At 40.2% G+C, this 144,179-nt stretch overlaps 3 protein-coding genes across 6 annotated transcripts; 2 read left to right on the forward strand and 1 right to left on the reverse strand.

Moving 5' to 3' along the window:
* The first annotated feature begins 1,040 nt into the window (after nucleotides 1–1,040).
* LOC130145231 (putative N-acetylated-alpha-linked acidic dipeptidase) lies at nucleotides 1,041–32,520 on the forward strand. Of its 2 annotated transcripts, XM_056329837.1 has the most exons (19): nucleotides 1,043–1,306; nucleotides 2,641–2,746; nucleotides 5,845–6,031; nucleotides 6,819–6,920; nucleotides 11,308–11,433; nucleotides 13,168–13,354; nucleotides 14,802–14,895; nucleotides 17,060–17,158; nucleotides 18,266–18,351; nucleotides 19,414–19,533; nucleotides 20,920–21,002; nucleotides 21,297–21,360; nucleotides 21,869–21,936; nucleotides 23,984–24,075; nucleotides 24,904–24,994; nucleotides 25,776–26,040; nucleotides 27,228–27,309; nucleotides 29,015–29,107; nucleotides 30,167–32,520. In XM_056329837.1, the coding sequence occupies exons 1-19, from the start codon at nucleotides 1,189–1,191 to the stop codon at nucleotides 30,354–30,356; spliced, it is 2,253 nt and encodes a 750-aa protein (XP_056185812.1). In that variant the 5' UTR covers nucleotides 1,043–1,188; the 3' UTR covers nucleotides 30,357–32,520. The 2 variants fall into 2 exon arrangements, 1 of the variants encoding a protein (XP_056185812.1); XR_008820416.1 differs by lacking the exon at nucleotides 30,167–32,520 and having other exon boundaries at nucleotides 1,041–1,306; nucleotides 25,776–25,886.
* A 13,205-nt stretch (nucleotides 32,521–45,725) lies between these two features.
* On the forward strand, nucleotides 45,726–78,865 carry LOC130145232 (N-acetylated-alpha-linked acidic dipeptidase 2-like). Of its 3 annotated transcripts, none has more exons than XM_056329839.1 (19): nucleotides 45,726–45,872; nucleotides 47,399–47,510; nucleotides 50,116–50,302; nucleotides 51,718–51,819; nucleotides 52,614–52,739; nucleotides 53,422–53,608; nucleotides 54,777–54,870; nucleotides 55,150–55,248; nucleotides 57,469–57,554; nucleotides 58,141–58,260; nucleotides 58,684–58,766; nucleotides 61,486–61,549; nucleotides 64,152–64,219; nucleotides 68,875–68,966; nucleotides 70,361–70,451; nucleotides 71,106–71,370; nucleotides 74,749–74,830; nucleotides 75,788–75,880; nucleotides 77,576–78,865. In XM_056329839.1, exons 1-19 carry the CDS (start codon nucleotides 45,791–45,793, stop codon nucleotides 77,763–77,765), a joined length of 2,223 nt encoding a protein of 740 aa, XP_056185814.1. In that variant the 5' UTR covers nucleotides 45,726–45,790; the 3' UTR covers nucleotides 77,766–78,865. The 3 variants fall into 3 exon arrangements, with proteins under 3 accessions (XP_056185814.1, XP_056185815.1, XP_056185816.1); XM_056329840.1 differs by having other exon boundaries at nucleotides 45,734–45,872; nucleotides 74,767–74,830; XM_056329841.1 differs by lacking the exons at nucleotides 74,749–74,830; nucleotides 75,788–75,880; nucleotides 77,576–78,865 and adding an exon at nucleotides 72,767–74,177 and having other exon boundaries at nucleotides 45,734–45,872.
* An 8,407-nt stretch (nucleotides 78,866–87,272) lies between these two features.
* On the reverse strand, nucleotides 87,273–106,478 carry CHORDC1 (cysteine and histidine rich domain containing 1). Its single transcript, XM_056329842.1, has 11 exons — nucleotides 106,166–106,478; nucleotides 100,626–100,675; nucleotides 97,852–97,908; nucleotides 97,216–97,376; nucleotides 96,526–96,626; nucleotides 95,936–95,994; nucleotides 94,809–94,879; nucleotides 94,476–94,581; nucleotides 92,676–92,795; nucleotides 91,958–92,020; nucleotides 87,273–91,472 (listed from the first exon to the last, which is right to left on the reverse strand). The coding sequence occupies exons 1-11, from the start codon at nucleotides 106,227–106,229 to the stop codon at nucleotides 91,329–91,331; spliced, it is 996 nt and encodes a 331-aa protein (XP_056185817.1). The 5' UTR covers nucleotides 106,230–106,478; the 3' UTR covers nucleotides 87,273–91,328.
* Nucleotides 106,479–144,179: the final 37,701 nt, after the last annotated feature.

A 144,179-nucleotide genomic window follows, 5' to 3' on the forward strand; every position in this document is an offset into this window, starting at 1 on the left:
GAAGTTTTTTGTCTCTTAAAGATTTTGCAGCATGCTGCTGCCACGTTGGTATATTGATGTTTGCAACAAACACTTCTGCTTGCCACAGGGCCCATCTAGCGGTCTTGTACTAAGATTTCCTAGTGCAACGGGCTCTGCAGGTGAGGTCAAAGCTCATTGTCTGGAATTTATCCGAGATTTTGCCTGCATCAGCAAGTAGTGTGGTGCACTAGGAGCAGTCCTGTAGAGAGTCTGTTGAGAACATGCTGCCCAGACTGTATGTGGATATGGACACAAAATAACCACAGACATTGTGCCTTAAACACCAGCTGTCTCCCTAGCTGGCAACTGGGCCAGGTTCTGGGGATGAAAATACACACAGAGCCCCGGAGGTCCCCTCCATGTGCAGTTCCTCTCTGGTCATGGCCCTCATCCCAAATCCCCATGAGCAAACTGAATGGAGAGGCTTTTCCCAGAGGTGGAAAACAAGACTCCAGCAAAATCAAGTGTGTACAAATTTTCAGGTTTCTCCTCAAAGCAGCAGCCGGGGTGCACCAACACTCCGGCATTACACCTCCATAAAACAGAAAGAAACACAGAGGACAGATGTGGGGTAGTCAACCCACCTCCACAGGGGCACATTTCTCTCTGAAGCGTCTTTACAGCTTTTCAGGGCGTTGGGTATTGAGATACAATCTTTCTTAAAACAAATCTCTTAAAATAATGGGGTTTACCTTTCCACCCCACCCCCGGGTTTGCCCCGCTGCGTGTGCCTGGCAGAGGGTGGCGCGGCCCCGTGTGTAGCAGCCCCGGCAATCACCGTTTCCCTCCTCACCGCACATTTGTAGCAAATTAAAATAATTAGGGGATGGCAGGCTCTCTAAGACATGCGGGGAGAGAGCGGGAAGGTACAGGGGAGGGTGTGCACGTCTGGACGGACTGACATCCCTCAGCAAGCGCCCGGGTAGAGGCTTCGGCAGCCGGGCGGGCTCCAGTATCTCCAGCCTCGCCCGGGCGTGCTGGCGGGAGGACCTTGTCTCCGGGCGCGGGGGGGGGGGGGGAGCGGAGCCCTCACGGGCGGCGCCGGGGGTGCCCGTGAGGCGGCCGGGCCGTGGCCGGAGCCCGCCTCCTGCCGCCTCCGGGGCGGGCCGGGCCGGCCGGCGGCGCGGCGGAACTCGAGCGGGCGAGCGGGTGGAGCGGGCCGCCGCGATGTGGTCGTCGCTCGGCAGCGTCGCGGAGCCGGCTAGTCCCAGGGCAGCCAGGGGCCGCTTCTGGGCTGTGGCGCTGGGAACAGCGGCAGGGCTCTTCCTCCTCGGGTTCCTCATCGGTACGGTGCAGGCTAACCGTCCTTCGGATCGCGGGGCTCTCCCCGCCCTCCCCGGCCCTTCCAGCCGGAGGAGACGGCTGTGAGCCGGGCCGGGGGCGGGAGGGGGCGGGAGGGTTCCAGCGCCCGGGGCTCTGTGCCAGGGAGGTGCAGTCGCCGACCCCTCCTGGGGTGATCAGCTCCTCCGCAAGAGAAAAGGGGCCTTTGTCTTTTTGACTTACCTTTCACTTTCCTTTTACATAAAGTAGTTACGCTGTGGGCGTGAGAGGAGGCGCTGGGTTTGTGAGGAGGGGACCGGAGACCGGCCACTCGACCCTGCTGGCTGCAGCTGCACCAGCCCAAACCGGAGGGGCGGGAAGATAAATGCGGGGCTGGGGCAACGCCGACAGGAGGGGTGAAATAAGACTTTGATTTAATGTCCCATCTCTTCCAGGAGGGGTGAAATAAGTCTTTAATTTAATGGCCCGTCTCCCCCTCGGCCCAGGCCCGGCAGGCCTGCAGGCTGCTGCCACACAGGATTTCCTCTCCCCAGCCACCCAGATGGATGAGGGTTGGCATGCGGGAGGAAGGAAAACAAAAGAGCCACTTGTATTTCGAAATGCCTTTTGGTGTGTGCTTGAGGTTCCTGGCATTGGGAAGCCCAGACTGAATTCCTGTCTTGTGGAAAGAGCCTTTCACTGTGCCAGTGACCAGTGCCGTGCACCGTGCACCGGTGCCAGCTTGTTACCCGCTCTCTGCTCCCCACCACTTCTCTCCTTTGCACTACCCATGTCACTGCTGCTGCGTTTGCGCTGAACGTGTCCACAGATGTCAGAAACACTTTCTTTCTAGCCAGGTGTTCCTCTCATCACTTACTCTGGTAATGTCTGCACGGTAAGGGATGGATTCCAGACTAAGAGCCAGACAGACCAGAGAGTGAGAAAGGAGTTGCAAGACATCTGTTCCTTACAAAGGGTGTCTGTGTTTCTGTGCATTTTTGTAAAGCTGCTGCCTTATTACTGAGGTGACTGACATGACTGACAGCATGATGTTCTGGTGCTAAAGGGAGACAGTCAAGTCTCCTTAGAATCTACAGTAAAACAACTGTGATGAATAAACATAGTATTTTAATCCCCCTCAATATCTCCCTAGGTAAGTTGAGTTCTCTTACTGTGTGGGGGACTGCCATTGCCATCACAGTGCAGCTGACATTAGGTTGTGGCTGCTTGTCTGTGCTGAGAGAAAAACAGTTGTAAAATACACAGTGAAAATCTTGTGGTGATACCAAAGAGAAATGGTGTGTGTCATGGGAATGTTGGACTGGTGTTTTTACTGTTGTATTTTGGTGTGTTGTACAGGTTGGTTTGCAAAACCTGCAGAAAAGACGACATCGAGTCCTCATGAGGACATGAAGGCGGCATTTATGGCTGAAATGAAAGCTGAAAACATCAAGCAGTTTCTTTAGTAAGCAATGTGTAGATTAATCAGTCCAAAAAAGAAAAAAAAATATTTCAAGCAGGAACCAGCCCAAGGATGCCACCAGACAGGGGATGGTGTGCAGGTTCTCAGATGTAGGTTTTATTTAATGCCTCCCAATTAAAAATTAGCCAAGCTCTTCCTCAGCATTTAGTGAATGCTTGTACAATGAAGTGGAAGTTCGGCCTTTCTCTTTTCAGTCTACAACAGTGTTATCTTACATTATTTTTTATGGAAAAAACATTCACTTCAAATTAGGCTGTATGAATGAACTTAAATGAGAAGAGATTAAATGGAAAATAGTAGAGCATGTCAATGTAAAAGAGAAGAAAATCATACCAGTGTTTGAGCCTTTAGTTCTTCCTACAGCTTAGGCCTTAGTACTTTATTTCTACTTCCCCTTCACACTTTGTCATGCTGTGACCAGACCCAATTTCTGTTAATTTGTCACCATTCCAACCTTGTACTCACTTCCACGAAGAAAGATAGGTTTCCAAGCTCTGTCCCTCTCACAGTGAATAGCTAGGACATGGTAGATACCTGGTGTCATCTCATGGTACATTAGACTGTTCATAATACATCTAATAGTCTTAAACCTTTAGTCTTTTTTTAAAGACCATTTATTTTCCCCAATAATTTTTTCATTTCATCTACCCTTTAAATTAGGTGATCTCAAATCTAGTTTTATTTATTAAATCATGTAAGCTAAGTTGCTGGCATTTTTTCCTGAAAATTCAAGCAATGCAAGATAACAATATATATATATTTTAAAATCTATTACAGTTTAATACTATAATTGATTTTGCAATTTCTGTAACTTAGAAGCTTTAACTACAAGGAAGCTGGTGTACTGTTATTTGTTTGCTTTAGGGATCTTGTAAACAGATTAATTTTCTCTTAGAAAAGTATAGTATTTGTTAAAAGCATTAATTTATTCCAGTAAATAACAGACTAGAAGTCACACTTTTTTGATAAAAAATTATAGTCTGTGGAAAGAAAGTGTTAAAGTATCGGTTATTTTAGGAGTAATCAACAAGCTTGGGTTTGCCTTAAATTCCCAGCCTGACTACATAGCATGAAGTTGTATCTTAGTACAAAGCTAAATTACTTAAAAAAACATTTTTGGTTTATAAGACTGTGGCAATCCCACTGATTCCATTTTAAATGCACTTACCATAAACTATTGCAAATAATTTAGTTGGGAAGTACACTCTCCTTGCTATATAACAGTCATGTCTTGGACTATATAAACATTGAAAACTGATGACTTAGGATTTTTTTTTAAAAGTCTTAACCTGTGGTTTTGCTCCTACAAAGTCAAATGTTGTTAAACAGCTCTGTAAAAGGACTGCTGACTTCTCAACTCCCTGTCTCTGTGCAGCAGGAAACATTGTGCCTCGTTTACTGGCATGCAACCAGTTCTGTGGTGAAATATGGCAGATATTTAGTCACTGCTCAGAACTACCAGTACAGTCAACAAATTAAAGGAGGAAATGAAGAAAAACATTCAGTTAAATGGGGTTATAATACAGGAGAATGTTATTGCATAATTCAAATGTTGATGAAAACTTGAGACTTAAACATTCTTAGCTCTTACAGAAAACAGCCTTTGCCTCTAACAGTAACTGTGCTTATGGTTCAGTATGTCACCCAGCAAATGGTACTGTCGCTGTAACAGGGACTTTTGGTAAGGTGTTGGTACTAGGTGTTGACATTATCAGAAGAACATGGTTTTATCAAGCAGAATTTGGCTGCTAAGGAGTTAGGACTTGTTTAGTTTGGAGAGAAGGATGCTGATGCTGAGGGGTTATCTCATTGCTTTCTGCAGCTCCCTGAGAAGGGCAAGTGGGGAGAGAGGTGCTGATTTCTTCTCCCTGGTATCCAGTGGTAGGATGTGTGGGAATGGTTCACAGCTGCACCAGGGGAGGTTTAGACTGGACATGAGGAAGCATTTCTTTACCGAGAGGGTGTTCAGACCCTGGAACAAGCTTCCTAGCAAGGTGATTGATACCCTAAGCCTGTCAGTGTTTAAGAGGCATTTGGACAAACCCTTAATAACATATTTTAACTTGGGCAGCCCTGAATTGGGCAGGCAGTTGGCCTAAATGTTTGTTATAGGTGACTTCCAAATGAAATGGTCTGGTTCTGTTCAGTTCTATTCTAAGTGTATAGTTCTTTCAAAGTGCTTTGTTGGATGGCTTTGTTCTCACATGAAGTCAACAATTAAAATTTTTCCCAGTCTTAAACCCCTTCCTTATTGAAGATGCAATTTCCTTCATTAATGCCAGCTGGTGCAACACATGCTTTTGTGGCATGTTGATGGCATGGTCATATGACAGAATGAGGTCATCATGATGACAGCCTCATTCAGCTGGGAGTTTCTTCAGCTCACTTTACCACTGGACTTTCTTGATGGTCTAGTCAATGGGTTTTCTTCAGACAATGGGTTGCTTACTGTTTATGGTATCTTTCACTATTTTTTTTTCACACTGCATAGCTTTTAAGTCACAAGCTGTTGAGTTTTTCTGTTCCTTGTTTGTAAGCCACAGTAAACTCACTCTCTTATTTGCCAGCAAGACATACTCAGAGTAAACTTTTAAATAAATCAGTATTTCTGCCAAAATTAGCTAAAATAGTGGGATGCAAAGAGAATATCCAGTTAATTAAAAGTAGAGGTCAGAGTAATTATGCACATTTCTAAATTCAACACAAAAAAATAATGACACTCAATGCTTTTATCCCTTTGCAAGGAAGGTCAGTCTCATTATGGATAGGAGTGATTGGCCTAACGGCACTTAGAAGACAAGGAGTAAGGGACAAGACCCCATAGCTGATGAGATCGTGCCATTCTTGCTAAACCATGCTGTGAGGAAGATGCAAACATCTGTGATAGCTCAGGACACACTGAAAACCTTTACCTCAGCTTACATATAACAGGCAAAAGCATAGATGCAGAGGGGTCTAGGTCCTTATTTAGCCTGGGCACATCTGGTCATCTCTAGGGGGTTTATTTCCATCTAGGCTAAGAGGAGTTCTGCTTATGAGGTGCAATGCTTGATACTGATTCATTGCTTCTTTTTCTCTAGCAATTTTACACGGCTTCCTCACCTAGCAGGAAGCAAGGAGAATTTGCATCTGGCACAGCAAGTCCAAGCTGAGTGGAAGGAGTTTGGTTTGGATTCTGTTCAGTTGGTTCATTATGATGTCTTGCTCTCTTACCCTGATGACACTAAGCCCAACTACATCTCAGTAATTGACGAGCATGGAAGCGAGGTACAGAAAACACCATTTTTTGCCACCAGGGAACAAAATCACCTTCATATACCTTGGAAGACTGGGAGGGAAAGCAATCCTCTGCTCTGTTAATGGCTTTGGGCCTGATCCAAAGCACACAGAAATCAGGAATTCTTGTTTGCTTTTATAATTTGTATCTTTGTTTTGTAATGTATGTACTAGGAATACTAATAATTACTCTGGTTCATATAGCACACTGACATATGGATTAAAGAAGAATGATGTAAGAGAATTACTTCATGTTATACAATTGTTTTAATATTCTGTTATTTAAAATTAGGAAAGCAGCTGCCGTCAGCATCATTATTTTCCATTGATTCATTATACGGTATTGATGATTGTGCTAAATTAAGTTTCTTGAAGATTAGAGATTAGCCCTGGACGTGTACTACCACAAGTAACATCAGTTCATTACAGAGCTTCTCTAGTGCTCATAGAAGCTCCAGGAATGAGCAGAATGCAAGCGTTTTTTACCATTACGGTCTAACCTGCTCTTATCTGCTGAACTGAGACCACCTTAAGGGACCCTGTGATCATTTAAGCAGGATTCTGTGCCAAGGGTGGAGATGGGATTTGCAAGATGACACATTGAATCTGCATACTAAAAAGGATGCCCAGTGCTTGCTAAAGTATCGGCCACTCCTTGTTTAGAGTCCTAAAACTAGAGTCCTTTAAACTGCAAGTACCTGTGAAATGTGCCCCAATAGACAGTACTCCTTTTCCATGTTGCCTGATTTACTTTTTTTCTTTCCTTCTTTCCTGTTAGATTTTCAACACATCATTATCTGAGCCCCCTCCTCCAGGCTATGAGGCTGTTAGAGATGTGGTACCACCCTACAGTGCGTATTCAGCCCAAGGAACGCCTGAGGTAACATAGTAGAATAGTATAAGAAATGGAGGGACAAACGGAAACAGAATTAGAAACAGGAACAGAGGTAGAAATAGAAATAATAGAAATAGAAAAGATGGAATGCCGTAGCGTAGTGTAGCATAGCATAGCACAAAATAGCAGAGTGATACAGAATAATGTGAAACTCCTGGATCTTAGGCTTTAGTCCAAAACCTGACATATCACCAGCAGGAAAAATGTCCTAGCTCAGATGTTCTTATGAGTTTTGCTATAGAGTAATGTTCAAATTGAACAGTCTTACATATATGTTTGATTTTTTTTCTTTAGTTTGAGTCAGAACTGGGTTTTATTTTTACCTTTTCTTTAAAAATTATAATAATAAATCTTCAATGTTCTGAGCTGCTATAAGCTTCTCCAGGTATTTCTGTGACTGTGCACCATTGTTTCCCATCTTGGTGAACAAATAAGACTGTTACATTTATTGGCCAAATGAACAATCTTAATTTTCAAAATGTTGCTTGCCCAAGGCTCACACTGACAGGTATAACTACACGATGTACAGTATGATTGAAAATGGCTTTTGCTACCATTTCTAGCAGGCAGTAAAAGTGTTGCTGTGACCAGAGCTTAACACTAATCCTTTCTATCTTGTGCTGCTGGTACCAGCTGATGGGTTTTCTTTTATAAAGCTGACTGTGTAACAGGAGCCTTCTATCCTATGATTGTTAGTGGTTTCAATTAATATTTTGTAAGATTAGAAATGTTTTTTTGTTTTTCTCAGTATCTTTCCTGTCTACACATGGAATAATTTAGGTTGGCAGGGCCCTCTGGAGGTCATTTTGTCCAATCTCTGCTTTAAAGTTTGATCTGACTTTGAAACCTGCTAACAATGCTTTTACTCACACAGTGCGTTACTAGTCATGTACTTTCTGAAGTTTGTTAATAAGCTGTGCAAGTCTAGGAAACAAAAGGTATCTTATATTCAATTGCCTCAGGCACTCAAAGTGAGCTGGAGAATCAGGCGGATAGTCTGTGCCCTAGGATATGAGACCTTTGAGTGTTTCAAGAATTGCAGTTGGAATTTTGGAACATAATGTGAGGAAAAATTAATGGATTCTGACTTTGTATTGTAACATAATATCCCCAAAGACAGACAGAATAACCTCCTTGCTTTACTTGGTCTGTGAAGAGCTGTAGTAAGTGATGGGGTACGGGCAACAATAAAAACAAGTTTAAGAAGCTGCAGCTTCCTCCTTAGAAAATTATTTTATTTTAATTAAGTACAATAACTTAGTTTCTGAAAAAAACAAACCACAATACCTAAAAAACAGATTTTATTTTTTTAAATGTGATGCTTATGTTCACCTTATTACATAGTATTTCGACAAAAACTCCAGGTACCTAGCTAGCAGTGTTAGCAATTATAGTCTCCAGTGAGCGGTTGTCTGCACCTGTACTGCAAAACAGCACAGGAGGGAGCATGTATGGAGCTCGGCAGCGGGAATACTCAGTGGGTTCAGGGTCAGGCTTGTTTATGTATTTTGTGTTAAAACCCATTCTATTAAAAACCACAACTAAGTTGTGGAGAGAGGTCTTTGGAACTTGCAAACTGCAATCATCAGTCATAGGTTCTCTTTTTGCTCATTGATTTTGCAAACGATTCCTGCATAAAGCGCCAAGTTCAATGAAGGGAAAAGACGGTAAAGTACCTGCATCCCAGCATAACTGTAGTCTCATGAAGAGGCCACCTGCCTGGGAAACAGGAGAAATGGTCAGCGTTCTTTCCACTGAGAGAGGCCAATAACACAGCTCACATTTTCTGGATGAGTGCTATAATTAGGGAGTTGTGGAAATGCTGTTCAGCACTGCTAGCAATATTACTTTTTCCTGCAGCTGCTTTTTGAAAATACGTGGCAGTGACTGTGTTTTGAAGGTTAAATACTGCTAGAGTGGGATAGTAGCTGCTAGAGTGGGATAGTAGCTACTTGCCTGCTGAAGTGAGACCCCACAAAGATTTAGAAGTAGTTCCCACTCATTTCAGGTTGTCGGTAGATGGAACATGGAATATATCCTCTTCTGTCATACAGATGGACAGCAAATTTATGTTTCTTCTGTATGGTGTGTTTTAACTAAATCCCAGTAAACAATCAGATGAAAACAGTTAAGTTTTGAGCAGACAATTCTTTTAAAAGAAATATTTAGCAGATAGCAGACAAAGTAGCAGAGTCAAATTCTGTCAGACAATAGTAGTGTTTTGAACATTTAGCATCATAAATAATGGTAAAATTCTGCTTTTCACTTCCTTTTTAAGTGACTGCAGAAGTACTTCCATCTAGTTAATGACGGTCGCAGGTAAGAGGTGTAATTGAGATCTCTAACTATGCTAAAAGAGCCCAGACAAGATATTTTATGAATCCACGTTACATTTTCAAACCTTGCATTTCCTAATAGTTTTATAAACATGAGGGATTTTATCACATCACTAGGAAGTTATGATGCAAAACTGTCACAATGCCCTGCTGACAAATTTATTACATTGATGTAGTTCATAGTCCTGTTAATGAAAGTTAAATATGAAAAGTTTTCAGAGATGCTAAAAGAATTTAATTAATAAAGCCTGATTTACTATGCAATAGATTAAATATTGCCAGAATCTTCAAATAAGTACCTTTAATGTAGTTTCAGAAATCTAGAGATTGAATCTTAATTATTGCACAACACGCAGAAAAATGCCATGAGTACAGATTATGTACTTTATATCGGGTATAGTTATGAGAGCTTCTAAAGATCAGAGCTGTTCTTGTCTTTATGTGATGGCATCTGCTTAATGAAAGACATTATTTAAAAAAACCCTGTAAAGTGTGAACAGGTTTTCAACGTAAAATGTTACTCTCATGTTTTACGCTTCATTGTAGATCAAGGGCCCTGCATGTGAGAACCCTGCAGGTTGCTGTTAATTATTATAATTACAGCTCTGCACTTAAGTAAGCTAAACTATTGAAAACAACATTTTTGTATTTGTCATAAAAAATACAATAGCCTACAAGCGTAGGTATTCTCTACAAGATATTCTAAAGAAATTATGTTAAAAGGGAGGACCAAATTCCCCTTCTGCTTAATCTAAATAGACTTGAAGAACTGTCTTGACTTCAGTAGTTACACTTGATTTTACTGAGGGGGGAAAACTATTCCATAAATTCCGAAAAGCCTACCTGAGAATAATCCTTGCGTTTATTAGTTAATTCTCTGAACAGAGAAGACCAGTCTTACTAGGTGTGAAACCGCCTTATTTAAATACAGTCCCCTTTATTTAATGGATTTTTCCTAACTGCATTAATTTTGCTGAATTTAAGAAGAAATTGCAAATTAAGCAGATTACTGATGAAACCACTACAGTCAAAATGACTGTACCACAGTGTTATCGGGGCATGCTGTATGCTGTTACATGAGACCACCTGAATGTCTAGTCCGTGATATTTATTGGTATAAGAGGTTTAAGCATATGCCTTTTAGAAATTAAATTGAAGACCTCTGTGAAAGTGACTAGTAATATGGAGAAATGCACTAAGAGTTTCTTGTCATCTGATTTTAATTGTCTGAAATTGTAGGCATCTTCCCTAAACCAGTCTTTGAGGGTTGTTATAGACATCTACTCTTAATAAATGGTCTTTGAGATATAATCAATGAGAGGTATATCCAGAAGGCAATTTATTCCTTCCTAAAATAGGTTTTTAAAATAAGTTTGGGGTGAATTCTCCTAGAAAGGGTGTTCTCGGGGAATTTTCCAGCTCTTCACTGGCTATGGAGTGCACTACAGGACCTTCTTAGGCAATGCACACAATTTTCAGGTAGCTGACATTAAGGAAGATGAATCACACCTCCAGTATTGAATAGCACGGTTGAGACAAATCATGAAGAATACTTTATTCATGTGCAACGTGTATTTATTTTGACAGGCAGCCACCTGTAAGCTTCTGCAGTATTATGAATAAGAATTAAGCGCTGAGAATTTCAGAGGGCATTGACATCTTACTACATAAAATACAATTGATATTTACTGTGGTGTCTGAGTCCAAAATACCTCCAGCTGTCCAAGACTGACTACAGCTTAAACAGACTGTGAAAAGAAGTAAGTGCCATACTCTGAGCACTTACTCTAAGTTTCTCATTCAGAAGTCATATCTTAACATTTTCCATTGTGGACAAAGTCTGGCAGCTTTGGATGGTAGGAGTCTAAATTCATTAGAAATCACTTACCTATGTATTTGTCTCATGATCAAAGAAGAATTTATACTGAAGCCAGTCCCAGAGCATATTGTTCCCAGCTTATTCTCCTACTGGATCACATCCTCCTTTTGACATGCTAATTTATGTTCTTGTTTCAAATTCTACCTCTTTCTATCAGGGTGAATTAGTGTATGTGAATTATGGCCGCACCGAGGACTTCTTTAAGCTAGAACGTGAAATGGGAATTAACTGTACAGGCAAGATTGTTATTGCCAGATATGGGAAGATCTTCAGAGGAAATAAGGTAATGCCTCTATATAAAAACATTAATTGTGCTGTCCTTCAGTTGATTTCAAGAGACTGAAACACTTAATTAAAATGATCTGGAGATTACTTAGTGTAACTTGAGTTTTCTTAGAGCTGTGTTCAAAGATGACCCTTCAGTAGAAGGGAAAAAATACATGTTTGATATGTATATAATACATCTGTAGGATAAAGGTAAAAAAGTTGGAAAACAATACATATTTTAATATTAATTTTCATACTATAAATTGCTCCAAAATATTACTAATAGTCTTGGGTAATGCACTCTTAACTCTGAACTAAACTGTTCTCCGGTTGGTTCAGCTGTGCTTTAAGATGCTTATATTGTGTTTCTTTGTAATGGTTTCTATTACAGAGACTATAACTATATGGAGGTTATTTTAATTTCTGTATTTGTTTATTCAATGTCCCTATCATATAAATATTTTTAAACTAAAGATTTCTGCAGATATCCATGGCCTGACAGGAAAGGACATAATCATGTACATGCTTGAGGCATACATTCAAGTTATTTCCTCAGTGAGGATGTGAGAAGACAGTCTATTTTAAGTGTGTTTGGCTCTTGTACAAAAATCAGTTTTCCCCAGTGAAAGTGACATGTAACTCATATCCTGGGTCATTTTTACAAAATTGTTACTGCTTTTAAAGATACTCTCTGAATGGGAAAGACTTAAAAATTGAAGAAAGTGTTGCTGTCTATGAATCTTTTCTAAAAATGAAATACAAACCCTCGAAGTTACTAATATCTAGAAAGGCAGTTGTCCTGTGGTTTAGAAATTACATGCCCTCATTGACACAAAGGGACAATATGTTAATTCTTACAGGAATATTTGTAATGACTGTTTATATACTGAAGTATTTGGTAGCCTGTATAAAATCTGGAGAACCATACTGTCATTTTCCGACTTTCTAATGGTGGGCAAGAATAGCATAGAGCATGAAGGCAAGTACTGTGTTTCCAAAAAAAAGGCTATGGTATTTCTGAATTAAAATACCCAAATTTAAAACTGTTAAGGATTAGTTGTCATGCAGTCACTATACATCACTGTCATATCCAGTAGCAAAAGTGATTGGGATGTCAGAATGACATATATTTTCTCTCTCTCACTCTCTACCAACCGGTATTATACAATCATAAAGTCTACCATGAGAACACTTTTTAAAATCAAAACAGTATGCAGTTCAGGCCTTTTGCCATAATGAGCCTAAGATACACACTCTAATTTAGTCTTGTCAACAGCCGAAGACAGTGTCAATCTCTCCAATAATAATCTTCCTGTGTAGTTTGAACCCTGAGATACATTCAGGAGATCATTTAGGTAAATAAGGTAAATACGTGACTAACTGAAAGACAAGGTTTTTTCCACGCATGATGTGTACATTTCAGTAGTCAATTGATTTGATCTGGATGACAGAATACAAACTCAGGTTATGTAGTAATACTGTGAAGGATGTTTTCTGTGCCACTGCAGTTATCTCCTAACTAAAAATCTAAGCAACAGCAAACCTCTTAATTTCTTATGGAACCTGATATATGCATATATATTTTCAGGAAAATTTCTGTTACAAGACAGTTATAGGCCCTTTTCTTAGCCCAAGCACTGTAAAAGGCCCTGAGGAGTAATCACTGTAATTTATAATACTTTCTTTTGCTCGTTGAACTCTGGTATCAAGCTATAAAGGACTGGATAGGGACCAGAGATATGCTTTGCAGGTGAAGAATGCTGAATTGGCAGGTGCCAAGGGTCTTATTCTGTTCTCTGACCCTGCTGACTACTGTGCCCCGGGAACAGATCCCTATCCAAATGGCTGGAACCTTCCAGGTGGAGGAGCCCAGCGTGGAAATGTGTTAAACCTGAATGGGGCAGGGGATCCTCTCACACCAGGTTATCCTGCAAAAGGTGAGTAACACTAGAGAAGTCATGCTCTGAGCGTCTGGTTTCAGGAAAGGGGTGGGGGTTAGTGAGGGTGTTCTTTCCCTTGGAACAAACCACATTTTTTCTTGGTCTTCCTGTTTCTCAAAGGAGGCAGCTTTGGGCTTCAGATCAGTAGGCCGCTTGTGTAAATGGTGCATGAGGGAAAGTGAGTGAGGGGATGTTAAGGGAGCCACACAGTGCAGTCCTGGGCTGCTTAACTTCACAGATGTACCCAAGTTAGCCCAGAGATCATGACAGAAATATTCAACAGCTGAATCCCTGGTCTTTTCTTTCTGCATCTCATCAGTAAGTCAGCAAGGAGCCAACCTGCACAGCTCATGGGTTTCTTTGCCTTTGCAGTTCTCCTTTCTGCAGGATTTGGGCTGCTTTCACTGCACAAGAGCCCATGCTGGCAATGCTGAGATCTTTCATGTTGGGACTCATGTCACCTGGCTGCAGCTGAGGCTCCTGGGAAGATAACCATTCCCCACTGGTTCATGACCTTCACCTCATGCTTCCTCAGCTGCTTATTTGAGCTCTGCCTAAGCTGTTCCATTTAGCACCTAACCCAGATCATTTTGACTGAAATGCATTAAGAACCATTCATGACAGCACTTGAGCCAGCGTGTCTGAGGGAGGCAATCACCTCAAGAAGAGTCATCCCAAAGTGATGGGGAAAGTTTCCTCTAGCCAGCACGACTTGAGCTGGAAGAGGATCCATGTTCACAACAGCAGCATGGTAGGAGCTGACCATGAGGAAGATTTCTGGTTCCTCATGCAAGGGTCAGTGATCTGATAGGTGAATCCCTGTCTGCTTCTCTCAATAAGGGCCCCTGTGACTGTTTTATTAAGGAGGAAACTATTTTTTTCCATATCTTATCTGCTGGCTTGCAAACATCAAATTTTGTTCACATTGTGAAAATTAAGATTCCCATTTGTAAAAAAACAAACATTATTTGTGTTTGAGCTTTGTCAAAACAAAACCTAGACTTCATTTTGTTCAGCAAACCAGAATATTCAGTAGCCCAGTGTGTAAGATTTTATCTTCATCTCTTATCAACTGGCACAATTCTTTTAGTGCCCAGCTGAATTTTCTAAGCATCAGACTGTGGGCTTCCTCTTTGCCCTTGTTCTTTATCTGTGGCTTACTCTGAAGTTCTTTCTAAAAACATTTCAGCACAAGTAATTAACAAAATTTTAAAATTTCCAGCTGGCTCTAAATGCTTGACTGCAGACACTATGGGAGATCCTTTGTTGGTGTCTCTCTGAAAACGTGATGAAGCATAAAGAAGGAAATCACTGAAGTAATGTCAGCCTGACTTTGAGGACTGTGAAATAATTATCCCTGACTCCAGTGTTAGGACTGTGCTACGAACTGTACAGATTCCTTCTGAGAGTTGTAAATATGAAAATATCTGTCTTTTGCTTTCAGAATATACCTACCGATTAGACAAAGCCAGTGGTGTAGGTCTCCCAAAAATTCCAGTTCATCCCATTGGCTATCATGATGCCGAGTCATTGCTGCGGTAAGTGTATGGGAGACATGAGGAATTTCAAGCAGACTGTTTGTTGAAAGTTATGAGAGTATTTGAAAATAAAGGGAAAAGACTTTTTCACTGTGCTTCTACTGTAGCTGTTGAAATAGTATGGTTGTTTGTCATTAGGTTCTCTGTGGGAGGTAAACATGCTAGCTGTTACTACATATCAGGTGGTCTGCGCAGAGCGATCTGGAAATGATCATTTGTAATATATCATATCAGTCAAGAATACTGATGTTATAAAGTGCCTCTCAGTTTGAATAAAGGCAAAAATTTTTGGAGGTGGCATGAGACCTGTCTTGTGAAAAAGACCGCAAATGAAGTCATTCATTTGTCCAGGGAATTACTGGCCATGCATGTTTGATGGGACAGTATCTGTACTGTCCTGTTAAATGAAAGCGTGTGCTTTCTCTCATCAGGTGTATTATGTCGCTTAAATATGAAATGATGCCAGCGAACTAATCTAAGGGCACTGTGCAAATTCTGGAGTATTATAGGCTATTTAATAGTCACCTACCAGTAAGTAAGTGTGCTTACTAAACATACAAGTCACATGAAGACTACCAGCTTGCCAGAGGAATCAAAATTCATAATTATCTCAACAAATCGAGGAAGTTATCTGAAAAAAACTAAGATGTGATTCAGTTGGCAAGTGTATCATTCCCCTAACGATGTAACAGCAATCATCTGTATCAACTGTAGAGGGAGAGCAGGAAATGCCAGGGTTGGCAACAGTACCATGGGTAAGTGTTTAGTGCAATAAGTGAACATAATCTTGGGTGTTTATATAGGAGCTTTACATCTAAATCACACAAGCAGTCATTCTGCTCTGTCTGATGCCTGTGTTTGAATACAGAGTCAAAAAAATGTTCTACATTGGTTTTCTATACCGGTTTCTTCTGAAGTACTGAAGCTATTTATTTTTATGTGAGGCAAAATTTGACTGTCTTTGGTGGTTTTGCATACCTGATGTTTATTAACACTATTCTATTATTTTTCTTATTTCCTCCCAAACTTTACAGACTAATACATCTCCAAACTTTCTTTTCTTTAAAACTTCACAGTCATCAGTGTTATGAGTATAACTGCTCATAAAGATAAAGGTATCAGTTAAAACCCCCTCTTTTTCCCACTGCCAGCTGGTAGTGGTGGAGCAGATTACTATATATGAATATGATGTAGCTAGATATTTCTTTTCGATAAGTTTTAATAATTCTAGAACTTGGTTTTAATAATTATGAATAAAATCTAAATCTTCTAAAAATACTGGGTCCTGTTTTTCACTTTTGTCTTGAGGAGTCATAACTTCTAGTTATTCCTGCTATCATATTTTTATATAAAAAATTTACTGAGGACTTGGAGACATGCTGAAGTGTTCTGCATAATAAAGCTTGACTGAAGTAAGCATTTACAGTAAAAGACATGCTTTCATTTGTAATAAATATATTTTGCCTAATAAGAACCAGAACATCCAGCATACTTTTAAATATTTTTTAATGTTTCTCAGAAGTTCATGTAAAAAATGGAAATCCTTTAGAATGTGTGATAATTATGGGTTATTGTGACCCACTGACTTACTGCATTTCTAGTTGTGTTAACTGAGAAAAAACATCCCACCTTTGACAATGGAACAAGAAAAAGTCACTTGGGCTGATCACGTTTCTCCAGTTTTAGGCATCTTTGAAACACATCAACTCTGCCTATGCTACCAGATTAAACAGTGCCCAGGGACAGGCACTGGAAGACAACTGCCTATGCTGTTAAACTATTCAAATAGTACAAATCGATCTCTGCTAATTCAAATGCAAATGGAGTTCAAGGCAGTAGAAAGTTCCAGGGACTCTTTACAAGAGACAGTTTGTATACAAAACATTTGGGGGCCAACACTGTTTTCCAACATAGCTGCAGGCCATTCCAAGATAGTCTCAATGCCCACAACTATTCCTGTATGTTAATTTGCTAGTATTAATGTAGCTAAAAAGATTATTCTCCTGTGGAATCTTATAGTATAAATTGCCTGAGACAATGACTATCACTGTGGTCTATGTGTGCATGGGACTTAATAGTGATTCTTGGTTCCTCGTTTGTGTTTGGTTCTATTGTAAGATGTCTGTAACTAATAATCTTTTTTTATTTTTATTTTTCATAATAGTAATATGGGAGGATATGCACCGCCACATAGTAGCTGGAAAGGAAATTTGAATGTGTCTTACAATGTTGGTCCTGGTTTCACAACAAATTATTCTACGAGGTCAGTTTTATTTCATAAGGAAAGAGTGCTTGGCATCAGAGAAAAAACCAGCTAGAGCAATAGAATTTGACCAGGATAGAGTACTTGGGGTTATTTGCATCATTCCTTTGATTACGACTATTTCCTGGGCTGAAATGCTCTCAGTGCAAAGCTTCAGTAGATTTACATCTTGATTGGGTGAATATGACTGAATTGCTTTCGTTTCCAGCTAGTCTTGAACCAGTTTCATTTGAAAAGCAGCTAACCTTTGACAAACTATTTTATGAGACTGATTATTTTTTTGAGAACTGCATTTGTTGGTTTTCTTTTTTAAATTCATGAGGGTCCAGCTTCTGATCTTACCTATTGCCTTATATAAACCAGTATTAACCTACAGGTCAAGTTTTCCAGAAAAAAAAGCTTGAACTACAATATCATTTTTATTGCTTTGGATTATTTTTGAACTGATTTAGTTATTACAGTTTAGGACTAAAGTCCAGGGGTTTCAATATTGGCTGAGCTACTGTACTGATTTCATATGAACTGTTTGACCTTTTCCATATGGCTTAGTTACACCACATGAAAAATTATTTCTGAAAAATATACAGACAACCCTTGAGGATGAGTTGTTGCACCTCCAGTTGTATTGTAGATAAACAAAGTCTCTTGATGCAACTCGGGCTGTCTGATTTTTTGCTGCCAGAGATGCCACATCAGTATTGACTCTGCTGGAGTCAGTTCTGATTTGCACCAACTTCTAAATGATTAAGAGCTATTCACCTTTTTGACATTAGGTGGTTTTAATTTTTCTTTCATTCTTCCAAATTTAAAAACTAGCTGCTAGCAAAAAATCTTTGAATTTGGAGTTCTGAGCCTGTTGCCAATATAAAACTTACTGGCATGAATAACACTACATAGCTTTCAAGGGTTAAATATTGTTCTCAATCCCACAAGTATAAATCCAGGGGAAAAAACCACACTAAAATCTTTTTACTTTGGTTTAATGGAAGGTGAATTTGGCCAAAATGCTTTCCTTTCAGTTTATATTGTGCGCTTTTGAAAGGTGTCAAGATGTTTTATTGTATAATCTGGTGAAATTTGTCTTTGTCTTCCTTCCCAATACACTAGAAAGGTGAAAATGCACATTCATAGCAACAATGAAGTAAGAAGGATTTTCAATGTGATCGGTACCATCAGAGGCACCGTGGAACCAGGTGAAGGCATTTGTCTTCAGTGTAATGTGAGCATGCAGTGACCTCTACATGCACTTCATAGTTACAGGGGGGAAATAAGGAATATAGTTTTCTCTGAAGTACTGTACTACATGATCATTTGTGTTGAAATATTTATTGCATCAGCTTTCATATGGTTCAGGGTATGTCAACACTTTCAGTATAAATGCTGATTTTCAAGGGGGAGTCATAACCAAGATGAAAATACTTGTCTTCAGGCAAGTAACTTTCAAAGAGTATTCTTAAGTGGATATTCTTCCTTACTGACACAAGAATGGATTTTGCATTCCATCTGAAGACATCATATCCACTGCTATTGACTTTTTGTCTGTCTTACAGTCTCTTGTAACCAGTGTGATTTTACACTCTAAAATCCCAAATACATTGACATTCCTAGAGTGATGATAACATCATTTAACTTGTAACTTCAGCAGTTCCTTTTTGCTTGATAAAACAATTGTTAACCATATTATAGTGGCACAGAGATCTAGCCTGACTTTGATCTTATTAATCACATCTCTGTCATGCTTTGGTCAACCCTTTTTTTGATTGACTATATATATATATATTTTCAGAGAAATACTGCGTTCAGCGCACCTTAATGTTGTGAGTTGGCGTGCTGTACAACGAGTGGATCAGTTTTACCATGGAACACACTATTGTAAAATATGGAAAGATGCTCCTATCTTTAGAGGAAAGCTGCAGTATTTCTAAGAATAGAAGTAACAGTATGAAATATGCTCCTGTCTTTAGAGGAAAGCTGCAATAGTTCTAAGAATAGAAGTAAAAGTATGAAATATAATAGTTTTAAGTATTATGGGGTCAAGTTATTGTGTTTGACAAATTCTTTAGCACTGGCCGAAAATACAGAAAAACGTCTTTGGAGATTTAAAATGCTTTTGCCTTTCTGTCGTGCGTATTACAAACTATTAAGCTTTTTTTCCTGATACTTACATGGAAAATTAAAAATATCTTACAATTAACATCTCTATGGCAGAAAAGAAATGTTTTTTCTAAGTACACCTCCTTAATTAATTTCTCTAGACAGATACGTCATCCTGGGAGGCCACCGTGACTCATGGGTATTTGGTGGCATTGATCCTCAGAGTGGGGCAGCTGTGGTTCACGAGATTGTGAGGAGCTTCGGAAAACTGAAAAGGAAAGGTAAGGTAATGAAAGAACAAAACACACCAAAACCACTGCTCTCAGCAGTGTCCATTGACTTCTCTGGGATTTATGTTTATGCTTAAAATTAAACACATGTATCTAACTGATCTCTGGAATAAGCACACTGTTTGCAGCTGTTGACTAGTTCCGATTGCAACCTTGGTATATGTAAGGTACTTCTACTCAAGAGAAAGTACACTTAAAGGAAAACAAAACACAAAATCAGGGATACTGAAATAAATATGACATTTAGGTACAATTGATTACAGTGTATTTGAGGCTGGACAAACTAGATGTTTCAGTGGTCCTGTAAGATTGATACAGTGGTGGAATGATCGAGGCTTCATGAGGGCAACACTGAGAGCCTTCTCAGCATTTGACTGTAGTTTGGAGACAGACACAAGAATAAACAAAGTATTTCTGTGTAATGCAGAATGAGCTGTGCAAACGTAGTCAGAGGTAATGGTTAAAAATACCTCATGCCTGGTTACATTAGAATAGGAGCAAATGTCAACTGTACCAAATTTCTGCTGCTGTCAGAGCAGATGTGTCTCCCTATCTGACATCCCATGGAAAAAAAGCTCTGACGTAACTCAGTTACTGTACTAGAAGAGCTTTATTTGCCCTACCCATTGCACTTAAAACTTACTGATGTTTAGTTTCCTTTCCATTCCCTCTCAGTTATTGGATACCAGGGGAAACTGTCTTCAGAATGCAAGCTGGAAAAAGAAAGAAAGAAAGAAAAGGTATAAAAGAAAGGGAGAAAGAGATGAAAAGGTTCTAATAGCCTCAAAGAAAATTTTGGGCGGAGATAAAGGGGCAGGACAATAAGACCCTGTTTCATCTGGCCTGGATTTAAATCAAGTGAAAGATCTTTGTTTTGAAGGTGATCTGTCAAAGATACAGAGAACTCCTGAGGTTTTGAAATCCAGCGTTTGGGACAGGTCAAAGAATTCACTAACAGACAGGAAAACATGCCAAACACTTTTCTGTCAGAGTAGACACTGGTATGCAGTATGTACTAAATTGAACACAGCAAAAAGAGTAGAAAAGCATTCTTTCAAGAATTTTTGCACAAGCACGTTATTTTTCCTTGTCCAGAGTTTTAAAGTTCAGAAGATTTTCTTGCAATTAAAGCTGAGAGAAGAAAAGTAACACATTATTTGGCACAATATTGAAGAAATGACATTGCTACAAAATTAGAAAACCATTATTAGATTAGGTTATTGAAGAAGTTGGTGTTAAAGTTCCTTAAACACACCTCTTTCAGCACAGATCAGGATGAAAGATGAAACCCAAAAAAGTGACATTTGTTTTCATGTTAGTTGCCATGTAACAAGCAGTCTTTAGTTCTGATACAGTTTTGATGGTCTTTTATTTCAGGATGGAGGCCAAGGAGAACAGTGATATTTGCAAGCTGGGATGCAGAGGAATTTGGCTTGTTAGGATCAACAGAGTGGGCTGAGGTAAACCAATAGTGTTCAAAGAGAAGTTTGCACAGTGGCAGGTCTTTGATTAATCTGTACTAGAAATCAACACTTCCCTCCCTCCTTCCCTCCCTCTCTCCCCCCGCCCCCTTTCTCTTAAGTTTCTTTTTTTTTTAGTTAAGTTTTTTTTTAAGTTTTTGAACTACCAAGGATATACGGCTCCTGCAGTATATGATGTCTTTCCATGAAACAGCTGTTACTTGTGTGGATAAAAAAGTAGTTCCAAGGACAAAAATGTTTATCAGCATTTTCTTCCTCTTTTCCTTGTCATAGGAAAATGCCAAAGTATTGCAATCACGGGGAGTGGCTTATATCAATGCAGATTCCTCCATCGAAGGTACATAGTTCTGATTTGGAGGCATTTTAGTTCAGAGATCCATGAAAGCTTCAATGGGATAATTTTGTTTTATTAGTTTGGGAGTAGATATGGGGGGAAACCATGCCCTGGAATCATAAAGTATCCTTTAGATATTCCTGTTGCTTCAGGGAAGAAGTCAATTACAGTAGCTACATTATTTGGGAAGTCATGGGGAGGGACAAGAAGTGGTGTGCACCTGTCAGTAGTTTTATGGCAACACTTTAGTCAGCTTCTCCTTTTATAATGTGTGTAATAAGCACAAGGACATAAGAAAAACTCTTAAGGGTTGCTTCAAAAGCTGGGCTGTAATGAATCCTAACCAATACAAACGCACTGACAAGATCACAGGAGAACTCTCCTTTAGGGAGAATCAGCTTGTTCCTTGTAGAGAGTGTAGCTTTTTTTTCCCTTTCTTATTAACAAATAATGGCACAAGGTTTCAGCTGAGTAGAATTTGCTTCTTTGAATAGTTTTCCCTGTTTTTCAGGAAACTACACACTACGAGTGGACTGCACACCACTGATGTACAGACTGGTATACAGTCTGACTAAAGAGGTAATATTGCTTGAAATTTTTAGCCAGCATGTTCAGTGCTCACTTACTGGATGGGGCTCTATGTACAAAATACGGTGTCAGTTGTTTGTTTTGTGACTGTGGTACCCTTTTAAAGTCAATAGCTAAGTAATTGGAGCTTTTTTCCCAGGAGTGGCAAAGGGGTTTTAAGCTTATACCTTTAGATTATTAGGTATTCAGGAGTAGGGGATTTTTCTGCTCCTCCTGTGAAAGTATTCCTTCTATGAACTAAAGAACAAAAAAATGCCGTGAGCCAGAGGACAGAAACAAGCACAAACCTGGCTGACCAGTCCAACTACTAGAGTGGTAGTGGCAGACTGACTCCCTTTGGACAGGGGAAGAAATTACGCTTGCTACGGCGTTGTTCTTAGCATGAAATGACAGGTTTAGTCAATGTGCTCGGCTTCAGTGTACCCTGTTAGATATTCACTGGCTCTGACCATGATGCTTTCACACATATTTGTGTGGCACACAAAATAAAAAGGTAGGGACCTTTCTCAGGAAATAGCCTCACCATCTTAGATGTATGATGTTCCTTGCTTTGAGAGTGGGTCTTAGAGGCTGGCACTAAGGGCTTTTTATTTCTGGGATTTTTTTCTGTTCATCTCTATTAAAGCATGGAACATTTAATTAGTCTTTTTTGTGGTTTATATACGTATATATAATGTACATTCAACTACTGTATATATTCTATGAATCTATTATATCTGTCTTCATCTGCTGTTATATATTCACTCATCTGTCTTTTCCAGAGTCAATAATTTATCTCTTGAAAGCTGTCATTAGACTGGTACAACAGTAAAGGAAATGTAGTAATTCAGTATAATAATTTTCTGGCAATTGAAAGACATCAAATAATATTTTGTTAAAATTAAGTGACCAGATAAAGATACTTCTGTCCTGAACTGTAGAAGAGCTCATCACCTGCAGTTCCCATAGTAACCTGTCCTAAGTGCAGGTGTTCAGAACAGTCAGAAAATCAGGTCGGTAGAATCTGAGTTTGGACACCAAAAGCCATCATTAAACTGTTGACCTAAATACCAGTAAACATGGTTGCATAACCCTTCCTCAAGCTGGGAAGTAGCAACAAAGGCTGATGATTGCATGTAACCACATCTTGTTGGTAGCTGATGTCTGAAGAGAATGCTGATCAGGAGGCGGGTCCTGTGTGATCCCAACCAAAGTTAATCTGTGGCAAAAAGTGTTAAGGCTGTTAATGCCATTCTATGAACAATTAGCTTCATGACAAAAACACAAATAGGTTAATTTTATTTTGATTCCTATTGTGGAGTAATTCATAGATAGTAGATACAAATATTAATAATAGAATAGATATTAAAAATTTATAATAGCTTAAAAATAATAAAACCTCAGCAGACCACCAATATAAAGGAAAGATAAAAAAATACCCACATTGTCTAACCTGCTCAGTCATCTGGAAAGTAGTCAGAGTGGTAGGAATGAACTTTAGGATGATCATGGTTTGTATACCTCCGTAGCAGCTATGATGACATAAATGCCCAGTACTGTACACTTTGCCCTTCTAAGGTTACAGTTGCATCCATGAAAATAACTTTTGAGAACTAAACCAAGGTAGAAACAGGTTTTAATTAAACCGAGACAAAATTGAAATTTCCTGCCAAAGCAAAACAAAAAGTTTTGGGTTTGTGATGGATGTTTGTGTTGCATATTTAAATTAAATGGCTGAAATTCTCATAAAGAGGTATCAGAATGTAAATATTGACTTGAAATATTTTCGTTTCCCTGTGTTTTCTTTCATCTAAAATTACCTGGTTTATATATATGTGTGTGTGTGTATATATACATACATACAAATAAAATATTTCTCTGGAAATTTCTATGCAATTTAAATGTTAAAATGGAAACGCAGAAAGGTTGAGAGACTTAAGACTGTGACTTACTCATTGCCCAAAGCCATAGGCTTTATGTGATGACATGTTGTAGATTGGTTGCTTGGCAACATTTAAAATTGTACTCTTTGTCTTTTTTTACAATATACTTTTTCTAGATACCAAGTCCTGATGAGGGATTTGAAGGCAAATCTCTTTATGAGAGCTGGTATAAAAAAAATCCATCAAAAGAATATGAAGAGGTCCCCAGGTCAGTGAGAAAAGAAAATAAATGATATGCCAAAAGTTATTATAACTTGTAGAGTGTGGGTTTTAAAGAAAGATCCACTTGAAAAATTGGATCTACGTGCCTAAAAGAAGTATGATTCTCAGCTGGTATAACTTTCAGTTTTCTTGATTGCAGCTGATAAACTATTGTACAACAGTTTGGTGAACCTGTCTTTGTAGCGTGTACAGGAGGCTTTATATATGAAAAGTAAAGTGTTCCCATAGTTTATAGAAATTTAGACAAATAAAGGCAGTACGCGCAAGCTAGCAGCAGGCACACAAGATGCTAACACAGCAGCTTTCCCTTGCACTTGCTCCCAGAATGCCTCAAAGTTTGGGTGGCTGGGGAGCATACCAAACAGGACTTTACAACACTGTCCTTCAAGTTTACCAGGGTTTCTCTATGGAATCTTGAAGACTGATTCTCTTCCATGGAGCCACACTGGTACTGTTGTGATTTCTCAGAGTTGAAAGCTTGGGATAGTAGAGTTCAGTGGGAGGAAGGGCATTGGGTCTTCTCAATGATTAAAGAATAAATGATTAATGAATAAAGTTAAATTCTTCTCTTGAGAGTCTGATTTCTCTGACACTAAGAATGATGACTCTGCTCCTCTGAGAATGCAGCTGATGAGGTGCATGTAATGTAGGGGTCACAGGCAATTCATGGTATGTTGACAGAAAAGAGCGTACTAGGGAAAGACTGTAGTGACTATGACTGCACAATAAATCATTGCCACAGTACTTGAAAGCAAATGAAAATTATATTTCTACGTATTGTCACTCAAGGTATTTTCCTTTTTCTTTTAAAAAGAATAAATAAACTGGGTTCTGGTAATGACTTTGAAGTCTTTTTTCAACGTCTTGGCATTGCTTCAGGCAGAGCACGTTACAGTAAAAATTGGGTAAGTTTGTGTCTTTGTAATTTTCTCTCCCCTGTAACTGCCTGAATAGTATCACCTGTAAGTGAGCCATTTAGACTGCCAGCTTTTTGGAGTAGTTCAGGTTGGTGTATCAGAGTGGAGTCCCAGTGCATTACTAGAACTCCATGTGCTACTACAACACAAATATTTAATAAATAAGAATGGTCAGCTTGGTGTCAGTCAGACATAAGGACCTTTGCTTAGGGTAAATGGATGTGCTCAAAATTACCTGTGGTTGATGAAGGCTTATGAGTGGCTTATGATGACGTTTGAATGACTTGTAATAACTTATGAAGCTTTGGCAAAACGGTTCGTGTATCGTGGAAACCATGGGTTTGACTCTGGAGCATACCGTGAGATAAGACTAATTCAGGGAGCAATCTATTCAATGTGGTCTTTTCCTCTGAAAAGGCATATCCAGCGGCACAAACAGAAATTACCCTTGAGATCCGAGCAAAGAGAGGAAGAACAATCTAACCTTAATTTAACCAACTAAAAGTTATGTGTCTGTTCTTCACTGTCCTTTTTAGACTCTGTACATGGTCAATGGAGAGAGACATCTCCAAATGACCGTTTGTCTCATCATAGGTTGATGTCTAAGAGAGCCACCACTGAGCAGTTTGTCTCATTCAATTGTCTGTAGTTGCTACACAGGATTAGTATGACCTGAATACTTTATAATGTCTTGAATCCCATAGCAAAGGTTTTCAAGCAAAGCTGAATATCTGCAGCTGAATAATGGTTTTGTTTCGCTTTGTTTCAGAATGTAGAAAAATACAGCAGCTATCCAGTTTACCACAGTGTCTATGAAACCTATGAAATTGTGGAGAAGTTTTATGATCCCACTTTCAAGAATCATCTGACAGTAGCTCAGGTACGGGGAGGGCTGGTGTTTGAATTGGCCAACTCCGTTGTGCTTCCTTTCGACTGTAGAGATTATGCATCATCTGTGAGCAACTATGCTCATATCATCTATAATTTGTCAAGGAATCATCAAGAGGAACTGGCAACGTACAATGTGTCCTTTGGTATGTACAGTCTTTCGTTGCACTCCTCTGTAAATGCTAGAGGTGCCTTACCTTAATGTGTGTCTTACTCATGACTTGGTATTTACCTTGTGCTGTATGAACAGTAAATAAAGCAAGAGCCACGCCCCCTAATAATTTGAAATCTGAATATTTTGTCACTAGTATGTCTGTGTAGAGACTATGCCACCGCCAAATAGATCTAATATTTCCAGTTGCATGTTTTTTGACCTGTGTGCAGTTCACTGATGCTGGCAACAGGATATCTTTGTCTTGGTCCCCCCAAAATTCACACTGCTTTGCAGTTTATGGTGTTGGATAATTCTCTGTCCAACACTGATCATAGGGATAATTCACGTTAGAAGGAACCTCAGGAGGTCTCTAGGTCAACCTGCACAAGGTAGGGTCAGCTCTGAGGTCAGACCAGGTTGCTCAGAGCTTTATCCCATCTGGTCTTGAAAACCTCCAAGGACAGAGACTGCAGAACCTCTCTGGGTCACAGTGCTTGACTGTCCTCAGGGTAAAAAAGATCCTCCTTACATCCATTCACAACTTTGCCTTTCAGTTTATAGGCACATGATGGCAAGTGCAAACACCATGAGAAGTTTTCCTTGGGGCTTGCTCAGGCAGGAATGGTTCATCCCTATGCCACAATAGGGATCGTGTGCTTGCATGTGAAATTTTATTTCACGTTATAGAGATTCACAGTATGCCTCCTGCCTGAGAAGCCTTTATTTTATTGAGAACATTATACAGTATGCAGTTTAGGACTTGTCTGCTAATGACCAATATCAGGTGTGTGTGCACACACATATATACACTCAGGCTTTCTCAAAACTCTGTGTGTGTGTAGGGACAAACCAGTAAAACACAGGTTGTTGGGATTTATAAAATCCCAGACCTACCTGAAAAGTCTGGTTCTGGCAATCCATGCTCCAGTTTTTGGTATTTCAAGTAGCAAATCATAAATTATATTCAGAAAAATAGTGATTTCTATTGTATCCAAGGGAGGTTTTCACACAGAATTACATAGTTTTTAATGTAGGAATAGGGGGTCATCTGATTTTCATTCGGTGGGAGTTGACAGATCATGATAACAGTGAAAGATAAAACTTAAATTTGAAGAATTTGATTTCTTAAATTATTCCTTCAGAATCTGAAATTAAATACTTCTGTCCTGCTCCCTCCAGATGCTCTCTTTTCAGCTGTGAAGAATTTTACAGAAGTTGCTGCTAGCTTTCATGAGAGACTGCAACAAGTAGATACCAATGAGTAAGTTTAAGGGTTTTTTTCTTCCAAATACTTGATCTAATTCTCTGGGCTCAGAGGGCGTAGTGTTCACTTGCATTTAGTCCCCCAAGTAACCTTGGTGACAAATGACTGTCAGTCATTTGTTTCATTATATGTCCTTATAGACTTTTGTCTTCAAGGATCTGGTTACTCTAGGAAATAAAGTACAGAAATGTTGAATTAGTGATCATCAGAGACACTGCAGAGCCATGTTAGCTTTGAAAACTGTTCAAGCTAATTAATGTCAATTCTTAACAGCTTTTAGTTGAGGAGCAGTGCCAGGTTGATACATGGATGTGACTAGAATGCTGGCTAGCACAAGTAGAGGCAGCTCAGGCGTGTAACTCCCTCTGAGCAGAGGTATGTCCTAAGATTTTGTCACTGCATTATCATAGAGCAAGTGTGGACTCATGGGCTTTGTTTTCCAGTTTTTCTGGAAACAAAAAAGAAAACTTTCTAGTTTTCAAGGTAATGGTACCACTTAATGCAAAAAAAAAAAAAAAGCTTCACCGTGATTGTAGTTGTGGCAGGCTTTTTGATGAGCTTTCAAAAAATTCTATGCACCACCTATGTATGCCAAAAGGCCTAATTTGAACTTGACTTAATTCTTGATTTATTCTTTGTAGGCCATGCCCAAAATGACAAACCAAACTTCCTTTTGTATATACGTATGTGTATGTTACATTTCTTCCAAAGAATTTATTTTAGCCATATGCTTACCCTTATGCAAGACTTAAGTGAGCATAAAAGCCATCTTTTTAATGGTGGCAACTCTCAAGATAAATGAGTTAACAATAATGTCTTATGTAAAACATGGAATTTATGACATGTATGTGACATTTTCAAAATGGTTTCAATGATGGTGGCCTAAGTCTAAGCTTTAATGCAACCAACCAGTTTCGGTTTCGTTTGACACTAACATAAACTTGAAACAATTTCATTGATGGTAGTAGAGTTACTCCATGCTTACTGTGATATAGATTTTACCATTTTTTTATTGGTGAATGCTTTGAAGCTCTACAATAAGTTATTTTGGATGTAAACTGCTAAAACCACATATATTCAGTATAATCCTCTTTGCAATTCATTTATTTGTTAAGCATCAGGGTAAATTCAGAGCTATTCAAAGCACACAGACACAGATGGTCTCTGCTGTAGGGAATTTACAGTCTGCCATCAGAACAACACAATTCTTGGATGACTCAAAAGAAGACTCTAGTATCACAAGGTTCCCGTTTCTCAGATGTTGTGGTTTTACATAAAAACAAATGTGATTTCATTCAAGTAATTTGCGGCTGGCTGGCTTTGTGGAAAAGAGGGGCTTTAGAAACTGTTGTACAAAAGAAGAGAACAGTCTGCCTAAGCATCCTAATGAAAAGGAGATAAAGGGGTGAGATGCAACATGAGATAAAATAGCTGAAAGTATCTGTCATCTTTGCCACGATTCCTTGGGCTTTAAAAATAGCTTTAAGAGACCTTCAGGTTATGAACAAGACTGTTTCACGATACAGATCAGCATAATTCTGTTGTGCAGTTTAGCTGACATGGGCTGTGTTTTGTCGGCTACACTTTAAGTTCAACATCTTAGATCTACTGTCCTTCGTAAATCCAGAGCCGTGCACATTGGGGCATGGGGTGAGAGTGGGCCAAACGCTCTGCAGCTAACATATTCCTGTTTTCTTTTTAGCCTACTTGCTGTCAGATCACTAAATGATCAGCTCATGTTTCTAGAAAGGGCTTTCATTGATCCTCTTGGATTACCTGGCAGGCCATTCTATAGGTAAGAAAGGCTTATTTTTCACTTTCTGCCTAGAGTACCCTATGAGAATGCCTTGAAAATTTATAGGTGTCTAAATGGAATTGTAACAATTTTTTCCGACATAATAGTAGATTAAACAGGACAAATAAGATTGAAAAGGGCAAACAACATTAGGGAAAACTTCAGTGACACACTATACAGAATGAGGAAAGGTCTCGTTGGAAGCCTATTCAGATCAGCATTTCCATTGATTTCACTGGTCTTCTAAACAGATCTAAAAGTTTGGCCCTGGACTCAGTTTAAGTAATTTCAGTAGTAAAGGATCTTTAGGAAGTTGTTACTAATATTTGAAAGTGAAATATGGTATAATTGAAGTTTCTATAAATTGATCAATTATAGCATAACAGTCATGCTAGGAAATACAGTGTGGAGGGCAGTACTTCAACAGCAGCGAAGTGAATTCAGCAGTCCTCCCATCCAGTTCAAGAAGTAAATATTTGAGAGGCAGAATAATCAAGTGAAGTCTAGCTTCTTGGTCCTTCTACCAGTCTGCATAATTAAAAACAGGAATCTTTCCACTAAAAACTTCCACTAAAAAGTAAGTGTGGAAGGAAAACTTAAGACCTTCAGTCCTTGTACCTCTCACAGTTTGGGATTAAAAATCTGTTGAGAACAGTCTCTTGTTAAAGCATCAGCTTTCCTACCTCAAAGCATGCTTGTATCTGTTGGAGATTGTGCATGTCTGTGAGAAACGAAGCTGTCTTTTTTTTTTTTTTTTTTTTTTTTTTTTTTCCCCCACCTTTCCATTTAATCTAAAATGAGGGGAAGGAAAATACTTTAGTCAACTTTATCTCAAGTCTTCTTAGCTATAAATTTCTGGAATTCATATGGAATGATGTAGTTTATATTCTTTTCTTGCATCACAGATTATAGGTACTATTGCTGCAATAATCTTATTTATATCTTCATTGTAAAGAATTTAACAGATGGTATAGAAACAGATTCATTTTATCCAGAAAGTAATGTGTTTTATTTTCCTAATGCAGAATACTATTTTTTTTCCCCTCAACTTCCCTACAGACATATTATCTTTGCTCCGAGCAGTCACAACAAGTATGCAGGAGAATCATTCCCAGGGATCTATGATGCCATGTTTGACATTAAAAACAAAGCTGATCAACATGAAGCCTGGGAAGAAGTTAGGAGACAGATTTCCATTGCAGCCTTCACTGTGCAGGCAGCAGCAGAAACACTGAAAGAAGTACCATAAATATCAACAACATAATCATCAATGAAGACTATGTGTGACAGTTTGCAGAAAAACCGAGTATTTAAAAACACTAGGAGGATTATTACAAAGAATACAGAATAAAAAAAAAATATCTTATTCTTTGCAAATAATACACTGAAGTGGAATGCATTTAGCAATGTGACAAGGTAATGTACTTCATTCGGACAGCTCAGGCTTTAGATACAATCTGAAGTGAAAGTAAAAATGTTTCAGATTTTCTCTCAGCTTCATATTCTAAGAATTGCTAACCACTGGATTTATTTTCAGAGCTGTGAAGCTGTGAATTTTGCTAGCTTGATTGTTGTAGCAGTCTTCATAGTGCATCAGGAAACCAGAAGTCATTTCATGTTTCTGTCAGTTTCTAATTTTGTTGTTGACGTTTTATTGTTTACCTTGGAGTTGCATAATTATATTCCAAAATAGCCCTTTCAGCTCTCCTTTTACACCGAAATTCACGTATGAAGATGGGAAAATTGTTAGATACCATGTGCAGGATGTATAATGATCATAACGAGTTTTGGGCAGCCAGCCCAGAATACTCATCCATGATGTTCTTCTCTTCACGTGCTGAGGCTTGCAGCTGTTTGCAAATAAAATTAGGCAAGAAACCTTCTAATCACTGGAGTAAAACCAAGGCAGTGCATCTTGTCAGATGTATAATCATCTCACAAAACACATCTTTTGAGATGAAGACCTACTTTTATTCTTTTATCCAAAATCTACCCCTGCTATGCCTTGTTGATATCAAGGTATTTTTGATATGAAGATAATTAGAAGAAAAAAAAATTCATCATGTCCTTCGTTTGAAAGGATACCAATTAATTACAACCTTTGTAGAGTCTGTATTTCTGATTTTGGTGTGCGGCTTACTCTTATAACAGACTGCAATGGAACAACCAAGATCAGACAGAGAGGACTCAGAAAACCAGATTCCTTCATCCGCCACTGCTACTGGAGGATTACTGACTTCTTGCAAATATTTTGTGTAATTTGATCTGCCATTTTATCTGAGGCCTCCACCATGTCTTAGAAGGCTGTCCCATGATCTGATGGTTTTCAGCGTCATGGTAGATTTTTTTTATTTTCCATAAGATCTCATGTATTCATAAATATTTCTACTCTTCACATTAAAACCCTTTAGGCTTGTAACCATAATGAAGTCATTATTTTACTTATCTCTTGTTCTTTCTCTAAAATAATCCAGTTTACCAGATAATAGGTAATGCTCTTACACCCACAGTTACTGCCCAGTTATTTTCACGTTTTTATGAAAGTGATTGAAGTAAAACCATGGAGATGTCTTCTCCCAAATCTAGTTGTGCTGATGGGAGACATTGCTGTCTCTGTTTTATCGCTGCTGGCTGCTCCCCGCTTGTTTTGCCAATGGAGAATTTATTATGATGGTCTATAATCCACCTCTGGCAAAATTAGCCAGGTTAGTTTAAATCATCAGTTAGGTTAACCGAGATGATTTTGTCTGCAGAATCAAAGGAATGATAAATTTACCATACAGAAGGGGGCAGCAATAAACAGCTTCTGTTGACCAGGTGGAGACTTAAAAAGAGCTTTTTGCTGTTGCCTAGGAGGATGAACTGAAGTGCCAAACTCCAAAATTGTGGAGTTCTTTCCCTAAATGACCTGTAAGCTTCCTCAGCAACTTCTTCTCTCAGCCCAGAAGATGTAACTTTTTAATCTCTGGTTTAACCATAGCATTGTTTCATTTAAATTTAATTAGGGCCCTTTTTGGCAACAGCTAGCAGAAAATATACAATGTCAGGGCCCAGGACCTCACAAAATGCAGAGATAGTTACACTCTTAAACTACAGCAACATCCATTTCAAAAAAATATCGGTAGGCTGTCTCCTAACCACTGCAGGTAAAAGGATATAGGGACAGAAGTTCTCTCTCTCCTATTGACTCTGTTCCCCTGCATACAAAAAAGTCAAGGCTAACTAGTCCAGAGAGAGGAAGCATCCATAAAGCTGGTTATAACATGATGGTTTATGTGACGTTTTGGTAAGGTGAGATTCAAACTGTCCAGTGCCTTCTCCCAGGTTTGAGTTTGCTTTGTGACCCATCTTTGTTCAGTGCAAACCACAACATGTAGCAGTTGAATTTTTAAATAAAATGGAGCTTTGCTTAATTTTTTAAGAAAACGAGTATCTTTAGATGGTCTCGGTCCGGCTCTTTCCCCAAGCCCTAACCCAGTCTCTTACCTTAATGATTGGAGGTCAGAGACCCTATGCTCCTTGCCATCAGTGGGGGTATTTCTCCACTTGCTTGTCAGCTTAAAGCTTTTCTGATCTCTAATCTGAGAAGTCTAATACTCGGTGCTGTCATCTTTTGTGACAGCCACTGTGATTCTTATCCCTAGCTTATCCAGCATCATCTTGGATGTTCGTGGCCCCACAATTTACAAATTTGTTATGACAAACCAGCACATGTTCTGGTTTTGCTGCAACTTGTACCTGTTCTTCAAAAGCTGCTAAGACATCTTTGTATCTTTGTCGTGGACTTGCTGAGAAGGGGGAGGACAGACAGTGGGTGGTAAGCATGGTAGGTATTGCATGGTAAGCTGTCCGTGCTTGTAAGCGTATACCTCGGACTCCTTCATTTCTGTGAGGAAGGAAGCACAGCTACATAATTCTGCAAGCCCTAAGTTAACATGTGGCAGCACCTAGCATTCAGACACATTATGGCCGATTCTGAAGTTCTTGATCAGTTTTTGAATTTAAAATAAAGATGCTTTTTAGTCGTCGGGAGCTTCTGTGGAAATTCTAATAAGAACATTCTTCTCCCTGAATAATTTCTTATTGTTAGTCTTCTGTGGAGTCTAGATATAGTCACTGCAGCCTTCAGTTCCTCGAAGACTATTTCAGGCAGAAGTAGCTGGTGTCATTACTGGACAGCAAAGGGCAAAGCCTATGTAGCTAATTACTGAAGTTACATGATTTGTAGTCAACTGTCCAAGCCATATGTCAAAATATATGCATGAATGCCTATGCAACTGTCTATTTCCTATATGTGTCACTAGGATTATAAGTTCTAAACAAAAGCAAAAAATGAAATAGTAGTTGTGCATGCACTGAGAAATGTCCTTTCACATGACTCATTTACTAGGAGGATACAAAGAATCAAGGGTGACATTTCGCATTTATGAACAAAACGAGACCAATTTACATGTGCCACCAAATGAAGACATCTAGTTCCTACCAGACAAGTGGGGAACAATTGTTAAATAAACAAGTAATAGGCATTAAAAGCGCTGTGTGTTTATATGTTCTTGCAAACTTCATAACTGTACGGAGAAACATTTCCAGTCCATTGATCCTTAGAGCTCAGAAAACTGTCTGAACCAGCCACGTGAGCAAGGAGGTGTACACTATGAAGCAGTCTTCTAAGGAAAGGCAGACAATGAGAAGTCTACAGGAATAATTACTTTTTAAGCATCTGTGGTTTTTGTTAGATCTGCCAGGGTATCTCAGGGGCATAGCTATTACCTAACTCAGCCCTGAGTGCGAAATCCTTTCCTATGCAAGAAGTCAAGATAAAGTTTGTGTGCTAATTCTCCTTCAGTGAAGTAGAACTTCAAACAACATTAAAAGTCTGTTTTCCCCCTAGACTTTTACAGTGAGTTGAAACCCACTTTTAATGCTTCCCAAGTGCTGTTGACCAGATTAACTGGTTTGGCTTTCAAGCTTTGCTATTATTCCTTAGTAACTGGCTGACAAAGACTGTTGAATTAAGTAAAAAAAATAAATCAGTTATTAACAGGAACAAACCTCAAAATCAACTAAGTGTGTTGAATTTACAGGTTATTGATCATCTAATGTGAGCCAGTTGTTAGTGTAACTGCCGATGTTTTCAGCTAGAGATGGCCATTAGCAGAGTTGTTTACTATAATCAACTTTCAGTTTGTTTATTTTCTAAGTATGCTGTAATTAGTACTTGTAAGAACTAAGGTCCTAATTCCAGACAGCTACTTGCAAACACTGATTTGGCTTTTCCAGTTACTGCAGACAAACTCAGCAAGTGTTTGATTTATATAGAGCAGCAGATGACTTAATTACAAGATGAGCTTTACAAGTATTTAGTAAGCAGAGGGAGGAGCCTGGCTGGTGTGGCGTTGTTGAGAGCATCCAAATTGAGCAATTACATTAAAGAATCAGGAGGTAAAATGAAAATGAATGGTTTTGGTTTTTTTTAAATAAAGTACTTCCTTTCATATGATCACAAATGGATGCTGTCGAAATTTTCTAAAGAACTCAATACAGTCACCATCTCATGCACTAAGAGTCTAAATCAAATGAAAGGAAAGCATACCCATGTGTGGAAAAGGTAGAAACTATACCTGGATTAAAATTAATCCTTGCTTTTATGACACCAGCAATGTTCATGTTCTTTTGGCTGGAAAATCTGTTCACCTGGCAGCATAATTTCTAAATTAAGATGCTGTCAACACAGATCTTACTTTTAAGTGTTGTTTTAGCTAAGGCAGAGCAATGGCTGGTAGTCAAGATCTTTGGGATGGGACCTGTGCTCATCTCTGCTTGTACAAGCAGTTTGAAATGTGCTGCTGTACTACAGGGAATACCATGGTGGAGCAGAGCAGCCACCTCTTGCAGCTGGAGTCAATTGTATTCTTGCACTTGATGGACAGCAGCTCCCCCAGGGCAGGAATGGAAAAGTATCACACAATCAGAGGATCATAAGGTTGAAAAGAACTCAGAAGATCTCTAGGCCAAACTTATACTCAAAGCAGGGTGAGCTCCAAGGTCAGAACAGGTTGTACAGAGGTTTATCAAGTTTGGTGTTGAAAATCTCCAAGGATGGAGACTGCATAACCTCCCTGTGCAACATATTCCACTGCTTCACTGCCTTGATGATAGAAAAGTTTTTCCTTATATCCAGACAGAACTTGTTTCAGTTCACGACTGCTATTTCTCAGCATCCTGCGGTGCATGACCGAGGAGGCTGGCTCTGTCTTCTTCAGAAATTTCTTGCGCATGCTGGAAGATACCGTTTGGTTTATGTTCAACGCACAATCCTTGACTCTCTCTGCCTCACTGGGTACATTCCTCTTGTAGAAGAAAGGGTCAAAGTTTACAAGCTGAACTTGTCAGCTGCCAGCAATGTAAACTTTAGTTTAGCTGGAATCTGATAATGGACTCCTGAAGTTAAAGATAACAGAAACTTCGATTCAAAGCACTGAAATGTACTACCCTTTTATTCTGGCAGTCAGATAGACTGCAGAGGCCGTGAGAGAGTTCTGGGGGACTGTGCAATTGGCACAATCGGAAGGAAACTACTCATTTGAAATTGCGGTTGAGCATCCCCCTGTTGCCTTTTTTTCCTGCAAGAGCTGCCTTTCCCACAAACCAGAGCCCTTTGATCTCTCAAAGCACAAGTTCAACCTTTAGTCAAACATTAGGTCAAGTGGCAGAACAGTAGCATTTATTTTTTGCTGCAGATACTAACCTTTGGATCCCAGTTGCTGAGCAGCTACAACCTACACTTTACAAGCCCTGGCATTTGTTCTGCTTATTACGCATTTTTACATACTGTTGCTGGTTTTGCTAATTGGCTGCATAGCATAATTATGCATTCAACACACAAATGTCTGTAGTTTTGTATTCGGCATGTGTATCCTTGATATTTTTTTTGAGCTTTTCTAGTTTACCAGGGATGGTTTTGTTTGGAGTTTTTTAAATTTTTGTATTATTAAGTAGAATATATGTAACTATCTGCAAGTTCTGTTAGCTTCAGCTGAATCTTACTTTTGTTTTCACTCTCAACACAAGCAATTCTCACCACTCCTAAGCTCAACATGAGGCCTACGCAGCAAGTGATAGTTTTCTTGCTAGTTTTGAAAGTGATATTAATTGAAAGAAGTACTGCATGTTCATGAGTTTGTCTGTGTTTTCAATCTTTTTTGCAGTTTTGTCACCGGGTAAAAGAAGTCCATTTTCCTAGTAATCCTTTCACAGTTCGTTTTGCGTAATTTTTGTGACTATTTAGGGTGGGTTTTATCTCCCATCAGCCTCAAGCCTTAACTTTGATTGAACTTAGACTAAAGCAAGTATTTTCAATATTGAGTAAAATACCCAAGTATTACCAGAGCATCAGCCTTAGCAGTGTCTTGCACTGGTAATATCTTAGTTCTAGCAGGAAAAGCCCCGTGTAAAAGAATAGAGTGGGCAGCGGATGTGGTTTTGATTTGGTCAGGGAGTGACTCAAAGAGAAATTAGTCTTATGGGATACCGATTGTCATAACAGCTCTGAGTTTTCTCCTTGTCTGCTATGTGAGATGCTCAGTAGCAGCTAAGAGTGCGATGAGGTTTCATTTGAAGCGGCTTCTTCCACCTCCTCACAAATATGACTTGCATTCCAGGCATGCTCTATGTCAGATCTCACCACGTCGGGCTCATTTTTCTCTGGCTCCAGTTATTCTGAGGAGCATTTGTAAGACATGATACTACAACTTAGGCTTTGTGATTTAGTAATGTGTATAGTGGGTCATTTAGGCCACATCCCAAGACTGAAGAAACACCGAACATGCAAGATAAATACTGCCTTCCTTATGCTGCGCATCTTGGAACTGGTAGTACCAGCAAAGGGGAGAAAGTAAAGGAGATATAGAAACAAAAAGAGAGGGACAAGAAAGGAGCAGCAAAACAATGCTAAAAAGAACCCTGTCTTCCAGCCCAGGCACTGAAGAAAATGGAAGTGGGTGTAGGAGTAAGCAGCTTTATTCCTGCTCCCTTCTTCTGGAAAATTTACTTCTAGCTGCTCTCTCCTCACATTCTTTAAAAAGCATCTGGATGGCTGCAGCCTGTTCTCCCTTCCAAAAGGGAAGAAAGTAGCATCTGTAAAATCTGTTATCAAGCCAAAACTTCTGTTTTGCCTGGGTGAATAGTATTTATTTAGCCTTTATACGCTGTTTTTCTCATCTTCCCAGGAAGAAAGTAGATGAGATAGCTCAGGAATACTTCTGCAACATACCAGCAAGCAATTTCAAATGTCTATGTATAAAACGTATTATCCAAGATGGGTAACAAAAATTGTTGTGTAGTAATGTCACTCCTTAACACTGGCCTCCACAGCATAGCAAGCGGATTCATAGAATAGAATTTGGGTTCGAAGGGACCTTTAGAGGTCATCTAGTCCAACCCTCCTGCAATGAGCAGGGACATCTTCAACTAGATCAGGCTGCTCAGAGCCCCGTCCAGCCTGACCTTGAACATATCCAGGGATGGGGCATCTACCACCTCTCTGGGCAACCTGTGACAGTGTTTCACCACCCTCATTGTAAAAAATTTCTTCAGTATATCTAGCCTGAACCTACCCTCCTTTAGTTTGAAACCATTACCTTGTCCTGTCAGAACAGGCCTTAATAAAAAGTCTCTCCATCTTTCTTATAAGCCCCTTTAAGTACTGAAAGGCCACAATAAGGTCTCCTTGGAGCCTTCTCTTCTCCATGCTGAGAACTCCCAACTCACTCAGCCTGTCCTCATAGCAGAGGTGTTCCATCTCGCTGATCATCTTCGTGGCCCTCCTCTGGACCCACTCCAGCAGTCCATGGGAGAAGCAGTAAGTAATCCCTTACTTGGCTGAGAGACAAGAATTAATCTTTCAAGAATTTTGGGCTGGAAAGAACCCAGAATTTCCAATTTATGAAACTATGACATTTCAGAATGTGGCTTTATTCAATACTGGAGCAGGAATACAACAGTCTGAGAAACCAACTTCCTTGAGAACAGGTGATGGCACAGTTGTTTGGTAACATGCTCAAGCAATACCTGTGTGAAGTCCATTACTTTTCTATGCCTGATGAAGAGCATGGATTTAAATAGGACTGGCTAAGTTTGCAGGACTGGATTATGAAGATACTCACTAGGAAAATTTCACTCATTTACAAGCCCTGAAGGAGTTTAAGGGAGAAGAGATCAGCTCGGATTTGCCAAGAGCTGCAGCACCTCAACCTAGTCAGAATGAGGATGTTTTTACAGGGGACTTCACTTTAGGGGAATGTTGCGACTCCAGGGCTCTTCCAAGTAACAAACTGCCCTGCCATTTGTATCAAACTCCCACTCTTGCTCTGGTAGGTCTGAGCCATCAGGCAGCCAAGGAAACACAAAGAAACTGCTAAAACATTTCCACCAGTGCATGGATCTGTCCAGGGCACCCAAGATCTCTGTTCTTTTCCACCCGCTCAATATTACCAGCTCCGAAATTTAGAAGGCTGATAGTCATTGTCATCAGGATCTAAAAGCTAAAAATGAAGGTCTGATAGCAAGACAGAGAGATCTGCCAGCTCCTTGTAATCCCCGCTTAGCCACTTTATCACACAGACTCTCTCTCCCAGGCGCACCCTGCAAGCTGCCTTTGCCCCCTGCACCGCAGTTTCCCCTGCCCACAGCAGGGTGACATCTCCAGCGCTTTTGTTTGGGCCACAACATGCCAGTGAAGCGATCCCTCAGTCAGCGCACTGCCAGGACCCCCTTATGGACTTACCAGATCCCACAGCAACTCGCTTTTCCTGCCTCATGGCGCATCCCTTCCCTCTTGCCACTCCTACAGCTCTTCAGCTTTTTGAACCGGTCCAAGTGGAGGCACAAGTTACAGCAGAACTTGCTTCTGGGGGCTTTCCTCTTCCTTGGGCCTCCAGGGTAGAGACGGATATAGAAGACCGCACAGCAAAGCGGCAATATTAGTTGGAGAGGAGGCGAGAGGGAAACTCGTGGCTGGCGTGGTTTTGTCCTGGAGAGGCTGTCACTGCCCAGTGCCGGGCACAGTCGGCTCCAGCCAGCTCCGTGACAGACCCACCGCGGGCACAGCTGAGCTCATCAGCCAGGAGGTGCTGCCTCTGAAAACGTATTTAAGAAAGGGCAAATATGCTGAAAGAGGAGTGAGTTAAAAAGAAAAAAGAGAAAGCAAGAAGCAGCAGTGTGAGCACCTAGGTGAGAGGAGGAGGAGATGCTCCAGGTGCCGGAGCAGGTGTTGCCCTGCAGGCTGGGGACAAGGTGGAGCAGATGCCCACGCTACAGCCTGTGGAGGACCCCACACCAGGGCAGCTGGGTAATTTCTGGATGAATTGCAGCCTGTGGAGAGCCCACCCAGGAGCAGGGGAGCTGTGTGAGGAGGAGGAAGGAGCAGCAGAGGGGCAGTTAGGTACTGGCCTTGACCCCCACGCCCCTTGCCACGTGGGCTGGGGGTGTTGGAGGAGTCAGGAGTGAAAGAGTGAAATTCAGTCTGGGAAAAAAGGGAGGGGAGGCTTTTCTTTTAGTTTTTGCCTTTGTTTCCTACTACCCACTATTTAAACTGGCAATACATTAAGTTAAGTTTCCCCAAGCCAAGACTGCTCTGCCCATGTCAGTAACTGGCCAGCAACCCGCCTGTCTTATCTCAACCCATGAGCACTTTCAGCCTCTGTTCTCCCCCACCCCCCACCCCCAAGGCATGTTGAGGAGGGGGAGTGAGCGAGCAGCTGGGGAGACTGTGGTCCTTAGCCACAGTTAACCCACCACAACTGTGACTGTAGCTCGTTGTTTCTGCACCTTGTTCATGACTGTTGTAGAAATCTACAGCAGCACAACATTTTTATCTGCATCGTTTTCTGAAGACTGCATATGCAGAGAGATCCTGGTGAATTCTGAGCAGCCACTTCTTTTAACGGCATTAAGCATTTTGCACTGGCCAACAGCATACATTAAGGTCAGCTCTAGTTCAGCATCAAGCAAAATGTTAATCTAAACTATAATAGAAAAATGGATAGAATAAGTTAACAAGACTTCAGTGTGTGCAACGTAGGGTTTCTTATACTGCTCCTACTCTGCTAGGAAGGGACTCATTTCACTGAACGTCACCCTCCTGTACCTAACACCCAAATTATACCCAAGACTCACTTTATAAAAAGCAGATAAAAAGAAAAAAACACTTCTGAGATATAACTTGTCTCATTCTAAATCACTGTCTGAAGCAGGTCAAACGATTTGTACCTAAAAAGCACACATTTCTCACCCCTGACTTCCGGAGTAGGAAGCCTGCTGCAGAAGGTGGGGAACTGGCATTGCAGGTACCTAAAAGGGATGAGGCAACCCACCTTTCATGCCTGCTCAGTCCGTTCTGTGCTGGTTTACCAATATGTTTAGCAGACACCTAATGCAATGCATTCAGGGCTTCTAGAACAACTCATAAAATGTAGTAGTCCAGGTCATAAAGGATGCAGTCCAAAGGCACAAAACCCTGTCTCTAGCTTATCATTTGAATGATGCTCAATGCCCTGTGAAGAATCCCTGCACATCTGCTAAGGTATTTAGTACAGGCCGGGTAGTAAAATATGCATCTATACAGTAAAATATTCAAAAATTGATCAACAACAGGGGAAAATACATTCACAAGCCATACTAGGACTGTGAAACTTCAACATTGTGCCACAAAAATACAAGACATCTGTGATATACGAAGGCACAGACCCCAAGCGAGGTCCTTTATTACATACTATATATAATCACTTACCCACCCAAGTGCTGCCCCGGAACGTGCCTACATGCAGCAAAGCACCTTTGCAGCCACTTCACGCTCCTCTGAGCTGTTTGCTCCCTCCATGCTCACCTGAGGAGGTCTCTTCTCCCCAGACCAGGATTTAAGCTGTGGGAGGCTTTGGGCAGCCCCTCACTGCAGGCAGGTGTGCACAGAACTGATTTGCAGGTGAGCTCCCAGAGCCAGATTCAGTGCCAGTTGCTTCCTCACTACGTTTTAAGGCATAATCACTGCAGCCTGGCACCCAGACAGCGAACAAAGCCTTTTCTTTATCCCCACATCCAGGGCTCGGGAGCAAGCAGCAAAAGCCTGCACGGATTTCAGGAAGAGCCCTTACAGACCTCCGCTTCACAGACCGTGCTGGAAATGAAACAGCATGATCAGGCATTCCTAGTATGATTTAGTGACTTGATTTCACAGTTCTAAAGAACCAAGCTGGGTCAAAATACGATTTGAGTGGATTTGCATCATAGGTCAGAAAAGAATCGCTCATGAGAGGATCTTAACCTTGAGCTGTCTGGATTTGAATCAGGTTTCCACTCCGAGGAAGGACTTTACTTCAAACCGAAGTCAACGGTCTCTCCTCGGCACTTTGTGTCCTCGGATGACAGACCGGGAAAAGGCAGCTTTCCATACAGCCTAGTCCAGTCTGACCCCGTGAGCCCTAAGCACCTGTCCTGGTGCTACTTCAGCCACTCCAAGTGACATGTGTTGCAACAGGACTAACAGTTGTCATGCCAGAGCCCTTTATAATACTCTTCCTATTGTAAATCAATAGTTTTCCTCAACACTTTCTGATTAACATGAGAATATCCCACTTGACTCTGTAACACAACATGAGTTTTACGCACTTCCTTTGTATCTGTGGACATTTCTGGGACAGGTCTGGCTCCGAAAACCGGAGCGGGAGAGGAAACAGCAGCATAGATGTGAAATTGCCTGTAAGTTTAAGGCTCAGAGCCTCATCTGGGCTGTGTTCTAATTGTGTAGCTTAATGGCATCGTATTATGTAATTAGTGGTCTTATTGGTTCAAATAATAATGAAAACAGTCACCGTAAGGCAGCAGATAAACGCATTCCCTTACATAGGAATTAAAAGCGTGCTATGCCCGATCCCATGACATGGTCTACCCACAGACGTCTGTCACACAAATCGGTTGAAATACTTTGGTAGACCTTAGATTCTGCCGTGATGTTGAGAAGTTACTAAGCTATTAATAGGATGTCAGTATTGTCTTACTGACATTGACTTAGACTTATACATTTCTGACAGTTGGAGGGGTTTTTTACATCTCTGGAACGTAAGATTAGGAACGATCTTTGGTAAAAGTGTGCCCTGGCTTTGATGCAACGCGTGATAACATTTCAATCAAGAAATTCAGAACAGCAGCCATCTGCATGTGAATCTGTAAGGGATTCCATGGACAGTGGAGGTTTTCTGAGGCAGAACAGCTAAGATACCACGAAAAGCTTTCCTTTGGTGGCCTCAGATGAGAATTACCAGAGAGTGAGCACAAGGCACCCTGGCTGTGCACGCGGCAGCACGTGACCTGGCAGTGAGGTCTGTGTGGAGCCCGTGTCACACACGCAGAACGCCCTCGACGTCCTTCCGCATCGTACTGAGCGCGGGACGTGACTCTTGGCTCGCGCCCCGCCTGTTCCCTACTGCTCTGCGACCGACCAGTCGGTACGTTCTGAAACCATCACGCCCCCATGATCCCAGGGCAGCCTCTGACTGGCTCCCCGCTTCCTTTACGTCAGGAAATGCTCATCTAGAACAATATGCAGACGTGTAGAGAGACATTTCTGTGTGTACATATATATATATGTGGGTGTATGAACGTGTATAAATGCATACTTATTCATACGCAGACATACTTTACGTGTATAAATATGAGTGCATTTATATATGTGTGTATACTGCATGTTATATCTCCACATACACACGCACGTATGTATACATCTAATAAGGCAGTAAGGATCATGAGGAAAGCCCCCAAAGCTTTCCCAGCACCCCCCGCCAAACCAGCAGAAGCAGCCCGCGGGTTCGTAGCTCAGAGATGTGTGGCGGGGCCCGTTCCAGCCGCAGGAGGTGGGTGTCGCGGGCCCCCCTCGCCCACGGCTGCGGGGAGCGCCCAGCTGCCTGCGGGACCGCGGTGCGGGGCCGGCTGGGGCTGCGTGTGCCCCCCTGCCCCGGAGCAGGGCTCTGCGGAAAGCTGCAGGACGCGCCGGCTGGGCGGCTGAGGAGGGAGGGGACAGAGCGCCCGGGCCCAGCTGTGTCCCCGTCTGGGCCTGAGGCCGTGACAAATGGGACGGCGCGCGCAAACACGGGGAGCAGCCGCCCGGGGCCAGCGCGGGGGGAGCCACTCGGGTGCGCAACGCCCCGGCCCGGGGCCGCCCCGGCTGCCTGGCGGCCCGACGTCCTGCGAACCCGAGAAACGGCAGCGCGCTGCGCCCGGGGGAAGCGCGTAGCCAGGGGGGTACGCTGAGGCCTCTGGAACCGCGCTGAATATTTACTGTCGTTCCGGTTGTGGTGGCTGGCACCGCCCTGGCTCCGCGGCTGGCAGCTGGCTCACAGCTGGCTGCGCAGAGCGGGGCTGTGACCCCGGCAGCCGGCTCTGCAGCAGCACCGCGCCGGTGCTGTGAGGGCTCCCGGCCGGCAGCCGCCGCACAGCGCGGGGCAGGGCTGAGCCCAGCGCTGCCCCGTGCTGCTGCGCTCTGCCCAGAGCTCCGGGGCACCCGCGGGCTCCCGGCTGGCGCTGGGCGGTTCTGCTCGGCAGCCAGCACCGGCTGCACCAGTGCTCCCAGCGCTGCAGATACCCTCGGGCATCTGGCCGGGTCCCAGGGGGCCTCCTGCATCCCTGCGTCGTGTACGGCAGCTCTGCGGCGTGGGGGAGCCGGGAGTGGAGAAGTAAAGTTAAGCTGGAAAGGTCAGGTGCTGTGTGGGAGATGCTGCTGTAATTTTTGTCATTGTTTCCCACTACCAAAGTCAACTTTAATTTGCAACAGATTAAATTATTTCTCCCTAAGGCGAGTCTGTTTTGCCTATGATGGTAATTGGCAAGTGATGTCCCTGTCTTTGTCTCAACCCATAAGCTTGTTCATCTTCCCACCCCTGTCCTGTTGTGGAGAATGTGTGATTCAAGGCATAGATTTATACTCTTATGTTATACTTGATTTTAAATGGAACATAATATCCTCCACCAGTGGCCAATCCATGGAATGTAAACATGCCACAACTAATAACTAATAGTATTAAGGCTGTATTTTAAGTGGTAGAAGCTCTTTGGTTGCTGCTATATTTCAGCCTCAACGTTGCTGATGCCCTTATCACTTTAAAATATGTAGGCATAGAAATAAATACATTTCATACTTTCTCACTGTTGCTATTCTTACCTTCTTCCTCCACTGATGTTATCATCATGTGAGGTCTAATTTAGATAGTAATCTCAAAAAGCCCTTGTCACTTTACTGTCTATTATGTGTCAGTCCTACACCTGTGGTTCTATATAAATGCTAATAATACATCAATATGCTCATTCTTTATAAGTTCTGTAGGTGGAATTCCATCTGGTTTGTATATGTCAAGTGAGATGTTGGTGTGAAAAGTCCTTGCTGTTCAGAATTTGTGATGGCTTATGAGCAGTTGGGAAATGACAGAAAACAGATCACAGGACTGGACGTGCTTATCATTTGAACAAAGACATCGAGCCGTATGCATGACAGTGGCTGTGACTGGTGCATGATACCCAAGTGGTGTAATTCATCTCTAATCTCTGAAAAGCCTTAGTGAAGTAATTAGGACATTAACCAGTCTTTTCAGCTCTTCCTGAATATTTTCAGCTCAAACTAGTGTATTTAAGAAAGTTTTAATACTTGAAGCATTGCCATGTCTTTCACAAAATGTATCTACTTTGGACTCTTTTGCGAGTGAGTGGTAAGAACTCAGAGCATGGGCAGGCTCCCAGAAAAGCTTTCCTGTCTTTAGTCAGATAACTCATTTCATGATGGGCAGGTACTCCATTCCAGAAGCATCAGTTTTGGCTTCTGTATGGCTGTGCAGGAACTCACCAGCAGGGAGCAACATGCAGGGCCAGGGTAAGTTTGTACAAAATATGAAGATTCTATGTTTCTATGAAACTATCTTGACTATTCCCTAGGCTGAAGTTCTGTCCTTTCCCATGAGATGCTGATGGATTTGGCTGAATTAGTCTAGGAAAACCTGATCCTAAGAACCTTGTAATCCAAAATGTAAAAAGCTAGAAAATATAGAAAATAATTTTGCAACTATTCCCAGCTGCAAATTGGATGCCTGGAAGTGTCCCCATTGGCTAATCTAAATTGTATCCTGAGCTGCTCTAAGTATTCATCACTTGCCAAGGATTAATGTAACCACAGATTACAAAGCGGAGCAATTCAGAGCTTCCTGGGTAAAGAGAAAACAAGTTTTCCCTTCCTCCATTTCATCTCTAGGCCACTTCCACTGAAACAAATACTGATTGTGGTTAAGCCTAAAACAGGAACTTTGAAAACTGGAAAGTTCTGATACTTAATAGAAATTAACCTTTAAGTTAGTATTTATGCATTGCTTGGCACACAGTCTAGATGCATATTTGTTATAGAGATACACATACAGCTACACACAAACTGTCCTGTGGATTGAGATGAAGAAGTGTGTTTTATTGCACTCAGAAAATCATCATCATCTGGAGATTAAGGCTGGTTAGGCAGAACCAGAGCTGAGAGACACAGCAGCCAAGGGCAGCCCTGGGGCTGAGGGCGGGAGGAGGAGGAGGAGAGGGAGGAGGAGGAAAGCAGCTGCTTGCCATCCCTCCTCACATCCCGCAAAGCTGCTGGCCACCGGTGCCCGTATGGCCAGGAGGAAGGCCACCCTCCGCGCATGGCTGGGCTGCCCTGGGCTGCTGGGCTGCTTCTTGCTGGGCTTTCTTGCTGGTGAGTACAGGGACACAGGGGCTCAGCCTGCAGCCTTTGCCCTCTATGGATACTTACGTGCAACCCCTGTTGCGATTAACTCCCCACCAGGGAGCTTTTCCTGCTTTTAGGGATGTTATAAAATATTCATCCTACTGTTTTTCGAAGATGTTCTCTCTAGCAATTTGGGTCTTTAGGGAGTGAGGAATATAATGGCCGTGGGCTTCAGCCCAAGACGAGCCCCGGTGAATTGACAGCATCCCGTAACGGGCAGTCAGCCATTCAAAGAGGAAAGTTTAATAGAAGAGATTGAGACTTACGTGGTTGCAAAATCTCCAGATATTTTTATTTTATTTGTATTTCCTGATTTTTACTGAAGATCTATTTAAATGCATCTATTCAGTTACTATTTTAGAAGTTAAGGGCAGAATGTACAGGAGGAGGAGTTTTGACTGACATCCAAGAGTGGAGTTGCTGAATTTTTCATCATGTACCATGAACTTCACTAGAGTATTAGATTATTTAATGCAGTCACTTGCAGCATTTGATTTTAATTCTAAAATTGCATGTCTGCATCTGTGCTTTTTAAACTTCTGTTGTAGCACACACCTAAGGCTAAAGCATGAAGGAAAAACCCATGAGGGTTATTAAATATAAAAACCATTAGTTTGATTTAGGAGATCCCTGAGCTGCAAATTTCTGGTGCCTATGCTATTCTTACACATTTCCCTGAACTTCATCTTTTGGCCATGCTCCAAAACAGGATTCCAGGCAAGATGGACCTTTGGTCTGATCCAGCATCACTGTTACGTTCAGAGTGTTACTAAAGCTGCATTTAAGTCTAACAGGTCATATATATTGTGCATATGACAGCATATATGCTTGGCTTTATTGTGACAGTTTTCCCAGTTTGGGATTTTCTAGCTCTAATAATGAAAAGAATTGTTGGGGTTTTTTTTTAAGACAAATTTGTATTGTTGATAGACTCCTTTTAGATTTATGGCTACTGAAAAATCTTTAACTTTTTAAAACTGACTGGGGGGTTGGTTAACATTATTCTTTTAATTATTAAAAAGACTAACCCCACCCTTCCCCAAATCTATAACTATTATAATGCTGTCAGGGTGGCTATTGAATCCGAGATCTTCTCTTTGAATATATCTTTCTTTAAATATGTGTATAAATTAAATAAGGGAATTTCATCAAAAGTATCAGCAGTATCCTCACACTGCAAACAGTTATTTGAGAATTTAAACTGTACTTTAAAATAAATGATAGGTGAATCTGCCTTCAAAAGGGGACAGTATTTACAAGAGTTTTAAGGTGTGCTCTTTTAATTATGTCATTTTTTAGGCAATTCAGTCAATGACGTATACTTTACTTTTCTGCTTCTGTGTTTGAGCCAGAAAATACTGACAGAGGGTGCTTTAAGCCCTGTTCATCTCGTGGTTTTAATGAAACTGTCCTGTACTTCAGGCTGCGCATGGGCTCAAATATGTGAGGACCAGGGTTCTTGCTAAGAAGACAGCTTTTCAAATGTGTTTCAGGATGGTTTACAAAACCAGATGGAAAAGACCCCAACACTACAGATGTCTATCAAAATGTGAGACAGAAACTTGTGGCTGAAATGAAAGCAGAAAACATCAAGCAATTTCTTCGGTAAGCCCTGTGCATCTTGGTTTTTAAATAATTTTATCAGTCACAAAAGTCAGGAAGTGATAACATCGTCTTCAAGAACAAGCCTCTGAAAGCAGAGCTGTTAAAGTGCTTTGAAAGTATTTGGTTTTTACAGAATATCTGGGAGAAGGTGATGGAGCACAGCCTGTCTGTTCCCCCAGTCCCTGGTTTTTAAGTTAGCTTTTTGGAGTAGTTGTACTGTTAAGTGTACTTCTCTCAAGCTGCATGACTGCCAGTGCTTATCATTCTTTTTTGTTATGATTTTCCATAGTCTTGATTTAATGCAGTGTGTTTGGTTTTTCCTCACAAGGTCTGAAGCTCTAACATCAGATAACTTTGCTTTCTTTCAGACTGAGACGATTTTGCTACAGTCTAATTAGAAAATGAATATATTAAAAATGTAGCATTAAAAATGCTATAGTTTTCATGGCACTAGGTTGCATGTATACTTAGAACTGGTAATTCCTTTGGTGTGGCCCCATTGGATAACGTGCTGTTAATTGGGTTTGTGAGATCCCATTATACCCTGTCTTCTATTTCAGAAGATGAAGGGCTCCATTCATGCACAGCGTGTGCGTGTGGTTGGTTAGCCTTAAATATACTTTTTTGTGTCCTAGTGCATCCATGTGGTTTTTCCAAACTATTTAAGATGCCAGGGATATAGAAATAGCCTCTTTTTTTTCGGTGTATTTTACTAGTAATGAAAAAAATATTATTGTACATATTTATATCTTTTACAGACGAACAAATGTGTTCACACAAAAAGTAAACAAATATAACCTCTAGTTAGTAACATGGTATTCAGCATGTAAGCCAGCAGCTGCATCAAAAACATCAAAGGATTACTGACAAATTTGATTCCTGTACATTTATTCTAAAGGTTACATTTCTAACATCAATTAGCTTTTTAAGTTATAGGCCTTATCTTATTTGGTCTTTGTTGCTCTCAGTAGCTTGGAGGGTTCCTGAAGATTATGTTTGAGTAAAAATCTAGGCAACACAGAGATTGACAACGGCATGAAATAGCACTGCGATTATGCTAAAGTTTCTTGGCCATAGGGCATTAATGGTATGTGGTTTGTCTGCTTGCTTAGATGATGGACCAAAGGCATCATACAGGTTTTTTTCCTAGATTCAAATACAAAGCAGGAACTGCAGAAAAAATATATTAATATACTATCCAAACAGTTTGTTAAAAGCATAAAAAAATGTGAACTTGAGAATTTTGGTCCATATTCTTACTTTTTCAGACTACCAAATCTGCTTTTGTCAAGTGGGGAAAACAAACTATGAGTCTCAGAAAATGCACTTGGACCTTAACATTGAATCATACCTCTGGAAAGGATGAAACTGTTTGGAAGTGAAAAATTGAAAAAAGGCATCCCGTGTTGTTCTGTATATTTTTCCTGATAACACATGTATTATTTAAACTAGAGTACTTAAGGAATTAAAAGGTATTTAAAATGCTCTAGAGCATTAATGTGCGAGAGGAAGACAGGCAACAAGCTTCAGCAAAGGTTGCTTCCAGCCGGTGCATACCACCACGGTTTGAAGAGAGGGAAAGACAATAGCACAGGGCTGGAGGTTGTGGTTTGCTTAGAGAATCTAGATGCGTGCCAATCCAGGGGCACAGGTGGGGTTGACCTGGGTGTTATGATTGCAAGGCTGCTGTCTATGACAAGTTCTGGTGATTGAAAGAGGACCTTGGTGACTGAAAAAGGCTGATGTTGTGCCCACCTTTAAGTTCTTCCATGGGTTGAAAATAGTCAGAAGGGACAGGGTGGAGTAGTACTAATCATGGTATATGGTACCACTAATTAACGGTAATTAATGGTATCTGATATCCATGGGGCAGATATTCAAAAGTAGCCTGTTGGGAAGTTGAAGCTGGTGCTTAGCACCCAGCTGACTGATCAGCATTCACCATAACTCATTTGTTCTGTGGGCCAAACAAATTGTAGACAGATTTCTGTAGGGTAGCCCAGAGGGTCTGGATATTGTTTCTGACTATTTATCAACATTATATGCTATATCTCATCTGGATGTAAATTTTCTTAATAAGGCTTTTATTATTCAGGCTTCTGATTAAGAAAAAAAAAAAAAGAACATGACTGTGCAGATAATTTGGCATAATTATATTCAAGTTAAGCTTACTAGTACATGTTATGCCAACAATGTACAAGCCCATCATCAGATACCAGAATTATATGGAGAGCTCCTTTCTGAGTGTGTAGCTTTTCTGTATCAATTTCTGCTCCTTGGATACTATTCATATTCTTTTGCTGAATGTCTTTGACACTGATTTTCATTGCTTGTGCATAGATGTGCCTATTCTTGCTGTGCAAACAGAAGGGTTCAGCTGAATCATCTTAAGGCCTCAGGAAAGATCCTCTGCTCTGATACATTTTGTGCTTATCCTGATAAATTGACCCTGATAAAGAATCACATTATACAGCTCGGACTTTAATTATAAGACCTTACTGTCTGTGCATGTGGCATGAAGATAAGCTTTGTACACACCGATCCTAGTTTGCTGTTGTGCCTCCCTGCTTGTGCAGCTTACTAGCAATTTTCCGTTTTATTCTAGCTTGTTTACCAAGTTGCCTCACCTCGCAGGAACTGAACAGAATCTTCTTCTTGCCAAGCAAATTCAAGGCCAGTGGAAGGAATTTGGACTGGATTCAGCAGAACTTGTTCATTATGATGTGCTTCTTTCGTACCCAAATGAAAAACAGCCAAACTACATCTCAATAATTGATGATCAAGGGAATGAGGTGATCTTACTTAATGATTAAACTGTATTTACGTAAGACTTCTTTAAAGAAGCAGTACCTTCCTCTGTTTTCCCATCCAGTCACTGCAGCATGTGCTTTATAGCATGAAAAAAATTCAGTGCAAAGGGAACTCATATTTAGAAAAGGTTTTCCTGGCTGTGCAGCAGAAGAGCAGAGTGGCTGCAATCTCAGTGCTTCATACGGTAGAGAGCGGATGTTTGGAGAGGCTGCAATTAACACCAGTAGGCAGTAAGATGTAAGAATGACCATACTGGCTCAGCTTAAGGATACACCTAGGCCAATATCCAATATTCCATAAACAGCCTTAAGTGGATGCACAGCGGTGTTTAAGAGCAAAGAAATGTTTTTAAGGCATGCAATTCTTCCAGTGTCTAGCTGTTTTCAGCTCAGGGCTTCTCTGAGCATGATGTAATTAGGGTTTAAGAATGTTCATTAAACCTCTTTTCCAAGTATTTAACCTGTTAGTGGCCCTCATTAGATCTCTCTTCCAAGTATCTATCCAAACCCTGCTTGAACATCTGTGCAATTTTTGCTTCCACAGTATGCTGAGGTAAAGAATGCCATGCAGATACTACCCATTGTATGAAGCACCTGATCCTGCTGGCTTCCTATGGTGTCTCCTAAGTTAGTGGCGGAAGTAATAACAAACAGTTGGTTTATAATCACGTCCTTCATTTTGTACACCCGGGGGAATAAAGAAGTAGATGTAAAATCTGACAAGGAGCCTGAGCAAGGAGAGGAGATGGGACTGCTAGAGAAGCGTTATAGCACATATGTAGGGATAAAAAGCCCTGGTAGAAACTAAGGAATATGTATGTGCTCAGGGATGACATGATCTTAGAGGTGAAAGAATGGAGAAATTCTTCCAGAAACCCCCAAGTCTCTCAGCTATAATCTCACAAGGTGACAGAGTGGACATGAACCTTGAGGTAATGTGTTACAACAGACTGTGATAAAAGGCAGCATGTTTAACAGGAGTGTAACTAGTAAAGAGGTCAAGGGAATAGTAATAATGCAGGTGGGAGTAATCACAAAAAATACCTGTGATGGCATGGATGAAATAGGTGTGTTTTGATTGCCACCACCTCTTGGCAATTTCGAGCTACTTCTTTGCTTAGGTTCAGGCAATGACTGATGAACATCTCTGAATACAGAGTGAAGTCTAAATACAGAGCGATCTGTCTTTCTGTATTCATATCTACATTCTGTTATAAAAAATCAGCTATGCATCTCTAGCTGGTTTTTAGTTTGAACTTACATGTGCTAGTTAGAACTGTATTTTTTGCTGACAGTTTATGGAAACTGGCATATCATTTGCAATAGCCAAGCTTAGTGTACAAACTTGTGCCTGGAGGTAGAGTTTTTAACCAAAGACTTCTGTTCTTTATTGATAGATTTTCAATACATCATTGTTTGAACAACCTCCACAAGGGTATGAAAATGTTACTGATATACTACCACCCTATAATGCTTTTTCAGCACAAGGAGTGCCAGAGGTAAGAAAAAAAAAAAATTAGGTAAGGTTATTATTAGCTGAAGTCATATTCTGCAAAACACTTGCTGGGGTAGATTGCTCCAACTTCTCAAAATATTTGTTGTAACAGTTTTAATTAACCATTAGTATAAGAGACCACTTAAGGACAGCTAGGCCACATACCGTGTGAAGGTTAGAAGTCTCCTATTACAAAAAAAAGCTTTCTCAGATTTCTAGAACTCTGAATCATATAATAAATGAAAAGTTTTTATCTTTATGGAAAATTTTGGATACATCTCAGATTACTCCACATTACTTGATCATAAGGAGAGGGCTTGTTTAAGTCTTAAGTACAAATAGTAATATATAAATAAATTCAGGAGACATTTTGGATTAAGTGCGTATCTTCAAAGGCTACAAAAATCCCTCACTTAATGTGGTAATTCATGATGGAGGAACAAGTCAGGGCGATGTTGCATTCATGGCAGTGTTTGTGTATGCAAGGAATACCACTATTTTTTCATGGGCACAGAAGTTTGTCAGTGTAGCAAAGTATGTTGGTTTAATTTCCAACCCGTTTATAAGGCTGATGTTAAATGCAGGATAATACAGAAATGTCAGCAGTGTGAGCTGTGCTTGCTGTAGAATATTAGGGATATCTTTTGCTATTGTTTTTATGGGCACTGAATTTCATTTGTAGAAATGCAAAACAATAACTATATCATACATAGTGAACAAAACTGTGTATTTCTGAAAGCAGATATTTTGTTTGTTGAATGACCAGCTGCCATGAAACTGCTTCTCTTTCCTGTGCAGGCAGATCTCGTGTATGTGAATTATGGCCGTATCGAAGATTTTTTTAAGCTGGAGCGTGACATGGGAATTAACTGCACAGGAAAGATTGTCATTGCCAGATATGGGAAGATCTTCCGAGGAAACAAAGTAAGGATCGTGTTTTATTTTTTCCTCTGTGGATCAGAGACTGCTCCTGGTAGTGCTGGCAGGAGTTAATGGGGGCTGTAAGCTGGAGCACAGGAGCAGAAGGAAGCCTGCAATATATCCGTTGTGACTGCCTTCTAAGAATAACTTCCAAAACAATAAAAACAGATGAATTTATTAATCTCCTGAGCCTGAGATGACTGCAAACTCCTTGGGCAGTTCTTGCAAGAGATTCCTTTAGGGAACTGAGTAGTTTGTAAGGCCAAAGCTTTTAACACTTTGTATCCATAGAACTGCAATATTTGGAAGAAATATTAGTCAAGGAGTCTGATGCAAACGGACTGAGTGACTAACTTTTCTGACATTAGATAACAACTCTGACAGAATTGGTGACAGTGGGGCAGTGAGGGTAGTGATCAGTTTTTGTGCTTCAGTTTTATGTCCTGTGCTTTATTTCAGTCTTGTGCTATGAGTAAAGGTGTGACACCAATAACAAACATACTGTGCTTCACCGTGGTTTGTTCTTCTGCTGAGTCTGTGGTCATTTTCACCCTGCCACATACAAAACTTCTAAAGCTATGTCCTCATGGGAGTAAATTGCAACATTCAGATTTATTACCACATTAAAAAAGACAAAAAGATAAAAACCCCAAAAGGCATTTCTTAAAAGCAAATAATTTCACAGGTTAAAAATGCCATATTAGCAGGAGCCAAAGGGATCATACTTTATTCAGACCCTGCTGACTACTGTGCCCCAGGAGTAGAGGCTTATCCAGATGGCTGGAACCTTCCAGGTGGAGGAGCCCAGCGTGGAAATGTGTTAAACCTGAATGGAGCTGGGGACCCTTTAACACCAGGTTATCCTGCAAAAGGTGAGTGGAAGATCTGTACCCTGGGCCATCAAGTAATTTATAAACTGGTGCTGAAAATTATTGTGGCACTAGAAATTAATTTATTTTCAGTAAAGATGTAAAGCAAAGAGCTGATTAAAGTTATTTTTAGCAGGAGTTAATTTTCCTATTGCAGACTAAGTTCTACCTGTATGTCCTTTCAATCGGTTGCTTTTGAGTTAGGCAGGGAAAGTAAGTGTTTAGGAAAATCTCTTTGTATGATCCCAGCCTTGTAACTTCTAGAAAAGCAGGACATGTAGGTTTACAGACTGTGAAGCAGCAGAAAATGGCAAGAATTTATAGCCATTTTTAAATATCTGTGTTTCCCAAGAGGACCAGTTTAAACTAAATTGTAGTCTACCATCAAAAAGGAGTAACAGCTTTGCTTGGAGGTATGTTTCCTTGTTGACCCTAAATTCCAAGCAGAAAAACAGTTTAAATTTGTCTTTACAGGGAGTAAAATTTCTTTTATTTTATATATATATATATATATATATATAATATATAAAATAGTAAAAATAACAGTAGCCTGGAGTATTTTGAAACTTGGCACTATGTGCTTGTCTTCTCCTTGTAGGCATCCTGAACTCAGTCTGAACTAAGATGCCTACCAGTCCTGTCTGCTGATGGGATGGGGATACAGGGGTGCTTCTGGAAAGCTTACTGGTTTGTGTGATGGTTTTTGGGTGCGTAAGACAACAATCTACTGAAAAAAGCCAGCATAGATTGCGTGTGTCTGGCCCAACAGGTTCAGAGGGACACTAACTGTCTTCAACATAGGTAAATGCATCTGTGGATGTCTTCTGCAGCTTGCCAGCAGGCTGCACAGGGGCCATCTTCACCTCACACACCAGCTCGGTTTTCTCACAGTCAGCTTTGAGGAGCTGTAATAGTATGGATGGACAACAAATCTAGCCTTGCATCAAAAGCGGGGACTTCTCTTACACAGCTGGGCAGATGCACTATTGGGTTAGTTGTTCTGTCATTACATTTTGGTTTCCTAGAAGCAATATCTAAGAAATGATGTAAGAATTAAAAAAAATGATGCATGCTTGTGGCTACTGTGCGGCTGCACTCTTCAAAAGTATTTCCAGTTTGGTGAAAGGTGCTAAGAGCACTACAAACTTGATGTTTTGTTCTGGTTTCTCAGAGTATGCTTTCAGGTATAAAGTTAATGAAGGTGTAGGGATTCCCAAAATCCCAGTTCATCCCATTGGATATCATGACGCAGAAGTATTATTACGGTGAGTATACATCAGTCCTCTTCACCAGAAGTCACTATTCACAAACGTGCAGCAAAACTTTTTGTACTAAGATGCCAAAATCCATGCTGTTACTTGTACTTATTGTTCTTTTATAGCAGCATGTGCTTCAGAAAATGTGGAAAATTCAAAGCAATATGTTTCTAGCATATGTTTTCAAGAAGTTTGTAAACTCATCTTGGTTTAGGTGCAGTAATCATTAAGGGAATTTAAGTTTTAGCCTACTGGTCAACTCCATTTGTCTTGGTTTTCACTTGGCAGTGCAATGGGAGGACCCGCAGCTCCAGACGGCAGCTGGAAGGGAAGTCTCAATGTGTCTTATAACATAGGGCCAGGATTTGCAGACAACTCTTCTACAAGGTCCGTTTTAACACTTGCCTATGTATAAAATATTGGGGGGTGGGGTGGAAATCTCAACAAGAAAAAGACTGTGAAACAATGCATCTAGAGATATTCTGGAGAAATTGACTTCCTTCTGAGTGGGAAACACCTGGTGATAATTATTAGAATTTAAAAATAAATTATCAAAACTATGGGGTTTTTTCAGTGTTCCCACTGTCAATAGCTAGAGAGATTCAGAGGGTGTAGGTCCAGCCCTGACATCTCAACTTTAATTCTTACTTTTGTTTCACTGGTCCTTTTTAAAAAGGCTATATAGAATTAAGTAGGCATTTTTTAATGCTGTTGAATTAACACAAAACTCCCTCCTCACTTCAAGTTTGGTTTTTCTTTTCTGTTTCTGATGACCAAAGGAATAGGAAAACCAGCTTGTACCGGTCCAACAGGGAAGGACTGACAATTCAGTAGTTCTTTCGGATATATGTTTCCCTTAAAAAAAAAAAAAAAAAAAAAAAAAAAAAAGGGAAAGTTCCACTGGAAGCCTCCCAGGGTTTCTATGAACTTAGAGCTTTGAAGTGTAGCAATTATTTGGGAGTTCATTAACTGTGCCCCAAAGCTGGCAGGCCCCATGGTTGAAAGCAATAACAGGATAGAAGAGCCCAAGGCACATACATCTTGCTAATTTTTTTTTGGAGGAACTATCCTTTGACCAGCTGGATTATCAGTAGTATGTTTGCGGTTTACATTTTTTCAGCTCTAACAGAGAAATACAACTTTCCAAGTCTTCAGAACTAAGAGTTGCTCTCCGGCAGACCAAGCTGCATTACGATTGCATTTGGTGATCAGGGACTGTCATAGCGTACTTCCTTTTTTATAACTGATAAGCTACAGTACATAAAGCTAAAGATCACTTTTCTGTCACTTTTTCACATAAAAATACTTTCCGTTTACATGAGATACTATTCTGTGAGGACTGGTAGTGGACCACAACGAACAGTGTGTAAAAATGGTGTATCATTATCACTGCTCCGCCTCCCGCAAAATGAGAGTATGTCTGATATACAATTTTATCATTTTTCTGCTCTGCTTTAACACTAGCTGAAAATGAATAAAGTAGGAATAAATAAATAAGAAAGCATATCTGACATAATTAAGGTGCTGTTTGGAATGTCTTGAAGAGCAACAGTGAGAAAAGAAACAATACGATTCATCCACAAAATACATCCATGGGAAATATTTCTGAATGCACTTTTTAACATCTTCCTACTTGATAGGGTAACAGTTTTTGTAAATGTGGGCTAATCCTACATACACTTCTTTCTCAGAGTAGCTCCATATCAAAATGAACCTTCTGAATCTAGTTAGAAAGTCACTTGCACATGGAAAGTGTGCAAGTATATGCATACTCAAGGCACCAGTGTCAGTTATTTTCTGGGCAAAAATCCAGTAGCTGTCCTGAAGTAGGTTTGGATTTTGACAACTATGCAGATTTGCTGCTGAAAAGATAACTTCAAATGTGAAACGCTTGGGGTTTTGCCAAACACACAAAAAAGCATTGCTTGATGCTTTGTTTCTTCTACGGGTTAAGAGGGGCTGAATACTACATTATTTTTAACTCTTCTAATACATGAATTTCCTTCCTTTTGATAAAATTTCACAAGCAGATTTTAATGGGGGTGGGGGGGTGTGGGGTGGGGTGTGTGTGCAGCAGGGTAGGGATGGAAGATTGACAGATCCTGGTCACTTAGATCTGCTGTCCTAAACAGAGATTTCAGTTTATTCCTGTGTGAATATTTCTAGTGACCTTCTCTCCAACTCTATCTTATGACATGGAATTATTCTAGAAACCAGAGTGTATTCTTTGTAAAAAAAATGTGTAACCAGCATTATAATTTTGGTCAAAATGTAAATCTATTTTTAATTACTGTATATGCTTTTCAGTTTACTCCTGTAATATACAGTTATCCAATTGACTCCCATAAATAACAATTCAATAAATTCTGTAAATGTTTGAAAGTTTATAGATTGCTACGGTCCATAGGGTTTTTTCTAAGGTATCTTTCTGTCAGGAGGTTAACCTGAAATAAAAAATGGGATACTGATACAGCATAACAGGTTAGATCAGTGCTAATACACAAAGCAGAACAGAAACACAAACTTTCTGGCTTACAAGTTGTTAATGTTGACTTTTTATTGCCTTCTCAGTCAGAAATTGTTACTCCATACTGCTTTTCGTTTCAGAAAAGTCAGAATGCATGTTCATACAAACAATAAAATAACACGAATTTACAATGTCATTGGCATCCTCAGAGGAGCCGTAGAACCAGGTGAGCATGAGTGTGATGATTTTAATTCCCTCTTAATTTTGTGTCTGGTGATCTTGTTGTCATGTTGCAAAAACCTCCTAGTTTTTTAGATAGTCAGATAATATGGAATCTGAGAAACCCTTAATAAATGTCCCACCCATCACACTGTTTTTCGTTGGCATTCCCAAGAATATATTTGAGTGAGAATGCTAGAATGATAGATGTCGGACAATTTTTTTTTTAACGCTTGTCATTTTACAGTAGGTTTCCCCTAACATCATTCATACATTTTGCCTTTGCAAAAACTACCACAATGCAAAGTACAGAAAAATAGTGATGATTTGGGACTTCAACATACTATTGTTGATACTTAGTCATATACATGAAAGACTTTTAAGTGGAAATATATATATAAAATATTTCTTGTTTTCATTTATATACTTAAGTAGAGTAATTAAATGATTGCAGATTACCTTAAAAAATAAATTTGTAGCACTGGAATTAAATTTTGTATTTCATTTGACACAAGTAGGGATGCAATCAAAGGATATACAGGTAACCTAAATGCATTTTTAATTAAGGATTGATACTGTGTGTTTGTTTCCAGACAGATATATTATTTTAGGAGGTCATAGAGACTCTTGGGTGTTTGGTGGTATCGATCCAACTACGGGTGTAGCTGTTCTACAAGAGGTTGTACGGAGTTTTGGTAAAATGAAGATGGAAGGTAACTTAATTATTACACACATAAAATGACAGATATGGAAAACATCAGCTTTGAGGAACTGTCACATAAGCAGTTGCATTGACTCAGTTTTCACCTCTACAGAAAGTTGTATTTCTCATTATGAAAGATACAAATTCATTGAAGAGATGCATATGTAGCATTGCATCTTAGCTGACTGAACTTATTTCTTCATGTCTGTCATCAGTATAATAGTACCCTCTTAGTTGTGTGGAATGAAAATATTGCATTAAGAAGAAATGCCTCTGCAATAATGTGTTCCTCTTTTTTTTTTTTTTTTTTTTTTTTTTTTACTGCTATGTCAATTAAGTGCTATTTTTAAAGTGATTTCAATTAGCTGTTGTGATCTTTCACTAGACTTTCTAACTCTAAGTTGAATTTTCAAGTTTAGCTATGTGATTGCAGGTTGGAGACCCAAGCGAACTATTGTATTTGCTAGCTGGGATGCAGAAGAATTTGGATTATTGGGTTCCACAGAATGGGCTGAGGTAAATAAAAAAAAGCAAAACTTGAAAGTCTGTTGCAGGCAGCTGCAGTACCCAGTGGCATCTATTCCTAGACTACAATCAATAGCTTCAAGGTAAAATTGGAGCACAACAGACTCCTTCAGGTCCTGTGAGGCCCTCATTTGTACAAATTACCTATCCAGCTTCTTACAACATAAGCGCACTATATCTTCCAAGATTTAAAAATCTACTTTGTTTCAAAGCTAATAGACCCTCAGTGCTGTCTATTTGGAAATCTATCTGTTCATTTAACAGAATGATAGCATTTTATATAACCTAAATTGGTTTATTTTCTAACTTTCTATTTGGGAAATTCCTTAGTTCCTATAAACTAAAGCCCAGGTCATGTAACTTTGAGCCATACGCACACCAAGCCCTTGGTGTGGAAAGTAATCCTCCTGGGCAAACGAAAGGGTAGGTAATCTGTGAGTCTATAGTTCCAGATCCCCATGAAACTTCCAGTGTTGTAAAGTCTCAGGGGCAGGACGATTAATTCTGCAGAGGGATCCCTGACTATATTCCTGCCTTATGGAAGGATGTTGGGAAATTCAAAAGTGAGGTTCTGAATGTTTTTCTCTTCCTTTCCCTGTTGGGCATATTCAGTTTTTAATCCTGTAAGTGGATTTGTTCAGCCCTGGTAAAAAATAGAGATCTTACAAGAGTTTTCATTGCTTTGTCTGTAAAACCCAAACTAGAAATAGAGCAGGCAGAAAAATGTCAGATGAAACACATTTATGCTGAACTATAGCAATTTATTAGTACTGAATGGTTTAACAAAAATTTGTTGCCTTGTTCTTCTGTTAGAACTTTATTTACAAGGTTATATTTAGATATATGGATAGAGCTTTCAAAATCTATAAAAGAAAACATTTTAATCTTTTTCTTTTAGTTTATTGGCATGTATTTTAGTAAACCACAAAATTACATGGCAAAATGACAGAGGAGGGAAAAAACCAGAAATACGCTCCCAAACACCAAGGAAATCCGCTGGTAACAAAGCTGAGATTTCTGTTCCTTTAGGCTTGCATTAATTCTTTCTCCTGTAAAGTGTTTGGCTTCCAGCTGCAATAGACTCTCTGCATCTTACTGTTGGTTTATGGGACATTGGATCAAGAAAGCATAATTTAAATTATCTTTGAAATCGTTTACTGAAAGATTTTAATGAGTTGGCAGTAAAGTTTCATCCCACCTGAATGCCACTGGTAACAAAAGTATACTATATAAAACTTTATTTGTGATTTTTTTTTCTATGTATCTGTGCACATATTTAGATGCTGTAAAGAAAAAACACACAATTGTTTTAACTGTGAGGAATATGGAACAGTGAAACTTAAAAGATCAATTTCTCTTGGGCAAGTCATGAATAAATTAAGAGTTCTTTTTATGTTTGATTTATTCACATATTGCTACTGCTGTTCTATAGTGTTTATTGTTTAGTAATTTCTTATCTGGTATTATATTGTCCATTATTTCATGAAATGGCAGCTGTAGTAGATTAGGCAGCCCTGAGCACAATTCGTATTTGAACTTGAATGAGTTTCTGTATTATTGGTTTCTTGCTTGATCCTGGTGTTGTGCATTCCTACTCGTTTACACCTCAATTAGATTCAGTTTCTCTAGAGACATTCCTCACAGCTTACATTCGTGTTTTTTGCAGCTGCCAGATCTGTCATGTGCTAAATCTTGAGGAAAATGAACCCATAATATTCACCATCTTCTGTGTAACAAAAAGACTCTGCAACTGTGGCAATATCCTTTTGTTACATGGTCTCCATTACTCATGAATCAAAGAATTTCTTTATGTTGCAAATATACTTTTGCATATATGCAAGGCCTCATGTATGCATATACAGGCTTGCTCCCTCCATCCAGATTCTCTTGCAGAATCTCCTCTACTGTTTAAGGATTTTAATTTCATTATGAAGTTATCAATTACCAATTCAATTTTTAGTTCACGTGACTTACAAATAATTAGCTAGGGTATAAACTGAATGAATCAAGTAACAATTACTAATCTAATTAGACTATCTATCACAAAGCCAAGACTTAGTAACGTACCACTTACTGATTAGAATATCAATTTCAAACATAATTACCAGTTTGCCAAAAATTAAACAAGTGTGTGTATATATTCACTATGAAAGCAATGCTTGGTTGACTCAAAACCGTCGGTCAAATCCTTTTTAATAGGAAATGTTAGTGCTTTGACTTACTCATTTTTGAAATGGAGGAGTGCAGAAATGACAGCAACACTTGGGTTATCAGTGTTAAAGTTGAGTTCAGTGCTTGGAGCTCACATGGATAACTAGGGATTAGAAGCGTGGAGGAATTCTGGCTGACCTCACAGTCACATGTTGCATGTTTAAAAAGCACTGCAAGTTCAGGGTGAAAATACATGTGTAACCTTAATTTACCCTGTTACGATGCTGCTCAGTAATTTTCCTGTTCCACCTTGCTCCTGTGTGATACAGCAGGCAGCACTGACATTCTTTGGATGTTTTCCACAACAAATTCAGTCCCAGAAAGCAGAATCAGATGCCCAGATCATTGACCCATCCTCAAGCATTAATATAATTAGTAAGTTACATAATGCTACTTATCCTGACTGGGTTCTTAAAGGTAATGCTGTAATAAACAGTGCACTTATGCCCTTGATGAAATGTCACTAATTGAAAGAATAATTACACTTTTACAACTCCAGGAAAATTCTAGAATCCTCCAGGAACGGGCGGTTGCTTACATCAACACAGATTCTTCTATAGAAGGTGCGTCCTTTGTTTTTAACTCACCTTATTTCACAGATGTCAATTTTAATAGCTCACTTTGTATTATTTATTGCATCCAGAGGTGGCAAACTGAAGATAGGTAATGCCATGTTCAAATACAGAGCTAAGTGGAGGGAGAAAACAGTTTAAATTGTCACGTGTCTTTCTTTTGCAAATAGCACCATCCATCCATGGAGCTGCAGCCCATGTATCTCACGTCCAGAATGTCTCCCCTGGAGGAGTTTAGTATTCTAATGAACTGAGTGGTCTGCATGTTAAACTCTCCCTTAACTACACTAGCTTTAATTTACAGCTACAGTTTTAATGTATGTCAGACTGCTCCTTGTCTGCTTGCCACTCCAGCTTCTTTCCTTGTGGAATTACAGTATTTGGGACACTAATTTATTACGATCTTAAGATGACTTGTGTCAAGACCTTAGGCTTACGTTTTGTGGGGGTGGGACCCATTTGGGTGCTTTGGGCCAACATGGTCACCTTTGTTCATCACTGTGAGCAGGGAAAATATGCAGGGAGTTTTGGGTGTATTATGGCAAGGCTTTTCTAGAAAAATAAGCACTGAAGAGTGTTTCACAAAATAACCGATCCACCGTTATTCCATTTCCTATGCCCTTCAGATTATGAGAAGATTCTGTCATACAGGAATGCTGCTTAGAAACTGGACTTTGAACTTTGGGCCCAACACTATGACCTGAATCACAAAATCCTTCTTAAATTATTCTGAGCTTTATTACAGAAGGACTTCATTTGCTGTTGTCTGTGCCAAAATAACAGTCGGTGGAGTCCTGGGTCATAACCTCAGTTATTTAGGGCATTGCTCTTCCCATGTTAAACCCAAATTATATGGGCTTAAAGCGTGTGAATAAAATGGATATCAACAGACATATTTAATCCTGTCAGCTGAAAATTTTGTCTGTCATGAAAGGACTGGGAAGAAAGAAAAGCTAAACCCAGTTTCTAAATGCTTGGTTGGAGTTGGGGTATAGGGAGGGTTAGAGCTGTTCCTTCAATTATGCAGCCTACATGCTGTGTAAAAAGTAGAGCAGAATTTCACGCCTGGAAGATTTCACGAATGAAATAATAGCTTTAGAACTGCTTCATATTCTCAGCATGGATTCTAACACATATTTTTTAGCTGGTTTGCAGCCAAGGTGCTGCTGCCTTAACAATTTACTTCTAAAGCTTGATTATTCAAACATGTCTCTTGCTTTATGCATTAAAGAAAATGTGAAAGTAAAACCACTGGAAAAGAAATATGTAATAAGGAAAAGAACACTATATTTAGTGTACTGGTTTAATTTTCTTGGAGATCTTTCACCTGACTGAGCATTAAAGTCCCCTGTAGAGCCATATCATCCACATACTCCGCCGATTGTTTATCATCATACATTCTCCACGGCACTTTTTATGCTATGTTTTGGACAGAAAATTACTTTGGTTAATTGTCCTTTAGCAATGAAAAGAACAACAGTAGGTCATCCTTCCGAGCACTTTTGTGACTTTAATTTCCAGTTCTTAAACATAGCCTCTCCTTGGAAACATCGTTAACATTATCTAGTATTTTTTCCATCGCTGTGGGGTTTCCTGTAATTGTCAGTCTAGTCCTCATGTGAGTATACGCTGTGCAAAAGATGACACAAAGGCCTAAAGCCATATCAAAACTTAATAACTGTGTTACCTGCTATCTTAAGTTTTATGATGTTCCAGCCTTGTCATCCCTTTTCCCCTCTCTGTTGTTACCTGTGTTTGAGGGCAGAGGTGTTTGCCCAGCTGCTACCTGGTGGCTGTAGTCTGTAGAGAAGACGCGTTTACACTCCTGCCTGCCTCGAAAGTGGCGATACTTTCTTTCCGGTGGGACTTTTGCTGCTGTAACTGATAACTTTGGCATGGGATACTTACCTAGCTCAACATAACCTGCAGGCAGCGTGGAAACTTCATGGGTGTAAAGTGTAGAAGCCATGGCATAGTGGCAAAAGGAGAGGTTTAGGAGACAGTAGATGAAAACATTGCATCCTTGTTGCTTCCTATTTGAAAAATATAAAATGCCAAATCTCTTGCAAGTGTTTTAGATGACCTGTCTTTCAGACACAGTCTGCAAAAACATTGAGAAAAAACTCTTTATGATAAGAGAAGAAGTAGCTGCATTGAAATACTTTTTAAAACATCTTGCAGAGAATATGTCTTTACTCCTGCACAGTTCCTGAATGCGCTAGCTTTATTTTCAACATCCTACAAAAAGTAGGATGTTACACTGCCTTCTGCTTAACACAAGCTTTGGGGAGCGTATGAGTGACAGGGTCTTGTAGCTAATGAGGGTTAGTTAGGCATATTTTAGAACTATGGGAAGGCTTAATTACATTACTGTGTATGTATGAAAACCAATGTACATTGTCCTGTAGTAGCAGTAGCTTATACAGTATGACCAAGTAGCCTATTTCTGTATATATTCTGAGGCAAGGTCTAAATTCCTGCCTTGAAATCAAGAAGTTTGTCTAACAAAAGGACTGCAGGGTTTAATACATTAAGAAGATAATGCCACTGCTACACAAAAGGGAAAACATCAATGTCTTTATTTCATTTTCAGGTAACTACACATTAAGAGTTGACTGCACCCCTCTTCTCTACAAACTGGTGTATAATCTGACCAAAGAGGTACAGAATAAGAGTGTCTATTATTTGTGACTTTCTGAGAATGTAAACCTGCAGGTTTATTGGAAAAAGTCAGATTACTGAATAATATTGGATTTATCTTATTGCTGTGCTGGAAGAATCTTGATTCCACCAAAATCAATAGCAAACCATCCCATTAGTGGTAGACTGTGCAGGCTCCCAGTCCTTCAGTATTCTTAGAAAGACTGAAATGTGTCACTGGCATAAGTGGAATATTATTTTCAATATATAGTAAAAATGATAATAATAACAACAAGATAATAAAACAATTGAGCAAAATCTGTTCTCTAAAGTGATAAGCATTCAATGAAATAAATTGCATTTTAAATTTCCATTTCATGTGCAAAAGAATGTCTATTAATTTTCACACTGGTTAACTACCGCTTTCTTTCTGTCTGTTCCCCCTGAATTCCCTTCCGGAGCTCTCTCCCTGAGCCCCTGAAATACTGTCATAAAGACTGAAGAACCGAGCAGGTTTTGTAACCTGCCAGCGGTATGGATCTGCGTGATTACAAGTGCTCTAACACAATGACTGCATTGCTTTCACCTTTCAGGATTAATTATAAGGCTGAAAGATTGTGATCCATTAAAGTATGAAACTTCATTGGCTGCATGAGGAGTTACCCAGCTTAGGCACCTAGTGTGAGCCGTGGTCACTATCCTCAGATCTGGATTCACCTCAGTTCACAGAGGATATCTCTGTCTTGACTGAAGCAACATAGGCTCCCTTTAAAGGCAATGGGTAGAAATAGGCACCTTTGGGATGAGATACATTTGACCAAATGTGGTTGCCTACTCTTGTGCATACAGGACTCTCCACCTGTTTTTCCCCTTGATATTAAGGGAACCCAGGTGACTTGGTCCAGTGTAAAAATCTACACTGTAATGGCACTGGTAGGATGACTTCAGCTACTAGTCTCCCATCCCACTAGATGCATTCATCCTAAGTTATATTCAAACCCAGTACATGGTTTTTTTTTTAACACTGGAAATGGCATGGTTTGAATCTGGGGAGGTTTATCTATGCTATTCCCATGGTTTTCTTTTCCTTTCTACATTTTATTTTCTTATCAGCTTTTCCAATCTTACTCTTTCTTCCTCGCTGGGCAAGAAGCTGTGCTTGTTCAAACGTTAGCTGTAACACTTTGCACACTGAAGGGCATTTTGCCTATAAAAATTGCCATGTCCCTAGTGCTGCAGGGCCCCTGGATAAAATAATTTACTTTCTATCTGCAGCAATCCACTTACCCAGGGATATGTTTTCCTGCAAAATATAAAATACTCAGGGCTAAAAATAGCACCTTACTCTTGATCATCAGTCAACTATTCAACTATTGCTGGATTCGAGTAGAAAACTTCCATTGAAGTACCATACAAAGTACTTGAGACTGGATTTTTTGAAAATTTTCCTATTGTATTATTTAAGTTTTAACAATAGAAGTTTAATGTAAACAATAGAAAACCTGACAACTATTCCGTAATTCCATGCTGTCTCCCAGCTAAAAAGTGCCTAGAAGTACATTACATTCATCTATGTTTTTCATAGCTCCATTTATAAAGGAGATGATTTTATGGTAGAGAGTTGTCAGTGAAAAGTGTGACTGTTTCATGGGCTCCTGTTGGAACATCTTAGATCATTTTTCTTCTGTTTGTTGTGGACAAAACCCTCAACTACTTTTGTTTTCTGTTGTTCCACAGAGTAGGATTCTGCAACAACATTCTGTTTCTCGGATGTTCTCTGTTTTCTGTACATAGTCAAAGAGCATTTTCCCCAGTTTTATCATATTGTCTCTGCCCAAAGAATCTCATCTGAAATCCTTTTTTTAATTTTTACTCATTTTTTTTCGCAGTCTTTCTAAATAAATGTGAGGTACTCCTTGCCACATTTCTCTAGAGGAGTGTGTTCCTCTTTTTTTTTTTTTTTTTTTTTTTTTACAGCTAAACCTGGAACCACCTCTCATCTTTTTGAAAAATAAAATCATGGTTCCATTTCTACAGTGATTCAACACTATAGTTTTCATTCTGAACCACCTTTTGTTTACTAGGGCTGATGTGTCACTAGTGATCTCAAGTGATCCATAAATCACAGGCTGTGAAATCTTTCTCTGAAACACTTCCACTCTTGAACTTTTCTGTAAGATCATTCCTAGAGATTGTTGGAATTTTCTCAAGGAAAACGGTGTTTTGATGGACTCTTTGAGAGAAGTCAGGGATACCAATGGGCGTTTGCTGAAGGACCATGTCTAGCTAGAACACCATTTTTGTTGGCATAGAAACCTGTATACAGATGATTGATACACTGTATGTGGCACATCTTTTACTGGGCTCCCTGCTTCTAGCATCACAGAATAAAATTCATTTAAGGGTTTTAATGTCTTTATTCTCCAGGTCTAAAAATTCTAGTGAATTGGATCAGGAAAAGAGGGAGAGAAACTAAAGCAATAGCTAGAACAGGGAAGCTCTGCTTTGCAGAGGGATCTGCTTAGGTGGGTTTTTTTATTTGTTTCTTTGTTTTTGTTTTTGTTTTTTTCTTAATTCACTTGCATTTAGGTAGCCTCTTATAAAGATAACCAAAGACTACATTCTGTACCTTTGGTAATCAGTTGTGTCCTTTCCACTAATCTGAAAAAACCCCACCTGATTTCTGGAAGGGCTGGAAGGACCAAGGCAGAGTGATTATATTCTTAGTTTTGCTATTTCAACTGGAATGCATTTGGGTTTGGATTACATTGGGAAGCTAGATATACACATCAAAGGCTCAACCAATTAAATCTTTGCATATTGTGGTTGTTATTTTCTGGAACAGGCATAGTGAGAAGTCCTATCCACCTCAGGAGTCCTAGTTAATTCTTGGAAACAGCACAAATGGTACTAAAATGTTCCGTATGCTTTGTATTAGGCTTTTGCATGGGATTGAGTTTCATGCAGGAAGCCCAGTATGTGAGAGAAGGTTAGTGCAGGTGTGGGTGATTATGTATGTCCAAAGTAAAATCATTTCTGTTCACGTTAAAGAGTCTAACATCCAACTATCCAACATCCCAAGATCTCTTTACTCTTCTTATTTTCAGTGAGCCACTCCTCACCAAAAATAAATTAGCGTATACATGAAGTGTTGTCTTTCAAGGAGTTCTGCATTCAGGTGTGGTCCTTAGCATACAGATGGGACATTTAGCTGCCGACAAGTCTTTTTTGGCCTCTCTCTACTACTAGGCTTTAGACAATTGCTCACCACCAGCTGGTGTCTGCAATGGATCATTTCCAATTCCTCCATTCTGATCATCACTTCTTTGTATTTATACTTAAAGGACTCCGCATCTTCCCTTGAGGTAGCAGCAAGCTTATGCAGATTCTACGTTTGGATCTGAGTCAGGGCAAATAGTATGTTTTACTAGGCTCTCAACGGTGTATGAAAAAGCTGGCCAATGGTTTTAACATGACCAGAGCTGTCAGAATAACATCTCTGCCAGAGCATGGAGCGCTTCTATTCCCATATGTCAGAGTTCAACTTGCTCTTATCAATGTGCCATTTCCAATTTAGCCCTAGAATTTGACCCCAGTGCCCTAAAAATTACAGCAGTCAAGCAATTGCTTCACAATTTGTTATTTTTCTGCTAGTTGCTGACATAATCTCAGAGGTCAGAACTCCGGATTTTCAATTTGGAGTCTGTATATTTTTCAATGCAGAATTTAAGTCTCAACAATACTGCGGGACCATGTATGTAGCCATGAACATTTATGCTTTGTATTCTTTGGGGAAAAAAAATTCCAAACCTCTGCACGTCATGACCGATCGTATATTTAAAGGACTATGTCTATTAAAGTTCGTTTAAGTGTAAATGGAGACCAGGGCCAGAGTCTTGATCTATTTTTACCTCTGCCACAGATTTTCTAAGAGCTTGCGTCAATTAATTTTATACTCTTTCATAGTTTTGCTGTCTGTATGATGACTGTACTAATACTTTTTCCATCCTGGTTATATAGCTTTTCAATTTTTTTTAATGGAAGGGTGGGGCCTACATCTGTGCGTATGGTGTCTTGCACAATGATTGTCCAGTCCTGTTTGAGTCCCCTTGGCATTGCTGTAATATAGTTAATGATGGGTTTTGACCCTTCCTTCTAGCACAATGCTTTCGTACCCTTCCTATAGAAAAAGCAGTCAAATTTCAAGCTTAGTCTGTTGAGACAATATTGCTGCTGCACAGGGCAAACCTCCACAGGGTTTGGGCTGTCATCTCCCCTTGCCTGCTGGAAGGAAAGCAACTGGGGCATCCTGGCTACTGGAGTAGCTCTGTGTTGTTATGTGTGTGTGTACATGCACAGTGCTATCGGGTGGTAAGAAGTCCTAGAAATCACTGGGATCCACTTTTCCCAGAAGTGGATGACCTCCAGCTAGTGTCATTGAACTTTTAACCTGCTCTTCCCCACTGTCCGTGGTTAGTTCCAGACAAGTGCCTTTGAGATGCTTTCTGTGGTTGGGACCCATAAATGTATGTAACAAATGTAAATAGTGTATGTGTACATCCCTGCATGCAGCAATGCTGTAGATTAAGAATGATGCAGATAGCTGTAAAGGTCTCGTTTGATAATTAATTGAGTTAAGGTTACTTCCAATGAGATTATAATATTTTCCTCTCCAGATTTTAAGCTCTGATGAGGGTTATGAAAACAAGTCTCTTTATGAGAGTTGGCTTGAGAAAGATCCTTCAACTGAAAATAATAGCTATCCCAGGTAAGTTGTTAGTCTGTTTTTTCTTTCCTGATATTTTAATCATATCATGGCATGGCTACTCTCCAGAATTTTTCAAGATGTGCTATTGATGACAGCAATACAAAGCCTTTTAGTACAAGGTGACTCTGTAGCAATATCTTTTAAAGTAAAATAAAACAAAAAATCTATTACTTTTTTTTTTTAATAATGGTGACATCTAAGTGTGCTATAAAATGAAACCTCACACTTTTTAAAGGCCTTTTATTAGTAGAAAAGCAATTTGGAAAGCAATCAAAAAAGAGCAGGGTAGTTTAGTCACCCTACTTGATGAGATAATATCGAAATCGTAAGGATAAGCAAATGCTCACGTGAAAGAAACTGCCTGGAGTGGTTATTAAAAAGCTCTTATTCTTTGTGTATACAATGGATGTAAATGTAATACATTACAAATCTATAACTGAGGGTATTAAGACTTCATGTGTGAAGGTATTAAAATGCCAAAACACTCTTTGAACCTATGACTCACGGGGCTAAATCTTATGCGCAATGTGGCATTCCTCACGTAAGGTAAACAGGACTGCCCCTTGGTGTGATCAGATCAAAATATTCTGCTTGTACTGCCCTGGCTTTCAGGCCCTGCTAAAATGAGTTTCTAGATTCATTAGACTCCTTGGGATTTCTTCCTCTTGAAAAAGCTACCGGATCTAATCTTTGTCAGTTGATACAAGTAGTTCTTTGTCGATATTTATACTAACAGAACTTTTGGTGGAACAGAAGAAACTTTTTTCTTTTTTTTTAGTTGAGAAACACCAATTATTCAGCAGATAAACCTGGAACTTAATATAAAATTTAAATAAATATTTGAAAATACTTAGAATATTACATCTGTCTTTATATTTTCCTCTGTCTTTCCACACCTACCCAGCAGATGGCAGTATTTACTTGTAAGTAACCAGTTGTGGCTCCTGCATTGGAAATTATTCATCAGTCTTTGATTCTGCTGTGGAATATGCTAAGGATATAAACACATCTGTCTTTACACATATTGCTGCCCAAGTCATATTAGTTTGGAAATAAATGATTAATGTTTTAAGATTGCAGAGGCATGTCAGATACAATTTTATGGCTCTTGTGCATAATGTGTACTTTTATTTTTTTTAAATGTGGTCAGTCTCATAATCAGAATTGCTACCTTTAAAAGATCTTCCTAGCATTATTGGATACTGAATTAATGTGGTGGAATAAAATTAGAGTAATTAAGCTTGCCGTTCATCTAGTCTCTTTATCTTACTGGTGTCCCTCATGTGCCCTCCAGAACTGACCCCCATTTCTTTGAAAAATCTCCATTTGACATACATTACTACCATACCGTACAGTAAGTGCTCTCACTAAGATGTTGTCTTTTCTACATGTAGAATAAACAAGCTGGGATCAGGCAGTGATTTTGAAGCGTACTTTCAACGACTGGGAATTGCATCAGGCAGAGTCCGTTACACCAAGAACAGGGTAAGTCTTCCAGATTACTTGAAGAAGTTGGATAGTGTTGAGCGGTCATCTTTTAAAAGCATTTATTCATTATTAATTAAAAAAGCTTCGAAGAATCTTTGAATGTTTTCTATATAAGTGTCATTTGTTAATTGAGGAAGAAACCTAAACGTCTGGAGAATAAAACTTGTTACAGTGATGTGTATATTCTGTAGGCTGTCAAGTTCACAAAAAGGTATTTATAGAATCTGATTGGAGGTGTATATGTAATTCCACCATGCTACTAACAGGTCCCTCAATATCCAGATTTTCCCTGATTGTGTTCAGAAATAACTACACAAGATAAAAAGGGGCCGTGATTGAGAACTGCAATCCCAACCCCCAAATTGTTTTAATTTTTAGTGAAGGCAATCTCTGTACAATGGAACGGAGGGCAGGTCTGTGTAGATAGAAGGAAGGAAGCCCACCCAACCTTGTGCAGCAGTCCATGGATTCAAATTGGTTTCATTTCTTAAAATGAACAGACAAAAATGGAAGGATAGTAAATTGTGTTTTGTAGCAATTAGCATTTTTGATTTGGAAACTGTCCAAAACATCATAGTTGTTGATGATCAATACATCCCTTAACTGCAGTTAGCATATGGGGCACTGACAAATTTGCTTGCTCTTTTACAGAAAGCAGACAAGTTCAGCAATTATCCTGTTTATCACACTGTATATGAGACCTTTGAGTTAGTGGAAAAATTTTATGACCCCACCTTCAAGAAACAGCTAACAATTGCCCAGTTACGAGGCAAACTGGTTTATGAACTGGCAGATTCCCAGGTCATTCCATTCGACTGTAGAGATTATGGAGAAGCCTTAAAAGAATACAGTAATAGAATTTATAAATTGGCCAAGAAACATGAAGAACAGCTGAAATCTTACAAAGTATCATTTGGTGAGTAATAACCACAAGACTATTTCTTAAGTGCATTAATTAGAATCATGCAGAGGCACGTTATATCTGTTACAGCTTTGAAACCTGATTCCTTCCTTAGGTGTTTCAATTCTACCATCATGATAAAGAAGGGTTTTTCTTCCTAAACATAACACAGACTTAACACATCGTAGACGCACATTAACCTCATGTGTAGACGAGAGGGTTATAAAAATTTTCATGCATATTATTAATGATGAGCATTATTACAGGGCTCACGAACAGTCATGCACCTCAAATGCAGTATAAAGAGATACATCAGCCTGCTTCTCACTTTCCTGCTTAAAAAAGAAGACAAGTTAAACGTTTGTGGGAACTGCCTAGAACTTGAAAGACACAGGTGCTCATTCTTCCTCAGCCAAAGACTTCATCTGACCCTGGAAAACTTGCTTACCATCTGTCTCAGTGCCTGGTTACCACTTTTAGTCCACAGGAGCACTTGTCTAACTCCTCTGCATAAATATATCCGTTTGCTGAGCAGCTGAACACCTTGCAATGAAGCATATAAACAGCCTGAAGCAGCAGGATGCTCTGCAGCCCAGGCTAGGGGAGCTTCCACAGTAATTTTTCTTTCTCTCCATCTCCCTCCTTTTTTATTTCTTGCCTCATTCCTCCCTTGTGTTTCTGTACCAAGGAGGATTTTTAGTCAGTGCTAATTCACTTGCTATCTGATGGACCCATGGTTCAGAGATATAGACTATTTTTTTGGCAATGCAGTACTCTTTGGTTTGCGTGAAACATTAGAGGCAACTCAAACTGATTCTTTCTTTGGGGAAAATGAAAACTTATGTTTAAAACTTCATGTAATGAGTTAGGTGAAAAATTTTTGACTATTTTGAAAAGACATTGTTTTTTGTAAAAAGGCCACTCGAGACAGAGGAAGCTTTGTGTGATGGATCATTTGGTCTGAGATTTTGCGTGACACAAGGATTTATTACAATATGTTCCTGTGTTTACTGCAGCACATCTTGTAAGGAAACATCAAATCTGGAATTTTTTTTTTTTGCAGTAGTAGAACATCTACCAAAGTTTCTGTTAAATCATTTATTTTCATTGTTTGAGTTTCTTTCTCATTTCAGATTAGAAGTTGCTCAAACTACCTTCTGACCAATACAGCTATTTTTGTTCCTTGATTCTAGAAGCAATCTTTTTTTTTTCTTCCCCCCCCCCCCCCCCCCAATGTCACTTAACTCTCTCCTTAATAACTTTTTAGAGGTGTCATTTTGACCAGTTTTTTACAAGGCATGTTTTTCTATCTTTTCATTATTTTCATGGCTCTTCTTTGATACCTGCTTAGTTTAAAGTTATTTTTAAATAAAACTATAATTTTTAATTTTTGTTTATTCTATTTTACCAGAGTACATTAAAATATATAGGCAGTTTTTACAATACTGTGAAGTGGAAGATGTCCCTGCCCATGGCAGGTGGATTAGAACTAGATGAGCTTTAAGGTCCCGTCCAACCCAAGCCATTCTATGATTCTATGACTCAAATTAATTTCACTCAGCGTTTTCATAGAATTGCCTCTTGAACAACACTGCATGTCAGAAAATTGTTAATTAACCCTGAATAAATCGTTGTCCTTCAATAATAGATTAAGGTTTTTATTTGCCTTTGGATTCACATTTTCAGCTGTTCTGCAAAAATGAAGGCTGGAAACCTTTTTTCATAAAATACGTACTTTTAGTCATATACTACCAGGAGCTAAGGTTTGCAGGGAAAAAAAAAAAAAAAAAGAAATGTTGTGTTATTTTCTAAAATAACCAACACTAACAACACTAAATAGCCAGTGAACATAAGCGCAAATTCTCTTACGTATTTTCAGATTATCTTTCTTTTTTGTCTTAAATCCCCTCCTACTGATTCTGAAATACAATCTGTTGCCATGATATAGCCATGATGTCAGCAGGGCAGAACTCTGTCCTCTGGTAAACTTGTAACTATTGCCACCATCGTGGTCAGGCGCAAATTCTGACCCTGACAAGGTGATGTGGGTCTGCCTATACTGCAGCCTGTAAACAGCTTGCGTACGTAAAATCTGTGCTTCTAATTACATAAACTAAACAGAAATATTAATACAAAAACCAGCAAGTGTCGGCTGGTGATGAATAAAAATGTTTGCTAGAAACAGAAGAGCAAATGAGACTGCAGAACAGCTTTCAATAGTTCTGGGAACAGAAAGCCTGTCACTAAATAATGTGATAAATCTACAGAAAGCCTATTACACTAAAATAGTGCGATAAATTTATAAACAGTCAAGGGCCGTAGTTGCCAACAGAGGACTGGATTTTGGAGATGACCTAATCTTATGCCTTTATTCCTGTATGTTCAAAGAGAGGATACTCTGGTTTACATAAAGTTTTCTGAAACTTGTAGGCAAAATGTGCAAGTTGTAAACCTTCCTTTTTATAATTGAGTTGATTTCGGTAAGGCCCAAAGTTCTTCTGGTAACACTTACCTGTTACTTATTCTACATAAATTACTTGCATAAATTGATACTTTTCCCAGGCCTGTATTAAATTAGACCCTTCCGCAGGAAAATTGTCACAGCTGAAACCGTCATTACAAAGAAAAGCCTGCTGCTTCTTTGGCTAAGTTATTCCACACGGCTTGGCTGTACTGCCAGGAACGGAGCAGGAAAAAGCAACCGACTGACCCGCCAGCCTGCCTACACACAGTCAGGCATAGCAGGCAAAATCCCGGGATGCGAGTGTCAGCTCTGCGGGATGCAGGCAGGGTCGTGGCAGAGACACCTGTGATGCTGTGACTAGCGCACGCACAGGACTTGGCTGCTTTAGTCTACCTGGTCTGTCCCTGTGTCCCCTGACAGCTGTGTCTTTTATGCCTTGCCTAATACTATTCCACATACATATCGCACTCTTCTGTTATGGTATGAATAGGACGTAACGTTCCAAGAGGGAAATCCTGCTGTTCTTCCACAGCCTGCTGGAAGAGCTGGTAGTTTTGATGTAAGTCAGGCTTTTTATACCTAAATGCTGCAGTGCGTCCCTTTGGTAAAAAAGGAAACTGCAGAGTTCTCCATCTGCAGTGCGAGCCAGTCTTTTCCTTGCCAGGCGGAGGGAAGATGCATACTTATGAAAGCTTTATCAAACATTCTGCTTTATTGTTGGCCTCATTGCACAAGGTCTTTGTCTATTCCTGCTAGTAGTGCAGATCTTTAAAGTCTGCACTAGGCAAACTAATGAATTATGGAAACACAACAAAATTAATGCAATTATATAAGCAAAACAAAAGTAGTTTTTCTCCCACTGGGCAACTGAATGTATATTTGGCTCAATAGATACTCTGAAGTTGTTCACAGAGTCCTTCCTTTTCTAGATCCTCTTTTTTCCGCAGTGGTGAACTTCTCAAAAGCTGCTGCTGAATTTCACAGGAGACTTGAACAAGTTGACAAGAATGAGTAAGTCTGAAAATAAATAAATATATATATATATTTATATATATATATATGTATATCGGCTTTAGGTAGCTAGGGTGGCACTTCTTTCTTTCCAGTCACTACACGAGGAGTCTCTCTGATTAGTGTAGAACAGAGCCCTTGAACTCTGAGACAGGCAATATCTGCCAAGATGAATTTGCTTCTCATGATAAATAGTATCAGTTCTAAAGCTTATTACTAGTACCAGATTATCATTAAAATTATTGTAATACATAGAAAGGTAAGTAGCAGTGAAAGTTAAAAGTTGGACTGAGGTCTGTGTTTAGATACCTACACTTGAGTGGTGTGGGTGATGCCAGAATCTGTACTTTCAGCACACCTCAAGGAGACAGGGTAATGCTTCGGATTATCTAAGATATCCATATGATGCTTGCAAACCTAAGGGCCTATGGGACTCCCATGCCCTCTGAGTGCAGCGGCTGGAGGCACTAGGTGCTCCTTAGGCACCTAGTGTGGTACCAGATGTTCAGGCAACTGAATCCCATTCTTAGTATGTTACTGCATAGACTAGAGCAGGAGTTTGGATACTTGGCTTGTGGGCAACACTTGGCTTACGGGTGGACACCAAAATCTAGCTATCTTCATCTTGCCTAAATCTCAGCCTTCCTCTCCCACCTGTTAAGTGGGATGTGTCTAGTGCCATTTAGTACTAAGCAAGTATCTGACACTCTCAGAAAGTCTCCCATTTTATTTTGCATGGTATGAAAACTTGTAGTTGAGTTTTCTAAGACTGAAATCCCAATGCATTAATACAACGTATTAAATATCTCCATTTGCAAATCCTCGTCCTTTTTCAAACCATAGAACATCTTTTTCTCTTTTTTTTTTTTTCTTTCCAAAGAAGAGAAAAAGTGTTTAAATAAAACTGTGAAGTCATGTTGCCTCATTGTGTGAAATGTCTGTCTCCATTTTCTGCAGTCCAGTTGCAGTGCGAATCATGAACGATCAGCTGATGTTTCTAGAAAGAGCTTTCATTGATCCTCTTGGCTTACCAGGAAGGAAGTTTTACAGGTGAGGGAACAAGTTTCTTGACCAGCTGTCTAAGGCACTGTATTTTTGCAGGTGAACCCCAGCCTCACTGACTGGTCAGTTGAACTGCTCTATAGGCCTCATATAGGAATTACAGCTCAAAAGGTTCTTTTAGGCACAATCCAGTGAGTAGCGGACTTTGTTTATAACCCCCAAGGAGAACTTGGCTGCACCAGTCTTGTGGTGCCTAATTCCTCTTCTTGGGTCTGTCACTCTTTTTATTAGCCATTATGCTCTGTGACTTTTACTTGCAGGTGTGTAGTACTACTTCTGTTCACCACTTGCTCTTTTGAACTTGTACAAAGTGAGGGTTGAGTGGTGAATCAATTGTACTGAAAAGAACGGAGAAACAAGGGTAAAGTAAAAAGCAGAAGAGGATGAGAACAGATGTGTAGTGAGAGTCAGATGAAGAAAGAAGTCCAGAAGAGTGAGCTTGGAGAGAGTCCTTTGAGCACAGGACAGATAAAGGCCCATGAACTGCGCTGCGGTCCCATCTGTCCCAGCTTTGGCTGCTTCTATGGATGCTCCTATTGGCTTAAATCATTAGCTAGTTATTCCTGAAATATTCTTTCTACAAGCACATAGGCCAGGAGAAAGGCAATGTTTGCTGCACCACCATACCCTTTATAGAAACCCAGCGCATTTATTAGTAACACTTTCCAGTGTCAGGTGTGACTACCTCACTTTACGCTCTTATCCCCCTTTTGCCAACGAATGGATATCTCCGACTCACTGATTGATGGCTTTCACACCAAGCCAGAAGTCCCTCAGGCAGGTAGAATCGGGAATCACACTTGCATCCTCCTAGGATAAACTGTTGTTCGCACTTTTGGAAGAATGAAATGGTTGTTTTCTACCGTTCTTCTTGTTGGGTGTTAGATATCATTTAGAGCTGTCTGGATTTTTAGTTATTTTTTTTTACTTGCTTCCATTTATTAACATCGTTTTAATGTTTATTTTTATTTGGGAGGACTCTTTCACATCCTACAAATGTGCTTTGCTACTTCATGTGAAAAAAATAAATTTAAAAGCAGATCTGCAACTATTCATTGTTTAAGAAAAAAAACATACCTAAAATAAAATTGATAATTTTGCACAGTTCAGTTCCACTATGCAATATGATCACTTCTTCTCTGAAGAATTCATGCTTTTCTCAAGAATTCTCCCATAGACCCCCCCTCTCCCCCCACACACACACCCCCCACACCCCCTCTTTTTACATTTCTTTCCCAGATCTGCTGACCATCATCCTGCCTAGGGGGGGGGTTGAGGTTTCTGTTCCACTTCTCATGTACGGCCATAACTACTTTTATTCCCTGTTCCAGACTGTTGCATTAGTTCAACAGGTTTGTTGAGCTCCCATTTTCAAAATTTGAACAAGGTTTCATTCCTAATTAGACAAATGTGTCATCTCTTCCCAAGGAGAAGTCTATCTGTCCTAAATCTGTGCCCTTTCCCACAGATTTTGCCATTGGGGCTGCTTTCTCCTGTTTTTTTAAAGACAGGTCCAGCTAGATTTCCTGTGTATCTATTAAGTTTTGATCTTGATGAGATTCATGGATGGTTTATGTAGCACACATACAGTTCCCTACAATGAACACCCCCCCCCCACACACACACCCTCCGTTAATGGTTACTTTTATTTAGTGCAATTTTATGTTCCTTCTTTCCCCCCAGACATATTATCTTTGCCCCGAGCAGTCACAACAAGTATGCTGGAGAGTCCTTCCCGGGGATCTACGATGCCATGTTTGATATTGAAAGCAAAGCGGATCAGCGTGAAGCCTGGGAAGACGTCAAGAGGCAGATTTCCATCGCGGCCTTCACTGTGCAGGCAGCAGCAGGGACACTGAAAGAAGTAGCATAGGGTGATGGCTTCGAAAAGCTCAAACAGCAAAGTCTGAAGCGCAGTGTAGTCAGGCTACTACAGTGAGCCAGTCTCTCCTGACTGCCTACTGTAGCTGCTTTGCCAACCTTCTGAATGCACGTAAGTGTGCTGGCAGGGTGAGCAGGAGCTCCGTGTACCAGAGAACTCCTGAGTTAGAAATTACTGCTTCTCTGATACTGACAAAGCTGTAGGTTTAAGAACAATCCTAAGTGGAAGCAGATTTTTTTTTTTTTTTTTTGGGGGGGGGATGGTGAAGAGAAGGAAGAATCAGTTCCCAATTAGAGTTTTCTGAAAGATCAACCAATTTTGAGGGCCCATTATTTTGGATGTCCAATTAAAAACAAGTTATTGCCAAGCTACCTGTAACTCTTGTCTGGAGCAGTGATCAATGGAACATTTTTCAAGAGAAAAAATACACTTCTCAGCATGTGCATTTTTCTTGTTCTGATAACTATTTCTATAATATAGGATATTCAAAGGCATCTCTGTATTTCAGAATCTATTCTGCAGGACTGGTGAATGCTCATTACACAGATTTGCTTTCTTTTCCTGAAAAAAAAATAATAAATACTGTCCCTCCTGCTGATTGCCAAAGTACTACTAACCATTCTTGATAATCAGAGAAAACAGCTGCTTATATGCAGAAATCCAAAAGCATTTTCTTGGGGAGTGAGTGTCCATCCCTCTAAAAGTCACTGTGCACTCCTTTATTTACACTTTGGAAATTAAAGATTTCAGGGGGAATAACCAAAAGCTGACATCCTTGCTCCTTGTGGCACTTTTGTTCCTATTTTTTCTTGCGAGATCTCTTCCATGCAGATGCCTTCTTTCCAGCTGAGGGAGCTGGAGGACATTGTCCCCATGAGGGCATGGGGCTTGAGGTTATTCTGTCTGCAGGTAAGACCTGCAGAAAGTTTCCCATCAGGAACTGCTTTTACATTCAAAGAGAAACTGAAATGCATGAGAAGAATAATTCTACAAAATGTTAATTTGTAAAAAATGTGATTCTTGCTTCATTTTCCCCTTAAATGTATTTCTCATCTACATGCTTTACAACTAATAAAATTGCTAGAATTTTATTGAATCACCTTTCAGTTTGTGGGAGCTGATAATAACCAATTTCTTCTCTTATGTAAAATATATTACAGTTTTTCTCACAACTTTAAATTGCACCAGGTTGTGGGAATAAAATTCTTTTTGTTTTATGGGGAATAGAACAGATGTGGTACTAAAAAAGACAGAATTAGAGGAACAAGACAATTGCTAGGCTACAGGAGCTGTTCTCATCTCAAATGCCTTGAATTCAGACAAGGGAACAAGAAATTACTATAGTTCAGTCCTTTGGGAAGTTGTTTGGGGGGGTGTATGCCACCAAGAAGAGAGGCTTTCATTGGCATCACTTCCAACAAGCCTCTCTGAAAGAGAAAGGACTGTGTAACTATGGATGTTGTGTTTATAAGTCACTATTGGATTGCTTTTTGCAAATGAAGCCGCCTGCACATGAGGAGGAAATGGCACTTCCACAGTCCATGCTTTACCTCTTCTGTTGGAAAAAGTAGTGCTTAGCTGACCTGGTCAGCATGCACGTAAGAGACATAATTCGTCAATGCCGAGGACACCAGAACAGTGACTAGATTTTTGTTGTTCTCTTTACTTCTGGCTGACTGGGGCCACTCACAGTTATGAAGTTGTTCATCTCCACATCTGTAGCTTAAGGTGTTTCTGAAGGATGCGGTACCTTGGGAACGGTGACTGGTACGTAACAACACTGGTTTTTCTTCGCTTTTCCTGAATCCCCCACTCCTCCTGCTCCATCATAACTATCTGTTAACTGCAATGGGCCGTAACTGCATGTGCCCCAGGGGAGGGTTAGGATATTTGGATGGTGGAAAAAAGCCACTAGTGCCTTTTTCCTTGTGAACAGCAGTCAGCTTTGGATCTGTCAGTGTTCTCTGCCATAGGATCATCAGAGGGTAAGACAAAAAAGGAATTTCACGTAAAAGGGAAATATCTGACAAAGTGTGCTTCCTCCTGCATTTACAGAAATCTCTTTAATAGTATAAACCAGTGAACAAATGTTTCACCAGTAAACATACTTTTTTGGTGGTAGTTAGCCTTTGAAGTTCTGTGCCATTACCTTGCTGCTGCAAAAGATATCTCTTCTTGTTTTGTGTGCAGTTTGAAGCTGTAAGAATAAATTACAGCTCACATCAGGCTGAATGCACAGCCGGCATAGATTGCTTTGTTCTTCTCAACTTAATTGATAACTGTATGAATGTACAATTCATCATGACCCACTACATCCTAAGAAGTATACAAAATAGCTTAAATTATTTCCGTTCCTCCCGATAAAGTTCTGCCCGAGGGAAAGAGATATCCAAATCCTTACATATAAGGAAACCAAACCACTTCTAAATGGCTTATACTAGTTGATTTCCATAAAATCCTATATTCTTGGTACTGAAAGCAGCAGTTACTCAGAGCTGAGATTGCCTTCCCCACTTCAGTCAGTAGTATCTCCTTTTCTATAGATGGGCAACCAAGCAGCTGCTGCTGTCTCCCAGCCCAAAGGGTGCTGTATTTGTGTAGCTCTGCCTACCCATAATTTCAAAGTGTGTGGGGATTTTTCAGTCTCTGCTCTACCAATGAGTAACTCCGGATCCCCTGCTCTGTCCTTCCATAATTCCATTTGCACAGTTCATTCACTCAGCCTGGCTGAAGAAATTTGTGAATCATACATCCGGGAGAAGCAGTCCCTTATGCCTAGACTGGGGCTGAAAAAAAAAAAATATTTGGCAAAATTAAACTTGGATGAACCAAAAACCACTTGGATATTTGGCTTGCTGATTTTCCTTTAGAAAATTGTTTTCAAAGGCAAAGTGCCAAAGAAAGGAAGTTTCTTTCACATTGTCTTATGGCTGAAATACCTTTATTTTTAATTTTAATTTGCCTTTAGAAAACAAGCTGTAACACTTGGTCAGTTTAGTGATGGCAAGAATGTGGATATAACCTACATGCTCTGTTCTCCACAGAGTAAGTGATAAACCCAATCCAGTTACAAAATTCATTCATTTGCACCAAAAATGGAAGTAACTTAAAATAGTTATTCTGCTGTGTTTTTCAATCAATCAATCAATAGAAATAGCAACACCTAAAAATAGCTCTGCAAATCTTAAGCTTAATAAAACCTCAAAGTAATTCAAAACCTTTGAAGAGTCAGTGTTTGGGATTAGGTGATGCCAGTGCTTCTCTCAACACCCTGTAATTTAGCAACGCTTCCCAAAGGTGACTCATGCATCAAGGGGCTGCTTTTGTGGAGCAATGAAATTAAAATTTCCCTATCGCAGTATCCCGATGACTGAAGTACAAGTATGCCAGCTGAAGAAGTTTCATAAATCTTCTCAGTAACTATACAGTTCAGTTAGAACAGGGCATTTGGATTTGTCTATTTTTATGGTTCAGCCAAAGCAATTTGTCAGGTCCAGGTCAAACTTTTAAATTGCTGCAGCTGATCTAAAATGTCATTCTTTTGCAATAGTGATAAAAATAAAACACACTGTGTAACTCAGTGTATCTTTATTAAGGAAAATACATTGCAGGAGAAAGTTCCTAAAGCAGTCAGTCAATTCAGCCCATTAGGCAGATGATCACAGCCAGTACTGGTGCTGTATGCTGTCTTTTCCACAGACTTGATTTCTATTATTTTGTCCTTGTATAGGTAACCTATAAAATAATCTCTGCATGTTCATAAAGACCAAGAGAATGTGAACTCTGTGCATAGTGTTTTGCAGCAGAAGAGGACCTGAACACCGGGCCAGCAGCCCTCAGTGACCTGAAACATGTTCCTTGTGTGGAGGAACTATTGCTGTTCCTGCCTGTGCCGCCTAATAAAATACCAGGCAACAGGTTTAAAACAAAGGCATTACTCACACTACATGTGACTAGATGGTGAAGCTCGTTGCTACAGCTGCTTGTGAAAGGTGAAATGGGTTAAAAAAGGATCAGAAGCATGCAAGGAGTGCTCATGCCTAATGATCCAGATGCAACTTTTCATTCAGAAGGCCCTAAAGCATCTGGGAATTAAGGCATATGTATGCATGAAGGGATTAAAACATACCTGCTTCATTCCTTGCTTTAAGCATGTGTCATGGAGAGATTGCTGGGAAGGGCAGTACTTGGCACCCTCCCATTGTGGTGCTTTCCACTGAACAGGCAGCCCCTTAAGGGCTGCTGGTGGTCCTCTATTCATGCAAGCTTGATTGAAACCCATGACAGTTAATAAAGATATCTTTAAAAGGCTGCTTATTCACCTCTTTAAGCCAAGATAATAAATAAATGTCAACCACGTGTCTTTTTAAAAAAAACAAAATTGCTTGAAAGCAGAAATAGTCCCCCAGTGGTGTCACTCAAAGGGTAAGAGGTGCTCTGCAGCATCTGCAGAGAAGAGCTACTTCAGTGACCCCACATTATTCCTAAGGAAAACAGGAGCCAGATGAGATTCTGGAAGATACTGAAAGCCACCGAGGACTTTCTGCACCTCCTAGGCAATGCTGTAGAAACCTTCAAGGAGGCAAAGCTGGAATCTCCTCGTGACACAGCATCAAAAGCAGCTGGGGCCCTCCTCTCCGCAGCTGGTAGGATCGGGGTATAGTCAGCATGGCCTGTTTTTCCTCCCTCTAACTCTAAATTCCTCTGTTTTCATTCACGAGACTTTAGCATACAGTTAAGAGAGCCATTAAAATTGCTGCATGATGGTGGATGTCATGGACTTCCCTACAGCAAAGCAGAGAAGGCAACACTAATTAAACGAAATACAGACATCTTGCTTCTGCTATACTGTTCTTTTCTGTGCTGAAGCAAAGTGCCACGTTCCTCAATAAGCAACACCTGCTACACAGAAACTGTCCCTAAAGAAACCAGCAGGAGCTGAATTTAGCGAGCAGCCTGTTTTTTAAGGCAAAAGACTGGTTCAATACGCCGCTGAGACTAAAAGTAGCTCCGGTAAAGCAAGAATGGCTACCGTTCAACCTGTGATTTAGCTGCAGGTCTATGGTGTATTAGAGTTGAGCCCTTGGTCAAATTCAGCAGTTACTTCTGTTAATCAGTGCCAGCAGAAGGGGCTCAGAAAGCCTAAATGGTTTAGGAGCTGTCTGTCCCATGGATTGCTTCCGTACCTGCTGGTGTCCGGTAGAATTTGTGAAATCAAGGCAGCTCTGGTCAGCGTCAGCACAGTGTTTGCCCTGATGGATCCTACACCTCTAAACATCTTCCTCACCCAGGAAAATGGACGAGCTATTGTTCTTCAACCCAATCGGTAAGGCACATCCATCTTCTGGAGGAGGAGGACTGTTCTGTTAGGCGCCTCATGCAGGAGAGGCTGGACCTGGTTCAAGTAAACTGCAAACATGTCACAACCTTCCATAAAGGGAAAGAACGGGAGAGGTGATAATGGGAAAAGTATTTCACAGGAGGTTGTGAGATAAGAATAGACTTGCTGTGTTTGCACGGCACCTTCCCCAGATGTGCTTTGCTAGCTTGCTGACAGTGAGCTGCTGACGTATTCCTGGTGCTGTCATCCACATTATCTCTAAACTTGGCTGTACGTTTAGAAGGAAACCCAAGCCACCGTTGCTGGACACAGCGGCTGTTGTGACAACACACCCTTATGTAACCCACGAGCAGCAGAACGCCGGGCTGGGCAAACACAGTCAGCTGCAAACAGAGCACTGAAAGGTTTAGCCCCCTCTGGGATCGCTAGGCCCTTCAGATATTCCTGGAACCAACAACCCCCTCCTGAAGCACTGCTTTTGCTTCCTCAGCTCTCTCTGTCTCCCCAGCCACGTTTCCATACTCTTTCCACCCAAGCTCGCATGCTCTGGGACTAAACCATCATTGTCAGCCCACAGCTCGGGCAGGATGAGCCCCAGGAGCTCTGCAGGAGTGCAGGCACTTGCGTGGCATCACCCATTGCCATGGCGGCGGAGTAAAACACAAACTTCCCGCCTGTCTTATCACGGGCAGAAAGAAGCACACTTCATAAGTAAAGGCAAGTTCATTTTTAGAACACCTGACATCTCAACTGTGTAATCAAAGACTGTTTAGTCTCTATTTATTACAGAAAAAGAAAGAAAAAACAAACCAACAAATACTATTACAAACAGACATTTCAGTAACAGAGCAGTCAAAATGATGATGAGCTCTTTCTCTTCCTGGGGTCTCCAGCATCATCCTGTGCCCCTTCTCTAAATCTCCCACACCCGTGGTCCTTTATACCATATCCCACACCCCAGTTTTCAAGGCCTCTGCTTCTATCAGGCTCCTATTCCTCTGCCACCTGATTATAAATATATGTTCTGCACAGAAAAACTGCTTGTTACTAGTATCTATAGACAAAATACGGTTATAACATACAACTATAAAGTGAGATACAAAGGTAAAACAAGTAAGGCAATAGCCACCCGGTCATGACAACATTTGTAACAGCCAAACAAGCTAAAATAAAGCTCTAGGGAGGCAAAGCGAAGTTCAGAAAATGTGAACATGGCAAGTCAGGAGACCCTGCAGAGCCGGAACAAAGCTTGTGCTCTGCTACTACCCGTGGCAATACCGTATTTACTGAGCTGTCAGCAGAGATCGGCACTCAGGGACTACGTGGGGAAGATGCCAAGTTTTTGAAAGAACAATCATTAAGGACAGCTACTTATATATAGTTGTATACATACTTAGTACCTAGTACTGGCAAATCTGAGAAATGGATGAAACAGACCTAGCTTTTCTTTCTACATCTCCAAACCATGCTAGTTCACATAATTCAGCCTGATTGAACTTTGGTTTTGCAAATAACCATCATTCTTATTATCTGCAGTCTGATAAATGATAATCTGCCCGAGAACTGAATATTTATATAGGATTCAGAGTGTAACAGCAGGACTCTGGCAGTATTATACCCTGATTTCTACTAAAACATAATTGCCAGAATATGGAGGAGCTCTGGCAAAACCTGTCAGGTCTTTCACGATTACTGCTTGTTCTGCAGACAACTATACTTAACAGTTTCAGTAAAGAATTCCTACAATGTATAGAGGGAAAATGAGGACATAGAACACTGCAGATCGCAACATACCCCTGAAAAGTTGTTTACTTAAGTACCTCCATGGGACAGTTTAAGATAAAACATATGTGCATTATATAATGAAAATGTGAACTGCAAAACCTCATTAAAATGACACGTGCTTTAGCTTAAGAATTGTGCATTCAGCATTTCGGTACCGCCACTCAACCATGTTGAAGTTTTTGGCTACTTTTGATTGTACAAGTCTCAACCACACTGTGATCTTCAGGCAATGTGCATCGTCATGGTTTAACCCCGTCCTGCCAGTGACCAAGCCCCATGCAGCCAGCTGCTCACTCCCTCCCGGCAGTGGGAAGGGGGAGAGGATTGGAAGATTAAGTAAGAAAACTCGTGGGCTGAGATAAAGACAGTTTAATAGGTAAAGCAAAAGCTGTGCATGCAAACAAAGCAACCCAAGGGATTCACCCAGCGCTTCCCACGGGCAGGCAGGGGCTCAGCCATCCCCAGGGCAGCCGGGCTCCGTCACGTGCAGCGGGGACTTGGGAAGACAAACGCCATAATGCTGAATGTCCCCCCTCCCTCCTTCTTCCCCCACCTTATATACTCAGCATGACGTTCCGTAGTATGGACTGCCCCTTTGGCTAGTTCAGGTCAGCTGGCCTGGCCGTGTCCCCTCCCAGCTCCCCATGACCCTCTTGCCTGTAGGGCCCGAGAAACTGAAAAGCCCTTGACTTTGTACAAACACCGCCCAGCAACAGCCAAAACCATCTGTGCTACTAACACTGTTCTAGCACCAAATCCAAACCTCAGCACTGCACCAGCTCCTAAGAAGAAAATTAACTGTGTCCCAGCAGAAACCAGGACACGCATCAATATAATGGCTCAATAATAAACGGAATAAGCTTCATTGCCTGTGTTCTAAAGTAAAATATAGTTGAGAAGAAATAACAATGCCACTGTGTTCACATAGCACACAGCAACAAGGTGAACCTTTATAAAGATATGGGAAAAAAATTATAAAATACTGGGATTTGTAAACTTTCAGTGCTTTGGCTCATTCACAGTTGGAGTAATTTCTTTGTATGAACCTTCCGTCTTAGCGTGTTCTTTATGAACTATTTCATTTTTATATAAACATATGAAAACCTTTCCCTTAAAAATTTATTTTCAACTACACTTTAATATCCTCCACTCCATTTTACCAGTTTTATCTTCTTTACAGCTGTTAACTGCTCTTGGAAAGATTAAGCACTCCATTTATGTTATAAATCCATTGAAATACAAAAATTTTCTAACAGGAGTGCCGACAGGCTTCTGATTTGCAGAGATATAATTAAAGAATAAGTCTGAACTGAACAGTTTTGTTGTAGGCTTTGCTCATGAGTAGGTGCTCCAAATGTTAACTGCTTTCACAGATGAAGGCAAAACATTTAAAGTTCAGGTTAATGTTTATGTATACAACAATGTAACCTGATTACAAGGCATGCCCTTAAAAAATTTAAATTAAGTCCCCTGGGGACTAGAACAGCACAGTGTCAACTCTGTCTCTTATGCATGAGCCTGATTTTCAATAAAGGAAGAACAAAATAGGTTAAGCATGTTAGGCTAGAAGCTCATTATGTTAGTTTTCTCCCAAGCATTGATTTCAGCAGTAATACTGCAGTATCAAAAGTTCTCATAAATTTAAAACATATTTCAGAGAACAAGGTTTTTGAACTAAAAATATTTCACAGATTGTTGTAAGGTAACAGCTCTGCTTCTAGCTGGCTTTGAATTACTTCTGTTGCAACACAGCTTTTATTAATATTTAAAAACAAACGAAGTTTTCAAATACTTGTTTCCAGTAGGTAACAAAAATATTTTATTCAGGAGGATGCTCACACAGAAGCACACTGGCTGCAAAAAACCCTGTACTTTCTGGATAGTCAGAATTAGTCATCATATAGGTTGATCAATGAAGCTAATAAAAAGACGTTAATGCCCTTCTCGTACATCCAGATTCCTGGTGTTCCTACAGCCCCTTTCCTTTCAGGTTCACAGGACTGACTGCAAACGCACAGATGACAGCGGTCTCACACAGTTCTTCGCTCCTGGTCACACCGACGCTGTGTCAGGAAAACAAAATGTTCAGCAGTTGAACAGAAAAAGGTTGACTTTATGAACACAGGTTGAAATCTGTGCTGCCGACAGAGCAATCTTAAGAACCGCACTCCTTGCCCATCCGTCCTCCCTGCCTCTAACGGGGCTGGGAGCAGCCTGGGCTGGCGGAAGGTCCCTGCCCATGGCAGGAGCCTGGGACTACGTGATCATTAACATCCCCTCCAACCCAAACCAGTCTGTGATTTTAACAACCGTGTTGCACATCCAAAGGGAAGTTCTCTCCCATAACAAAAGAAGTAAAAAACTCCACCAAATGCAACCAGCATGTACGAAGAATTTTATTGAATACATTTAGAAAAAAACCCTAGAGCATGGAGACATGAGATTAATTTCCGCATATAAGTTTTACGAACGCGCAGAATCAAACCATGCAAAAAGACATCTCCCCTCTTCAACTGCAGTTGAAGACTCTTATAATGGCAAAATTATTACTGCCTTAAACCCAGCGTTCCAAACACGTAACTCATTGCATTAAAAAGGATCTTGTTCCTGAACAGAGATAAAAGAAATTTAGTAGCAGTTGGGAAGGACCAGTGATTAACAGGTACAGCATTTAACCAATACTCATGCCATGTTTAAAGAATGCAAGCAAAAAATGCATCGTTGCGTAGAATAAGTAGATTTTTTCTTCAAGGCAAAATTCCCAGTAGAACTAATCTCTAAAGTACTGAAATGGTGACTTGATAACATACATGTTCCAGAAGTTCATTGCATGGAAGATTTTTTTTGTTAAGTTACATCGGTGCCCTGTAAGAATCACAGTAGCTAAACAAGCCCAGTGCTTAACAGTATATTAACATTAAAAATAAATTCCAACTCCTCCAAGAAATGTTGCTACAGATATAATATGCAATGCTAGGTAGGAACACGGGCTTATACATGAGGGAAAAGATTAAGGTTTCTGTCACAAACTTGCATAACCATGCAACTTTTCATATTAAAAACAGATTGTGAAGGAAAAGTTCCACAGTCAGTTCTGAGACACATAATAAGCTGTCTACATGTGTCACATGTAAACCCATACCAAAATAACACTACAGCTTTTAGAGACTTGTTAATTATAAAAATATAGCTAGACTGTATCAAGTTAACCAACTTGGTAAATACAGCACAACTTCTGAAAACACGAAACATGGGTAAATTTAACAGCAAGTGTACCAGTATGTACTTGTTTGCAATTTAGTTTCACTATTATTAGACAGGTGAAAACCTGTGCAATCAAAAATCACTTCACTTAGTTTTCAAATCTTGCTGTTGAGAAAGTATTGTGCCTGGCTTGGTACACTACAGCCGGTTTCACCTTCTGCCCACATTTACTAGTAAAAGTTATGGCCAATATTCCATTGAAGTGTCAGCTACCACGCTCCATGTCAAAATGTCATTTCATAAAATGCCAGGATCAAACCCCGGTGTGCTGAAGCCTGTTCTGAGCAACTGCTGCAAACACTCCGATGCAGTAAGCGACACAGCTTTTGCAGCTTGATGATGGATGCAGACATATGGTTATAAAAAGCTGCTAAGAATTAATGTAGTTAAACAAGAGACTTACAGCAGCCTACACCATCTGAAAGTTTATCCTTTTATTTTGAAAAACATCACAGGCACAGAAAAGTAGGCTATTATTTGTAAAAACTATACCTCCTTGCCTGATCAAACCTGGGCTTTTTTTTTTTGTTTGTTTGCTAACTTCTTTTGAACAGGTGAATTTTAAAAATGGTTTTATAGACACTGATGGGGTAAGTTATTATGAAACGCCTGAAGTATCTTTAATTTTGTGCTTAAGTAAACAACAGAAAAAAAGTAGGAGGAATGAATAAAAAGCAAAAGCAAAACTGAGGACCACATTTACAGGAGCTTTTTCTACTTCAGCCAAGTTGACTCAGTTACCAGCAGAACGTAGTTTGAAAGTGTGTACCACTTACAGGGTCTCAAACCCTGCAGCATTAACAGCAGAAGGTGCCATCATCCACATTTCCCTCCGTTTAGTGTTAAGTATACTAAAGGAGAATATGACTTCCTTAAAACTCAAAATTCTGCTTTCCCGAGGAAACTCCATTTCTCTTGTAGTTCTTTAAAGCTGATTTTATGTGATGTAAACTCAGTGCATGTGAGGATGCAAATAAATTGAAAATATGTTAAAAACATGGAAAAGCTATTTAGGGTATTTTAAATCCATATGGATAGACATGTTTGAACTGGCTTGTTAAATAAGAACTTTATCCTGGCGTTTAAATGCTGCTCATTTTGCTGTCCAAGATCAGAGTTCTGCATACAAACCCACAGATGGCATGCTAGTAACTACAGCTAGCTAGAATTTTTCACCCACTAAAGTAATTCTTCTTGGTATTACACTAATAGAAGCTCCACTGGGTGGTTCAGAACACATCAGGGAACATCTGTTCCATTTTTAGAGGACGATTTACAGGCATACATTTTTGTAAGCTTGTACCCCATCACTTCACAGCACCTGAAATTTTCAAATTTATTTAGGGAAAAAAAAAAAAAAAGAAAAAAAAAAAAAGGTGGCATTATTAGAGACTAACAGAATCTTTCAGGCAGAAATTAAAGCTGGAATTTTTAATAGAGGCCCAATGGAGTAAGCAACCACACTCCTTCCAAGTCAATGAGGAAACAGGACCTTGAAATGATGGTAAAGAAGCACCAAAGAACGTTCTGTAAATACAGCACTGGTATTACTTTCTAGATGTCTGCGGATGGGTTTCTTTGGTAATGTATTTCCGACTACTTTAAGCATGAAGTAGGATTTCAAGTACTGCTAAAGACAGAACTCTCAGCTCGAGTGAAATTACACCTGCTGAAAAACAGTAAGATTCTTAGAAATCCATCTTTTAGCTTCAGAATGCCTTTACTAGGTTCTGTGTTTCTCTTGGCATCATTCCAGGTCTACCAAGGTAAGTAGATGAGCATCCACATTTCAACAGTCCACAGGACTGCTTGTTTACGCATAAAAGTTTTGGCACAACAAATAACCGTGTACACTCTGCGTGCCTTGTATGCAAAAACTGTTTTTCTTTCAGCTGCAACTCAAAACTAAGAAACTACTTCAAGCAGAAAGAGAAAGCAACATTACTGCATGTGTTGCTGTTTGGATGAAAGTCTCATCTTTAAAACTATCCTGTTTTCAGCCACCAATCTTCACTGATGGAGAACTGAAAACAAAAGTAAGGTCTTGATTTCTAATTAATTGCTTAATCTCTTCAAAAGACATAGTATTTTTAAAAATATTTTAATTCAAAGGTACAATTAAAATTTGAGACGTTTTAAAGCTTTTTGTTTCTAAGATTTGTCCTGTAGATAAATTTAGTTCTTAGATAACCATCCTCAGAAACAAGAGCTATGCATGTTCACATGGAAATAATTTTCCTGAGACACCTACAGTGTGCACTGGCTTCTCCTACTACACACATCCACCAACTTAAAAAAAAAAAAAAAGAGACACATAATTTTAAATGTTGTAAAATAGGACAGAATATACATTCTAAAGACTGTCAAATATATACAGCACCTTGGTAATTTTACATTAGTCTGCTGTTTGTATATTCTCCACTGCTGAGATTCCAAGTTATTCGGCCATATCACTGTCCATTCACTTTTATGTTTAACAATTCAAATAACCGAAGGTACAGGAATATAAAAACCCATAAATCCCTTGTTACCAACCAGCAAGTACTGAAATCCTTAGCAAAGTATCATTTATTCCATCCCTCCACAGCCAACAGGTATTGAAACAAACCTTACTTTCAGAAGACAAAAATGCAAGTCTACAAGTGTCCTTTCATATTCATGTTTATGTACCTTTTTATTCTAGATGTAGAATTGCATGCTAATCACTTCATAAACTCAGATTTTTCTGTCTGTATTACTGTATACTTCATAATGAACAGTGCTGAATTTAACATGTGCTAGCCAGTAGAAAAAAACACCTACGTTTTAGTCCAGCCTAAACTGAACACTTGAAAAATTAACACAGACCGTTGACTGAGAACACGTCTGTTTGGACAGTCATTGCGTGGTAGGTAAGGCTGTAAGCCAAGGGCAATAGTTCTTCTACCCTAAATTCCCATGGAGACACTGCAACTAGCAGAAATACACTCATGTGAGCAAGAGCAGAAATAGCTATTGCCCTTCAAGATTACACCCCCGTTTACTGTGCGTCAAATTTCTTTGTAGAATGGAGCATATGATCTAGCATTAACAAAAAAAAAAAGGAATCTATATAAAAGTTAAATATTTGATTACAGTAGCAAGTCACCACTTCATAATGGGAAAGAACTTGTCTCTTGGAATCGCTATTGATCTGCATTCTCTTTTTTCTGTTGTGTGCTGGATACTGGTAATTCAAGACTTGCCCATAATAGGGGCTCTGCTTTTTTCATAGTAAGCTCAATCTTTGTAGCCGTCATGTTCACATAACTCCTCTTTACGTCGATTACCTGTAACAAAAAAAGAGATTTCCCACTTCAATTTAAGAAACAGACTGCTAGATATTTGGGAATTAAATCTGAGTACCTTATCACTAAATTTCAGTAGACGTTTAGGTAGATGGAGCTTCCTCGGTTACCTAGAAAAGCCACCCCTCTCCCATTCCCAAGCTATGAGCATGTGTAACCTATACATTGGTCTAACACGTACATAAGCATGCAACTATATAGGGTCAAGGGTTTTCTGCAACACCACTATCATGCTGTTGGGATCAAAAAGGACCTCAGGAAGTCACATGCTCATGCTGCTCAAAGTAGCATCAACCTGATCATTTGGGGTATTAGATTCAGATTTAAGTGTTATTACTGAATGACATGCAAGCAAATTTCTTTCAAAAAGCAGAATAATGAGGAAAACCAAACTATATTGAAAGAGAAGTAGCTGAGGGTTTGTGTTTTGTTTCTTTTAAGAGCAGAAAAATTATTCTTATACTTACTCCCCATAGTTTCACACTGCGATGAAATTCCTTTTCTCCTTCAAATACAATATGGATATTTAACTTCACAGGAAAAACAACAGAAAATTTTGTCAGGCTAATAAAACATTTGACACCTCAAGTATTTTAAAGCAAAATATACCACGCTAAGACTCAGAACCTGCAATGAGCAAAGAGATCAAATTGTCTCTCAGGCATAGGAGTGAAAAATTATTCTAACAGATTCTCGTATAGTATCATAGTCAATAGTGGCCATGTACACATCCTGGAAGCTGTATCATATTCTCTAAATGCGTAATTAAGAAATCAGAGAAGCATTGCAACACTTTTTTTAATATTAGAAGCTGTGAAACTGCATACCATGAAGAACCATATTAAATTACATTAAGCCAAATACAATTAAGTTATGAATCTATAGTTATTTACACATATGGTGATGCAAATCCATCACACTTGGGTTTTAATTTCAAAAGTCAAATTAAAGATATTATTTTACATATTATATTGCAGCTTTTAAAAATGGAATATTAAAGCACAGATGTCCAAACAGAAGGGAAAGAAAAAACTATACATGCTTGAACAAACACAAATGCCAAGAAAAAGCTGTTACTCAAAAGAGATTCTTATGCTAACTCTGCCTTGTAAAGAAAGTAGAAGCTAGATTTTCCTGACTTCAAGGTGCTATAAGAATTAAAAGAATCTTAAGGTAGATACTCACCATTGTGCTATTTGCTTCTACATAGCTCAGGTCAGGAACAGAATTTTTAGCATATACAGAAATAGTCACTTCTCCTCCAGTCTGGTGCCAATCATGCCTGCATGGAACTACTTTCTTACCCTACATAAGAAAAATGGTACAGTAAAGAAGACTTAAAATTGCCTTCAGGAGAATGAACCAATAAGCATAGCTAATAAAGGCCTGTGTTTCATGTTCACAGGAGATTGCAAGACTCCACTTACATCTCTTTTTACTAAATATTTCAGCTATTGGTCCCTGACAAAAACCCCAATGCTTCTAACAGAGACTTCAATAAGAAATCAAGACATTATGTTGATTATGTTGGGGGACGGGGGGGGCGGGGGGAGCCCACCCCAAACCAAAAAAAGCCACCAAAACCCACCCACCCACAAAAAATATGTTACTTGTTGCATTAACTTCCCTTCCAAGACTACAGTTATCCAGCAGGTTGTAGAAAGGACCTGCACAAAGCAAAACAAAGCCATGACTTCAAGTAACATGACAAGTAATATTGTATTACTACAAAAAATGATTTAGTGTTACAGCCTGTTCTCTGATGCAGGGAAAAAAAAAAAAAACCAGTGAAAAAGTCCCAAAATAACAACACAAACGTAAAGTCAAAAAATTCCTGCTAGCTAGAAGCTCATTATCTTGGCATACACACATTTAATATACACACAGTTTCTTAACGTTTGGGTAAATTCATTACAACAGGAGAGTATTCTTGTAGGCTAGTAACTTCAGTGTAGTTTTTTTGGTTTTCTTTTAAAATCTCTCCTTTCTGTATTTGAAAATACTTCTTCAACACAAACATAAATCTTCAAAGCAAGCAGAAATTCTATGGCTTGAAGGAGTAAAGGACTTGAAGTAATTGTTTTAGAATGAGGTAACAGAACTACACTTTCTATAATATGATTTCTCTTCTGTTTAATATTATTGATGATTGCAGTATCAAACTCATTTTTCCTCAGCAATAGACAATATATTCCTAACAAGGATTTTGTGTTCAGCTGCATACAATATGTGACCAGCTAATGTTTTTGAAGTAAGCGTTCAGTTCCATTACTACTTTCTAGACCATTCCCTAAGAATCTTTTTAAAGCTTGAATGGAGATATTTTTCACCTTGCAATTCTGCAGTTTGTTCCCAACACTGCAATTCAAAACCTACAAACTAAACAGATTCCCTCTCTGTGTTTGTTAGCCAACTCGAAACACTCAAGTTAAATTCAGGACATAAAAATATTCAATGTGTAAACAGAATCCAAATTGGACAGAAAGAGAACCTTCCAACCCTGCCTGCCACCCCTGGAACCTCACTGACCTAACCTGCCCTGCCTTCCCAACTCAACTACTCTGAATGAAACTGGAAGTACACTTATTTTACTACAGAACACATATGGCTGCTCTTTTCATGGTCTTTGGGAGAGGAAAGACTTCTAATAACCTTGAAGTAATATATATGGAATACTATAGACTTAACTAACAAAGCTCAAGAGATTGCTATGTTTTTCCTGAATTTGCAAAAACCACTTTACTATAACTATATGTATCACTAAAAAGAAAGGCTGTAATCTTATCACAGGTATACTTCTGCCACAGGCTACTTCACACTCCATCTCTCTGTTGTCATGCTGTGCACAATATTCTCCAGATTATTTCAGAGGCAGTGATCTGTAACAGCTCAACTACAGTAGTAACTCTGTCAAGCTAATAACTACATTTCAGTATTCAAAATTCAGAATGGCCAGCTACAGAATGCACCATTAATGCTACTTACCGCATCTTTTTTAGTCCATATGTGTGTTCCTGTTGTGCAGCCTTCCTGAGCTAAAAATGTATTGAAGTCAGACGTTTTCCTTTTACAACAGCTCCAATACTTCATCCTTGAAAGTTTGCAAAGTAATTAAACAATATTAGGACACTATTTACTGTGAATACTTACAATCTTTATGCAATATTACTGCTAATTTAGTATACCCTCTTCAAGCATTGCCATTTTTGATTGAAGAAGAAATACACAATGAAAACAAGGCAACATCTACAAAGAAAGCAGGAACACATAATGACTATTTAATTAAAAAAATTAAAATAAAGTTAACTGAATACTAACCCTTCATGGAATATAGGTACACCAGAATGGTATATACATACTTCTTCTGTGCTGTGTGGTCCTTCGTATGTCTAGTAAAACAAAGCATTTGAAGTACATTACTGTTACAGGATGTGGACCAAAGAAAAAAACAAAACAAACCCCATAACAAACACTGAACAAAGTACTACAAAGCTTATGAGTAAATAATCTACATTTAATGGCTTGCCCTAGCTTTCCAAAGTAACTGTTCAACTTTCATTCACAGAACCTTCCCTGGCACTCCTGCGAACAAGGTACTTTGTATTAGTTCAATGGTATACATCGAGGGTGACATCATCTATGCTCATAAAGGTCACTTTAAATCCTCAGAGGTATCTACCTTTAAGAATACTCTGAATATTCAGAGAAAACAACTACTTAACAGGTAAATAAAATTTAATTAGTATTCACAGAACACACGGATTCTCAAAAGGAAGTAAATTTAAAATATGCAACTCTGCCACTGAAAGTCAGATCAGTTCTTCCTAACACAAACAAAAGACTGTTGTTAAGTTCTCCTCCCACCAGAGTTTCAGTAAAAAATACAAAATCTGTCAGATGTCCAGTGGAATACCTATTTAAATTCCACTGTCCCATTCTGTACAACACAAGGGCGTCAGTGCAAAAAAATTTCGGTTTAAATGACCGTAATATAAAGACTAATTTTGGTTCTAGAAGTTTTACAACATTTTCTTCGTGGATTCTTCTGGCAGGAAGCATTAATTGGTAAGATCTGCAGGTGCTTCCAACCTAGACACAGATTATCAAGAGCAACTGAAGTATTACCAGTAAAGTACCTCTCACCAATATTATATTTAACATTTTAAGTTGAAACACAGCAGTATCGTAGGTATGGCAAGCTTACTAATTAGAAGTTCAGGACAGGCTTAAAAAAAGTAATGTTAGACCTACTGCATGCACAGTACAATACAGCCCACATCAGTCCGCACTAAAACGTGTTACCAAATCTGCATTCGTTAAGTCTGATGGATTCTCTGCCTTCCCCAAATCAATCTGTAGCACATGAAAAAACAGCCAAGAAAGGAAAACAAAACTGTGCACTTAAGTTTAGCAGCTGGCTTTAAGAGTGGAGCTGTACCACTTACTTTTGAACAGCCTGCATTTTTACATGCCGTCCCAATCTTGATTTCATCACTGTCTTCCTCTGTAAGCAGAATCATATTATAGAAAACAGCAACTGAATTGTATGATGTACTAAATATTTTGCTTTTATTAAGAATTAAAACAAGCTAAGGAGAAGATTAGGAAAAAAAAAACCAAACAACCAACCCTTCTTAAGCTGCCTGTTTTCTGCCTGACACTGAAGTGACAGGAAGGTACAAAGAAACATGTTGGCCAAAATACAGGAGTAGAGTTCACTTCTTGGGAACTCTTTCAGTCATACCTATTCAGAAACTGATGTTCCCACCATGTCCACTCTAACCAGGAAATCTCACGAAACAGGCAGTTCAAATAATTTTAATGGCAACATACTGCTCCTAATACCCAAGTCTCTACATTATTCACATTTAAATTTTGATTATCATTCCCTAGACTGGAAGGGATTGCCCAGTTGTTAGGAACAAGAACATAATTACATGAAACAACCACTTCAGAAGCAAAACAAAAAAAAGCATTTAATTTCTTTATGTGACAATCAGCATCATACACGTACTTAATCTCCCTATAACCTTACCTTTTTTCTCTTCATTTTCTGTTGACAGTTTCAGTTTATCTAGTGCTTGCTTCAAGGAAGCTGACACTTTCAGCTGCAAATTTGTCATTGGCTCATCCGGGCTAAAAAAATGTCCATGCATTCATGTCAGCTTCATGAAAAATCATTTACAAAAGACAAAGCAGTATTTTAATCTTGCTATAAGGGTCTTCTTTTCCAACCTCCCTTACATCAACAAATAAACTAGATTTGTAAATGCCAATTCTTACTGATTATGAAAAAACAGACTAGAAATTTAGAACAGCTTTCAACAGGAAATCCTAAGTACTCTACAACAATAAAAATAAATCAGAGAGATTAAGGAATCTACAGGTAAGCACCCTAAAACTTTTTATGACTGTTTAAAACAGTACCAGTGGTATTCTAAGCTATGAGGCCATAGACTACAATTTTTTTTTTCCTCTGAAGCTAAATGCTGAGAGATCCAGTGCTAAATGCTGAGAGATCCAGTGCTACCCCATCCTAACCAGATTTCTTTTATCTCATTTTGAAGCTTAACACAACATCATAACTGCTACCAAACACAAGCTCTTTTAAAGTTAATTTGAGAATTTTTGCACTGTATGAAGTATATAACATCAAATAACCAAATGAGCTTTAACTTGGCCAACTGACTATAAATTTGGCAAAACTTAGTTTCACATACTGTACCTTGGCCTTTTAATTGTTTCCAATGGTTTTGGTGCCTGAATTATGTGTTCTTGAAATTTGGGTTTCAGTTCAGCTAGCTCCTTTCGTTCAGAGGTAGTTTTGACTTCTGGTTTAACAGGCTCAGGAGGTTTCTCACTGTTATGGAGCCCCTTTGTACAGCCCTATTGTGGAAAGCATATGTTTATATACATTCAGTCTAGTCTGTATGCACAATTAAAAATCAGAAAGAACTGCAACAAGCTTTCTTAATTTATTTCTTCAGCCCCATCCTCTCATTTAGTCAACTTCAAACATTGGCTGCAAAAGAAACCCTACAACTGAAGGGGAAATTACCTTCATTTGGATATATGTGAAAGAAAAATGCATACTTTCCATAATCAAGCAAAGTAACAAAAAATATTGAAGTTCCTTCATTGTTAAAAAGTGTCTAAATAGGTTTTGATAGAATGAATTACAACCATTCAAGCCTGAAAATGAGACTCAAATTCAACATTGGAACAATAAAAATAGCGCATGCAAGACTTAAGAGTTTTAATGAAAGTACGCAAATTTTAAAAATCTAAGCACATGTACCATTCAATATTTATCACTGTCACTTGACAAGTCTAAAAATCATAAATAATCGTAAGTACATACCACAATGCTTAAGAAGTCTGAAAAATCTGTTGTTCTTCTCTTACAACATGACCAACCCTATGAACATTTTGGAATAAAAACAAAACAAGCATGACTAACTTACTTGGCAACAGCTTACAAAAAGCAAAAGACTAATTATACTCCTTTACAAGATGCAGCACATCATGGCTAGAGATTATTTTCTTCCTTTCTTTGGACAATGTTATCATTATCTGTGTTTATAAAAGCCAGAGAAATCTGTTACAGCTGCCATTTCTAGTTCACCCATGCTGCCTTAATCAGAAAGTTCAATAAACCCGGGGCAGTGCTTCCATAGCAAGTTAGATGCCAACTCTGTACAAAACAAAATGCTACTTCATCTGATGAAGTAACATGTTAAACATAACCAACAAATCCTATACAGGAGACTAGGCTCACCTACAGCAGAAGGTACAGGCCCCCTTGCTAAAATGAGGATTTATTTTTTTTTCCTTTCCTTGAGCAAATCTTTCACCTGCTTATTTCCCACCAAAACTCTGGCTATCTGCATTGCATAGCCATCTATCCAACTACATGAACCAAGAGCACTTTTTATTATATAAACCAGAGATCTTATTTTAGAGAAAATTATCTTGCCGCTGTGATTAATGTATCTTGCAATTTGAAGAATATTATTAAAGGCAACAGTTTAACTAACAAATGCACCACTGCTTGGAGTGCTTAAGCAGTGCAACACAAAGGGTTTTAGGTAGGTGGCTCTAAAATATCCTCAACTATTTCCACAGCCAAGGAGACAAATGCCTCACCCTGCCCACTTAAGATTATCTAGAATTCATAGGAAGACAACTGTTCATATAAATTTATGATAAATTTCTATTTGGGGGAAAGTAGTACTTGTTTTAATGTAAGAGAAAGAGGGTAAGCACAAGCTTTTGAGGTAACTGTATCATTTCTGTCTTTATAATTAGGTAAAGTTTTATGTACTGTGTCCTGGTTTCAGCTGGGATAGAGTTATTTTTCTTAGTAGTTAGTGCAGTGCTGTGTTTTGGCTGTGATATGTGAACAATGCTGGTAGCACACTGATGTTTTTAGCTGTTGCTGGGTGATGTTTATACTAAAATCAATGACTTTTCAGTTCCTTGGGCCCTGCCAGCCAGAGGGCTGGGGGGGCATGGGACACTGGGAGGGGACACAGCCAGGACAGGTGACCTGAACTAGCCAAAGGGATATTCCATACCATGGGACATCATGCTGAGTATATAAACTGGGGGAAGAAGAAGGAAGGGGGGGACATTTGGCATTATGGCATTTGTCTTCCCGAGTAACTGTTACGTGTGACGGAGCCCGGCTGCCCTGGGGATGGCCGAACACCTGCCTGCCCAGGGAAGTGGGGAACGAATTCCTTGCTTTGCTTTGCTTGGGTGCGCGGCTTTTGCTTTACCCTTTTTCCCCAACTTTCCATTTTGCTATTATTAATTATTATCGTTACTATTGCTGTTATTATTGTTGTTCTTACCTCTTTATTCTGTTTAAATTATTAAATTGTTCTTATCTCAACCCTTGACTTTTACATTCCTTTTCCAATTCTCCTCTCCATCCCTGAGTGAGGGGGAGTGAGCAACTGGCTGCATGGTGCCTGGTTGCCGGCCGGGGTTAAACCACGGCATACTGTTAAGAGTACAACTGTAATTCTGTACCAAACAAACTGCCAATAGTTTAAGTAACTGTTTCGTATCTGATCTAACAGCACCCATCCCAATTTGCCAGAGGCACATGATGGCCGATTCCACAATCACATACTGGAGTATGAGGAACAGCTCACAGAAAACATGATACCCAGCACATACACACAAGCTTCCATGAGCTCAAAAGACACCACATTATAGGCTAGGGATGGGATGCACTGCCAGAAGAAGCAGCTCCTAAATACCCAGAAAAAATGCTTGCCCCAGAGCTTAGTTCAACAGCAGTTTAATGTCCTAAGAAAGGTCACTTAGGTTACATCTGTATTAATACATTAACAGTGCCAGGCTCCACTCCTAAACACCAGATTTCTGACCATACAATTGTTAGAATGATTTCCAGCACTGTTTTGGCAGTTGTGTCTCAATTATTCCCTCTAGGCACTTTGAGTGCATCCAGTAGATCTTCATGTTGGAAAACAGTCTAACATAACGAATATGGGCTATGCAGTTGGCCTAAGCACTGGAGACCAGTCACAGGTATATTTAATTTGCTACTGAAGATGCAGGCCAAGAATCCTGGACAGCTCCATCGGAGGCATGAGTGACCGGTCCCATCTTAACCAATGCTCCCATCTGGCCGATTAACAGAACACAATTATTTTTTTTTACAGTAGGTAAATGTCACATACACACTAGTGCTCTAGCCACATAAGACCACAAGCAGCTGGTCTGAATTCCAAGAAGGTTAATTAACTGAAAGAGTATGACACCCTCAATGCTTCCAAAGACCTATTCAGAGGACCTAATTAAACTGTTGAGACACCTGAAGTCAAGCAATATGAAATGTGTCATACAGACTTGTATCACATTTAGACCATGTGAGTACAGTTTTTAATTTCTTCTTCAGGTTTAAGTAAGTGTGTTTTTCAAATTTCATGGAGTTGTTCAAACATGATAGGCTGAACATCAGTTTCTACAACACTGAAAGATTTGGAATCAAAAAGGAAAACAATGTTTTTACTTTTTTTTTTTTTTTTTACATTTTTTTTACATATTTGTTTTACATATATGGAAAAAAGGTAAGACTTAAAAATATAGTTGCATACTTACTTTTAGAGCATCATGAAAGACTGGCACACCTGGATGGTAAGTGCATGAATCTAGAAGAAAATCACTATAATTAATATTCCAGCATACCAAGAATCTTTTATTCATCTGATCACAAATTCACCAAAAAATTCACACTTGCAATTCATGTATGCAGTGTGCTGTCCCACTTCCCCAAGTACATATAATTATTAAAGAAAATACAGAACAAACTTTCTGACTGCATATATTAAAGCTAAATAATCAAGATTTTTTCTCTTCTGTGTTATACAACACAAACTTCCACTTCCATACAGAGCAAGTAAACCTTCTATGGACCATTCCTTGCCTTCATCAATAATCAGTCCTTACCAGTAATTCAGCAGAAGTAAAAAGATGGCCCTACGGCCACCCAACAGACATAAAATACTGGTTTACAGCATCACATACATCTATTTGCATATGATCAAAGCTTTCTATCTAGAAGCACTCTGTTAAAAAAGTCTCTTAATACACATCTTCAGTTCATTAATTTGTCCATGATAATTAGCTTGCTCTTTTTCCCATGTTTGTAGTATCCTAGCTCACTTCAGGACTTGAACCCAAAGGCTAAACTTCCATATACACAATTTAAACATGTGAATACTATTAATTATTAATAGTTCCTGTACAAACACTACACTGAAACACAACTTCAGTTAACAGAACTGTTTATATTCATAAATGTTTATGAACATTAGTTTTATGTAGCAACTGTTACTTTTTTACTGATTTTTTTTTCTCAAAAGTAATGTAATTGCTCTGATTATGTAACTTCTCTTTGACATATACTGCATAGATAGTATTTTAATGACCTGACTCTAAAAGCTATCTTTTAGCCTTTAAAGCAAGTTTTTTGGTGGTGTTAGAGACAGCCAAAATTAAAAGTGACAGGAGCAGTAACCATTTTTATAAGCCCACATAAAAAGAAGAGTGAAAAATATTACAATGCACATAACAGGAAGCAAAAGAGAGAAGTGATAAATAACTTTATTAATAAACTACAGATATTAAATAGGAGAAAAAAAGAACCCAAACTTTGTTGTTTCTGTTTTTTATAAACACATAGATTTGTAACAGATCTTGCTTATCATCATTTTCTTTAATTTTATATTCAGTCTAAGGCACTAATACAATCTGACATATCAGTTCCCACTGTAACTCTAAAGGTACATATTTTGGGACATTAGTTCTTCAGCAGGACTTACAAACTTATCCATGAATTTCTACCAATTCCTTCAGCTTCACGATGAAAACCTAACACTGGTAAACCTCACAAGAAAAATTAAAAAGTGTGGTTATTTTGTATAGAGACCAGAACTTCACTGCTAAATCAAGTAAAAATAAAAATAGAGGTTATTCTTCTCTAGAAGTATGAAACTATGTCATCCTGGGAGTAAAACTAAGCCCTGTTTGCAGCAAAGATTATTTCTGATTCAGAAGACTTAAATGACAATTTCTAATCCCTCACAAGCATGTTTGTTTAAATGAGAGAGGTACTGATAAGCAGTGCAACATGTTGAGAGACCAAAATCATCTTACAATCAATTAACTCAGGGGGGACTATGCTCCAGCTCTCAAGTCAGACAACAGACAAGCATTTATCCACCTGGCCAAGTCCAATCCTTTTTCCTTGCTCTCTGAAGCCCTCACTGCAAGAGGTACATCATGCAGTAAGCGACAGCCTACTTTGCTGCTAACTCACGAGGGCCATACGTGTTCCACAACAGACGATGCTGAGACAAGGAGTTCTGCAACACCTAGAACAGAGGCAGCGGGACTTACCTACTAAGCAGTCTGACCATTCTGCATACAAGACGACAGTAGAAAACCCAAGTTGTTTTCAGTCATACTGAGCCCAACAACTCTTGTCTGAATATAGTTTACATCCATAAAAGTATCCTATCTCAGATTAAGTGGGGAGAAAATGGGAATTTAGGATACACTGATAGTCACCCGAGCAGTTAAAAGCATGCTCTGTTTCTGATTTACACAAGTTCTGATTCCAGACTCTGGTTGCTATTTACATTTTTCACTGGGGGAAAAAAAAAAAAAAAGAAAAATCTAAGTTACTCTCTACTGGTGTTAAAACCTTTCCATAACCAGGAAAAATGTAAGGTTTTTCAAAGCATGCCATTTCCACAGAATCACAGAATGGTCAGGGTTGGAAGGGACCTCTGGAGATCATCTAGTCCAACTCCCTGCTAAAGCAGGGTCACTCGGAGCAGGCTGCACAGGATCACATCCAGGCAGGTTTTTCATGTCTCCAGAGAAGGAGACTCTATAACGTCTCTGGGCAGCCTGTGCCAGGACTCTGTCACCCTCAGGGTAAGGAAGTTCTTCCTCATACTCAGAAGGAACTTCCTGTGTTTCAGTTTTTCCTCTCACCTTCAGATCATTTTTTGAGATGCAAGTACCACAAATTTTCCAGTTTGTTCTTTGGTTTTGTTTTTTTTTTTAAATGCTGATTTCATACCCAAACCAATCCCAGACCCACAATGCACACACTGCTGTCTGCTGTTACCTTACTGCTACATACTTCCTTATTCATTTACAGTGCCAAAGCAATGGGAGGTCATTAAACCTCGTGAACTTCATTCAGCACCTTGAGGAAACTGATGCCTTCAAGTGGTTGCTGAAGCTAGGAAGCCAATTCCAGTGAATTTCTCACAGTGTTGGAAAAAAACATAGAAAACTGGACAAACATGGTATGACAAGAGGAAAGAAAGGCTCAGCCTGAGAAACAGCCATGGGGAAGACAAGAGCATCAGAGGTGCACTTCATAGGAACAGAGTTTGAACTGTGGGGACCAGACAAGGTTAAAGAAAACTGACTCCCGGCAGACTCAAAAAATCAAAGCTATCACTTATTGCAACTACATCTCTCACTCATGACATCTCAGAAATACATAAAGTAAGTTTTCATCAGCTCTGTGACCACGTTTATCCTGTGGGTGCAACATCACTAAGTTTGGTCTAAAGGAAAAAGGGTATAAACAAACACAAAAGAGTATGTGCTTCTGGTCTGGCAATGGACCAAATTAAACCACATTAAAGGGCCAAATGTAGCTCACACCAAAAAAAACCCCACTGCAGTATGGTGAAGAAATAGAGACAAACACATATAACATATACAATTTCAGTCTGGTTTTGCACACCATTTCTTTCAACTGTCATTAAGCAGCACTGCTTTCAAACCTATGCCAAAGTTTACATGTATTACCTCATACTGCTGCTTTAATGACAAAATTTAATCTGGCCTTAAAATGGATTAGAATTGTTTATATGGTCATTCAGAGGTTAAAATAAAGATAATTAAGAAGCTACCACCACTTCTGAATTAAGTTCTACCTTCTATGCCAAATGCTGTACAAGTGTTTAAGACTATGGATTAACTAGTAGTTAACATATCTAAAATGCATGTGAAATTTGTACCTTGTCAGGCATGCCACATAAATTCATAACTGTGCAGTCAGTCACAACTGTGTAGACATACCTTTAATGACTTCCCTCAGGCTGTTTTTTCTGCCTCTCTTTAAGAGGCATACAGTCCTTCATGTCAGCCAGTTGCCACTTGCTCATTTTTTGGAAACAATGAGAGTTTCTACAGAAAATACATGCATATGTTATTTCAGCCATCAGATTTTTAAGATAATATTAATGGCCTCTTACCTCAATCACCACTACGGGATTATCTATACTGCAGGCTGAATGTAGACAAAAAATACTGAAAGATCCAAAACCACTTTGGGGCGAGCAGGCCTCATTTTCTACCTATTATTATTTAAGAAAACTTCCTAATACAATATTTATTCTAAGCTTAACCATTATATTATGTCAATGCAAAACTTAGTAAAAGGATAAGTATTTCAGTGTTTAAACCTGTACTAGCTTTAATCCCCACAATATTTTAAGAGGCAAATCCAAACACAGCTCTGAAACACAAATATTTGAACTTGGCTGCTATATACAGCTAAATGTGGATTTAGATGCCTAAGTAGTAATCATCCCATTGAGACCATGGTGAAGTTTAGGGACGCCACAAGTTAAAATCACTCTGCTTCCACAGAAAATGTCAAACTTGGTTTTCTGAACTGGTCTGCGAATAACCGCGTTTACCTTTAGAACTGCTTAGTCTAGGACACGGTAAATACAGTAAGTGTTCCAGCCACTCGGTGAAAGAAACTTCACCACAGGAAGCTGTCTTCCCCAATCCAAGCACCACACAGCACAGGGCCATGCCAAGCAGATCAAGTCGTCTACAGCTTGATCACGAACACAGTAGCAGATGGTAAAGAACTGTTATTTTAATAATGAGCACAGGTCATGAAGCCCCAGTGAGTAGTTTTACTATAAACCCCCCTGTCTGCTTTGTCTGTTGGGGCAAAGGGGACGGTGTGGAAGAGGTCACTAAACGGAAGCATTCCACAACTGTGCCTACTTTTGCTGTTACTACCGTTAGCAAGTCTTAATCAAAATGCTTGCCCCTCCCTTTGCAAATACTTAGATCAGAAAAATACTTTATGCCATGGTTCTTACCCACATACTTGAACATGTTAGCCTACTTTTAATCTTGTGGGTCACTAAAAATTAAGCTAATGTAAAGAGGCCGTTATAGAAATGCAGCCAACAGAGTTACTGTACAGACCAGCTGAGAGCAAGCCTGCTGAAAATTCAGACCACCCTTCTTCTGCCTCTGTAGAATTACAAAACCTAAAATGACAGTGCTTTAAAGATGTTTCACCAGCTACTGGGTTGCCAGTACACGCAGGGGAAGCACTACAAGAGCTCATAGCGCTCGGCAAAGCAGACACGAGATACATTTAAGTACCTGCTGCAAGTCCACACACTACCATTACAAAAATAACAAAGTAGCTGGTAACTGCTACGGATGCAACACCACACAAGCCCTCAAGAGAAACACCTGTCGCTCACGGCCTCCAGTTTCTACCTTTGGAACTTAGGGCAGTACCGTACAGGTTCTTACCGGCCCGTTTCCCCTCATACTGCTGTGACAGTTTTATCATTACGACAGAGACCTCGGGGCCAGGCCCACGGCCCGCGCCGCGCTTCCGCATCGACAGCGCAACTTTCGCTGTCCAGCTGCCGCGGAGCCCGCAGCGGAGCAACCAGCAGCATCGCTTGACCCCACCGGGCCGGCCCCGGCCCCTAAAGCCACAGAAAGCACCCCACGAGCGCACGAGTCCGCCCGGGGACAAGCGAGCCTGGAGCAGCACCCTGCAGTGCCAGGCGAAGGCGGGAGGGACGCGGACACACACAGGCCGCCCCCCGCAGGCCGGGGTGACAGCTCCGCACCGCGACGCGGCTCCGGCAACCGGGGGGGACACCGAGCGCGGCGGGCACGCCAGGCGCCTGCCATCGCCCCTCAGACCTCCCCTGCAGACCCCTCGGCACCCCTCCGAGAGGCCCTCCCTCGCGTCCCCCACACCGAAAGCTGGGGAGGGCAACGAGGGAGGCACCCCGCGCCCCTCTTCCCTCACCGCCGCCTTTCCCCGCAGCTCTCACCCTCCGTGTTGGTTTCGGGGTCGAAGCGCTGGCCGCAGCCCCGGTTGTAGCAGAGCAGCGACATGGCGGCGGAGCGGCCGGCGGCGCTTCCTGCCCCACCGCTCGGAGCGCGGAGCCCGGCGGAGCAGGAGGCGGCAGCCGGGCAGCGCCGGGAGGCGGGGCAGCTCCCTTCAGCGGAAAGAACCGGCCGGACCCTTCCGGAATCTTCACGAAGCTTCGGGGGAAGGGGAGATCGGGCAGGCGCGGCTGCGCAGGCGGCGCTGCCCGGACAAGAGGAGGAGGAGGAAGCGGCGGCGGGGCCGGTGCCGGCTGCAGGGCGGCGCGGGGCGCATGCGCAGGGCGGCGCGGCGGGTGCCGGCGGGCGGCGGGGCGCAGGGGCTGCGGCCGGGGAGCGGGAGCCCTGGCGTCCCGCGGCGCTCGGCCGTCTCGCCGCCCACGGTGGGGCTGGCGCCGGGCTGAAGTGGCCCTGGGAAGCTCTTGAGCTGCAGAGGAGGAGGAGGAGGAGGATGGTTGTTACCTCCTCTGGCCGTGCTCCCCGTTCCCGGGGCCCTCTCACGCTGCCATGCGGTGGTTGGGCCCCTGAGGTGCTGAGGGAGGCTGGCCGCCGCCTGCCTGCCTGCCTGCCTGCCTGTGGAGGAAAGGATACTTTATTTCAAAAGAAATTTCATAGCTATCAGAAATGCCGGTGAAAACGATTTTTTTTTTTTTTTAATGTTCTGTCAGTTCCCTGAAAGTTACCTGGAATGCTCCTGTCAGCTGACCAATACATGCGTCCTCTCTAGTGTGCCAACTTCTTTGATGTATTATATGTATGTACTAATTATAGCTAGCTACGTTTCCGCAGGCAAATACAAACTGATACTTTCTAATTAAGCATCTACTGCACGTCTTTAAAAACAGAAATCCCTAGGTGTTCTTAAAGCATACAACAAATCCTGAGGCGCATGTGCATGGAATGAACAGATTAAGTGATCCCTACAAGTGTTTTAAAGGGAGTTTAAAGATTCAAAAAAGATCCTCAGGAGACTGCTTCCAAAGTAGTCCTAAGCTTTGCAAGTTTATGTGAGGTGCGCTCCGCTTGCTTCGTTATATGTATATCTTACATAAAAGATCCAGGCGTTTGCTTGAGCCATCACTTGCTTCTGATCTGAAGCTCCCACTGAGGACTGTGGTAAAACCACGAGGAAAAGCTGCTTAGTTTCAAGCAGAAAAAGCATTCTGTTGCTATTTGCCAGGAACATTTTAATGTATAAGTACATGTGGTGATTTTGAAAAGAAAGGGGTGAAGTAAGGATATAATTATGTTTTATGCTTCTCTTTTTCTATAGAAAGCATTTAAGTTGTTCCTGATTGTTGGATATCTTGTTTTATAAAAGAAGATTGACAGAAACATTGGTTAAAGTAGGTGCATTTGCATTGTTATCATAGGCCCAAGAATTGTTCTTAGGGCATGAAATTCACCTTATTCACTGTCAGTGAAATTACCATGTAAGAATAAAAGTCTGATTCATAAAATAAGCTTTGTGCTATTCCTGTGACTGTTGCATTTCATCCTTAGTCAGCAAGCATACTTCCATTTCAGAAGGAGCTAGCGTTTTTTGGCTTTACAATGCAAAAAAGTTAAGTGACTGCAGAGGCAGCATCAGTTTTGGTTCTGAGAATATTTGTATAGAAGTTCAAAACATGTTATTTTACTAGCATGCTATTTACTGGATTGAACAGTAGCGTTCCTATGACCTTAGTAATGGAGGTTGGTCCAGACACTCACAAGTAGTAAAACTTGTGGGGAGAAAAATTAAAATTAAAATCCATATAGTTCCCAAAAAGTATCATGTGGTGCTTTCCCCACCTAATTATGGAGACATGCCTTTAGATCTTGGAGAAGCAAATCCGTAAAGAATGTATTTGTTTCATAGTTCAAAATTCTATAGTCTATCCTATTAAAGAAACTAATTTGAAAACTCTGTTGTTAATTTTAACAGACATATAATTGGTTCTCCAAAGGTTACTGAGCTGTATTTGTCTTCTTTCTACATTATATTAAATGGAATGGCTTTTTTTAAATTTTTGCTTCACAGAAGCCAATAGTGGTTTGTAATTGAGTCTTTTGAAATTGCATATATGCTGCCTGCATGAAACACTACAGATTCACAGTACACAATAGTCATCTCGCAGAGGTCTGCGTAGCCTCAAAAAAGCAGTTCCTATGCTTGATAGGAAGGCCTAGGAGATTTTCAACCCAGTTTTGAAAATGTAGTGATTAACTTGTTCAAATAACATTTAGAGATTCATCTTCTTGTGTGCATATTAGACTTCCAAGTCTAGTATGTCTATAAATAGACATTTATTCCTGTATAATTTATGTAGAAACCTCTCTTTTTAACTGAGTTTCAGAAGGATAAGGGTTAACTGTAATGGCTGGTTTTTTAAAAAACTGGATTTTGGGTCCCTAGACCTTAAAACATTAAGAGTACTTACATAATTTTTGATGAGTTTTGTCTTTTTAGTTGCAAAGTCTTCTAGAGTGTTGGACAAACTTTTTATGTAATCTTTAACAATTGGATCTTGTATTTTGTGTTCTGAGATATCTTATCGGAGAAATAGTGAAAGATTTATGTTCATATAACTTCTTTATTTTTATTTCATTTACACATGCTCTATTATTCTCGCTTAAGAAATTCTACACTTAAGTATTCTACACTGAGCAGTGTTCTACAGTGAACAGACATGCACAGGGGGATTTAGTGCTTTTCTGGACTCGTATGTATGTATGCATTTGGATAAACTTAAAAAGTCACTAGGAAATAATCTGTCAGTGGCAGTCATACTGATGGTGAGAACACAGGGGGTTTTTTTTGCTGATCACAGATGACTGCAAAATGTCAGAAGTGTTCTCATTGAGGGGAATTTTGAAGTAATTCTAGAGCAGATTAGGACTTGATCATAGTTTGTATAATTCCATGAAAAACCGCCATTATTGATACGGTGTCACTGAGGCTAGCAGAAAGGGATGGGAAAAATAGCAGCTAGAAAGGGAAGCTGCACATCTGCAATCCAGAAACCAGATGCACATTCTTAAGAGTAGTGATGACTGATGTGATTATTACTGTTGCTCCATCACTGAAAGCTTTAAAAGGATGTTTGGGTTTGTATGGTATCTACTGGTTTTATGTATATATACATGTTATATAAATAAAACAGTGTCTTTCAAGCACAGATAATATATGTGAAGCAGGAATTGCTCCAGGAAATTCCTGTGTCTTGTTATTCAGGGTGTCAAATTAGATGGTCAGACAGTGAAAATGAGTTTCTCTTGTGGTGAAGGAGTTTGATCCCTCTTTCTCAGAGAAAATCCTTTTTAATTTGAGATTCATTATCTGCAATCTGGACCAGAAGACTGAAGTGTCACAGCAACACATTCATTGTGACAATATTCTTCTCTTTCTAAATCCTCTCTGCTTCCCCAAAGTGGTAGTTAGACAGATTGAACTAGTACAGCCGGGAATGTGTGTTGCCTTTTAGGTGTACAGAGCCACTGCCAATCCTGTGGACTTGAGAACCGATGAAAAATGCTTCCTTATTATCCCCTGGAGATGACCACTGTCATGTGAAGCGTTCTCATCCTTCACACCTGCTTGCCATGAAATACTATGCATTTTATTATTCTTAACATTAATGTACCTAAACCCAATAGTTCAATACTTTTAAGAATTTGTTATGGAAGGTTTCAGTTCAAGGCACTCTGTAGCAAGTAGGAAGCCCCTACCAAGAACTGTATTGGCTACTTTGGACCAAACAGGTAGGTGAAATGAACAGAGTGTGATGTTGAATTCTGATGAGGTAGATTGCAAGGCAATTCTTTGTCAAAGGCAGCATTAGGCAGGCATAAGTGATGCCTATTAATTGCACTCTAAGCTTGAAAATATATTATCAGATCTGGTGTTTGTTTTACTATTACCCTCTTTCGGCTCTCACTGCTAAGTAGCATGTCAGTGCACCCTGCTCTTGGGCACTGAATGATTTCTGTGTGTCCTGACATGCTGGATGTATTTTCTGGCTCATAGCAGAGGGGTTTTTATCCCCTTTTTTGCACAAAGCTGGATTCTGTGCAGATTTCCTTTGCCAAAAGCCATCCTGAGTTTCTACCAGACAAAAGTCATCTCATCTCATCCATGGTTAATGGAACTTATACATGAGATAGTCACAAATTTCTAAGCATTTGAAATGGCAGGGTTTCACTGTAAATCCCAAATCTGTAAAGAAACAGCATGTTTCATTTCACTTCTCAGAATGCAGAATCTGCTGATTTCCTTGCCGTTTTTTTCAGCGAGGAGCCTTTGATCCCGCTGTCTGCAAACCAGGACATTTTTCATGCAGAATTGCTAATCCTAGGATTGCAAAAAAATACTCAAACTAAACCAATTTCAAATAAAACTGACAGACGGTGGGGAGAAGATTGTCAAGACTAGCTCCGGACTAAGGCTTCTATGTGGGTGGCACCTGTCACACCAGAATGTTTTGGCTTCTCTTGAGTGGCAAAGGGCAACTTCCTTGAACAGATGGGGAGTCCTTAAATTCAAAGGGATTCTGGGGACACATTGAGAATCAGGGCAGGTAGCTCTGTTTCAGATCTGGAAATATCAAAGTGTGACATAATTAAACAAATCCTTTCTTTAGGAAGCTTAGCAGAGGTTTAAAATACAAATGTAAATCCCTGTAAAGCCAAGAATCAAAAGCCTGCAGAACTTGCAAAAAACTGTCCAGTTCAACTGAAAATGCTTAGGTTTGATGGGCAGAGCATCTTAAAATGTCACATCTCATGGAGAAGGAGAACTACTGGCTTTTTAGGAGAGAACACTTTTCTCCCCCTTCTGTGATTGCCATTGCTAACATTTTTTAAATGCCAGTTTTTCTCAGGCTGTGAAGGAAGTTAAACAGGACCCACTTCTAAAAATCCACCTGAGTGCTTAGATGCTTCATTAAGGCTCGCCACCTGCCTTTGATATCTGGCTTTAGCATAGGCTTGCTGTGTGATCTTCAGAATTCATTTAAGGGAGAATTTTCGAAGTTGTCATCTAACCTAGGTGCCTGCATTTCATTTTGAGAGAGGTTTAGTCACTTATGGCTGGATTCTCAAGGGGCCTTTGAAACCTAGAAAATGTTCTAAGTTTTTAAGTAGTTTTCAGAAGCTGGCTTTCAGGTCCTGCTAAGGAGACTGGAAATTTTGTTACCGAGTTCAATAGGACATGTGTTAAGTCCAAACAATACATTGATTCCTCCCCATTTAAATTCTTCTATGCCTTTGACCTAGCTGCAGAAAATAAAATCTCTTTGATGCAATCTGTACAGCCATTCTGTAGAGTGGTGCTTTTTAATAACTTGCAGTGATGCACGTATTATAATGATCTTTTTCATCCTGTCTGCCCTGGAAACAAGGGTGAAATACAACAGAAGCTGTCAATAATTAAACATAAATGTTATGATGAAATTTTGAAAAATTCAGCTCCCTAGATGAGAGAAAATACTCAGATATTTCATGTAGATACATACAGTCCACTAATGCTATGACCTAAAGCAATTTGAAAATAAAGTTGATATATTGCATGAGTACTAGTGGGACAAGAACAAAAACTAAATATGAATTGGATGCTTAAAAGCTACAGTGTATGAACATGTTTAATTTAGTGATATTTTCATGGAGTGGCTTGAGCTTCTATTTGCCCCATTTTTGTCCTTTTTCCTCCTTTTATTCTGGAGGGAACTAACTCAACTAAATCTGGCTTTGTGCATGGTGAGGGGGATTTCTGACCGCCTCTGTCAGAAACAGAAAGGACTTATATTAGAAGTAGTTGCCTGGTCTTGATTATGAAAAATAATGCTGACCTTTCCTTTACTCCTGTACTCTTTACTCATCTGATTACTCCCAGTATTGCCAAACTCATTCAAGGTGCTCTCTTGGACAGTTCTCCACATCACACGTTTCGTGTTTCTCAACCTTTAATCTTACAGCTTCAGGCTTTTCTTGAGCCTGGGTAGTTACTTAGGAGCAAAAGAAGGAAGAGCTAATTTTGTTACGCAACTCCAGAAGTTTTAAGAATAGATTGTGACAATAGTAGAAAAGGTCATAACACAGCTAACAAGCCTGTGATCTGGTTATGCTCTGTTTTCATTCAATTTACTGCAAGCAGTTGTGTTCAAGTGAAAGCTGCCATCCAGCATATTGATCGTCTTTGTTTCTGGTGCTGTGAAGTCAGTGACACTAAAACACGTGTGCAGTGGGAGGGGTGTGCACAAGACTTTACAAGATTGCACCTACTGTGGATTATTATAGTGATGCAAACAATGGATTTCTCTGTTCATTGATATCTAAATGAACTAAATTGGATTGAACCACAACACTTTTTTTGGGAGGGATAAGAAGTGGAAAAAAACCCCTCTCAGTTTGCAAAGTGCAAGTGTAACTTTTTTGTGTGTATTTCCTATTTCTGTATTAAAGAAAATGGGACAGTAACGTGTGAAGTGTGCAGACTGAAAAAAACCAGCAAAAACGTTACAAACTCGGTGTATGTAGTTAAGTAAGTGCTAAGTATTTCTGTCAGCCAGAAGGTGGTAGCAGAATTCTCCTGCAACAGCTCTGAATTGTGTTCCAGCAGGCATTTTCGATACAAAGTGATTTTGAAATGCAGTTCAGAAAACATATTTTTTTTAGTAGCAGGAACAAATAGCATTGACTTTTTTTTTTTCATTTGGCAGCATATTTGAGTAGAAAAGTGTCTGCACTTACGCCTGAGATGTCATGCATTGGGAATGCATGTGGGATCTGTTACTTGGGTTTTGTCTCTGTTTTTTTGCAATTGTAATTATGGTTTTTACAGACTTTTTAATGCCAAAGGGAGCCGTTTATGGGCTGAAATGACATGAGATTTGTTTTCCTCGTAGTATCACACGACTGGAAGATGTCAGTACCAGAGAAGACCAGATAACACATTATTTCCATCCAGAGGAATTCTGTCATTCTGTCACAGATATGGACACAAATGCAGACAATATTATCCATCATCTGGGACTGATGCAGCACCCCAGTCATACTCTTAACAAGTGTAACAACTTGAAGATGCAGAAGGATAAGTTTTATTACTCTGTTTTATTATTTTGTGATATTTGTGTGTCCCACTGATAAGTCAGTTCACTGTGCAAACAGCCATTTCTATTTCAGCAGAGACACTCTTCATCACTGTGAGAAACTTGCGAGAAATTCAGGCTGTGAAGCACAGCCTGTCCCTCATTTTCTTCTGAACCACTGTATCACAGCTCTGCTGATACTCCGTACTCCTCTGCAGACTTCTTTAAGAAATCGTTCTGTATCTTAGAGATAGTTTCTATGGTAACTGTGATTGTGTTTTGTTTTTTTTTAAACTTGGTGGATAGTTTGGAAATAGAGGGAGGAGAGTTTTAATGTGACATTAGAAAGAGTCACCACAATAAAATAAGCTAGAAAAATAAAGCGTTCTATGCTTGATCTATTTATCAGTAAACTGAAACAGCAGTTCAGGAGGGCATCAGTCTCACTGCCTGGCTTATAAAGCAAGCAGGCTGGAGCTGCTGGAACTATGTAGGAAAGCAAAAAAAAAAAAAAAAAAAAAGAAAAAGCCCCAGAGCAAGCCCTGCCAGTCTTCCAATTTTGCAGCTACCAGTCTTTTTTTTTTAATTAGCAGCTTTTTAGAGTGACTGCAGTTTTCATAGTCTCCTCTTGCTGAAGTTCTGACAGAGAAAACCATTCACCCAGGATTACAAGAACAGAGCATTATTTCGTGTGTGCTCCCCTCCTTCTCCCCATTGCCTGTTCTTGATAGTATAAATATAAAATTCTTTGGGGCAGTATGTATAGGGCAGTAGGTATGGAACTGGAAGTGGAGCTACAACAATTACTGTGATTGAAGGTACTGAGTGAGCTGATTTAGAACACAGCAAAGGATGGCAAGAAATACAAATAATAAGTAGATACAGATACAAAATATAGATACTAGAATATAGGTACGGTAAGCATGGTGAGGACCCAATATGTATGTACTGTGTGGAAGACATACCAAGATATTGAGATAATCAAAATTCAGACGTGGTTTGCACATCTGCAGGGAAAGCATATTCATGGGTAAGGTGTCTTTTAGACAAAAATGTAGGTATTGCAAAAATGCCGTAAGTAAAATTTGCTGTGGATTGCATCCTAACACCTGGGCATTTAAAAAGCCCCTCATTAGTTTTGCCAACAGCCCTGTTTTCTACTGAGGCAGAAGCTAGGAGAGGGTTAACCCCAAATGAACTTACTCAATGAAAATAACAAATATTTGTGTAATAAATGTCCTAGGATTGTATTTAGAGATAAGTTACCATAATGCTTACCAGTTCTCTGTATTTAACTGTTTCATCTCAAAAGAAGGAGACAAAGTGTTTATTTTGGGGGACCAAAACAATGGTATGAAATCAAAGGCAGCTGATGAAAGAAAAAATGCTGTTAGTGGAGTGCTCTGGTATTTTGTCAGTAGTTACAAAAACCACATTATTCCTCTGTTTTGTTGCAATTTAGGGGAAGAAAAGACCATGCTATTCAAAACTGCTTTACAAATAGGGAGTTCAGTTCAGCATAATACTGAAGTGCACAGTGACTGCACTTTCAAATGTGCAGGGTACAAAAGCATTAATTCTAGATAAGCACAAGTGAATATTTTAGAAATAATATATAATTCCTTTATCTCCAAGTCTGTGAGGACTCCTAATGAAACCAAAGATGTTCCCATTTGCTTTAAATTGGTACTTGGCATCTCCTTTGAGATTATTGGATGTTATTTTATCTCCATATAAATCTGAATGACTGCTGAAAAATTGAAGTTCTTTTAAGATGCCTTATGTTGGACACCAAATTAATTGGGGTATCTGAACTCTATTAGTCATCTGAAACAACTTGGTCTCTATTTCCTGCTCTTACTGACTTATTAATGTGGTTGTGGCAGGAGAGTAAGAGGCCAAAGAAGAAAATGTCAGTGCAGTTCTTTGCAGGTAATGCTTCCATCAGGAGGGCAACAAACACCGCTATTCTTGCAAAGAGGCTAGAGTGTACATACCTTCTGTGGAGTCTCTTTCCTAGAACTGAAGTGAATACCCTGTTGCAGTAAAACACGGAAAAGACCACATTCTGTAGAGTGTCCTGTGCTGACCCCTTTGAAATCTTCCTTTGCTGGCAGTAAGAGACCAAGCGAGGAATGAGGAGTCCCAACTGCTGCTTGTCCTCCAGGCTGCTCATGTCTCCCTTTATCCTGTTGCACTGATGGAAGTGAAATCTGTAGCCTGTGTCTAGTTAACTGTAAATAAATGGATGTGTCAGTCAGTGAGAAATTTTAAAAAGGAGGAAAGCTGTGCAATTGATCATATGTAACCAGTATGAGAAACTAAGCACTGAAACTGCTGACATTGATCATGTTGTCAGGCATGAGTAACTACAAGTAGGACTGGCAAAACCCAAGGTACTTGTAATTTAAGCTGCCTGGCTGGACTCAGAATTCTCCAAAGCAGGATGCAAATAGCCATGTGACCAGCAGTTTAAGCCTAAATCCACAATAAAAAATATGAGTTATTGCATAAAGTAGATCAGCAGGCAATTAGTTATTAGAGATCTAAACCAAAGCGTCAATATTTTTTGTGTAAGAGAAGCTGGAGATCCTTTTATTCAGACCTTTGTGGTTGGAGAATAGGTCTTGGTGGGTGCAAGCACATTACACACTGAACTCATGCTGGCAGTGGAAAACCACAGAGGCTTTGGAACACCTCTTCTGAGTGGATGCTTGGCTGGAGAGCAAGTGATATGATGGCCAGGTCTGCCTTAGGATGATCTCAGCATCGTAGCTCAAGCCCTAAACAAGAACAGTGCCCTGCAGTAGTACGTAGTGGCAGATACGCTTCTGAGCAATGGGCATATGTAAACTACATGGTGTAGTTTTAGCACAACAGCAGCTGTCTGAGGATGGGTTCTTGGTCTAGAAAGGCTGACACACTCAATGTAAAAGGTGAAGACATTACACAAGGTCAGATTGACAATAGATTTTCTTAATACTGAGTTTATTTGGTGAAACTGTCTAGGTTGTTCTTTTTCCAGATTGTTGCTCAGATCTCTACAGTTGATGGCAGTTTCCTCTTCATGTTATTTGCCTTTATTACGGTGTGCCATAATCCCTGCTCAACAACACCGTAGAAAACTATAGCAGCGAGCAAAATATTTATCTGTATACTACAGCCTGTTTCTGAGCTTAAAGTGATGAGATGCGTATTTTCCTTACAATCTGCTAGTAATTTGAGTTACTATTCTACATTGGAAAAGCAGTCTCATCAGTAAGAGCTGTGAGATTTCCTTGTTTTCACAGTTATGTGAATGCCACCCATGCTGAAGTAATAATCACTCGTTAACCTTACATTTGCTGCTCTTTCAGATTTCGCAGCCAGAACTGACACTGCTGACAGCTTGATAAACTGTTTGCCACTTAAGATGGCTTTGCCTCTTCCAGGAACACTCTTCTCTATGTATACTCACTTTGAAGAACCACCCTGATTTTAATCTGAATCTTCTGTGCAAATTAGGCAGCCTTTGCTGCTGCAAAATTAACGAGGGTGAAAAATAGGAAATTCTGTCTCGAGAAAATGTTGCCTGTAGTTAAGGTAGAATGCTCACATGGAAGAACAGTTCTGCGGCACTAATAATATGGGTGCCCCTTGATGTGGGTCCTAGTTTCACATATGGGTCTTGGTGGTAAGACGATACCGTTGAAGATATAGTTTGGAGGTTAGATCTTAGGGTTTCATTTTGTGGTCTACTTTGATAATTTTCTATTTGCTTTTTAGATAACTATGTCACAAATTTACCGACAGGTGGTGCTGCTGCCGCACTAAATCCTGTGTATTTGGTTTTGATTTGGGGAAGGAATGCAGGCAGTTGTGTTTCAACATCCCAGCAATTTCTCAGGCTGTAAAGAAAAAATATTATGAAATATTACTCGGGTATAATCTTTTCCATGTTTTCCTGGGAAGGTAATTACAATAATGAATCAGGACCTTTTAGTATAACAATGTTACTGTGCTTGTATATAGCATCTCTCAAAGCAATTAGACTCATCCCACAGGGGAAAGATCTTGGACTGTCTGACTCTTCTTGCCATAGTCTCTTGTAATATGCAATGAACGTTTTATTAATACTATTTCCATGCATGATGCTTGGGAACAGAGACAGAAAAATGACTTGTCTGAGTCATGTGAGAAGTCTTCACCAAGGCAAGGAATTAAATCCAGGTAACCTGTGTCATACCTAGTTTAGCTGCTGTTGGTCAGGCACTCCTTCCTGAGGAAATAATTTAGGAAAGGATGTCTGTCCTGTCTGGCAGTGACAGAAACATGAGTGTAACATCAGAACGAGCAGGAATGTGGTTAGGCTGCCTCTGTCCTCTTTTCCAGAAGCACTGAGGCATAGCTATTTTATTACGTTTGTTGTCATTAGTCAGGGCTACTGCTTGTTTGTCTGAGGCTACCAATAAACACAATGTGATTCATGCAAAACTGCTCGAGGGATGGCTTGACTCCAAAAGCACAGTTTAGCCTTTATTTGGCATTTGTTTGCTTAATGCAGAAAAATGTGTATGAAAGCTATGAAAAATGAATCTGTGCTGTAACACACAGCTTGTAAAATCCCCTTGATTTATCCTGCAGAAGATATTACAGCATAAAGGAATAATGAAGACAACGTCTACCTTCATTTTCTTTTAGTTTTTGGTTATGCTGTCATCTTCCTTATTGCAATGGATTCTGGCCTACATGGAGTCATCATAACTAATAAAATGTCTTTGTAATCAAAGACAATCTGTGATGCTGAGCTTTGCAAAGGACATTTTTTTCATCTAATTGTAACATATGTGGAATTTTCTTTCCCTTGTATGATTACTCTTGAATTAATTCTGAACCGTATGGGAGAGGTGCAGTGGCACAGAGTAGTAGAGCATTTGAAGAGGCATCGTTACCTCTCCAGAAGTAAGGCATCGAGGGTAAGTACTGCATTCCTGTTTTAGGCTGACTGCTGGCTCTGTTCTTTGTTCTGTGGGTAATGTAAAGCAGTGCTTTCCTCCTCGGGGCCTCTGAATCTTTGGGGATGTTTGGGCCACTTCTCTGGGGTCCTTGGCCTTGGAGAAGGTGTCAGAGAAAGGCAAGCTTATTGTTTAAATGTGATTTACACGAACGGCCATTTCCAGTGAAAAAATAAACAGGGTTCTATAAAGTCAGATAGTTTGAAAATCTTTGATCTAAACGATGCTCCCCAATGACACTGGAAGTATGAGGGTGAATAACACAAATGTAAAAATGCAGAAACTCAGGAGCTTCATCCTGTGAAGGAAGCACAGGTTTTTCTGACCCAGCTGAAGGGGCTAAGAAGACAATTGCCTGGAAACTCTGAACAATTGGATTCATCTCCATTAGCATTTTAATTTGGATCGAGAGCACACCTTTGAAATGAATCTCCCAGCCATCCCCAGTTTGGCTGCTTTGGTTCAGGTGGTCTCAGAGCACCTAAACTAGAACCATTTCTGATGAAGCCAAGCTGGAAGAGGGACTTCAGGAGCACACCTAGCCCATTTTAGTGGGTAGTGAACATGCAGGAGCCAGGAGTAGACTGCATGTAATCTGAAGGAAACTCCCTGAAATGCATGTGGTGCAGGCATCATATCCTCAGTGACAGGGCTTTCGGTCTGCTGATCCGCTCCCAGTGGTCACTGCTACTTGCTGACGCAGGTGCAGCTTAGCAGGTCGCGTGCAGTGAGGTTCCACCACTGTCCATGTTGAGGCTATGGGCCAGTCTTCACATGGAGATGCGTGATGGCCTTCATGCTCTCCAGGTAGCCTTCTCTGAAACAGGTAAGACCTAGGTGGGCACTAATTAACCCTGTCATTACCAAGGAGAGAAAAGCACTGCGCTGAACAGAGCTCCAGCCAACCAAGGTGATAGACATGGGTGGCAGGGGACTGTAGCGGGTGGGCCATGCCATTGAGAAAATGGCACAGCTGAAGGGCCAGGGCCCAACTGCCTGACCAGCAAGAGAGCAAAGGTCTCAAGAAACTTAAGGAATGTGGTGTTTTCCCTGCTGGAGTCTCAGTTATGCATTATTGTTCTCCTAAAGTGTTCATATTGTCTTGCCCAAATATTTTATTTTTGAAAATTTGCAGGTCCTGGTAAGCACAAGTTGGTTTAGCTTTCCTACATAGTGTGAATAAACCTCTTCATCCCTTAATATTGCTTCCTTCAGGGTATTCAAACTGTTTTACCATTTCCCTTCAGGCTCCTTTTATCTGACAGTTTATATTAGACTCCTGTTTTCTCTATTTTTATGTCACAGTCTCCAGTCTTGCTTTCATTTATTTCCCTGTCTCTGTCTTTAAATATGTGGGATAAGCTAGCATACTGATATGGCATTTTTCTAAGGTAATAGAAAATTTCATATAATTCTAGGTAGATCATTACTGCATCATATAAAGCTCCTCAGGATTCAGCTTGGAGTATTTCAAAGACACCTGCTGTTCCCGTTTCTTTTACATAGCCAGTTTTATTAAATTATATTTCTAACAGAGGGGCGTTTTGTGGTTTTTGTTTGTTTGTTTTTATTTCAGCAAGTGAGATTACAGAAAATATGTTTATTTAAATGACAAGTTGAAATGGTCTGATTTTTTTTTTTTAACTTGATATTTGTTCTCTTTTGCTTACACAGAAAATCTGCAAAGTCTGCAGTCCTGCAACAGGACTGGTATGGATGCCTTTGCACTTGGGCATAATCTCATTAGTATCACCAGGACTTTATACAGGCATTAAGGTGCACCAATGTAAATCCAATTTCGGGATTAAGACATAGCTATGACAACACACAAACTGAAAGAAAAGCCTTAGCTAAGGAAGTGATGCATGGTTGGAGGATGAGAGACAGCAGGCATATGTGGAAACAAGAGATTCACAGGTTGGCCAGCGAGCTTGTGCAGCCTCTGTGTCTGGAGGTTTCCAGGACCGAACTGCATAAAGGCCTGCACAACCTGGTGCAACCTCAGAGCTGACCCTGGTCTGGGCAGAAGGTTGGACTAGAGTCGTACCTCCTGAGGTCCCTTCCAATCTGAATTTCCCTATGATCCTATGAAAAAAAGAATGGCTACATTGTGATGTGTGTGAAAATATTAATAGCTCACAGGAGTAAATCAGTGTCTGCTGAGCTTCCTTCCATAGAGCTTATTTTATTAAGTCTGTACAACCTCATTAAAGAGCGGATTTTTATTTCTGTAACAGCTGGGATCAATCATTTGCTCCCATAATACATACTATGAAATATTTTGCTGATCATATATTCAAGATGGCAGAACCAAATTTAAAAAACATCTATAGATGTTTAAACTTGAAAACAGAGCCTGGTTTTGCAACTACAGCACAATCTGTAGGTAACTTGCTGAAGCAAATAGCCTTGTATATGTCCATTTGAATCAGTCAGGATTTATCGCTGTGAAGGGGTCAGGGCCATAAAATATAACAGGGTATAGAATTCCTACTAAAGAACCTTCTAGTCTGCTTTAAAATTGTATAGCATTTTATATAATCTTATAGCAAATTCTATAGCACCTTTCTGTAAAGGTGCGGATTGCCTACTCACAGAGAATAACCTAATGTTTTGAACTACCAAAACTGCTGGGGTTTTTTTTATAGATGTATTTTTCAGAAGATCTTCCATGTAAGTGTAAATTTAGTCCAAGGGTAGTTGGCATATGAAGTTGGAAGAGATTGTGACACTAGACAGCACAAAACACTCATGTGAGAGAATTCCAAATGTGCTTTAAATCAAGAAGGAGGGGGTCAAGTATATTACACCATGGTAGAATGAGATGAAGCATGTTGATGAAACCACTGAAAGAAAACGTTAAATAAACATAAATGAGGCACAGATTTATCAGAGAGAACAAATTTAGATGTAAACATGCTTGTTATCCACAAGGGTTTCCATAGAGGAGAACTAACTGAAGAAACCACCTCTTGACTTGTGCTTTGATCTACAATTCACCCAGCTCCATTTCACAGTGCAGTCAGATGTGTTGATTCCTTTAGCTGCAGGGTAGCTGCTCATTTTCCTTCCTCCCTCCCTCCCTCTCCCTCTTCTCCCTCTCAGTTTTCCTCGCTTCCCCTTTGCCTTTACCTTCCCTTTCCCTTTCTCCTCTGTCTCACCTATCTGTAGAATAACAATCTACAGACATGAGTTTCCCAAACATCCAGTACGTTACTACTGTTTTAACACAGAAGGAAAGGGAATGAACCATAAAATCATTGACAGATCAAGAAAAATCCTGGTATGTATCACATGGGAACACAGTACTCAGGATAACATCGGGGGTTTTATTTCTAAGGAAGAATTGTAATGATGTGTAAATTAAACGCAGGAGTAACAGAAGAATGGAGGCCCAGACTGCTGCATGAATAATACTTCTGTAGTTCTGAACAATGAATGTAAGAGTTTTTCAGATGGCTCATACAGCCACCTCTATACCGGTCATATAGGAAACCATATCCAGTTCTGTCCAGACATTTAAAGTGTCCATCTGGGGCTTTCTGTTCCGGGAGCATTCCTGGCGACCTAACACACTGAGGAAGCAGACATCAGAAAATGGAACACAGGCAACACTGTTGGTCCACCTGGATGACTGTAGGAGATGTAGTTGCTCACCTTTCACAGACAAGTGAACTGAGAACATCAAGTCTCACGTTCTTTAAATCATGAAAAGGATTATTAATTGTTAGAGAGAGTGTGGCTAGATATTATGGTATATTCAGCAGCAGGGCTTTTTGTGTTCTTTTCATGTATGGTGCTGAAAATAATTGAGCAATGAAAAATCCTGTTTAGGATTGTAATAACAATTAATCAAAATTGAGCATGTTATAAAATATGGCTTGGATGTTCATCTGATGCAAATCAGCTCTTGTTTGAAATCAATAGAGCTGTGGCAATTTATGCCAGCAAAGGGCTTGGCTCTTTTTCCTTTGAATGAATAATATACCCAAGTATTCATTTTTCTTTCTTATAGTAAGTGCCAGATTTCAACCTGTTAATTCACAAAGCTGTGGAACACAACCAGTTGTAAACCGCCCTCGTCTCCCATAATTCAGTGCTTTCTAGGATAGGGTTTGTCATTGTTCATTTTTCTCTTCAGTGTCACCCAGGTGAAATAATGCAATTGTGAGTTTAGTCATGCTGCTAGTCTGAAATTAAAAGTTAAACAGGACTGGAATCTTTCCTTATCTATGCCTCCAAAAATCTGGTGTAATGCTCATGAAGTATTGAGTGTTACAGTAGTGTGAAATAATTCCTGCCTTTGGATATTTACTGACATGAATGAAAAGAGTGGATCTAGGCTGGTGAGGAGCTGGTATTTGGCAGAGACCAGAGAAGTACTTAGTCAGAAATAATGCTGCAGCATTGTAGCAGCAGCACAGCAAATCTCAGCAGGAGACCGTAGAGAGGGGAAGGTGGTTGTCTTTTAAAAGAAAGTTGATTTCATCCATTCATCCACCCATTCCCACAAGCACGTACAGCAACAAAACATGTATATCCAAATAGTCCATCTGCCTTTGGAGCACCAAGATGCTGGTGTGCAGTCAGGCAGACCAAGACTCCCTGTGGTGACACGGAGGACAGGAGAAACAGGCCAGTTTCTCTTCATATCTTCTGGGTTCATCTTAGGTTAGTGATTCTGGATACACCTTTCTTTGTCCCCCTTATCAACTGACAGGGACTAGCTGCTGCATCCTGTCCCACCAGTGAGTCAGCAGGATTTGCTCACGATCTTTTGTTTCCAAGGGTGGGTATCCTGAGAAGAAACACAGAGATGTGCTGGGATCGTAATGACCTCCCAGTCTAAGTAACACCACCACATGTCATTCTACGAGCCCTCCTCCTGCTGTGTGATCCTTGTGGTGCTCCCACACCCACACATTTTTATTCATAGCAGTCAAAACATGTCCACTGCAATTCTCCACAACATGAGACAGATGCTGTTCTCCTAATATTTAATGTAGACATTTATGATGAACTGTGATGCTGAAAAATATGTTAATAGGGGTATTATAGAACTGATATCCAACTCTTGTTGGATTTATATCAATAAATCATCACTGGTGCATTACTTCCCATTAGAAGGAATGTTGCAACAGCAGGACTATTACGGTCTTGAAGACAAAGGCACATTAAGCTTGATTTTCACAAAATCTGTGGTTGAGTATACCTCCAAACATGGGTTATTGCTGTTACAAAGCATTAACATAATCTGCATCTCTTCTTATTCTTGGGATTGAATTAATCTCATTTGACTAGAGACATCTGCAGTGCTGGTATTTACTTTCAAGCTACCTGAAGTTCTGTGTTACTGGTGAGGAGATATGGGCACTTTTAAGGTGCAGTATTTTTGACCTATTTTAGAAGCCTACTTTAGCATAAGAAAACGAATAGCTAAAAATGTTTATTTTTCCCCACTGATTATAAAGGAAGCCTACAGAGAGTAGTTCAAATATAGAATTCTACATTTAGTTAGTAAATATCAACCCAAATGTCTGCTTTGTGTAATAATGGCCCCATAGCTATTATTGTGACCAGGTGTGGACAAAATAAAATTTGCCTGCTGCCCCCAAAAGAGTCACATCAGTGATGGAAATATTTCTGGAATATAAAGAATTTGAATTAAAGCATCTCTTCCATATGTGTAGAATGGAGGTATTGACTTCCTTTGGGGTGTAATTAAATGTATTTCCATTTAGCGTGTGGGGACAAAATCCATTTGCACAAGGGGAAGGTTTGATCCAGAATCTGTTTTTCACCTGGCACATGATAAAAATCAATCAAATGTCTCCTGCACATGAAAGCATTTTGTATTCCAGTTGCTTCTTAATGATAATTAAATTGATAACCTGTTTAGCTCCTCTAGCAGATGGAGATCAGCACCCATCACAGTTATCAATGGCAATGGCACTGTAGCTGCTGTGTCTTTAGTATTTCGGTTTGCAGTGGTGACTACCATAGTTTCGAACTACTGCTGCCCTTGCTAGTTTAAAGGCTCAGATTTTAACTTTTCCAGATGACCGATGCCTGTCTTTGTCATCACTGCTAGTAAGCTGTAACGGCTGTGCAACTTCTGTTCAAGCATTGTGGCTAAGAATTGCAAGTATGTCTAGTAATTCTCAGTGGTCGCTCTGAAATACTTGTGTCCAGCCAGAATGGCATGGGTTTTCCTGATGACATAGCTAGTAGCTCCATACTGATGTTTGAATATCCTAGTAGATCCAGAATAGTGCTGTATGCCTAAGTTTAGGCAGCTGAGTCTTGCTCCAGCTGCTTTTGAAATTCTTGAACAAAAAAACCCAGAGAGTTTGTGTTGAGCCCTGTTTCAGTAAGGTAAAGGAGAAAGTAAATAATTTGTCATGAATGGGATTCCCTTTGAATGACTCAAGGCTCATTGCTCTACTGAAAGTCACCTTTCCCACCCCCTCAAAACCCCAAACCCCAAGCTCTTTTCAACATGTGCAATTACTGTTAAATCTGATCCAGATGCTAAGAAATAAAAAAACTGGTATTTAAAGCTCAGTGGAAACTTTTCAGCAAAATCCAGTGAAGATGGTCACAAATGTATAACGTCTGATGCTGCACTACAAGTGCTGAAGCATTACTCAGTTTTTGACTGTAGCACACATGTTCACAAACCAAGCCTGGGTCTTTCTTTTTTATTTATTCTATTTTTTTTAATGTTAATTTCTTCTTACAGAAGACCTTTAGGAAGCCATCCACTTGTGATGTTCAAAGAACTTGCCTATAGGACAGACTGAGTTCATTGAAAAAGCATGTAGGATCAGGAACACTAGTTAATATTTACTGGCTTACAACAGCAGATGCTAAGTAATAATCAGGTGCACAGCAGCACAGAAGTCAGAATATTGCACAAAACTACAATTAGTTCTTGAGACTTCTGTTCCTAACAAGTTCTGCCGAAGCAGACAAAGAAGAAAGTGGATCAGAAAAAAGTGCTCCTTCAAAGTGAGAGTTGACAGCAGAAGTAGGAATTGTACTATGTGGCATTTGAAATGGAGAGAAATTGTGGAAGAGGAGTTAAATTTATCCATAGGACAAAGCTCCTGGAAGCATGCTCAGTCCCAGAACTCTGCTGCAGAATGAACTCCTATGAAGTTAAAATGGACAACAGCACCGTTGTCTGAGGGCAATGCCATGTGTTGGTGGCAGTGTGAACAGTGTATTTGAGTGGCAAGCCTAGTAAAGACTACTCAGTTTCTGGGGGAAACTCTTTTTGTAAGAACTACTAATATATCACTGCATGAAATAGGTTTAGTGAATGCTTATACGGCCTTTCTGTAAAAGCATGAGAATATGCTATGGCTTTGTTCCTCATATATTTCATCATCCCCAGCTAGTATCATGTAAAGACACTGTATACAGCTGAAAAAACATGGTTTAACTTCCTTGTCAGGCAGGTGTGCTGTATTTTTTCATTCCTCTCTCTTTAGATAAGAACTTCCTACTTCTGCTGTATGGGAGCCTTGACAAAAATTGAGAAACAAAAACTGGGAAGGAGGAAATCCTTGAACTAACATTCTTAATAATGCTTCCCAACATAATGACTCTATCATTCTAATTTGCACCAAAATTGACAATACACTTTTTTTTGTTCTGACTTAGGCCCCTGTTCAGCATTATTACTAAGTTGAAAATGATGGTTTTAGCTGTACTGGAGAATACTGATTGCAGGTTCTGTTACATTATGTCAATACTCTTTCATCATTTTCACATTTTCACATTGCTTGTCATAATGATCTCCTTCCTACCATAGTCCATGCTGAAACTTTGCACACCAATGATTAGGTCTTGCTTTCCTTGTGTACACAATGCATTAGAGCCAATGGCTCGATAGCAACTGGTCGCAATATCAAGCCCTAAAATTTAAAATAACCTTTGCCAAATCTGTAGTCAATGAAATCAGCTTTATTAATCCTATAGTTTCTCCCATCTGTAACCAGAAGTCTGAACAGAGCACATTTGGAAGAGTGCAATACTTAACGAAATCTGAATTTTATATGTGTCAGATACTGCTCCAGAATGGATAAGGCAGAGCATATTCAGTATTCTCAGGCAGAACGCGTAATTGATGATAAGGACAAACGTTCCTTGACTTCAAGATGTCTCTTTTAGAAGCTGTATCACAGCCTCCCTTCCAAACCCCTATTATTCTTAATTAGATTACAGTGAATATTGATAGAAAACAAAATAAATATCCACATAGCGGTGCTTTATCAGGGTCTCTCTGGATTTGTGCCTTCATCATATTCTTATGTTTTCATGGTCCAGCGTATAGAAAGAAAAAGCCTAGATGCTGCTGTGCTGCATATTTCATGTCAGAAATGCTGGGAAAATATGCAGGGGTGGAGGGGGAATTCTTTCTGCAAATGACCAATATAAACTGCGTACATCATGTAAACTCTATCCCATGCTACCAGCGTGACTTAAATAACTAAATGTCTCTGCTGGCTATCTTCATAGAATAACAAATTTTACTAGCATCATTAAAATGAGTGTTTAAAAGTATGAACAGGAATTTAAAAGATTGCAGTGGAGCTCTTACTGTGAAACGTTTCACACAACCCTTTATCTGTAGAACTAATTGAATGGCAGGGGTGGACATGGGGTAATTTACCTGCCCTAAGTCAAGCAGCTATACATTTGAAGACCAAAAGTGAATGAGTCATCACAGGCTCCTTCTATAGTCAGGTGGTGATTCATCTCATGCTAGCACAGAAACGTTCAAACTAGCTCCCAGGACTCTGAAGTTTCAGAAGACACCTGTTTACAGCTTTCTGCAATGCGTATTTCCAGTACCCTGTTATTACACCCATTAAGATTTTTTTAACTATTTCTTTCAAGTGCTTGAAGATAGTCATTCCATAATATTAGTGAACAGATGTCCACTGCTGACAGATGTGGTAATGATTCGAAGCTATTGCCAAGACTTCTGAATCCTCAAGATGCTGAAGACTCCAAGGATAAGCCATTTCCATATATGAACTGACACTAGAGTGATTTACACAAAGGTGTGAGATGATAGAAGAAGGAGGCTAAGGCCAATGCATGAATGGGATTTTCATTCATTGAATTCTTCTGTTACAACTTGGTGTCAATAGCAAGAGCCAGGCCCCATGTTTACCACACACTGTACCTTTCACAGGAATTTTCACAGTAATGATTATAGCAATTTCTTATTGCCAAACATCAGCAAAGTGTCTTGACTGTTCCCAAGTTGCCTAAGTAGTCTGTTGCAAGATAACTCTTGCCTTGGGTGCTTTGCCTCAAAGCTACTGGGAGTATTTTTCTGTCTCCACTATATACGGAGCCAAGACCTGGAAGTTGTGGTCAATAACGTAGGTTAGCCACCTGCTAGAGTGCCACCTGCTTTTTGAGCTTTGGCACTGTGGTAGTTATGGTGACGAAGTTCAGCACCTCTGTTGGGTGGTTTGAATGTGGCCTGGAGTACATTGTGACTCGAAAATCAATTGACAATAACAAAATCCCCAGGTGGATTTTTCTTCCTCTGGGTATTAAACTCTCTTGCTTGAGAAAACTGTTTTCATGGTTTAGTTAGTAATTATTACTTGTTTTCCTCATAATGTGGTTTAGATCAACTTCACATTTTACAGTACCAAAGTGAGCAAATGCTGCTGTGCAGCTGAACCTTCCCAGACAATAACAGTATCACCAACTGCCTTTTGGGGGGGTCAAGAAACTGAGAAATGTTTACACAACAAATGGACATCGGAGCTGTATATTATTTCCTAGTAAACAGAGACATAGCGACTGCACAACACTATAAATTGGGTTCTTAATAGTAAATAAACCAATCTCTCACTTTGTCAGTCAGCAGTGGAATCTGATATTCCCTGCACTCCAGCTCTGATAATATTGTTTATTATATACCCCCCAGAGGCTGTTTCCATGCTGATCTAACAGGCATTAACATCAACCAATCTACTTGGTAAATAGCTCTGAGATGCTTTATTGCCCAGCTCCCTGGTACTCACATAGTAGCACCAGCCACTTTTAACCTTCTGCTGGCAGAGGGAATAAGTCATGGGAAGTCTCTTTCCTAAAACAGGGAATTACTGTTTTCATTTAATTTCTTTCGGAGAGTAGTTTGATGCCCAGAAGTAGTGGTGGTGGTGGAAGCTAAGGGCTGGTGCTTCAATAGGTCTAAACTGTGACAACTCTGATGGATGCAGAAGAGCTATACTGACTTATACCAGCCAACATGAGAGCCCAGAGCTCAGGGAACAGGTATGTGCTGGGCTGTAGCCCTCTAGCCTTCTTCCATGTGAGCAGCTCAGTGCTGGTGGCAGCAGCTCATAGGAAGAGAAAACAGCTTCCTCTGGTCTTCTCATTTCATGCTGTCCTTGCTAAAATCACATGTTAAAAAAAAAAAGGTGGTTTGGCAGCCCTTAGTTTGAATAATAGGATTTGCAGCATGTACCCTTGTTCCAGAGTGCCTTTCCCAAGGCATTAGTGCAGTCCTCCAGCTCCCACACATTAGCAGTGCTGGGTGGAAAAATTCTCTGCATCATGGGAGGAAGGGCATATTATGCCAAAGTGTCATGGCTGTTTAAGAGGAGGACAGAAACCTAACCTAAAGGCAGATGGAGGCTTATAGATAGAAGAAGAGAAAATTTCAGTATAGGGCTTGATGACTACACTAATACAGATACATCCCTGTTATAAATGAGAAAAGGAAACAGAATAAGACCTCTTCGAGCTATTATAAAATAAAAGTTTGGAGCAAAAAAAGGGGAACCGTGGCCTCACTGAAGGCTGAACTAAAACTCCAGTCTGTGCTAAGAAACATTTCTGTGGGGGCACAGATGGAAAGAGCCTTTGCCATTAGTGCCGGAGCACATGTCCTGCTCAGGACCCAGCTGTGACGGGAGAAAAGATTACCACCACCATCATTCCCCTTACTGGTGACTGTTCCTGTAGTTCTGCTTTGGTGAAATAATTGCCTTTAAACAAAAGTATCTGAGTTAGAATAAACAGTGTTATATCCATAATCAGTGCTACTATGAAGGAAACTGAAAAATGCCATGTAAACTGCTCAAGGGATGGGTGGAGAGAGTAACATCCAGCTGGTGTGTGGCAACATGCAGTCAAAGTAGCATCATCTGTGGGGCAGCTCGTCTGCACTTGGCTTTGAGAGTCAATGAAATTGCAAGATTAGCTGAGAAATACTTGCTCTGTGGCAGAAAGGCTGGTGGAGGGGACAGTGGGCTAAAACCATGGAATATCTGTGTTGTTTAGTCTCCTCACCTCTTCTCCCACGTTATCTTTGTACTTCCTTCCCTGCCCCTCTCTGATGTAGCATCTCCTCTTCCTGCTTGTCGAGAAACATCTCTATGCCTTGAAAACCCTAAATTCATTTTCTTTCTCTACTTCTTCCTTTCTCAGAGTTTTCCTGCAAAGGAGGTAACCTTTCGTGTCTTCCCAAGATACCTAAATTTCCTCTGCTAGAAAAAGCTACTACAGGCAAGACCTTTGCTTTTTAGTTATTTCTAATTTGCTTTGCAAAGCCAGGATGTGGCTTGAAAGGCCTCTATAAATAACAGCAGAGTACAAAGATAATATCTGATACATACTAACTGTATTCAAAACTAACCTGACTGAAGTATCCAGGTATATTTCTTGGGGGGTGGGGGTGGGGGGAAGGAGAAAATCAGGAAAATCTGCTCTTGTCTAAATATGTCCTTTAATTTTATTAGGTTGTAGGTATATCGTAGACAGCATCTAACGTGTCTAAGCAAGTGCTGCATTAGTAGGGGACTTAGTACCACCAGATTTTTAGAAGCCGGGTACTCCGAGCTGCATTTGACCAGGAAATTTTCACTCATGGTATTTCGTGGTCGCACCAATAGATGGCAATCCGTCTTCACGTCCCTTCGCTTCTTCAAAAGTAAACTAAAAGGTGAGGAGGAGAGGGAGAAAACCGTTTTCCTCAAATGCTTTTCCCCTTTTATGTGTCAGAGTTTCAAAGCTAAATGTTCAAATGCCCTGGAAATAAGAAATTATCTGAAAACTAGTACACTGCATGCTACCACAGCACAAATTACCCCATGCTGTCCTGTCAGATTTAATCTGCCTGAATCGTTTTTGGAAGGGATGATACGCGATTTCGTTACCATGTGAGCTAGTAAACTGAGATTAGTGCTGTTCTTGATACTATTGCATATTTTAATCTATGATTCAGTTTATTGCCTGTGTTCTACATTGTGAAATCTTCAATAGCTATCTAAAAGATTAGAAAAAAAAAAATAGATCCCAATTATAGAAAAGTTCCCTGATCTTCCCATCTGATTCTGCTGGGTGCTGCAGTACTGTAATTCAGCAATAACAGCAAAGAAAATATCTCAGTGTCAGATTAGCAGATGTGATGGTAAAATTAAACGCTGTTTATCTTGTTCACTCTGCTGCAATTGTGGGAGCACTTGTGGAGCTTGAAGCTAGTTTTTCTGGTTTTGATGGCCTCAGTTTTGTTTAGAACATCTGATTGTTGAATTAATTTCACCTTTTTACTCCCTTTATTTACTCATACACTACTACTACATCCACAGAGCCCATGGGCATATGAGATTTTTTTAGGAGGTATTTCCTCTGAAAACTAATTTCATTGCTGCCGATTTGGTTAAAAAGTGAAAGTAAAATGGATGCCTTTGCCCTGACCGTGCAGTTCTTTCCACCGGGGAGTGAGCTGGGGCCAGTAAGTTCAGTTCATTCGGAAAATAATATTCTTTTCAGCCACATTATCTTGTTGATTCAGGTGTTCCTCTTGCTGCCCCGCACAAAGGATCAGACTTTATGTGGAAAGCTGCTAAATGGGGATAGCAGTTGCTCTCTCTGCCCTGATAGCTGTTGCTGGGACGGAGCTGCATGCATGCCAGGAGGCAGGATCCTCCCTGAAAAAGCGGAGGCATGTCAGGGGGAGCCATCCAGCCCTGCCACAGATAACCACAAAGGCCGGGGGCTGCAGCAGCCCTCAACACCAACGCCACGCTGCTGCATGAAAGGCTGTCACGACGGGCATCTGCCACGAGCTCTTCACCCACTGACCTCTGGTTCATCCACACCCCTCCTCCTGTCCTTCCCTCCCAGCACAGATCTTCCTGGGACCTGCTTCCCTCCTGACAATGTGGGGTGGTCTGGCACCATTCAAAAGCCCCAGGCTATTTAGAAAGAAATTGTGTACTTCAGGAGTACATGCTTGTTTCTGTTCAGTTCTTGGCCTCCTGTAATTTGTTCTGTCCTTCCTTTCACCAGCAACCGGAATATTGCAAGTCAGTAAACAGGCTTTAATCTAGAGCCATTGTTAACTAGAGAATGCAGGTAGTGCTGAAAATAAATTGCATCTACTAGCAGCGCACAACGTGAAACCAGAGGTTTCTTATGTGACCCTCCTCTTTACCAAAAATAGTGCCTTGTATATAAAGATTAGCCATCTTATTTAAGTTACAAGCATTTGTTTCTGTGCAGTGCTCGTAGCTGATGCATAGAGCTGAGGCTGGAGAGGGTATTGCAGATGCTAACAGCAGCAGCAAGGCAGGTAGAACAGCAAGCTGAAAGAAAATGAAGTTTCATTCACAGTTTACTCATTCTTCAGGTTTCCAAGTGTAAACACATTGTGCTTCCTGGAAGTAGAATGACCGTGGGCCTCAGGTACAGCAAATGGCAAAAGCACTTTGCACTGTTCTTTACCTTTCACGGCATTTCTGCTCTGAACATATGCTGTCATTTTATGTAGACATTTTATGTATGGCATGCATGTCAGAGGTTAGGTGTTTTTGTAGTGGGACATCCGTTTACTTCCAGAAGGAATGTTATTATGCCTCTTTACATTTTATCAGACTTTTCCTTTAAAGAAAAAGAACAACCAAACCACAAAACCCCCCAAAATCCCAACCACTAGTCAAGGATTATGTGAAGTGGGGAGAGAACACACAAAACCTGGCCTTCAGCTTCAGAGACAAATTGCCATAATCTGAAGCCAATACCAGATGAACTGCTGAAGGGTTGCTATTTAAGGTAATACCATTACCTCTCATCTTTGACCTGAAGGGATTGATTACCTAATTCTGGAGTATTAATGAATTTGCTGAGCTTCTCTGTAGCAAAACTGTGGGCATGAACTTTCTCTTGCCTGAAAGAATGGAGGAGGAATCTCTGAGCTTGTTTTCATGGCTCCAGTTTGATTGCTGATACAGGGGATTTTGTCATCTCTGCAATGAGTGGCAGCAGAATTGACGAGTGTTACGTTTCCTACACACACACACACACGCACACGCGCACGCACACGCACACGCGCACGCGCACACACACACACACACACGCACACACACGCACAAATGCAGGGCAGGGGGGAATGCAAGAGAGGAATGGGAAAAGGGGAAAAATGCACTGGCATTATTTCCGTGCTTTCAGAAGCACATCTGCTAACACAGTCAATGAATACTAACAAGGCACAAGTCTCCATGCAGCCCCCAGCCAGTTCCCCCATAGAAGTGCAGCACTCTGATCTGAGTGAAAGGGTGTCAGCTTCATTAATGGCAGCATTCTCCAGGTACACACAAATTAATCAAGCATGCTATGAGAAGTTAGTGGGTATAAAATTAATAGGGTATTTTCGCTACCTTTTGTAGATATTCCTGAGTAAACCGGGATGCTTATTCCTGGAGCAAGAGAACAAAGTCCAAAGGCCATTGAGTCAACAGTCTTTTTATTCATTTTCAGTGAACGCTTGAGCAGGATCTGGTAGTATAAGCACAGCAGGGAACCGTGGCCCTGGGTACAGCCCCAGGCTTAGAGTTACAAGACTCAGCTTTAAAGTCAGATGGCTCATCTGCTGCACCTTTACAGGTCACTTCACCCGCTGTGCCTCAGTTTCCCGCAGCAGCTCCTTCTGTCTTCCTTCAGGGTGAGACCGATTCTTCCTAGGGGGGATTTGCTGAACCCCAGTTGTGAGAAGGATGCAGACTTCATGGGAGACTGTCAAGGGTACTGTAATGCAGAATGTCAGGCTCTGACTTGTAATCACAGGTTAGGAAATTCCCGGGCGGCAATCAAAGCCCAGGGTCCATTGCTGACATTCACACACTCTGCTCTGTCTCACTGTGGACTTTTGGCATTTCCCCTGTTTCGGTTCTGGATCCTTTCTGAGCACAGACTGTCTATCCTGCCAAACAAGGGCAAAAGGACTAAATACAGTTTTCAAAACAAATGCAGAAAACATCCGTTCATGCAACATTAAGTTTACTAAATGAGTGCTCCCTCAGTGTTGCTAGCTCAGCCACACTGCATGTCCTGTTCATTTCATAGCATGCTTGCACGTTTGATGTATGAGTTTGAAAATGAAAAACCAGCTTCAGGAATGTAACTTCACCTGTCATCTCGGGAAAGTTACCTTGTTAATTTTCTATTGTTCAAGCATCTTGAGCTCTTGAGGAAAAGCACCAGGAGATTTATCCCTGCCAAAGGATATGGCCTTTGTTGAACTGAGAAATACAGCATGCAGTTTCTGTCTAAAACTGACTGTTACATTACTTGTCATATTTATGCAAATGTCCTCTGGCACAGTGCAAGAAACCAGGTAGGCTCACATGCAAACTCACAGGGATTATGTTGGTTCATCCACTAAAGACACACAGACTTCCACTCAAGCACACCTTTTCCCATAATGGAGGAATAGGAAAAATCCTCGTATTGTATTGGAATGACTATCAAATGGAAGTTATGTCTTCCACTGGTGGGGCAATGAGGCCATAATTCAACCCACAAGTGAAAACTGGAATTATTCCAAGTCATCATTCCTATTGAAATGTCTCTGTTTAGCCAAGGTGCTGTATAAAGGCACAGAAATGATAGATAGTCATATTAATTCTATCCTTAGTCTAAGCTGAGACCACCAACATTAAAATGTCACAGCATTTTTTCTGTAGCATCTCCCTAGGCAGAGCTAAGTTTCAGCGCATCCCCTAAATGCAGATTTCCATAATATAGTGTATGGTGATGTCTTTAACATGTTGCCTTGGCCCTGATTTTTCTGGGTTTATAGTATCACTGGGCTTAGGGGAAAAGTCCCTTTAGGAAGAAAGCTCTATAAAGAAGAAATAAAATAATGATTCCTTAAGATCCAGGAGGAAGATACAGGATCCATTGCAGCCCCTAAGAAGAGATTATGCAAATCAACCTTTTTTTTTCTGAGAAGGAGAAAGGGAACTTTGCAAGGGAGCTGGTAAAATAGTTTATGAGAAAGGAAGAATCCTTCTGCCATGCCAAGGGCAAGCACCTTTTCTTCAATACTATCCCCCTGATGCTGTTCCCAGCTTCCTCCCTGATATCTGTTGTGTCAGCAGTAGATTAAAATATATGGAGGGATTGGATACAGTGAGTGTCCCTTCATTTTTCTCAGTGTTTTCATCGCTCAGTATAGTACACATTCTTCCTCTTCAGCTTTTAAATCCACTTCTGTTCTCCTTCAGGAAAATCTCTGGTATTTCAGAGAATCTCTGGTGGATTTTCCCAATCTGCTTTGGCTGTTTTTCTTGAAAAGGCTGCCTCTTGCGTTAGTAGCTCTGTCCCCGAGCTCCAGTGAGTAAACTTAAGATGGCAGTTTATGTGCAGATAATTTTGCAAAAGGGTCTTATTTACATGAACCTCTTCTGCCTAAGCAAGAGGACTCTAAAGCATCCAGCAAGGGTGGAAATATTTCAGTAATGGATATGAGATGCATAATTTGTTGTTGTTTCATATTTTTATTTTACTAAGAATATCTGATACTTCCTGTAATAAGACTTTGCCTGTTAAAGTGTAGCCCTAGCTGCTTGGGGATGGGATGCACAGGGTACCAGACACGGAAACAGTGAGTGTGTCCTTCCTGCCTCATGGCAGCAGCTTCCAGCAGACCTGGCTGTGATATGGAGAGAGGACACAAAGGGAACAGAATTACTGGGTTTGGGAAAGGAAATGATGGAGAATGAGTGAAAACATGACCTGAAGGATACAGATTGGAATTAGAGGACAAGGAGCATCTCTCTTCTGAACTGGAGGTGAGATGGGGATATTTTGGACCAGGCTTCAAGCTGGGAGGGACCTGAGACTGACTGGGCTGGAAGCGTGGAGCAGGAGAAGAAGTAGGGAATTGAGAACTGGACATGGCTGAGGACAGATGGCTGGGATTGGGGTGAGAAGCCTGAATGGAAACTGGTGTGGCAAAGATGAGAAGAAGGGATGAGGATGAACTATGCAAAGTGGGATGGAGAGTAAGAGGACAGCAGCAAAATGTGTGATTCAGTGATTCAGGCTGTGGTGGGTGAAGGGACAGGCAGGCAACTCTGCATTCATTCACTGCTTGCTTTTCCACAACAGGCAGGAGCACAGGGTGGGGTGTCCAGCCTGTGTTTCCTTGTTTTCTGCACAAACAAAGGCTTCCAGCAAAGCATCTTCTCCCCTATCCATGCTGATCCACATCAAAGTTGACAGTCAGCTGTTGCTATCAATTATTCCCTTAGTTTGAATTGGTTGAAAGCTATTTTGGTATACTTACGGGATCCAGCCTAGCTTGAGCTCTATTATTGACACCACACGATAGAAAAGCTTCTGGCTTTTTTGACTGTGCAGTTAGCCTTCACATTGCAGCAAGAAATACTTTCCCCAGATTCCATTCCTTCATTTGCACATTTCAAATTAATCTCTTGGCCATTCTTACAAGCTGAATCGAGTCTGTTTATTTAGCTGGATAAATGTCTGATATAAAAACTCATTAGCCCAACAATTACCTTTGACACCATAGATGAACAAAGTCTCTTTGCCATGTAAATTAGGAAGGCACACCAAGTCCCTTCCTGTTCTAAGAGGGCACGGTTTTGAAAGACATACGAAACGCAGAATATCAGTTAAAGTCATAAATATTTCCATGGTGGGTACAGTACATATTAGACAGCCTGCATACCACCAGATATAGGATTTTATTGTAATTCCTCATGATAAAACTGGCCCTATGCATCATGTGCAAACCAAAAGCCCAGTCATGACATTAATCATTCCACTTGATTTTTTCAGCTTTCCCTGTATTTTATTTGAAAAATAGCAAAAAGAATGAGAAGAGCAAGGACTGATCTTCACAGGAATGGAAAACATGAAGCCAAGTCCATTCTTTGCAGCATTTTTATTATGAATACTTATTAATGGCCAGTACTAAGCACTATTAATGCAAGCAATTATTTACAGTGCCAGAGTTTAGATTTGGGTCTTGATTCTCTCCTCCACTTCTGTATTCTCCCTTATGTTGTGAAAAGACTCTCTGTTTAGCGAGTGTGTGTGAAGCTCGATTTGGGTACTGAGGGAGCTGGTAGATGTGCTCACCAAGCCACCTTCCATCATTTATCACCAGTCCTGGCTAACTAGGGAGATCTCAGTTGACTGGAATTTAGAAAATGTGATGCCCATCTACAAGAAGGGCAGGAAGGAGGGTCCAGGGAACTGCAGGCCTGCCATCCTGACCTCGGTGCCGGGGAAGGTTGTGGAGCAGATCATCCTGAGTGTCATCATGTGGCATGTATGGGACAGCCAGGTGTTTGGGCCCAGCCAGTGCGGGTTTATGAAAGGCAGGTCCTGTTTGACAGACCTGATCTCCTTCTATGACAAGGTGACCCGCTTAGTGGATGAGGGAAAGGCTGTGGATACTGTCTAACTAGACTTCAGTAAAGGCTTTGACACTGTTTCCCACAGCATTCTCCTGGAGAAAGTGGCTGCTCATGGTTTGGATGGATGTACTCTTTATTGGTTAAAAAACTGACTGGATGGCTGGGCCCAGAGTGGTGGTGAACAGAGATAAATCCAGGTGCTGTTCCTCAGGGCTCAGGACTGGGGTCAGTCCTGTTTAATGTCTTTATTGACAATCTGGATGATGAAATCAAGCGCACCCGCAGTGGGTTTGCAGAGGACACCGAGCTGGGGGCAGTGTGACCTGCTGGGGGGCAGGGGGCTCTGCAGGGGGTCTGGGCAGGCCGGGCCGAGGGGCCGAGGCCAGTTGTATGAGGCCCAACAGGGCTGAGTGCCGGGCCCTGCCCGTGGGCCACACCAGCCCCCCACAGCGCTGCAGGCTGGGGGCAGGGGGCTGGGAACTGCCCGGCGGGGAAGGGCCTGGGGGGGCTGGTCGGCAGCCGGCTGGGCAGGAGCCCCCAGTGTGCCCAGGTGGCCACGGCGGCCAGCAGCGCCCTGGCCGGTGTCAGCAGCAGCGTGGCCAGCAGGGCCAGGCAGTGCCCGTCCCCCTGTGCCGGGCCCTGGTGCGGCCGCCCCTCGAGCCCTGGGGTCAGTTCTGGGCCCCTCACTGCAAGAGGGATGTAGGGGTGCTGGAGCGTGTCCAGGGCAGGGCAATGGAGCTGAGGAAGGGGCTGGAGCACAGGTGTGATGAGGAGCAGCTGAGGGAACTGGGGAGGTTTAGCCTGGAGAGAAGGAGACTGAGGGGGGACAATATTGCTCTCTACAGCTGCCTGACAGGAGGCTGCAGTGAGGTGGCTGTCTGTCTTCTCCTGAGTAAGCAGCAACAGGACAAGAGGAAAGGGCCTCAACTTCTGCCAGGGGAGGTTTAGATTGAAGATTAGGAAAACAGGTGGTCAAGCATTGGAACAGGCTGCCCAGGGAAGTGGTTGAGTCGCCATTCCTGGAGGTATTTAAAAGACCTGTAGATATGGCGCTTAGGGACATGGTTTAGCGGTGAACTTGGCAGTGTCAGGTTAATGGTTGCACTCAATGATCTCAAAGGTTCTTTCCAACGTAAACAATTCTCAGATTCTATGGTTTCAAAGAAGCCCAAGTCCAATTTACAGCCAGCTGTTCAGGTGGTTCTGACACTTTGCTGTTTTGAAAATTTAGTTGGAATCTTTCTGAAGGGACAGGCATTGGCATCCTTGGTATTTGCTTTCCCAGGCCCTCAGGTAATTTTACAAATGTTATTGAAACAGAGTATTTCTTGGAAGTGGGTGTGTTTTTGATGCGCTCTTTGGTCTGGGAACCTGTATACGCTGACATGAAAGTGTGTGTGCATAGAAGAAAAAGAGCTTCATATAAAGTTTTCCATTCCTGTAGCTGTGTTGTGGCATTCTTTCCTATTAAGTGGACCTATGTGTTTTTTCCCCCACAGCAGAAAAACAATTGGATTTCAAACAGACATGCCAGAGCCTTATTTCCCCAGATGTTGTTCCTTTCTGGTATAGCATCTTTAATTCTGTGGGGCTGTTCTGGTCAGCCAGGTCACCAGCACCCTCATTCAAGTGTGCAGATACAGTATGCCTGGACAAAAAGAACACTTTGTAATTAACCACAGAATAGATCTCAATCTGGGTTGGTTTTTGTTTTTCAAATTAGATTTAAATACTCCAGTAGAGATGGGCAGAAAGCAGAAGAAGAAAGAAGCAAAATAATGATGTGACTAATATTCACACTATAAAGAATTCACTCTTCCCATCTGTCAGAGATCACTGTGTGTTCCATACCTGTATGTCTGTAAATTCAGAAACAGACTGACAATTTGTCAAAAAAATAGTCATTTATTCAGAGAACTGCACCTGTCTTTATGTTTTAGCTTTTTTGTCCACTATCTGTATTTTACAAACACTGTTTATTGTCCATACCTTTTTCATGACTTTTTTTGTGCAAAAGTATTTTCAGCCTCAGTTAGAAAGTGTTTGTGCAAGATTGTCCTATTAAGCGTAGTGGATCTTGACTGTTAAATGCACCTCTAATTTCTGCTGAAAGCAGTGGGATTTACAGCAATGAGCTTTAAAGATGGTTCTCCTGTTAGGCCTGGATCACTTGCTTAATCTCTACAAACTCTACGGCTTTTGCTAGAGTAATTTCTTTGATCACTACACAAATCTTTTTGATGAAACAAATGTGTTCTGAGCCCAGAAGTGCTTTATTGCAAACATTTATACTGTTGCTCCCCTGACCCAAGCAGTTAGCAATTGGGGCCTGGCCAGGTTGTTTCCATTAAGAGGAGAAATTGATGACAGGAATCAGACAGGTTTTTTTGGTGCTGTCCTGCTTATTTACAATGAATATCCACAAAGTTATGCTTCCCTGAACCTGGCAGAAACCACTAGAGGCAGCTTTTGAACGCAGTTTAAAAATCCAGTACCTGGAGTGCCTTTAATGTCAGCCCTTTCTCGGGGCCACCTGCACAAAAGCATTTCATTTGGTCCCCGCTGGCTTTTGCCTAGCTCCTCTGTCACCAAGGCATGTGTCCTTGCAAACACGGTCCTGCTGCTGCCTTTGGGGCCAGCTGCTACGCCTACACACATCACTCATGCTGGGGTTTACTCTTGCTTGTCTTGACCATCAGCTACTGCTGCCACCAGGTACCTTCTCCCATCAAGGAATGCAATTTCCTCCCCTGTAGGTGGAAGAACAGTATTTAACTAATGATGTGGTAAATGGCAGCTGCTGATACCTTTTAACAACATAATGTAAGTTCACTATCACTCACACAAAGTTGTTGCATGCATAAAAATGGGTGGCAAAAGAAAACAAATCTGTGAATCAAGAATGGTGGGGGGTTTTGTTGTTGTTTTATTTTGGTTTTTTTCTGTGAGAGTTTGCAGGTAATGGTGATTGCAATTATTTTTAGACAAAAACGTGGTTTATACAGTCTCAAAATGTTAGACCTTTTTTTTTAAAAAAAATGTTCTGTTTTAGAAAACAAACTCTCTTTCCCTGGCTAGGGTCTAGCAAGATTATTTCCATTTGGGTTTGTTCAGCCCAGGTAAAAGTATTTTATTCTGTTGGGCTGCCTCAGAAGACTTAGCTTGCTCTGTTTAGCAAATTGTTATACTGCATTGCCACTTTGTGCATTGGTCCATGAGATAGTAGTTTCAGATGCTATCTCACCCCTGATGATCTAGAGGTCTCCAAAGGACGGTTTTCTTCTTTCACAAGACAAAACAGATTTCTCTCAGAGTGTGCTCTATGTTTCAAGGTAGAAACCATCTGACTCTGGTGCATCATAAAAGATGATTAAAAAAAAATCCAACTTGTCAAAGGGAACATGGGCATCACTCTCCTGAGATATAATGCCTGTGCAGTGAGGTGTTATAATGGAAAAGTCCTACAGGTATATTAAACTAGTTCAAAACAAAGCAGGCAAGATTATATCAGTAATCAACAGTGAAGCTGTTCAATGGAACTTCAAAATATTTTATTTCAGATGACAATGTCAAAAGAAAAATGGATTTTTGTATAAAAATGTTCTTAATTCAAACTTTTTGTCAGCATGCAGAAAAAAAAAGCTAGCATGCCCATTTTTCCTTCCAGATGAATTCCAAAGTTTGTTCACCTCTGAGTGTAATCCCTTATTTGCAGATACAGGCCCCTTGACTGTCTATATTGTAGCTTATTTTCATATTAAGTGTTGATATAAAGTGCCAGTAAAGTACAGGTTTTGGACAGATCTGAGTTGCTACACCATTTTTTTTTCTTAACCTGTGAGTTCTCAAATTCGAAATCATCTTTCAGGAAGTGTGTACGGACACTCTTTAAGACTTCTGGATATTAACAATTTTATAGCTTACATTATCATGCATTCTGTCTCTCTTTCTCTTTTATGTCTCCCCACTCCTGTGGCTTTCAACTTCTTTCAGTTTTGAACTCCTAGAGATTTTTTCTGTGGAAGTGTAGACCTCTGTATACCATATTCTAGCCTAATGACAAAAGCCTTTTATTTCTTAGTTACCCTCTGCAGAACCCTTAGAAGTTTTCTGTGGGCTGCCAGACTGAAAAACCACAGATCTGCTGTCAGACCCACATCCATTGGACTGTCTTTTTCTCTTTCCCTACTGCATGTGCATGCTTTTACTTATAGTATGTTTTCCTGACAAATGCAAAGTTTGTCTCTGGCCAAGGGATTCCAAAAGAAAAGCTTTTGCCATGATTACCCTTTTCAGCTTTTATTGACTTTGAGTCTTGAGAGATTTCCTGCTAAAGACTACTGAGGTCTTGTGCTAGTTAGAAAAAGAAAAAAAAAATGCTCTTTTTTTTTTTTTAGTCAAAAGAAAAAGAAAACTTGAAATGGTCAAACACCAAAGTTTCTAAGGCAGTCTGAGCACCAGGAGACAGGACATTGCTCAGAACTGGTAGGCTCAGTTTTCAGTTCTCCTTTACACTATTGTCTTCACTCCAAACCCTTTTCCTGTACCACAATTGTTTTCTACATTGCTACAAGGTCTTTTTTACTTTCATTAATATTAACAAAGTTTCTCAAGCTCTTAAACGCTACATCTTACTGTGAGGACTCTGCCTAGACACCTGCCTGAATCAAGACCACACTGAAGAAATATTGACCTCTCTTTTGTGTCCGTGTCAGGTATCTCAGCAGTAGAACTTCAAAGTGCTTGCAAGACCTGTAATGGTGCACATGGTGCTATATATCCTAGAAATAACCAGAAATCAGATGAAAGAGATTGAAAATATGTAGTTAGGAAAGGTGTGTTTGTGTGTTTGTAGTAAAAAAGTTATAGGAGCTATGACTGTGCCCTTGTGTCTCCTTTGCCTTGATTTTTTTACGGTGTGAACAGCAAAAGACCTGAAAGACCACAAACAACCTGCCTTTTGTGCACCTGTTTTATGGAGAACCCTTTGAAATGATGCAGTATGTGGTGTGCAGGCTGGTTTTGTGGAGTTGTAAGGACTTTTGTTATCCCCCTTGGGTCTGTCTTCACAGAAGGATACTACCATGCTGGCTGACAAGGAAAGCACTTGAATCAAACTCCATATACCTGTTCTACCTATTTTAGTATAGCACAGGGGTTACTCCTAGTTGTAATTCCAAGCTCTGCCTGAACCCTATCTATCCCTCATTTACTCTATTGATGTCCTCCATAACATGAGCTTATTGGTGATCTCAGTGCTCTTGCTTTCTGAATATAAGAAAGTTACTATGAACCGGTTTCCCAAACAATAGCAAGAAGCTTCAAAGCAATGGGTGCAATTCACTGTAGCCATTGGGAGCAGACGAACTGTCCCAAAGAGTACCTTAGAAAGGTATGCAGCTCCCCAAGTACAGAGTATCTCAGAAGACACCGCATCTGCTGGTTATTCACCTTGTGCAAGCTTAGAGAGAAGCAATTTGAGACAAGACGGTGTTTGGAACTTTTTAATGAGCAGGAGGAATCGTGGTTCAGACATGTATGATTATGGTGGCTGTGACTCCTTGGCACAGTTCTTTGAATGAGGGATGCTGTGTGGAGTAGGCATCGGGCCTCGTGGAGAATGGTTACGAGGCAAATTCTGATCAAGGAGAGTACAGACTCTGTCTTTGCACTGGCTCAGGAATCTTCAATTTTTCAAAATGGAAATATGAAAAATTGAATGGGAAGAAATCCAGTTTTGAAGCTCTCAGTAGGGAATTGCAAAAGAACTGATCTGGTTTTAAAAGCCTTAAATCCCCTGAAGCTTCTGATTAATTTATTGAAAAAGTGTTCATAAAAGATGTAACCAAACCCAAATCTGTTGCTTCAGTAAAGAACATATTCAAGATGAAAAGCCCAGGGATCTGCCCTTAGAGCACAGGGAGAGCATTTCAGCTGTCATCTGACTAGGCACCTGTCACTCCCATCAGAGCAGGAGTGGGATGATTTCTGGCCTAATTTCTAGAACATCAGTGATATTGAATGGAGATCTGGGTGCTCAGACACTACGCAAACTAGGACCCAAAACTACAATGCTACTTCTTTCTCTCTGCCCCTATGAAAACCTCAGGGAATATGAAGCCATCCTTAAGTCTATTTCTGTTCCCCAGGCTTTTCTTTCCACAGTGATGGGCTGATCCTCACATATTTGCATGATGGCCTGACCTACTTTGAACAAAGTTATATGCTGATCAGTGAAAAGCAGAATACTCTTTCCTGGCTTTTCTGTTCCAAAGGAGAGGAGACCCAGAGCAGCATGGTATGTTCACTGCTGCATTACAACACTTCAGAGTAGCCAAGCTGTAGTAAAGCAGACACATGGAGAAACAGGAGTCTGCCTTATGGTACAAAAACTTCCTCCAGGCATCCAGCTTAGCACCATCCAGAACACTGATGTGGGAAGAGCTGTTGGATGTGATTTCTATGTATGAAAATTAAGTTTGCTCTTTAGTTATAATTGTGATTTTGCTGGGTGTCAGGGCGGTGCAAACCCAATGCACTTAAGGCATTAATTCCTCAGGTAGTCCAGCAGTTCCTCCTGGGTTGTCACCTTCAGGGATGAGACAATGAACCGATTTGAGATAATGGACAATTTGAGGTCACAGCTTCAAACTTGGTGATTGACAGAGGCTTCACAATTAGGTATTTGACTGTCACTGGAGCTCTCCAGCACAATTCTGGACATTCCCAAGCTCAAGTCCTGCTGTGTCTAGTGCACTTTGTACATTTAAAGCTATTGATTAACATCCTGAGTGGTGTTCCAAAGACTCCCTGAGTTGTTCCTGCTTTAGAAGTGATTAAATTTTACATAGGTAAGACATTTATAAACACTCGATAGAAACTCTTCCTGCAGAAATTGTCGCAGAGGACAGTGTTTAGTGTGCAGTCAGGGTGGATTCTGGACGTGCTGGGCTGGCCACACACAACTGTGGCCAGTGGGTTATAAGTGCTGATCAAAACAGAGGGTTGGGGTGCCTCTGTCAGTCCAGCTGAAGATACTGCTGCAGATAGCAGGCACCCTTGCAATGGAGACAACTGTCACCACTGATCAGAAAGAAACCCACTTTGGTGGCATTGGGAGATTGTATTTCCTATGCAGGCATTGCCCTGTGCCAAGATGCCCCCAAATTATTTTTTTCTTTTAAAAAA

This window comes from Falco biarmicus, chromosome 2 (assembly GCF_023638135.1).
Source record: "Falco biarmicus isolate bFalBia1 chromosome 2, bFalBia1.pri, whole genome shotgun sequence".
Lineage (NCBI taxonomy): Eukaryota > Metazoa > Chordata > Aves > Falconiformes > Falconidae > Falco > Falco biarmicus.

What these genes read in the sequence shown, in the direction of transcription:
- LOC130145231 (XM_056329837.1), top strand. Translation starts at nt 1,189, where the DNA reads ATGTGGTCGTCGCTCGGCAGCGTCGCGGAGCCGGCTAGTCCCAGGGCA. An exon ending in GATCAACAGAGTGGGCTGAG is followed by an intron (nt 21,003 to 21,296) that starts GTAAACCAATAG and finishes TCCTTGTCATAG; the next exon opens with GAAAATGCCAAAGTATTGCA. An exon ending in CCTGGCAGGCCATTCTATAG is followed by an intron (nt 29,108 to 30,166) that starts GTAAGAAAGGCT and finishes ACTTCCCTACAG; the next exon opens with ACATATTATCTTTGCTCCGA.
- LOC130145232 (XM_056329839.1), top strand. Translation starts at nt 45,791, where the DNA reads ATGGCCAGGAGGAAGGCCACCCTCCGCGCATGGCTGGGCTGCCCTGGG. An exon ending in CACAGATTCTTCTATAGAAG is followed by an intron (nt 61,550 to 64,151) that starts GTGCGTCCTTTG and finishes TTTCATTTTCAG; the next exon opens with GTAACTACACATTAAGAGTT. An exon ending in ATCTTACAAAGTATCATTTG is followed by an intron (nt 71,371 to 74,748) that starts GTGAGTAATAAC and finishes TTCCTTTTCTAG; the next exon opens with ATCCTCTTTTTTCCGCAGTG.
- CHORDC1 (XM_056329842.1), bottom strand. Translation starts at nt 106,229, where the DNA reads ATGTCGCTGCTCTGCTACAACCGGGGCTGCGGCCAGCGCTTCGACCCC. An exon ending in AGAAAATGAAGAGAAAAAAG is followed by an intron (nt 95,995 to 96,525) that starts GTAAGGTTATAG and finishes TTCTGCTTACAG; the next exon opens with AGGAAGACAGTGATGAAATC. An exon ending in AAAATGCAGGCTGTTCAAAA is followed by an intron (nt 94,880 to 95,935) that starts GTAAGTGGTACA and finishes TTGTTTTACTAG; the next exon opens with ACATACGAAGGACCACACAG.